Raw genomic sequence first — 124,048 nt, forward strand, 5'->3', positions numbered from 1 at the left:
TGTGGCTAATATAAATCGGTGAGGGAACGTTGCCTCCATGGACTTCCAGTATAAGAGCGGGTCTTCCGTACGTGCAACGTGTCCTGCTGACATATAGCGCTGCACCTCTGAGTGCGCACCAACAGTGACGTCTTCCATCTTGCGGATATTTAACACAAAGTTAAATAACTCTATGCTTGTTTTGAGCGTCCATCCTGTTGACAGATGCGCTTCCTTATGAACACAGTTTGGCGCGCGACCGCTGTGTCGACACAATTCTGGTAGTGGTCACGTGACTTTCTTAAAGCGGTACGCGCACCGACACGGGGTTTGCCCTGGAAGCTCGGCGCGCGCATCGACGCCTCAGTGTCACTGGACCCATCACTAATATTGACCGTAGATGATGAAATCTCGAAATTCCTTGCAATTGTACGTTGAGGAACATTGATCTTAAACTGTTCAATCAATCAATCAAATTTTATTTATATAGCACTTTTCATACATAAAATGCAGCTCAAAGTGCTGTACAATAAAAACATCCAAAAGACTAAAACCCATTCCACCCACCCAACATAAACACAAGGCACATCCACATACACGCCTGAACTCGCATACACACACCTTAATAACCCATCTTAGTAGAAAGACAGAAAGACATGGCAAGGCACAGAGAAACCATATGAGAAAATGTACCCAGGGTAGGTCATCCGCGCTGAGAGGGATGACAGCCCTCGGCCACAGGGAGCTCCGCCAACACACAGACCCCCGGCCCAGACTGACCGGGGTAGACCCTACACATAGTGCAGAGGCCTAAGGAGCCTCCGGGATGAAGCCCCCTGTGAGAAGGCCGGCCACACCTCCCAGCGTGGAGGCCCCCCTTGAGGAAACACTGGAGCTAAAATATATAAAGGAAAATGATAACGCTAAAAGAAAAAGAAGCTAAAAATTAAAAGACAACAATATAAAAAGACAGAGCTAAAATATATAAGAAAAATTATACTAAAAGACAAAGAAGCTAAAAATTAAAGACAATGATAATAGATAAAATGACAGTCCTGAATTAAAAGACTAAGATCAATTATTTAAAAGTAATATGTGCCCGCCCTCTGGTCCTCGTCAGCACCCGTGCAGCTAAATTCTGTTTGACAATTTTCTCATGCAGTTGTTGGATCTCGCCCCATCTTTGCTTGTGAACGACTGAGCAAGTCGGGGAAGCTCATTTTATACCCCATCACGACACCCACCAGCTCCCAATTAGCCTCTTCACCTGTGTGATGTTCCAAATATGGAACAGCCCATATAACGTTAATTCCGTTGACTAAAAACATTTTCTTCTCAAATATTTTTTTCAGGTGAAAACAAAATGTTTTCATTGAAACAAAGTTTAATAAAGACATATTTGTGTTAAATGTGTGTCTTGCGTGTTAAACTACAGTTACAAATAGAGGTTATGTATATACTTTTCTGTATAAAAATTTTGATCGCCTGAATTACTTACGTACTTATTTAGGTGACAAAAACTGCTATAATTTGCCAACTAAAATTGGACTAACACTAAAACACAATCAGATGACTAAATTATGACTAAAACTGTCACTTTAGTCAAAAGACTAACAAACTAAAAATAAATAAATTCTATGTTGATGATTATTTGCTAAAAACAAAGTTTATCAGTTTGAACATTAACTATCTTGTCTTGGTAGTGTATGCAATTAAATATATAGAATGCAAGTAAACTGACTAAATATGGAAACACTTTGGACTTCCTGTACAGAAGGTGGCGGTATGCACCAAGGAGCTGTAATCACTCATGAACCAAGAAGAAGGAGAAGGTATTTACAAATAGAAATTGTAGCCCGCTACTTGGATTGGATTGGATTTGATTGACCCTGGGTCACAATGTGGAGCTGGATTCTGGTGAACAAAAGCCATTTTAAACTTTAAATTCAAACTTTTGGGGATTTTAGAAGTTAACACAGCTGCCGGCAGCCACCAGTTCAATAGACAATAGGCAAATAAGTGCATGTGAAATGGACCGACTGACAGTGGTGGAGAAACGGACAAGCTACTAGATAGACGCATCAACTCAAAGTCAGCAGCATTAAAGGCTCCGAAGAGTGAGGTTTTAATAACATACACTCACACAGCGCAAGTTGGCGTCCTTTAGATTGGGTTAGCGCTGTCGCAGCGGAGCCATGATTAGAATCGATTTACACTCAACGCAGCCGTGAAAGGAACATACAAATTTGGTTATGCCTGGAGAGTGACGGCGGAATGACAACAAAGCAATGTGGCTACTCAACATACGTCACAAGTTCAATCAATCTTTATAACGTCGGGTGAACACGAGCAAGCTGAACAAACAGAAAATGCGCATCTCACCTCGCAAAAGAGCGCAACTGCATACTCAAGTCACAAGTTTTCTTTTACACTAAATAATTGCTGATGTCATGTTCCGCAGTCCAATCGTGATATGTTCAAAACGTTTCATTTTATTAATTTATTTTTCAAGAATGTCATAGTTGGAAGACAAGTACATTTATTTGTTAAAAAAAACAAACAGGGTGAAGATCGATAAGCAGTATCGTTCAGAGTTGTAGTATCGAAAAGATTTTTCACAATATCCAAAACTAATGCGTCCCCGTTTATGTTGTTAGGTCGGAGTTGGCTGATATTTTTCCTCTCTAGGAAACGTTACAGGTGTTCAGACAGCACTGTCCTTTTTTAATTGCAATGAGGCAAGGCAAGCTAATGTGCCAAGATTAAAGCCAAGGTACAAATTACGAGCCGAATGACTGGATGCCAATGATCATTCAAAGGGTGTTGTTTGAGCAGTGAAATCTGAACCCCGCAAGACCTGCCGGCCGAATGCCCACCTATTGGCTGGGCTTTGGTGCCAAAACAGTCAGCACCCCGACACTTCTGATCCAAGAATCTCTCCTGGTTGAAGCTACAAGCTCGGGTGGCTCGGGATGCCTCGCCAATGGTGCTTACATAAGCCTCCTCAAGCCTATGACATCACATTAGGTGCTCTGGCGTTATCTGATTGGTGGAAGAGAAGAAAACGCATGAAGACTGACTCAATAAAAAAGGCTGCATGGGGACGAATGGCATGTGCTCTCGACATCTGCATTCCTCAGCGTGTGCGCGCGTATTTGCGCGTGTGTGATGGAGCCCACATCCCATGATCACATGATTGTGGCGGATGCAGGAAGGCGTGCGGTGCATGTTCCGTTCCACATGAGAAATGTGACTGAGACGGGCTGCTACCCACACACACGCACGCACATGCACGTACACTACAGTCCGCACGTGGCAGCAGGCCCTCATCTCATTCACAGGCTATATATAGAGCACTCGCAAGCCAGTCACAGCTCCGCCTACTTGCTCAATGTGTTGGATTTAAAAATGAACTATTTCATCAAGTACTGCAAGCGCTCTGACCCCTCCTCTCTCTCTCTCTCTCACACACGTTCCTGTAGTAGTTGTAAACTTGTACTTGAATAATGCATGAAATGTGGCTCACGTGTCGCCTCTGCGTCTTGATTTATGGGCCTGTATACTTGAAATTTCTTGACAAAAGGTCAATTGCCTTCACTTGTATTCTGTAGCAACTTTCTAGTTTATTTTTGTTCAACGACTTTTAGCTGCTTTACACATGCCCTCAAAGACAGCGAGACGTAAACGAGGCGGTCCAACGGCGGGACCCGTGTGGCAAGTTTAGCGCTGCACTGAACACCGCAATTTAGTAACATACACATCACAGCACATAGGTTGCGTAATGAAATATTAAGAAGTGGCACCAGAATTTTTGGGCAAGCCTGTTACATTATTTAGCTATTTATTTTTAAATAATTGTGCTGGACCACGAAAAAAAAATAATAATTAAGCAATGCTTGATTTTAACTTCATGGACATTTTTCTCAGTTTGAAGTTGTGGCTTTTTAACAGATGGGTACCAACCATTTTGTCCACAAGTGTAGAATAAAAGCAGATGAAAGAAATTAGCGTAATCAGTGAAAGCCCACTATTCTGATGACATTGAAGCCCATGGTGAGCGGAAATTCCCTTCTGACCACAACTATTAACTTTTACTTGAGTATTCCCAATAACTGAGCTCCATCTGAAATGAGAGCCAATTGTGACACTCGTTCTAAGAAAAACTTCAATATTCTCTACCAACCGCACGTGGATTTGTGAAAAGTGACGCTGCGGGAGACACGTGACAAGACGCTGCAGTGCGTGTGGTCCCGCTCACACACACCGTATCTGACATCAAGCCAATGTTTCATCACGGGCCACATGTCACTTTTATGTAGCTAGCTAAAAGTCTTGAGATGACGACGTCCATAATCACGCATCATCAACATTATTATTATCATCATCATGAAGCTTGTGTGGCCTGCCAAGGATTTACACTATTGTGAGATTTAGGACTAATGAATGACAGAATGAAGTGAATTGAGATGCTGAATTTATACAGCATTCTTACTGTATGCTTGGGCGCATTTTTGAAGGCAGCGAGAGCTTTATGAAGCAAGGTTTTTTTTTTTTTGTTTCAAACAACTTAAAAGCCAGACTATTGTGGACGATATGGAATGTGCATCGTCGGCATTTGTGGGGCCTACTGGACTATTGTTTACAACGCAAGTCAAGCTAACGCCATAGGTAAAAGTATAAATGTACGAATCACTGCAGCGGTAATGTTTTATTTTGTGGAGCCCATTCACGACGTCATTGATTGATCGGCAAATTGAAGACATTACTGTCAATCATAAAACATGCATTAAATGCCGATCAGATCTGTGTGAAGTCTAACGTATATATTTGTGTCCCACCAAAATGTGAACTAATGGTGAAATAAAAGATAAGTATTGAATTTGAGATGATTGTAAAATATAGTTCTCTCCATTTTTACAGAGGCACTGAGAGCAAGAGTCATGTAACTGCCAGAGAAACATCACAGGCGTCATTGAAACAGAAAGAGTGAAGACAAACTCCTAAAGAGAGCCATCCAATGATTCCACTAAGCAGTAAAATGAGCCAGCCTGTTTAATTGAAGAGCGCCTTTCATGTGACGTGAATGGAGGTCATAGAAAGTCCAAGAAGTATTATTTGACGTGAGCCACAATGAACGAGACATCTCATTAACATTAAACATCACTGTTGACACTTTTCATGTTCAAAAGAAAATAACAAATTGACTCTTGGTTAGCATTTGCGCTCATTGGAATCCATTTGTGTCGACTGGAGTTGAGCAGTTGTGATTACTGGTGATGCTTCTGTGGCTCAAAAGCCAGATTGTCTATAAAATGTCAACATCAACAGAACGCTAACTGGACTTATAATATACAGCAGGGTAAACAAACAATAGTGGACGGGAGCCTGCGATTTTGTGACAGCTTCTGCAATGCTATACGGCCTGAAAACACATCCTGAACATTGTAAAAATACGTTGTTCCCATCGCTGTATTTACCCTGTGTTAGGATTTTGAAGGACCCCCATTATTCTCTGGATACGGTCCATTGCAACGCTCTCCTGGAAACTGCTGATACCTGTGGAGGGAAGACAAGTGTGCAGTGAGCAAGGAGGAGGCATGTGGCTCCATGCAGGCAAATGTGTTCACGTCATTAGCTGTGGCATCATCGTATTAACCGCTATTTTTTAGGCCTCCACTACCAAAACAGGAATGTAATAGACTTCTGATGCAAACAATTGGCAACATACAAAAAACAGCTGATTAATCAGACAGAATGAATATAATGTCATTTTTGTTCCATTAATGCTGACAGCAACAACGATTAATTTGATTCTTTTACAATACTTTGTCCTTTATTTGGAAAACTTTACAATAATTTTTAAGTACAACATTTATCTGAATTTATCTCTAAATTTAGGCCATACATGTTAGCGGTATATAAGCAACATAATGATTGAAGTGATGACGTCAAAATTAAATCACATTTCTTCAACTCCACCATGATGATGACTTGAAAATAAAAATCAGACCTCAGATGTCACAAAATGTCATCTGTGACAGAATTGCATTCAAAATATATTGTGCACAGAGAGAATGAAACTCAAAATGGGACAAACCTTTCCCCAAAGAATTTTTTTTTAAACTTCCCGGGGAAAAAAAAAGATTGCCATCAAGAAAAGTGTGTCCACAGTCCCACAAATGTTGAAATTTCCCCACAATTTTGATCTGCATACACACTAGGGGTGGGGAAAAAAATCGATATTGCAATAAATTGTTGCTACCTCTGTCGCAATAAATAATCAATAGCCTCGCGGCAATATCGATATTTCAAAACAACGCACATAATGGATTTACCTCGTCATCACCGTCCGTATTTAATCTCTCCTGTCCTGTCTGTGGGGGCGCTAATGCCGCAAACGGTTCTAAAATTGCCGGGATCAGCGGCCGGTGAAGAGTGTGAAGAATTTACAATAGAAAAAGAGCTAATGCAAGAATGGCGGAAAACCCAGAAAAACAAATCAAGTTTCAAGAGTTTCCACTCAAAAGTGTGGAGACACTTCGCTTTTTATGAGACCAGTGACGGGAGAACACGGGATAAAGAGTATGCAATCTGCAAGGACTGCTTTGCAAAGGTAAAATATAACATCAACACTACGAATCTACAAAGCCACCTCGTTCGCTATCACGGTTACTACTCGCAGGTGATAAAAAAAGGCGAACCAAGACAGCCAACAATCACTACTGCTTTTAAAGCAAAGTTTCCCTTTTGTGTGCTCTTACGTCTGAGCATGTTGTTCAGTTAGTGTTCCTCAAGAAGAATATGCCTTGATGTGTCCACTGGGCGGGTTAACGTAAAGCACTTTAATGACAGTTGACACTGACATTTCAGGTTCAGAAAGCAGTGCAGTGTCTTGGTTTACATAAAACATGTTATTAATGTTTGTGCACTTTAATTCGTCCAGCCGTAGCTACAGTGTTAAGACTCAGTGGCAGTGAGGTACTTTACAAATGCACCTTTCTTTGTACTTTGTACCCGTATTGGCATTGAAAAAAAAATGTTTGATGTTTTAATTTTTATGGCCATTTTTTTCTTTTTTAGTCACATATCTCGTGATATATTGTTGAAGAGATTTCTATTGATATATTGAATATCGTAGACATTGTGTATTGTGATATTATTGTTATCGTGGGCCACATATCGTCACAGTATCCAATCGTGAGTTACCCGTATCGTCCCACCCCTAATATACACTGTGAATTTAAGGACATGCATTATATACCCATCTCTATCTTCACTTGTCAGTGACAAGCAGCAGATTTTGCATGCTCAGTAGTTTCTGCAATGCGAACACTACCCGCTAATTCAGCACAGTTGTTGTCTTTACGTGATATCTGGGACAACACATCATTGTCTCAAAAAAAAAAAAATTAACGTTTGATTCCCATTTACACTAACGTTCACAACCCCATGATTTCACACTTAGGCTTTGTGCTTGCAGTGCTTTCCAAAATGTTGCATGGTGTCCAAAACCATCCTTTCAATATGTGCTGTCGTGTGCAAAAGCCAACCGGCCATAGTCATCTGGAATATCACTGATCAGGATATGTGTTAAAGAAAATGCATGCATGGATGGAATGAATATTTCCTGGGAAGTCGGCTTGGTTTGGGAGAGCATGTATTATTAATGCCACTTTCAATTAGTAACAAATCAGCCATGAAAAAAAGAGACACTTACGAGCAGAGTACCTGCCAGATCTCAAACCTCGTAGGATGGATGACAGAGGCTGGATGTAGCACTGCAACTCCGTGCACTATGTAGAGAAGATAACAAACCCTGTTAGCATTCACGCCATCGGCACTTGACTACCCTTTAAATCACCACTTGGAGAACGTGGGCCCATCTCCAGCAGAGCCCTGCCAATTGCTACCCTCACTCGACCACAGGATTAGTTAGTCATTTACGACCACGTTTGGGCAAATCTCTGGCTTTGTGTCGAGGACATTTTGATTTCCAGATCCATATGATTAGTCATTTATAATGGCTGCCAATGACTCACAATGATGCACTTTTTCACAATTTGTGGTGGGGCTTGGTGCCTACAATGCGTCTAAAGGGGGATTCAAGTCCCAACATACTTTTTACAATAATATGTGGTTTGTGCTCCGTCCACTTTAAACATGGTAGTCGGATTAATATTGTGTTGCTGGAATAAGATTTAAGAAGCTTACTCAATTGTTTTTTTCATCATTCTAAGGGGGCTGCCATTCTATTCTGTAACGCCCTCTGCTATCAATTGAAAATGGCGTCAGGGGTGTGAGCCTGAGGGCACTTCAACATCAATTTCAATCGACAGAAAAGGAGGGCAGAACATCAAAATGGGAACCCCCTGAGATGGATGAAAATGGGACTACTGCTTAATTCTCATTTTTGCCAAGAACTTTTTTTTAATTGAGTTCCTGTTCATTAAATAAATCAGTATTTTTGCCATCCAACATGTTTTTACATTAAATCGATGCATTTTTCTCACCTTGAGTGAGAAAAGTTCACTTAGCGTGTCCGGTTGAGGATGAGCGCCATGTTCATCTAAAGTTCTCTTCCTGACTGAAAGGCGCTTCGGCACGACACAAGCTCTCCGCTGCTTGCAAACTGGGCTATCTTCCTGAATTGGAAATACCGTGGAGGTCTCCTGGGGACTCGCACATTTTGCAGGGCACGCACAGAAGTCTCCAACATCACAGCTATAGCAGAAACATCTCCTCTTCATCCTCCAGAAGGCACAAGAGTGAAATAGAGCGGTAGGAGATTCCTTCAAAGTAGTGGCTGAGGATGATGAGGAAGGTGCCATGATCTGCACCACGGGAGCCTTTGCATGCGGAGGAGTCAATCTCTTGAGGCATTTACTGCTGTTTTTATCACAGACGAACCAGTCAGAGGAGTAATCAGAGTCTGATGATGATGACATGATGGAAGCAGACTATCAGCCAGTAGAGAACACCACTGACCTGCCAATCAAAAACAACAAGTATTACAAGAAAAGTAATTTGGGGGGCTAAAGGGGTTTATGGGCAGGTGAGGAGGTCCAATTCATTGTGCCGCTCCTTCTGGTATGGCCGTGTTGGCCACAAGGAGGCAGTAGAACACAAACAAAGAAGAAGACTTCTCAGTAACATGCAGTAATAACTTCTTGTTGAGGATAAAGGATATATGTCTTTGAGTATTGTTTAATTATCTGTTGACATGTTAGCAGGTTGATTGTATTTTTCATTGTTAGCAATAAACATTAAGCTAGGTGGACCTTCCTAAGGCAAAGCTAAGTGGTGGTAGTTTTAAATACTACACAACGCGTAATTATCTTTGTTTTATGTTTAAGTGGACAGCAAACTTCAACTGGGATTGGAATATGGAACCGCTCAAAGACCCTTTATGATTCATTGTTCAACATATGCCAAACTGCTGAACTGAGTTCACTGCCACCAAATAGAGCTCATATCTCGAGTTTATGCTCGCAAGGCAAAGCAAAAAAAAAAAAAAAAAAGCGAAATGAAGGCTTGTATCTCAAAACAATGTAAGTCAGGTACCCTTACCTCAAGGCACCACTGCATTTAGTATGAGAGTTTTGTTATCATGTGAGAGTGTCACTTAACACCTCATTGGGTACTCCTTCAAAATGTAATACGAGACGATGTAAGACACTGTCAGTGTTTCCTGTTATGAACTGAGATTCTAAAAGCTGTTCTTAATATTATGCCCTTTTCATTGCATTGGACATTTATAGATGCAGTAAGGGTACCCGTTGTTGTGGACATGCGCTATATAAATAAAGTTGTACTGTATTGTATTGAGTATATCTAAGTAAATCTAGATGATTTTACAAATGATTAGTTATGTATGGTGTTATTGTGACAAATCAAAAACAATGGGCTGCCATGACAACATTAAAGCACTCCCCTTGCAAAGTTGTCAGAACAGTAAAGGTAAATATTTGTTTTAACAGTTGGCTGGGTAAATGCATTGAGTATAATTTGTTCACTCTTCGAAAGTATACAGACGAGGGCTAAACAGTTAATTGAATTCAAATCGACGTAGCAAGATAGTAAATGGAATTTTTAAAATGCAAAGGCTACAATTCGGAAAAAAATAACTGCTTTATTTCGTTCGGTCAGCAGTCTTTATTTTATTTTTTTATATACAGTGGACCGGTGATAGTGAAAATCTGCATTTTATCAACTCCCATTGAAATGCATTGGGTGAATTCACAGTGGTTAGCTTAGTTAGGTACGACTGGTTAGCACTTCTGGCTCACAGTTCAGGGGTGCAGGGTGCGAGCCTGGGCACCGGCCGTCCTGTGTGAAGTTTGCATGTTCACCCCCGTGCATGTGTGGGTTTTCACCAGTTTCCTTCCACATTCCAAAAACATGCTTGGTAGGTTGACTTGACAGTTGAAATTGTCTCCACGAGTGATTGTGAGCTCAGATGGGTTTTTTTTTTGTCTTTGTGTGACCGATTCCGCTTCTTCTCACAAGGGTTGCAGGTGTGCTGGAGCCTGTCCTACCTGTCTTCAGGTACTAGGCGGTATACACCCTGAACTGGTTGCCAGCCAATTGCAGGGCACACAAAGACAAATAACCATCAACCATCCACGCTCACACTCACACCAAAGGGCAATTTAGAGTGTCCAATCAACCTATCATGCATGTTTTGGGAATGTGGGAGGAAACTGGAGTACCTGGAGTAGGGCTGGGCGATAAACCGAAAATTTACCGTTACCGAAATTTATTACAATGACCGAAATCATTTTGCCCATGTCGGTAAATTCGGTGTTTAAAAAAAAAAGAAAAGCCTTTTCTGTCTGCGGCAATGTTCGTGCCCCTTTAAGACCGCTACAGCGCCTCTAGTCACGTGACTCCACCCGCCTGATCGAGAAAGAAAACAGACGTCGCTGTCGTAGCTGGGATTCAAATCCAGAAGCTTTTTCACCACACACAACACAACCATGCTGTGCTGAAAGTTCAAAGTGAGAAGCAAGGTTCGACAAGTGACAACAGCCCATAACGGAGGCGACACCAAACGAGAGAACATCTCAGAGGTGGACGCGATCGCCGAGCACATAGCTAAAGATAAAGCTCCTCTAGTTACAGTGGAGCGCACAGGATTTAAACGCTTCATGAAAGCCGTATTTCCCGATATGGACAACATCGGGCCGGGAGCTTAGACATGTCAAGCATTTTGCATCTACATCCGACTTGTGGTCGGGTCGCAACATGGATCCCTGATTGAGCCTGACTGTGCATTACATAGACGACAAGTGGCGACTGCGCACCAGAGTACTCGAGACGGCACATTTTCCCCGATGATGCACACTTGTTTATTTGGCTTGCATTGACATTTTCTTTCATTTTATTTAGCATTTTTTTAATTTGGCATTATTTACATCATGACAGCATCTTGGCGCAATCTATTTGCAGCAAAAGATTTTGCAAGAGGTACCCTTTTTCTTTGTGACATTGTTCAAGTCATGCAAAGCAAGCTATTTGGAATGTTTATACAAATGATTTTTGTACTTTTATTTTTCATTGAAAGTAATGTGTACCAGTTGGTCAATAATAAAAACAGTCAATATGCATTTCCTGCATTTATTTTGATTTTAGTCCACGGGGGGAATTTATCGTGCATTTATCATTATCGAGGTAAAATTGCTCAATTTCTTGCGATATTGATTTGAGGTCATATCGCCCAGCCCTAACCTGGAGGAAACCCACGCAGGCACGGTGAGAACATGTAACCTCCAAAGAGTAAGGCCGAAGCCGGAATCGAAACCTGCACCTCTGAACTGTGAGGCCATCGTGCTAACCAGTCGTCCACCTGTTTAAGTTAAAGTCAAAACCTTTAATTTATTCATGTATTGCTTGTTTGTTATATAACATGGAAAGAGGACCATGACAAAATAATCATTGAAATGAAAAAAATGCCTAATAAAATGAAAAAAAATGAGGGGGGGTAAGAAATTTTAGTCTAATTGCTTTGCTCCCAAATAAGAGTCAAATTCCAGAATTAGCTCTATGCATTTATGTCATAGCTTGATAAAGTAACACTGTTTGAATGTACATCATAAAGACTAAAATGACATTCAATGAGTGTTGCCCGAAATTCTGAATACAATTTTATTGACCAACAAATGCCAGTACATTATTTTCAAGAGGGGTCAAATGGCATAAAATAGACATGAAGGAAAAGCTGACCTTAATGCTGGTTTCAACCCTCGATCTAACCATTTTGAGACTAAATGGGATAACTGTGGAGTGAATAACCGTCTCCCAAGCCTATCTTCTCTTCCAAATGGGCAGGTCGTCCAACATTATGTAAGAAAAAACGAGCAAACACATACGGATGTTTCCTTTCACATGTCGAATGCTGATGCAACGTTATGTTATGTGTGGATAGTATCCACTGGATACAATCTTCCACTAACGTCAACTACTATACTTTGTTGCCGCACCGCCAAATTGGCCAATGCTGAACTGCACCATTATTGTGCGACAGAACCACCACAGCTGCGCCTAGTTAGCGGCACCCCGCGAGAGGGACGATGCCAATGCTTTAGTTACGAGACTATTCGAGAAAAAAAACACTAATAGAAGCAGGTGAGCCGGTGAAGGATGGAGGCAGAGCAGCGAAGCTTACCCGGAGTCAAGCGTGTGTTTCCCTCCGCCTGGGGGTGTTGTGCGGGTGGACAGTCCGGTGGAAGAATCAGCATGTGAGCAGCAGACTGACTCAGTCCGGACAGCGGCGGTCGGGCGGGAGGCTCCCGTCTAGCCCGTGGAGCCTCTCCCCGGGCAACGTGTCCGGGAGGGGAGGGGCCAGCACGTTAAGTACCTGCTTCAGAAAAGACACACCGACACGAATATCAGCAGAACCAAAATTTGGATGAACACGTGACCACTCGTAATGTTTTGGGGTTTTACTCCAACTCGCCTACTGGGTTGTACCCATGCACCGCAACACGTGACCACGAGTAAGCGTAATTACTGTTACGTCTACTGAATCAGCACAATCAGGATGGACAATGTATTAATATTCATGAGCAGAGGGCTCCTATTGGTCGGTATCCCCTCAAAGAGTAACTCATATAACCATGGACGCATTTACGAGCCGGTGTTCCGCCAAATGTCCGACCTAGCGAATCGTCCTACCGGAGGCTGATTTGACAGCCGGAACACCGGCCTAAGCCTCCAAACAAAGGTTGCTTTTGTTGTCCTCTACTTCTACATATAATATTAATAACAGTACTGATGATTCGTTAAAATAATTGCAAGTTACACAATAAGCGGACTGTGGTTCACGTGGACAACATTCCAAGGGATGCTGAAACTCAAAAAGCCCAACAACAACAAAAGCAACAACAATAGGGTACAAGAACAAAGAAAATCACTATCACTCTAAAGCAGAGTATTAAATGAAATGAACAAGAAAATGTTAAGAAAAAAAAGTTGAATTAGGTCTCAAAACCAAACGTGTGAACGCCTTGTTTAAAAAATAAAAAACTAGCTTAACATTAACTATCTTTTTACTCAGTCCATTCTGAATACGATGTTCTGTTGACTTTTAACCAGGTCAAACAACATGGCTATTGTGATTTTCAATTAACTTTAGTTCAACCAGAAAGAGACTGTTTGAGATCAAGAAGCTCTCCAAATATTGTTCAAGCCGTGTTATTTACAGAAGTTTCTGTTCATATTGCTATTAAACGGTTTGGGAAAGACTCCAGTTAAATGAGAATAAGTAGATAATTATTTTGTGCGTGTTTGGTGATATGCACAATTCCACTCATTTATTTATTTATTTATTTATTTTTATTGTACAGTACAGAAAATAAGTGTCATGAAGGAGATGATTGTTGATCTATTAAATAAAAACAACAACCGGTGGTTACTTTTAAAATGGTCAGATTCATATTTGTCATCTTTTGCCTCCCTGGGACACTTTTGTGGTGGCATCACAGAACAGAAATGTCAACGAAAAGCAAAACACATGTAATTAATCCTGTAGATGCTCACTGATCAGTTGTCTTGCAGGATTTAATATGTGGAATTCTAGATGCATTTACCATCCTGAAGGCAATGACAATCTCGCAGTTTCAGTACTTTGGACTAAAGGTTTCACACCTTGCAACCACACAAATCAACAACAGAATCCTCAGAGGTCATGAGCTGCCTCAAGATGGAGAATAAACACCTACAATGAGAAAATTTACACGCTCAGAATTACACAACACGACTAGGAAATGATGTCATATGTGGACACTTTGCATTAGATACAGAGAGAGGGGGCGGAGGAGAGATTACATAAGTGTGTTGAATTGTATCAGAGTCACATGGTGAGAGAGAGAAGGCTTACAGTGGAACACTCACCAGGATTTTTACAGACAGTCATTAAGTTCCTGAGGCTGTGAAACAGTTGGACAGGGAGCAAGTCATGTGATCCAAGACAGGGCGGTCAGGAGGCAAGGCCCCGCCCCTACATGTAAAGTTCCACCTTACTGTCACATTACCACTGCTTTGACTAATTTGCAAGAACGTGCTTGTTCAAACATGACATGTGTTATACACTGGACATATGTTATGCTATCTGATGCCTTCAAGACACCATGTGTAGGATGTAGCTAAGCAGCCCCAGAACATTGTCAGAGGCTGAAGAACAAGCAAATGAATATGCAACACACGCTAACATCCCCCAATAAAACTCGTCATTGCAGCAATGTCATGACTTTCAATGACCATTGTAGGATTATTGGAGTGTTCATCAAAGTTAGTGTAATGCGTTTTATTTTTATTTTTTCATTGCATTTCCAAAATCAGAATGCTAACCCAGATAGCAGGTGGCTATGGAAAGAGATGCTAACTTATCCAATGTGTTTAACGTTAACGGTTAGTAACACCTTCCTGGTTAAAACGTAGGCTGATTTTTTTTTTAATTGTGATGGAAAACCGAAACCTGTTCAGATTTACAGGAACAGATTTAGTCCTTACTGTACAGTAGTTTCCCTTGGGCGCGATGCAGTGATTCACTTTTCCTCAGCGATCCTTAGGATAATTTGTGCGTGAGCTTCAATCTGTTCCTTTTGTATTAGTTCTGCTTGTCATTATTCATTTTTTCACAAATGAGTACTGACTTGACCCTTGCTCATTTTATAACAGAATGTTATTTTTCCTAAAGCTCAATCTACAAAAGGACAAATGCGGGGGTTGGGGGGGGACTAAATTTAATCATCACAAAATTAGCATTTGTATGTGGAAAGATGATCATGAGAAATCACAAGTAAGGCTTGGATTGTGCAAAAACATATGTTAAGAAGCTTGAACAACAAGACTTTGTCTCATACTTTCAACATTTTAGAGTGAGAAAGGCAAAACCCTTCCTTCGCAAATGTCACACAAGGACAGAGTGTGATTTGTTTTGAAATGTGTTGCCAAGTGCACCACCCACAACTCAAATGGGTCACTTACAGCATGTGGTTGTCCCTATTTAACATAAGGATAGATTTTCAGCTCTGGCATAGATCCAGGTTGTCCTCAGGAAGCTTCATATTTTGCTACTGACTCAACACAGTTTCACATGTGTCTGGGGCGTGTCAACTTCAGTGGATTTTGCAGATGGTCAAGAGATAGGATAAATGACTGAAATCCCTTTCTCCTTGTCAAATAAATGGATGCCATTACTTCGGTGATGGAATTATTTATTTGAATAGTAGAGACTTTTCCAAAATTTAAAGCAAGACCCAAATTCAAAATTAATGGCCCCAATAGACTTTCAAATATATGCATTTATGTAATGGAGGTCGTTTTTTATTTTCTATTGTATTTTTATATTTTTTTATTTTATTTTATTTTTTTTTTTGAGGCGTGATTTGTTTTCCTCTTGGGAAAGTCTGAAAATCCGAACAAACGGAATCAACTGATTTTTGTTGGCATCTGAATGCTAATAATGGCAATGTCCTGCCCCCTTTTGGTAATTAAGTGCGATGTTCAGAGACGGATCCGTTTATAGATACAATACAATGTGATACTGGAGTTGCCCCCTGTGGAGGACCAAAAGTAACTGTCAAAATGAAAAACAAATAAAAGTGAAAATAGAATAAAAATAAATAAATCAATGAATCAATATAATTGAAATAAATTAAATTCCAAAAATAAATTGATATTCTCCTCCATGAGCTGTTACCTTATCCTGGTGGAGGGGTTTGAGTGTCCCAATGATCCTAGGAACTAAGTTGTCGGGGCCTTTATGCCCCTGGCAGGATCACCCATGGCAAACAGATCCTAGGTGAAGGACCAGTCCAAACATGGTTCAAAAGACTCCTATGATGACTAAAATAATTGGACTCTATGTTTTCGCTTGCCCAAACGCGGGTTGGAGGTGGGGCTCTATAGCGAGCGTCTGGTGGCTGGGCCTGCACCCATGGGGCCCGGCCTGGCTCAGACCGAAAGGATAACATGGGTCCCCCTTCCCATTGGCTCACCACCCGTGGGAGGGCCCAAAGGGGTCGGGCGCAGAGAAAGCCTTGTCGGGCCAATTCTCAGCTACAGATGCTGGCTCTAGGGACATGGAATGTCACCTCTCTGGCAGGGAATGAGCCTGAGCTGGTGTGCAAGGCAGAGAAGTTCCAACTAGGCTAGTTAAAGCTCCACACACAGCCTGGGCTCTGGATACCAGTCCTCTCGAGAGGGGTTGGAGTCTTTTCTACTCGAGAGTTCCCCATAGTGAGAGACGCAGAGCAGGTGTGGACTTACTAATTGCCCCCTATCTTAGCGCCTGTCCATTGGGGTTCACTCTGGTAGACGAGAGGGTAGCCTCCCGCTTCCTTCAGGAGGGGGGACGGATCCTGACTGTTGTTTGTGCTTACAATAGTTGACAGTAGCTACCCTTTTTGGAGTCCTTTGGAGGGAGATCTGGACAGTGCTCCTACTGGGATCCCCATCGATTTGCTGGATGACTTCAATGCTCACGTGGCCAAAGATAGTGAGACCTGGAGAGGCGTAATTGGGAGGAACGGCCCACTTGATCAGAACCCGAGAAGCTTGGTCATCCGGGAGGGATTCAGAGTCAAGCCACTGCTCTTCCGGGTTGAGAGGAGCCAGATGAGGTGGCTCAGGCAACTTGTCAGGATGCCACCTGGAAGTCGCCCTGGTCAGGTGTTCCGGGCATGTCCCACTGGGAGGAGGCCCTGAGGATGACCCAGGACACTGTCTCCCACCTGGCTTTGGAACTCCTTGAGAAGAGCGGGACAAAATGGCTGTGGAAAGAGAAGTCTGGGCTTCCCTGCTTCCCTCCTGAAATTCTGGTACCCTATTGAGACTTTGCATATATACTGTTGTTTTTTGGGGGGGGTGTTCAAAGCACAGAAAGAACATTATGACATGATTACAAAGTTACTTGAATTACAAATCATTCATTTTCTTGGTCAGTTAAAAATAAAATCCATAGACTTTATTATTACCATTATTAGAATTATTAAGGATATATTGAGGAAGAGCAGTATAAAGATGAGGCGGCGCTGAATTTTGGCTTTTTTCAGACCTCTATTTGAGTGCACAGTGTCACCTTTGACCTCAAACCCCATGTGGAATACATCGCAACCACGCTACTACGTGTCGCAAAAGACTTTACTGCACTACACTTAAGAAGAGGGAGTAAATCCGAAGTATGGCACACAAAACAACTTCGTCCCAAGCCCACCCCAAAACTCATTATTTTCCAGAGAGATGTATTTTCATTGACATAATAGCTTCATAACTTTGATGATATACATGGCCTTTAAGAAACACACGGGAAAGCATTTTATTTTTTTATATTTGGAAATATAATAATGTCCAAGAGAAAGTCCATGCAAGGTCATGCAAGGTGCAGTCTGTCGACTAGATGACAACCAAGTAAACAATGACAAGAAGAATGAGCCTCCAATGTGGACCTGAAATGAAAAATAGATATTTTTAGTGTTGAGTCTAAATGCAACTCAGGTGCAGGAAAAGTTTAATTTTAAGATAAAATCTTATTCCTTTGTAGATGACAGTCTAAATCAGAGGTGACCCAACTATGGCTTGGTGTGTCACTTGAGGCCCGTTTTTTTGTTTTGTTTAGTTTTTTTAAACTACATTTATGAAAACTAACATGGTCCTTGTAGTTTTCCTGCATTGTATTATGTTCTACATTAGGTAGCAAGGCAGGAGAAGAAATTATGTTTATTCTCATCTCTCAGTTCCTTGTTTTCTAACCAATCACACATCATTCGGTTAGACGTGCCGGCATACTGCGACACTGACTACTATTTCTACTCCTACTAATACTGAAGGAAAATAATGTCAAAGTGGCCTTTGCGCCCACTGTTTTTTTTGTATGATGCTCTTGGAAGAAAATGTTTGTACACCCCTAGTCTAAATGAAGTCATATGACTCTTACTTGAGCGGCTCAACCCACTCTGAGGTGCAGAGGTGATGGACCCTAATGAGAGACAGTGTCCCGTTAGTCACAAATGTCAATTCTTCCTTGATGTTGAGCACAAACCAGAAGGACTCACTTGTCACCATGGCCAGCTCAATGGTGTGGTCTGTGAACTCATGAGGTTTACTGACAGAACACACGTGACTCCCCAGATCCTTCATTTTGACCCGCTGGATGGTGAGTGTGATGCTGCCATTAGTGTCGTTAATTGTGTAGCCAAGTGTGCAGTTCTGGAAGGCCTTGTGCTTGATGTAGTGACACAGCAGCTCATTGTGAGGACTCCTCCACTGTACAGACAGCTGAGAGGTGAGCGTGTTGTCATGGTGATGCACACACAACAGCGTCATGGGCCCATCTGGTTGACAGAGCACTTTGACAAAACTACCTGAAGACAGAAAACAAAGTGTATAATATATAATAATATTATATTATACTATAATATTTAAAGCTGCAATATTAGAACGTTCCAATGGTGATCTTAATTGCTGTTTTTTTGCCTTTAAAAAGGCAAGAAAAGATAAGGAAAATACAATTTAAAATAAAACAATCACACATCCCAAATCTTAAATGAATTATTCCAGTTGAAAATATTAACGATATCCTCGATTTGATGTGTGTGATTCCATAGCCAAATGGACTAAGCTCAACAGCCAACAAAATAATATCGAGAAAACACACACACAAAACAAAGACCATTTAGAGTACTTTGTGTCCCAGAACCTACCTTCAATCAAGAGTAAACGTGTGAAAACAAAAAAGATTGCACCCTTCCAAGTCAGTTGAAAAGACGTTTTCCACATTTGGCAAATGTTTCAACGCTATAAGCTAATAGAATCAAACAGCAGGAGCACAACGTTAATAGGATATATATATATATCCATCTTTCACTTTTGTTTTTACTGCGGAGGATCAGTTTACAAGCTTCATGCAAGCAAATGGACTGTATCAACGGTAAACACTCACAGAAACATGACTAAGCAAACTCTGAGGCTGGCTGCTGGTTCAACTCCCATCACTGCAGTTAAAATAAATTAAAAAAAGTGTTATGTAAACGCAGCCCATTTAGTGAATGCAACTCAACTGAAATCTCGATTTTCATCCCTGATGTAATTCCCTCTTGGTCAGGTAACAAATAAAGATAGAACGAAACGTCTCAAACACATCACTTTAATTGTGCATTCGTTTACAGTTTAAACATTTATTTTTTACAATATGGACAGATGTTACAGTATTTTTATTTTTTTCCCCCAACAGTGAATTAGGAAAACACAGTACTTAATTCATGGCACCCTGGACAAAGATAAGGTATACAGTATTTACACAGCATCTAATTCACAGTTTCATCAGAATTATGAAATTAATATCGAGAAAGAGTTGCCACTGCACGTTTGATACCTGAATGTTGTGACACAAACTCCATGTATTTGTAATTTCTATTTCTGTACCTAACTTCTTCAGAACTCAGAGAGAGATTTATTATGTAACAGATATATTTCTCCATTTTTCACAAAGCACTTTTTTGACCAGAGAAGGTCAACTAAAATAAAGAGTTTCATTTAGAAGCTATTTAAATGTGCAGCAATAAAATGAAACAGTGATCACATCGCCTGGCACATCTCTAAACCCTCTCATGTTTGTCATGCGACATTCTTCAACTTCTGATGACCGGCATCACATTCACAACAAGGCATACGACAGCAACCATTTCAATTTTCACAAATCTGAGGCTTACTGCAAGATGCCTGAAGTGTGTTGTGCGTGGAAACACCACTGAGGCTGAAGTGACGTCAATAAGCCGGTCTGTGTGGCTTTGTCTCAGGACAGCAATTCCTTCTGGACCTTTGTGATTTCAGTGGTTTGACTCACATCTGCAATTCAATTTGCCTTCCAGAGTTGCGTTTGTGGAACTCAGAGGCATAAAAGTTCAGGATTACTTGACAATAAAAAGTGCAGATAGTCACATACTGCCTCCTGAGCTTAAAGGTGTGCCTCAGTCTACACAATGTCTAATAGAAAATGACATCACAAAATCATTGAGACACACTCACTGTAAAAACACATATGATACTGCAAAGTTGTGTTTTCCGTCATCTTGTGCCCTCGTTGAGTTTGGCGTCTGCTTCAGTCTGTGTGCACTACTGGATGCCTCGAAATAAACACAATGCAAACACCATGGCGAAGAGCTGTAGGGAGAATGGGGAAAACAGCGCTCAGTCCTGTGAAAAGGACATAAACATTTTGACACAAAACCATGTCAGTCCTATTGAAGATGGTTTTCCACAACAAAGCGCTGATGAGGATACGCTGCAAAATGAAGGGGATATAAAAATTTCCATGTGTAATAATGCGTCATTTTATGTGAAACAGTTGGACCTGTCCACTATCTGTCTGGATTTTGAAAGCAAGAAGTGACCCCATAATGGTAGAGGGAAGAACACATACCTCGATTGTCAGCACCACAATAACAAGCGCTCCTGCTGTATAAATGTATGTCTCAAAGTAATCCATCATTGCAGGGTAACAGCCCTGCAATAAAAATAATAATAATTATAATAATAACAAAGAAAGAAAAATGGCAGCAGACTATCCCGAGAAGAATGCATTGAATATATATGTACAGTAGGTGGCAGTGATGCACCAAACTTTGTTTGCCAACCACTAAAAGTAGAAAAATTAGAAAAAGAAAACTGCCACGAAGTAGAAGACAACGACATATACACGTACACACCAGTTTGGGGAAGATTGGGTTGGACAATTAGTCTGACTGTGGAGCGTGTGGGCGTGAGTTGTGGACATCAGCAGCTCCTGTTTCGATGTGTTCATTTTGTTGTTGTTTTTGATTATTAAAGCGATCAGATTGAATTGCCAACCGTGTGCATTATCGAACACTGGGACTGGCATTACAATATATATAAATAAATATAAATATATATATATAAATATATATATGTATAAATAAATATATATATAAATATATATAAATATATATATAAATATATATAAATATATATAAATATATATATATATATATATATATATATATATATATATAAATATATATATATATATATAAATATAAATATATATATATATATATATATATATATATATATATATATATATAACAATTATCTGTACCACTTCTCCTCACATGGGTCGTGGGGGGTGCTGGAGCCTTTCTCATCTATCTTCGGGCAGTAGGTGGGGTACACCCTGAACTGGTTGCCAGCCAATGGCAGGGCACACATAATCAAACAGCCATCTGCGCTCACACTCATACCTAGGGGCAATATAGAGTAGCGCCCAATCAACCTGCCATGCATGTTTTGGGAATGTGGGAGGAAACCGGAGTACCTGGAGGAAATCCACACAGGCACAGGGAGATCATAAAAGCTCCACACCGGAAAGCCACAGCCGGAATCGAACCCACGACCGCTGCACTGTGAGGCCATCGTGCTAACCAGTCATCCACCATGCCACTTACTTTTATGTTGTTCTGTATTTATTTTCAATCACACACTGATTTAAAAAATGCTTAGTATTTATCTTTGTTGTTACATGAATCCAAACAGAACATCAGTATGTGTTCAATAACTTTCAATAACTTCAATAAATGCTTTTCCACTCTCTTGTGGTTTCTATAAGCACTTACAAACGCCATTAAAAGGGTGTCAATTACTCTGGTACAAAATCACTCTTTGTGATTTAAAAATGTTGCTTTAATTATATACTATATGATGTGAAAATAATGTCTTCTTAATATAATATAGACCTCATCCAATGTGTCTTCCTTCTCAGGAGTCACTGACATACACTGACCTTGTTGTTCTGAAAGGCAGGGTTTCCACTGACACACTGCAACATGCTGATATGCTCCATGTGTCCTTGGTAGTTGCTCCCGTGGCAACAGGCATCAGGGATCATCTTGTTGTGGTTGAGGAGCCTGAAGAGACTCACATCAAAGTCCTCAGGGCCACTTACTCCACAACAGTCAAACTATACATCAAGACATACAGGGGATGGATGAGCATCACAGAAAGGTAATCAAGCAAAAAGGTAGAGGGCTGATTAAAAAAATGACGCTTTACTGTGTTCATGATGGCGTTCCATGTAGAGGTGAAGACGTCAGTGGTGTTGTAACCTTGATAGTTGTGTTTTAGCTCCCGGGTGAAATACTCTCTGGTTAACTGAGCAGACATACAATGTAACAGACATGGATTGCCAACCACCAAAAAAATAATCTTGGCTTCTTGGCCTCAAAAACTTTTATAAATAAAATATAAATTATATAAAATATATTTCCATCCATTCATAATCAGAGTCGCTTGTCCTCATAAGGGTCGCGGGGGGTGCTGGAGCCTATCCTAGCTATCATTGGGCAGTAGGCGGGTTACACCCTGAACTGGTTGCCAGCCAATCGCAGGGCACTCCGCGCTCGGACTCATACCTAGGGGCAATTTAGAGAGTTCAATCACCCTGCCATGCCATTTAATTCGAGACGAGCACTACTACTTACGTGCTCCCTAAAGAAGAAAGCCAGGATGGCAGCTGCCAGTTCAGCCAGGAAGAGGAAAAGGATGAACATGAAGAACTAGGCAGGAAAAATAAAAAATAGTCATGTTACACACTAAATGTTATGCTTGTTTGGTTTTCCCCTTGATCAATACAAATACTGCTACAGTTTAACAAATTCAGCATCATGCTTGTGAGTTTGAAACATAGTTTTGCAATTTTAATTACAGTTAGTTTTTATTTTGTTTGGATTTTGTTTTCTAAATTTAGAAAATTAATTAATTTTTTAACTATTATAGTATTCATTTTCATTAAAAAAAATGTTTTACATAGTGTTCAAGATTTTTTAAAGACCATGCTAAGTATCAAGGAACAAAAATTCAATAAAAATGTTATTTGTAACCATTTTGATAATACAGGAGGGTACGCTTTATAGTTTTACCAATCCACAGACTTTGAATCACAATAAGTGTTGTGTCGTGCATACTGCTTCTAAAATTAGATGCAGGCATGTATGCATGCGTCCTAATTATAATAATTCTAACCTTGTTTGCCAAGTTGCCCACTTTTAAATGTGATTTGTGGGTTGGAGTCCTGTTGACAAGTATTAAACCTGGGTGTGCAGTCTACCATTTTTTCCTAGACTGGATATTTTTTTTTCTTGAATGAAGCAAAAAAGAAAAACACTTTTTAACAAGCGTTGCGTTTTGGGCCAAATTAAATGTCAAGAGCAGCTGAGTTTTAGTTCATTTGTATGTTTTTGTTGCGAAAATAACCTTGGTTTGAAATAAACCTCAGCTCCACCAGATGGTGCTCCTGTATCATCTCAAACTGGTCTTAGGTAACATTCATTTTTGAGTGTGTGTGTGTGTGTGTGTGTGAGGAGTGAGGAGGTAATCCCATGACAATGCCAAAATGAAATACTGTACTATATTTTTTATTTGTTTATTTTTGCCAACATCTTTGGACATTTTAAAGACAACTTTACATGGCTAAAATGACTTTTTGCTTGCATCTATATGTCTCAGTGATCGTCTTAAAAACATTGCAAATGCACACAATATCTTTGCCATGAAGAACAATGTGTGATGTGCATTATATAATAGTGGTTTCACTCTTTCAATCACCATCATTAAAATATCTTTAGTCATGAGTGTGTGAAGACAGGAAGCAGTCCAAGATGAAACAGGAGACGAGCATCGACAAGAGATGCTATAAAAAGCTCGGACACACAGTGGCATGACTGATTGACAGAAAGACTCATGATTCGAGCTAACAGTGAGGGTCAGACTTTTTTTTTTGAAAGAGTGAGGAGAGAAGTAGTTTTTCAACCATTACATTAAAATCTCAATAATATTTATGCAACAATCCCCCTTTAAATGTCATCTCGCAGATTGTAACTTTGGTGCATAAAAGAAAGTGCAACTCACAAAAAGTAGCAGACATTTGTTCTCACGTATGGCGCCACAGCAGCCCAGGAAGCCCAGCATGAACAGCATTGCTCCAATGGCCAAGATGACGTAGACCCCCGTGAACAGCAGGGGGTTGGCCGCCACAATCTCTCTGAAGCCCATCGGGTCCACCAGCACCCAAACGCCGACACCCAGCATGAGGGAGCCTCCCAGCTGGGAGAGACGACAGTAACGTGGTTAAATTAAATGTGCTTTAAAATGAATAACTTGCTTTGTTTTTAATTGAGAAGATACTCACAAAGATGAGGAAGTTGAAGATGAACATCAGGTACTTCATACAGCTGAGGCAGTCACCCTCCATGGCTGAGCACCCATGCACTTACACACCTGCTAGGCACAGCAATAGAAAGTAGCGCAATAAGTAAAAGATAATATAAAAGACGTTTTTAAGGCAGAGAGTTGCACATGAAAGAGAAAATTGGATATAACTATAAATAATAAATATGGATGTTAAAAATAACTATGACTATTTCAAGCACGACAAAATGTTTTGTTGTTTTGATGAATTAATTGTCCATAAGTTCTCATTCAAAAAAACTAGTGATGGGCACTCTGAAACCGAAGCTCCGGCGCGCGCTTCAAACCCGGAAATAAAATTGCTTCGGAACATTGTTCCGATTTTTTATTTACTCAAAAACTGCCACAATAAACAAAAACATATTTTTTTAGTATAAAGAATTATTGTTTCCGTGTGTGTATAGATACGAATGTTATACTGCCTAAAAGCCTCTATACTATAGAGCAGAGGTATTCAATTAAAAGTCACAGAGGTCCACGACTAAAATTTCTTCCAATTAAAAGGTCCGAACCAAAGTCCAACTTCCCTTAATGTCTAGCCTATGTTCACAGTTTCAATATTTAGTCATTTTCAACAGAGCACACTTATATACTAAATATTTAGCAATGTTCCCATTAAACACCTTTGCCACTCAAACAAATATAAGACGTTTATTTCGCATTCAAAAAAATGTGGCTCCAGGAACTTAAGTTTGCCACTTCCAGAAAAAAAAAAAACAGTAAAATATCTCCTGCAGAAATATATCAAGTCCTAAGCATTGAATTAACATCTTTTACTTTTTTTCTTTCTTAAATCAAAGAGTTATGAGCCTAAAAAAACGGAAAGCCTAATTATCCGAGTAAACCGGGTCAACATGTTCAGTACACAATCAATAAAAATGGCTGTCCTCATGAAAAAGTAATTAAAAATGAGCTTTGACACAACCTTTTCTTTTGAATATTTTTTTAACTTCTCTTAATGAGAAAAATCTGTTTGTGATTGTCCTGCCAGTGACTTCATTCTGGGTTGGAACGGAGGCAGGGCCATTGGGATTTGGTAGATTATTTCACATTATTTCTGGGCTTTGTATTTTCCTTTAAATAATGTTTGTGCAACCACATTTAAGCACTCCTTCACAACTTCCCCATCACTTGAACGTTTTTTATGTTTCCCCAAAATCCATGATACTTTTACTGATTATTCGTTTGCATGCCGCTGGGATGTAAACGAAAATGTAAAAATCTGTTATACTGCACTCGAAGTTCGATGTTTTTGCGTGCGCTCACCTCAAACTTCTGCGGATAACTTTGCAAAAAGGGCGGTGCTTTGTTTCGTGGTGGCGGTTCGCAATGTTGCGACGGTTTCGGAGCATATGATGCACACTGGTTTTGAATCGGCTGCAGCCAGAAAGAAACTAAATTTCTCCGTCCATTCATTTAAAACAAGACGCATCGACCTCGCTAACTTTTTAGCAAGGCATACTGTCAGCAGCACTCTCTTCCGGTCTGCTGCGCAATTGGCAGTGGATCGTAAACAAAAGATCTGATTGGCTCAAATCAGTGACGCCTTTTCCGTATTAACTAGAATTGCAGCGCCAACCTTTGCGAATGCGCCCTGAAAAAAATTCATTATAGATTGGTTATGGGTCCGGTCCGAACCATCGCGCGGTCCGGATCCGGACCGCGGTCCGCCATTTAGTGATGCATGCTATCGAGTCTATAGTATATGACTGCAGTTCTAGTTTTTCGCCACCAGATGTCAGGATCACAGAAGCTTTGAAGCTTCAAACCATTTTGAACCGATTGCTTCAAATGGTTCAGCGCTTCATAAAGGCTTCATTTGCGCATCACTCCAAAAAACATTGCTTGCAGTAACGGTTTAAAGCCCTTGCAAAATGGAAACGTTTTCATGATCTGTATTTATGGTTTTTGGTTTAGTATTTATTTTCATGTTTTTTCCTTGTGTTTGGTGTGTCTCGTCATGTTCATTGTGTCCACCTGTGTTCGTCTACCCAAGCTCCAGTGTTAACCAATCAGGTCCTTCCAACCCTTCGCGTCTTGTCCAGGTGCTCTCCGTTGTCTCGTCAATTTGTTTGGCTTTAGTTCACTGTTTTTGTTTTCAGTTGTTGTCGGTGCATTTCCCTTGTCAGTTGTCTGTGTCAGATGTCCAAGTCTGTTTTTGTCCTGCCTGTCTCGCCAAATCCAGTTTGGTTTAGTCAAGTCATTGTTTTTCGTTGGCCCCTGTTGTTTTGCACTTTTTGATATTTTCGTTTTTTTCCTTAAGTTCCATGTTTGACCCACTAAACCCTCTAAATTACCCCTGCCTCACTTCCCTCTATTTTTGGGTCCTCCTCTTCCTTAACCTCCTCGACAACCTGACAAAAGTATTGCCATGCCTATAGACAGCACACTTGGCGTGTTTTGCAGCAACGGGGCAAAGGAACACTTTTTTTGTGTGCACGTTAACAACATCATGTTTTGTTTTTTCAATTGTGGGAGTGTATGCCAAATTACATATTGACTCTGAAAGGAAACTGTGTCTTCTAACTGCTGTTTGGTTGTACTGGTGGTTAATGCTTTGCACTGTACAGTTGAACCAAGAGGAAAACGGTATTGCTCAATGTTTGGGGGGAAGAAAATTGACAATCTCACCTCAGCATCATTTTACACTCTTTTGTCACCAATGTTTCTCAAATGTTTCTCCTAAAATTCCCAAAGAGAAATAAGTGAGATCTGGGACCATAGTTCCAAGTGCAAGTCAAGTGCAAAGCCCAGTCTAACTGTGCATTTGGCTGGAGTTTTGTTGCATTTGATGTTATGCTTGACTTTGTGCTGGTAGAGGTGGGCGTAATTGGGAGGTTCCTCCTGAGTGTGCCCTTGTGGGCGAGAAATGGTCTTTTCCCAGACAGTCCTCGCGTCATCCGACATTTGCATGAAAATGAGGGCCGTCCGAGGTACAACACACACCAGTTTGTTATGCTTGAAATTGCAGCAATTAGAGTCGCTGGGGTCCGTGCATGCCATTGGCAGGTAAAGTGCAACATCTCCCCTTTCAGGTGATGTAGTGGGCTGTGCACATGAGGGCCCGCTTTGCACCCCCATCGTGCATCTGTCTGTGACACCACCATTCCCCTCAAATTCAGCAAAGACCAGTAAATCTGGCATCTTCAGTTTGCAATAATATTCATGATAGAAATGGTTATACTGTATTGTAATCACATATTTCACAGAAACTGTCCTGGTTATCCAGAAGTACGGAGACTCCAAAGTATATATGCACCAAATCAAGACAGGAGACAAACCACTCAATCAGAGTCAGAACTTGCACACACACACACACGCACACATTCTCGACCTCAATGACGCATTCGTAGATTCTGGTTTTACATTTGTGACTTCAATCACGCATTTGCAGATTCATATTACACATTTGTGACTGTGGTTATAGATAGGGATTTTTTTTTACCCATTTTTACACAATTGTAAATTGTTTTTGCTACAATAATGGCCCCATAGTTGCTCCATAGCATGTTTAAAATGTTGGGGAACTACACTAGAATTTGAATACAATCGCTTCAAGTTATGAATGTGGTGCAGATGGTTTCTTTCAATCATTTCAGTTTGGATGACAGAAAACTCGCACTTCATTTGATGTGAAGAGACTGGCAAATGCATGATGACACTGTGGCAGCAACAGTTGTTCTCACTTGTGAAGATGTGAGCAATGGCAGTGTGTCCCTGTGGGATCATATCACAGAAGGAGGGACATTGCCTGCAAGTGAAATGGACATGTGGATGTGAGTGGGGCCCTCGGTAGGGGTGTGAAGCACACCAACTGTGCACTTTAGGTCCCTGATGGTGTTTACCAGTTGGAGATGACATAAAGCCACCTGGCTCATACAATGCAGAGAAACAGTCTGGATGGAATCAAATTGTTTCTCCGGAGACGGCTTCTGTGAGACATCCAACATACTTAAATCTTCATATCTTCAAAATGTCACGCTAAAGACAAAATGTCTCAAAAACAATAGAGCCTCAACTGTTGTGTTGAATTCATTCGAGAAATTCACATACAACCTTTCAATTTGAAAGTATGAGTGGCATACTGTGTCGGATGTATGGAGATTTATTCACTGTACATGTGACGACTTTGCTCAAAAGAACACAAATTGTACCGTAAAAGACGTTTTAATATTGGGAGTATTTAATTAATCATCACTTACCTCAAATACCACGCTCAGTATTGGCAAGTGCGTCTTGTTTGAAGCTCAGCTGCTTCTGCCTTCCCCGTCAGTTAGTGTTGAGCTGTTAAGAATGTTGACACGAGAAAGACGTCATCAGCTTCTTCTCAGTTGGAAAAATTCCCAGTTGTCCCAACATCATGCTACGAACGCTAAGATCAGACATTTGATTTTACGCCCCAAAAATTTAATCAATTCACATGCTGAAATTAGAAATGTCACTCTTCTGGCTTTAATGTATGACATTGTCCACACTTTTTGAACTAAAAAAATAAAGAAAAGAACAACATGAAAAGTATTAAGTTTGTCATGTTAGCATGTAAAGTAAGCATGACTTTAAAACTATGCAACACATTCAAATCTACCGTTTTCTTTCTTTTTTTCTTTTTTTATTAAACACTATCTTGCGATTTGCCAAAGTCGACATCATAAAATAATAAACATTTGGGTGCTGCGTGACTCATGGGTCATGATTCATGTTTTTGCATTTGTTTTCTAAGCTGTGATTCAAATCTGTGGATCTACTTGTCATCATGACAAAGAATCAGGAAACAGGCAATGACACCAGTGAAAAGAAAGTCGTGACAGCAAAAAAAAAAAAACACCAAAAAAAATTGACAATCTCTCACAATGCCATTATTCTGCTCAGAAGTCTTTGAACAGAAGGGCAATGCTACGATGGTAAAAATGCTTTGAAAAAAATCAGCTGGGGAAAGTTTGCACACACATTGTTTCGGCCTCAATGGAAACTCTCCTTCACTTTGAGCAAGGTTGTCCAACAGCTCCCCGATTTCTTTCCACAGCTTTCTTTCAAATGCAAGCATTGCGCACATAGATGCAGAGGACGCAATTCTCTGAGAAAACACGGACCACACAGGCAGCAGTGTTCTCTTGCAGTAAAAGTGATGTCACCATCATCACAGCTGCTTCACCATTGACGTGACAAGTTGAGCATGTGGAAAATAGTACTGCGAGCTGCCTTCTATTACAGGCTGCGGCCACAGTGTTCAGAATTCCTAGATCCCACTTCCTAAGAGACATAATGTGAATGTTCTTGTGATTTGGCGACGTGGAGCTGAGTCACTTTGTTGAATGATTGTATTTTCCTGGAAAGGAGCTGTTTTCAACGATCAAAGAAAGCTGTCAAAACAGTAAATCATATGCATTTGATTTGATGGTTTTACATTAATTCCAGGATTTTAGTCAAGTAAATATGTGCTACAAGCTTGTAGAAAATGGAAAAAAGAATTGATTCATCACAATTAATCCTGAAAAACTGTGCGCTTAATTACTTTGAAATTTGTAATTAGTTGACAGCACAAACATTTTGACAACAAAAGCTTACAGGAAATAAAATGTTTATAGATTGAAAAACAAATGTCAACATTGTCAAACTATGTTGGAAAGATCGCCTGCAGTTTTTGTTGCCTCTACTAAACAACAAAAAACAGTTACACAGCAGACAAGTGTTATTTGTAAGGTTCAATAATTTACAGGAACACAAGCAAAACATTTGAAGGAAGACCACCCACGCAAGGAAAGGTCTGCAATGTCAGCACAGAGGTTGGTGAATGTGAATAGGTCACAGGGGAGTCTGAGGGGCTGAACATCTGCTTTGTATTTCAGTGTGGCTTTAAAATTTGTTGTACAAACTTGAAAAGAAAACCTAAACATGAACATTGGCTCTGACAGGAGACACAGTGAAGACACAAAATCGTCACCATTGAGGAAGTGCTGCCTTTTTGCCAAATTACATCAAGGACATTTATCACACTTTTTTTCAGAAACCATTGTGTGTACGTAACTTCACACGACATGTACAAAGAAACTTGACTTTTTGTGCATATTCTCCCTGTTTGGGTTGACTGCCAGTTTCTCCAGTAACCTTCTAAAGTTCCAGCAACAGAATTCATTCAAATCACCTTGTTGACATTATGCACTGGGGAGCAGAGTAATGTGGGCAGTTTTTTAAGCAGCTCCTTTGCTCGCCTGTTGAAACAATATAGGCCCGTGCATTTTGGCGAGGAAGACGACACGCTTCTCTACTGGTCGGCCGACATAGAAGGCTCAAAATAAGCGGTTTTGCATCGCCGTTTCCGGGTCACAATTAACATTTGGCGCCAATACATAATGAATAACAAAACTGACACTCCAACACGTGACAACTTTTAAAAGAAAGTTGTATAAGAAATTGTCCCAAAAAGCTTTGCTGGACTCATGTCATGGCTCACCTGTGATCTTAATGTAGACGAGCAGACAAAAAAAGATGGATGGATACTAGTTGGACACACTTTTCCAGAGAGACCAATGTGTTGTTTTACTCAGATTACTAATTAAAGAGTGGCTACTATACCTTTATACTTGTACAAAAATTCATAACGTAAACATGTCACTCCGCCTTTGGAATTAATAAAGGTTTTTGGATGCAAGTGTAAGCATGGAGGTATTTTACAGCATTTTCCTTTTTTTTTTTTAATTATTTTTTTAGGAGAACGTGGAAGTCAACCAGCATTATTGTAATGCTTGTGTTTGAATTTGGAGGTTCCACTTGAACAGAATCTATTTATCCATTCACCCTTTTCATTTCTTGATCAATTGTCTTTTCTGGATTGCAGGAGCAGACCTGCTTGAAAGGTGGCCATATTCTATTGGGTGATTGTGATTAGTATATGCAGTGGGAATTGATCCTAAATAAGCTGCATAGAAGTCAGCTAAATCATTAATGATCACCCTATTGTATTTTGTATTTGTACTTGAACTGCTATTCTGGTCAATATACAACACTAATAAATCAAACTTATGTCGTTAATTATTCATTACTTAGTAAAAAAAAAAAATAATTAGACACATTTCTGTCTGAATGTATACAATTTTATTTATTAGTGGCCGACGTTACTTTTCTAATCAAATTGATGACATGCGCAGTTTTAAAGCATCTCTAGTAACATTTATTTATAGAAAATTGTCAACAAAATGACCCAAAATCCATCCCATTATCTGATCTGCTTCTCCTCGCAAGTGTCTCGGGGGGTGCTGGAGCCTGTCCCAGCTGTCTTCCGACAGTAGGCGGGGTACACATCTGAACTGGTTGCCAGCCAATCGAAGACCCAAAATATAATCTACTTGATATCATTTTTAATTTGACTTTTTTTTTTTTTGCGAAACCATCTGCGACCAGAATATCAAAGTGGAATATGAAAATGGAAATCTGTGCATCTTGGCAATGAACAGATTGATTAAAATAATTGTGTGGGACTGAGTGACACTAATCAATCAAAATAATTACTTGATTGACCGCTAAAGTAGATTTAAGACGTTTCCACTCACCTAGTTTCTGTTAGCCAGGTATTATGGGCCGGGAAACAAAAATAACTCCGCCGTTGCCAACGTTTGGAAGTCCGACGACTGCAGTTTCTCCTGCTCACTGTGGTCTGTCAGTTTCATTTATTGGCGCTTCCATAAAACCGAAATGCTGAGCTTCCGTCCATAATTTTCAAAATAAATGTCAGACTGGAGAACAGGTGGTGGCTACAAATAAAAAAAAAAGTCTGCTATCCGCACGTGGAAGTCTTTCAATGAATTCTGTTCATCCGGGGGTGCCGTACCAAAATGTTTAACTCCATCACTTGTCAAATCATATAATTATGTGAGGCGGCAAGTAGTCATACGCATTCCAGCAAGTTGCTTCTTTATTTCCCTCTCACCCTTTCTCCCTCACTCCTATTTCCGGTCTTCAAATTAAAAGAAGTACAGCAAACCATTGCACAACATACTAACCAACGCTAACCCATATTAAAATAATCGTTTCCCTAAATAATGGTGAATTTGTATGAAAACACATCTAAGCCCATGTTAAAATAATCAGTTGAAAAACAGTCCAACTGGCCTCATCTCTATTTGGGCCCACTTCAACCTCTGAAAATGGATTGGTTAAATTTAACAAAAATGGTTACATTTAACCAAAAAATGGTTATATTTCACCAATCAAATAGGTAGTTATGTGTCCGACCAATCCTTTGGTTAAAGCAACCAATAACGAATTGTAGTGTTTTCAAGCAATCTATATTGGCGATTGGGCCAACTGATACAAATTGGTCATTTTAACCAAGATATTGGCTAATTTTCTGTGCCGTACTGTAAATGACACACAATGTTGATCCATTTATTCTGCTATAGCATTGGGAGCACACGTCATAGGTTGGTGTCTTGCATTGTCAATTTAGCTTTATTTGTTGTCATATTTTGATAGAGGCATAAATACGGTATATTTAATAAATCATAAAATGCAAGTGATTTCATGGCAAGATTAATGTTGCACACTTGAGTACAATGACAATAAAGGGATTTCTGATTCTGATTTCTGATGTTACTTCATCTAACAAACAGAAATTCTAAGACGCCTCACATTATTTTTAAATTCATTGTCATCACGCCGACCTTTATCATAAGCAAACCAGTTGAGAACACAAAAATCTCCACAGTGCTGAAAACAAAGAACACTTGTTGACACCGGCGTGAAATTCATTCACTTTGCGAGAACGAAACTAGTCAATTTACGTGCCCTATGTTTATCTGTTGTCCAGTCAAACAACTGTTGGCCTTAATGTGAACAATGCATCGCAACGCAGCACTGATGCATTTTGCCCCAAAACACGATAACAATGGCAAAGAGAAGTTAACAGGACAATCAACAATGTTGTAAAATGAATTTATAACGTCACTCACCAAGATTGCCAAACATATGCAGTTTTGTTATTAAGCGTTTTGCTATGGGACTAATTATGAATCTGTGCGGCTTGCGTTTAAAAAAAAACTATCAAAAGTATGCTTTCAATAGTTTTAGCCATTATTGCTCAAAAGATGGTTGTTCAAGTTTAAATCACACAATGTCTTTAACTAATTTATGTTGGATATACTGGACGCACTGCCCCTCCCTTTAAAAAAAGGTGACTTCAGGTTGCGTGTTAAAGAGTCACATCCAGCCCAGTTCCTTGCTCATCTTACTTTGCGCATCTGAGCATTACTTGTAAATGTCAAGAAAAACACTTTGAATAAAAGGCTGACAGGTTTACTATTTCATTCATGCAAAAAAATGTATATCATGACAGGCAGTATGATCTGTAAGAATTTGTAAGTGCTATCTTTCGGTTGTCATGAGAACGACACCCCTGCGGCCTACCAGTGTGGAGTTTGCATGTTCTCCCCGTGCCTGCGTGGGTTCCCTCCGGGTACTCTGGTTTCCTCCCACATTCCACAAACATGCATGACAGGTTGATTGGACACTCTAAATTGTCACTAGGTACGAGTGTGAGCGCGGATCGTTGTTTGTCTTTGTGTGCCCTGCGATTGGCTGGCAACCAGTTCAGTGTGTATCCTGCCTACTGCCTGAAGATAGCTGTGATAGGCTCCGTGACCTGAGTGAGGAGAAGCGGTACAGATAATGGATGGCTGGATGATGACAAATTACATTAAAACAATGTGTTTTGAAAAATGTTTTAAATTTCGTTTGATTAGAAATATTTTTGTTATTATGACAATTTACACTTTTTATCACTTTTAAGTTTTTTTAATTATGATGTTATGGTGAATCAGTATTCAGCCCTGACCACATGAACAAGAGCTTACGTTCAATCTATATCTTGTTTTTATATCTTTTGTGTATCTTTTTTTTTTTTAAGTTATATTCTATGTATGCATTTTTAGATTAGTCTTTTCTACCCAGTGTGATTTGTTCTAAGATATATAATGGAAACGAAACTAACATAAGCAACGATTTACAAGATCTAATAAATGACTTCTTTCAGGGCTGAATAGACAGTGGTGCTGGGACCAGGTGCAATCAATTTTCATCAACAGTACTAAAGCTGGTCCCTGGCTTCACCTCTTCGCCAAATCAACACTCTCCATTACGAGGTTGTACATCCAGCCAGTTTTCCTGTGCGCCCGCCAAAGCGTTTTGAGAATCCTGACTCTACCTTGTTCCCTGTATTCCACGGATTGTTTGTACTCTGCTCCTCACTAGCCAGCCCTGTCAGGGGCCATTATTGTAGCAAAACTATTTACATATGCGTATTACAATCCACAAATGTGTAAAAAGAATCCAAACCTGTAACCAGAGTCACAAATGTGTACCGAGAATCTACAAATGCGTAATTGAAGTCACAAACGTGTACCAAGAATCTACAAACGTGTACATTGATTTGCATGCGCACTGGACCTCTTGATTGGCTGGGTTCTAACGTGTGACTTTTGAGACAGTCCGGCCATGCACGAGTCACAACGTATGGCGAGTTGCAAATGCGTATGGCGAGTTGCAAATGCGTAGCTGTAGACTTGCGTGTTGGTCCGTAGCTACACATTCAGACCACAAGGGGACGCTAGTACTCTACCAGCCCAGTACCACTATTATCCTCCTGACTACCAGTAGTTCAAATTTGTCCTCTGCAGAGTACATTTCTAAACCTAAATATATCCCACCCAGTGTATCCAATTGCATTACCCCTTTTTGTGCTCTATAGAGGACATTCAGAGATTTCCAATGATACCGAATTTGTAAGGGTGGGGGTTTGTTACCTTGACATCACCGTAGAAGAAAATGGAGTTTCCTCAGTGCAAGCACATTTTATGGGAAGAGGAATTGTAAGTGTTTAATACTTTTTATCAAAGACATTTTGCCTTAAAATGCTGTTGGCATTTTATTTATAAGACTCTTATGAACATGTTAAAGTGTTGTTTGAGTTATTGTAAGTGTATTTGAGCCTAGTATTCAAGTGTTTAAAACATGTCCTTTGTAGTGGACATTTGAAGTTATGTCGTCCATTTTGCTCTTTTTTTTTCAAATGACAAGAAAGGGTCATTCTCAGAAGCAGAGGGAATTTTACTGCAGATTCTTTTGGAATTCTATTTACATGGGCTGTCTAGGATAGCCAAACATTCAAATGTATTGAGCCTCAAGTACAAGAATAAAAATTGTGGCGGAAACCATGACCAGAAATCAGTTTTACAAATTGAGAAACTCCATCAAGCTCCTCAACAACTTTGATGTTTGAGATGAAGAAGAAACAAGTGATCTCTTGTGGAGAATCAGGCCCCTTTTGAGCAAAGTAAGGCAAGGATGTCTGAGTCTGCCAAGAACAGGAAAATTGTGCGTTGACGAGCAAGTAGTTCCTTTTATTGGTCGATACCCAGTGCACCAGTATGTACCGGGCAAACCAAACCCAACTGGACTGAAGGCACTTGTCTTGGCTGCACCAACTGGTCTAGTTTTGGATTTTGTGGTCTACCAAGGCAAGACAACTTTCACAGCAACAAGAGGACTTGGCTTCCGGGAACAAGCTGTTCTTCAATTGACAGAGTCTGTTGCTGAAGGCACCCACCTGTTCTTTGACTGGTACTTTACGACAATCCGCCTCCTTGACACCCTGATGACAAAAGGACTGCCAGCGACTCGAACCCTCATGAATAACAGGATTCCAAACAACTGCAAGATCATAGGTGATAAGCTCTTCAAATAGAAAGAAAAAGGGTTATCAGAGATGGTGATGAGACGACACACACCTGAACTTGCTATCATAAAATGGTTGGAAAACAAGCCAGTGGTCATGCCATCAGTTGGCTACGTGTTATTGCCATGAAAGTTAATGGGTTATTTGCTAAAAACAAAAATTATCCGTTTGAACATTAAATATCTTGTCTTTCTAGAGTATTAAATAATTGTATTGTTTTATTTTCATTTTACCAGAGCTGGGCACATGACCCTTGTCAAACCAGAACTAAAGTAACTATGCTAAAACAGTATTAAGTGTGTATAATTGTCGAAGTTACATATTACTTAGAACAAAACAATCCACTTGTGTTTGTTTATGGCAAACTTGCAGCACTTTAACTCTGTCATGGGCAAGATGAACTGATGACACTTGCAGAGTTCTGGCACGGTTTTCCTCAGTTAGCTGACGACAACCTGCTTGTTGAATGTGTGTTGGGCAAAGTGGGAGTGTCCTATTCCTATGTTTGGGGAGGTGCACAAACACCAAACTAATTGCCATTTTTGTTCCATTTAAGGAGACCAAACCATTCAAATCAATACAAAAGTGATGGTTGAATCCCGTGTTTTCAAAGAACCTTAAAAGGTTGCCGTTCATCGTGCACATGTTAAATGATGCTTTTAAGATCACTTGGTGTTGTCCAATTGGATAAGAGTAAGACGGCATGAAAACTGAGAGACTTGTTGGTTTTCAAACAAAGATTTTTTGAGAACAGTTGAATTGATTCTCATCCTACCATATGAACTTTTGGTTCCACAAGGAAGTCGAAACACGATTTTTCATATGCTAACCTGTACTAAATTTGAAACAGAAGTACAAGACCAGGGGTGTGCAATTGTTTTTACTCAGTGGGCCATACACAGAAAAAGGATGGCAGTTGAGATCAGCAGAATTCTTTATTCAAGCACTCAAAAAGCTCAGAACAACGCTCCAACATGGCGTTGTGTGACATTGCAGCAAAACCATCTATTATGTTACGCCAGACAAGTTAAAAAAGTACCCGACTGTTCGACTTCATCCAATTGGAATAACTTTATTGGCAAAGGAAACAGAATAGAATGAATGTTATAAGTCCAAAATGACTAAAAGAGCTTCATGACCAGTCCGTTGACATTGTTACGAAAAAAGAACCCTTTGAGAACACCATTACAGGGTTAATGAAGGCTGTTTTTTTTACACTGCTTGTACATAGTATACATAACAAAAATAATACGTGTTCTCAGGTAGAAGTTAAAATTGGGTTACAAAAAAATTACAGTACAAACAAATTTCTAAATCATCTTAATATAAACCTAAACAAAATAAATTTTGCCCACTTTGCTCCTGGAAAGTTTAAAGTAAACAAGTCTATGTATGACCTTTATGTTCATTGGAAATCAGTTAAATGTTTTTCTTTTGTATCACATTATTTCTAATACAGCCAATAAGTTCTAAAAGAAAAGAAGGAAAAGACATTTTTGAAAGTACAACAAGCAACCAGCTTGCATTGATAAACATGGAAGTTCTTTAGGGCCAAGTTCACAGAAATAATAGATGAAATTATAGAAAAAGTAAACAGACACACAATACTGGTATAGTAAAACCATTTGGGGGATTTGACAGCTGCGTAATTCAGCTGCAGAATCTCAGATAGAAAACTTGTGGAAAAAAATCAAAACTTAAGAATGCCATAACCAACAAAGGACCAGCATTATTTTACCACACATTTCTACAATCTCACCCCTCCTTCTTTGTCATTCCCTTTTTTTCCAACTCCTGCCGCTTCCTCTAAACCAGTCAAAACCAAACTCTCAGATCAAAAGTTCAAAAGCAAAACTTTTCTAAAGTGCTTCAAGCAAAACTGGTTGGAGAAAAAAAAAAAACATACCTCATAAGAGGTTTTCAACTAAATGTAAAGCTAACACGTAAGTTTACATTTGGACAAAACATTGAACCTAAAATTGAGAGGAAAAATGCCTTATTAGCTTCAGTTCAAGCCAAACTTGGTGTGGTGAACTTTAGTATTTTGGCACTTTAGTGTAGTCCTCCCTGTGAATGTTCTTGCACAAGCAGATGGCCAGAATCATCCCCAGCAGCTGTCAGAAAAAAAGAAATCATGTGAAGAAATGGTTTGACTTTAGTGACTTCTAAATCAGCAGCACGCCTTTACTTGATACTACCACTAAGAATTTCAATTAGTGAGGGTGTCATGTGTACCTCAATAAAAGCGATTGCGATGCAGATTCCCAGGACAACCCCGATGTTGGTGAGGAGCCAGCTCTCTACGCTGACAGCACAACCCTGAAGAGAACACCAGAAGACGTCAGTGCCAACGACGGCTCTTATTTGACTCGGGAATACCCAAAAGGCGTGTTACCGTGTCGTATACGGGCCAGTAGGGTGTCTGAGCCTCACAGAATCCGCTCTCGGAGACGTTTCCGGTCGCAAGGGACATGTTGTGGCACGAGCACGGAAACAGAAGTTGAGAACTGTTGACGATCACCATGTTTCCATTCCAGTCGCTTTGACCATTCCAGCCGCAGCATTCCATCTGCAGACAGCAGGAATGAAATACAGTTCTGAAACATGTTTCCAAGATTCGCTTTGTGCGCATGTGATTTGTTCTCTCATGTAGGTCAATTATTTAGCTGGAAATAAAGTTTAATATCTGTTATTTCACTTTTGGCGCAATCAACTTTTTTGATGAGTAGTTAGTTGTGTGCCACGTGTTGTCCGTCCTTTCGCCTTAGTACCGAACTGTCATGCACAACATCTCCCCAAGTCCATCTTAGGGGGATAATTGACATCTTTTCCATTTGTCCTTCCTTTATACGTTAACTGGAATTTATTCTAATACAGGTTATCTTTAAGGCAAGATCTGCTTAGTCGAGCCATTATAACACTGCGGCGCTCTACAATTCTAGTCAACTTTCAGTTCAGGTTATTAGCCACCCTGAAACATTGTAAAAACCTCACTATTTGTTTGCAGCTGGCAATATATACAAATGGCATAACTAAAAACAATTACTGCCATGTGTTGGGTTGAAGGACAAGACATAGGGTTGAACTTGTCCAACTTGAGGGAGATGTGACTTTTAATCGCTTACATTTCTCTGAATGAAGTCCCACGCCTGCTCTGTGGTCGAGTTGTTGCCTGGATAGTTGTCCAAGACTTTGGATACAATCTTAAACATCTCTTCATTTAACTGCGGGGGAAAACAATTTACAGTGTTAATATTGATGTCAAAGGCAAGTTGCTATACAATGTGTCAAAGAATGTTTCCATATTATCACCCTTGTAAAATAATGGACCAAGTCATTTTTTTCTTTTCTCCACAAAACACCAAAAATTTCTTCACTATACACCAGGGGGCACTGCAAACCAATTTCTGTCTACGTAATTTGTGTACCAGTTGGTTTGATCGCCAAATTTGACTTGAAATGTACTCCTGAGTGAGTAGGTTTTGCTTCCTATTTGCATCATTTGTTGTTTACAAGAGTGAGAACAGGATACCACATAATATGACGCTCGCTTACCACACCCTTCTGGAAGTAGATGAGGACGCCAGCTACAATCTCAGCAATGAGGATCAACAAGAGGCAGGTGAAGTACTGAATGGCAGGGAGGAATGAATGCAACATAACAGATTAAACCTATTTGAAGCAATCAACAATTTAGTTATTTACAGACAGTTGTTGAGTTGAGCTTGAAATCACTTGATTTTTAATATCTTTGGTTGTTTTTTTTTTTTGCTCTAACTTCACAATCACAACATAATTGATATTGTCCTAATTTATCAAAATTAATCACTCCACTCACTATGCCAAGCAAACAGCGGATCTCATAAATCGCTCCCAAGCAGCCGAGGAAGCCCAAAAGCATGGCAAATGTGCCGACTCCAATCAGGATGTAGCACGCAGCCTTGACAGCTATGGAGTCATCTGCAAGGAAAGGACAAGTGCATAGGTGAGAAGTTGCAAAGTATTACAAAAAAGGGGGGTGCATCGGAAATATAAACTACAGCTGCTTACAGTGAAAATTTAACCGGACATTCACGAAACGATAATGCAGAGTATAATTGCGTCTATGCTTTTGACCTCTCATAGTAGTGTTCTTCGCAGTTTGCTTATTGTGGATTCACTTTTCTACCTTTAGCGCTCAAAGCGCTTCACACAATCTCCTAATCTACCCACTGATGACACACCATCAGGAGCAACTGGGGTTCAGTATCTTGCTCAAGGATCGACATGGTCACAATGTCCGGAGATCAAACTCACAACCTCTACGTTGGGAAACGACCACCCTACCACTGATCCACATCGGACCATGAAGAAAAGGTTGTCATGGCAACTAATTTTGGGTTTGCACAACAACAATTTATAAGAGATTAATCCACCAGGATTGTACCTTTGGCTACAATGCGACAAAGGTTTCTGGTTGACGTAAACCATTTTTAGATTAAAAAAAAAAAACTTGAACGTAGTTATTATGTATTGTTTCGTCGTCATCGCCACATTGTGCTGCCGGGGAGCGGCGCATACTTTCACAATAATTTATGAACACAGTTTATAATCAGCATATTGGTGTTTATTCTACATATTGCATTTTACTATTTAAATTTATTAAGTGTAACCACTGTTCAGTGCTAATATTTATTTATTTAAATTTTTCATGTACCATGTAATATACTAAATATCCTTTTGTTTAAAAATAAAATAGATTGTGTTCAGTGGGGAGGTGCTGTTCTTATTTATCCAAAAATTTAATTAATTGAAATTTCAGAGCAGCAATATTAAAACGGTGGTACTGCAATAAAACTGCAATATATTTGTATACAGTTCTCACCGTCAGAATCTAATTTTGGCTTATGTCTACTACTAAAGAGAATATTGTAGTTGGCAAAGCTTTGGATGGATGTAAACTGATTTCATTCTGTTTTGTAGAAATGATCAGTCCTTTGGTTGTGCGAAAAATAATGAAAACATGAAAAACTTCAATTGACCACTATTCTTGGATTCACCTCAAAAGCCCTTCTTGGCCAAAGGGCATTTCCAACTTTCAGGCAAGAACACGTTGACAGCAACTGAGTTTGGTAACAATGCTGAAAACCACAAACATTTTAGCAGTCAGGCAATTAAAAACCACAATCTAAATCTAAAAAAAGAAAAAGAAACAGAAAGGAACGGAAAATGGCAGGCGCCATTAAAAAAAAAACAACAAAAAAAAACATTGTTACCAATGCAGGCTAATCAACAAAACAAGTGACTAAATGGTCATATCAGAACAGTACAGCTAGACGTTAAAGCTACTAAGAGGCTTGCACAGTGCAGTCTAACTGATAGTTGTAAAACAGACGTTTTTCACAGTTGTTTTGAAGAAGTCTTGTGAGTTAAGAAACTGCAGCATAGGTAATTGTTCTTTTATAGGCACATCTGGATGCACCATGCAGTAGAACCTCACAGTATACACCATAGCACCGCATTCTCCTCCAAAATTTGTGATTTGTATAGCCATTCAAAATTATACCGGCATTTGCCTAAATCAGCCATCCCTCCATCATCCAAGCCGCTTATCCTCACAAGGGTCATGGGCATGCTGGAGACTATCCCAGCCGTCTTCGGGCAGTAGCCAGGGTACGCTCCAAATTGTTTGCCAGCCAATTGCCAAAAGGCTTGGCAAGAAATACAATTCTCAAGGTTAGCCCAGTAAGTCCCAAAACTTTTGAAACCAACATAAAATGAAAATAAATATAAAGACATTTCACAATAACGCAGTCACGAATGGTGTCGTGGTACCCTCGCCTGATTTGTGTGCGGGCAGCGTGGGATCGGTTCCCACTCAGTGTGTGAGTGCCCTGCGACTGGCTGGTGACCAGTTCAGGGTGTAGTCTGCCTTTCGCCGGCAGTCAGCTGGGATAGGCTCCAGCAGCCCCCGTGAGCAGGATGAGCGTTGTGGATGATGATGCATGACATAATGCTTATTCAAGGCTTCAGTGTGTGGAAAGATGCTAGGCATCAAATGTGTGAATGGAACAGAAGGAAAATGCAACAATTTCACATGATATTTTCCAAGGTCATTTTGCACTTGATAAAAGGAAGAGAGTGTTCAAGAACAAAGTGTTCACCGTGCAAAAGTTAGCATGATAAGTTTGGAGTTCTTCAGTTTTAGTCGTTGAATTAATTGAGCTAATTAGAAATGGGCTGATTTCATCGCGCACACACTGCCAACAGTGATTTCTTTGATATATCTGTTGAGATCATCTAACTCTTCTTATAAAGTGTGCCATTGAGCGTCTTTTCACTTACGTCCCCCATACAGTCTACTATACGTTAACCCTTTGCTGTGTGTCCTTCTTTCAAGATATGACTGCATCAATGACTAGCGTTGAGAAATGGGCGGACTCGTGCTCGCCGGCTCACTGGGAGGCCTCACCAGACCGGTGACGAGTGCAGTGGTGAGTAAGACAGTGAGCGCACTGCGCTGATGTGATGCATGTTGATGCTGGACAGAGGAGAAAGGGCCCAGTGTCTGAAGGGAGGACACCTGCAGCGACGCCACTCACAACAAATGTCCTCATCGCCACCCGAGACACCCACCACCAACGCATAGTGACACGTTCTCAGTTTCTATGCATCATCATCTGCAATTCCGCAAGTATTGTCATCATCGCTCCTCACGCTCCGATAGACGTACGCTAAAACAGGGAAATCATTTTGGAATGTTTGCTCGTGTGTTCTTGGTTAAGATAAGTAATAACTGATTTTACATCATGTCTTTCTCTGCTTTTCCTTTCTGAATAAACTCATTGACGTGCATTCTGGACAGATCCCCGCCAAATGTTGCCATTTCTCTTTGTTTCTAAATATGAAAACTTGTACTCATCACAGAATAGGGATTTTGCCGAATTATTAATGTATTATAATGCTGCTTCAGAAGTACTTTTACTGCTTATGAGTGTCATTATTTTTGCCTTATGTTGTTATGTGTTCATATGCGTAAAATAAAAATGGCAGAATATTTCAGATTTAAAAAGAGCCAATATCAGCTGATTAACTGGTCGGGCACTCGCTATATAATAAACTCAATTTATATATAATAAACTCAACTTCTGGGACCGTTCGATGTGGCACTGAAGTCTTCGGGAAAAAAGGTTGACCTTTCACAGACTATATGTGGTTTTATGAGAAAGTATTATGCCACGTGTAATAAACGAGCATTGTGTTTGTTAATTAAAAGTCGGAGCCTGGAGGTTTTGGTTAAAAAAAATATATTAAAAAATTAAGCGTTAGCTATTCAAAAGTAAATGCTAGCTAATTCATTTACAAACTGCAACCCACAAACAAACCTTCAGACGCTACCTGTTTGTGAGAAGGCTACATTAGTCTTAAACTTAATTTGTATTTTTTGAGGAAAAAGGTATTAAATTAAGTACTTAAAGAAACTTCAACAGGGCGAATGTTTAATGTTGCAGAGGCTGAAAAAAAAAAGAAAAATTTGTTTTCAAATAAATGGAGCACAAGTATTAACACAACCTTATTGGAGCTGAATACAATACAAATATTTGTCGTCTTAATTTGAGTGTGCACCCGGCTCATAAACATTTTACAATGTTTTCAATTTAGTTCAAGTAAACGTAAAGGGGAAGTCAACCCAAAACTTTTCTTAACAAAAACATGTTCGAGGCAGAACAACACGTTGGAATATTAAGCAGTCACATTTTGTCGCTTCTGTCGACTGAAAATGACATCACAGTTGCTTCAGATGATGTCCAATTGTGGCTCAGCTTCAGAATACAGGTGAGCCGAGATTGGTCATTACCTGAACATTTACCGTGATTAAAGTCATTAAAAAATTTTTTTTTTTTAAATCCTTCTCTGTGCCCTCTTTCTTTGCAAATATCCCAAGTTATAATGGAGACTCGCGGCCAATATGCGTATGTGCATATTTGTTTTTATGGCTACATTTATTAGCTGTTGTGGCTTTAAAACAGGTGTGAAATTATTCATTTAGCATGCCCACTGTGGATTGTAATTCCCAAGATGAATTGTGCAGATTTTGTCTATCTAAATAGTGCGTCTGAAACGCAAGTGCATACTAACCTGTAAAGCACTGCCAGCATAACGCAGGCCAAATGAGAGGAGGTTGGGAGGGCTTTTCCACACATAAACGTTTCTGAAATGTCGGCAAAAATTTGCGTGATGTATCGTAACAATTTTGGAGCTCTGACTGATCTAAAGGCTGACTTGATGCCAGGCAGAAGAAGCAATACGCCCCATCGCTGATAAAACTCCTTTCAACTAAGTATTTCCCTGCATTTGGGTTATTTCAGCGCACTGTATGAAAACTGGTGCTGGCTTCAACCAGGATGGGCCAATACTTGCACATCAAACTGACACACAATCGGGTTAAAGATAAATAACACAAAACATGGCTTTTATGTGGTTGCTGTCTTCCCCAAAACTATTATGTTGATCAATTTTGTTCAGTAACTCCATCTTGCATTTGTCTGCATCTTCCACTAACACTTCCAGTTCCATCACTTAACTTTATTTTATGCTTGTGGTGCTCTCCCAAATGTTCCAAAACAACTTTCACACATGTTGCCAACATTGAATGAAATGTGGCAAATCAGGCCCAAGATTGTACCTCGTGAGAATAGTTGACAATATTTTGGCACATGGGGATTTCGTAATCACGAGAAACAGTGGCCAACTAACAACAGCAAAGGAAAACACTAAAAACCCAGCAATTCTGCTGAAAATATATTCATTTGTACTTAGATAAAATGTATTTTATTGTAGCACCTTATGAACTCTGCTCAAGTGTGAAGACAAAAAAAAAAGGTGACCTTGCTCCAGTCTCTTTGTGCCTCTCTCTGTATCACAGGATTACAAAACGACATAGCACGTCTTTGCTAGACAACGCTTGCTTGAGAGGGAACAGATAACTCTCTATTAACTTTTGCACTGAAGGAAAATGGTGAGGCACTTCTTTGCAACCACCAGCTACGTTGCACTTTTAACTCTCTCCTTGCATGCAAGTTATTTTTGTATTCTTTTAAATCAAACTGCTTCTCTTAAAGTGCTTGTCATGTCTCTTGTTTATTAAAGCTCGTATCTCACTGAGCTGCAAATCTTTGCGCGTGTAGTGAATGTTGGTTTTTGGTCAGGGTTTGTTAAAAAAAATAAAAATAAAAGGGGTTGCAAAGACATACACACAAAAGTTTTAATTGTGAAACAGTTTTCGTTGTCGCAAAAAAATCCTGAATATGTTCAACATGTTTTTGTCTCGAAGTAATTAAGAAAATGTGTACGTTGTTTTTGGCTAGAACAAATTTTGAACATCTTCAAAATTTGATGGCGACAAGAAAAAATGTTTATGACTATTAAAACTGTTTGCATATGTCTTTGCAACCTTTAACAAACCCTGACAAAAAAAAAAACAACATTGCTAACATTCGTAAGCCTTCACCACTCAGTGAGCTAGCATCTGAAGGGTTGACAATTTCCCAGTGGGGCCAATAAGAAGATTCAAAAAGACCAAGACCAAGTTTACAAGAATAATCAACATTTTTTTAGGGTAATTTGAGTGCACTACATTTTTGTCTTTGGGCATTCGGACTACCCTACAAAATGAATTGACCACTATATAGTGCACTACTGTAGAAAGGGAATTGTGTGCACAACTACACGTTCAAACACAACCACCACTGAGTAATACAGTAGGCCCAACGTTCATTGGTACTGCAACACATGCAACCTGGATCAGATTCTGATCTGGTTGAAAATATCTGGCACTTAGCACCGCAAAAAATGGCACACTGTTGCCAGATGGCACACACAAGTGCAAAAAGCTTTCAGGACAAGTAGTGCATTGAAGCCAATTTGAAAATGGAAAGTAAACCAGAGGAGCAATGCTTATTTTTTGAGAGACAGCCATCAAAGAATGGAAAGATTCTTTGTATCGGGCCAATGTCTTTGTTAAATAAAACTTGGATACAACAAAAATAAAAATCTGCTACGCACGTGTCTAATAGTTCTATAAGATGGCATAAACCATAACAAAAATATTCACAGTCCAGTGAAAAGACTTCAGTAGTGTCATCAACCTTTTTCTAGGGTCACGGTTTATCCACAAAAGGTTTGTATCCTCATGCACAAAAGCTGAAACCATGATTATTTTTTTTCCCTATTTGTCTTCGAGATATTCAATGATACTTAAACATTCCAAGAGCCTGCAGCCAGACCTTGGCCTGTTTTCATTCTGCAAATCCTGGCTCCATTTGTGTTGGCCTACATTCTTCTATTTCAGACAACTCACTAGATCGGTGAAAAGCATACAATGGAAAAATATGTCCTTTTTGATTTAGTTGTTTATTTGAGATATTCCAAATGTTGGGTCTCGTGAATCTGACATTGAGTTTGTCTTTAACGTTTCCAGTTATGTTTCACTTTTAAGTTAAATAGTGAAACTGCTGACTTTGGAATCTAACCATGAACTGCTTGCAAAGACTCAAGAATCCATTTTCGCTCCGTACTAGACCACATAATCTTATGTTGTTTCGAAAGCATAGGTAGGAATATAAACTCCAAATTACAGAAACCCATTTAGAAACATTTTCTTTTGGCTTGCCACGGAAAGTCGGGTTTCTTTTTGTATGACTTGTATTATATTTATTCTTTTCGTTCAGGGATTGAAACAAAAATGTACTTTTTAAAATCAATTAAATGTGATATGGTAACTAACTAATTTCAAAAGAAGAAGCACTCAGTGAATTTATTCATTTTCACTACGACGTGCAATAGTTTGAATTTGGGACTTACTGAGCACAATTATGAAGCTCTGATTGTCCAGGAGTAGCCACAATCCAAAGCCCATGATGACGGCACCAAGAAGCTGAGAAGAAAATAAAGCATTAGTCAGGCATAATGTGGGTTGAACACATGCTATAAACTGCGGACGCAGCCCATCATTAGATTGTTCCGGTCAGTTGTAATAACAGCAAAATGTAGTTACTATTGACGTTGTTCAATTAAAAGGAAAAAAAAAAAATCTGAAATCTGTTCCAGGTTTAACTGTGGTAATCACAAATGTTTTCTTATCCTTGTTGACTTAAGACAAGAGACCTCAACTGGCCGTGACATACAAAACAAACAACATAATAAATTGCACCAAGAATGTGTACAAATCAGATTTAAAAGTAAGGATATACTATGTGCGGAGTGTACACGTTCTACCCGTGTTTGTGTGGGTTTTCTCCAGGTACTCCGGTTCCTTCCACATCCCACAAACATGAAGGGTAGATTGATTGGACACTCCAAATTGCCGCCAGGTGTGATTGTGAGCGCGGCTGGTTGTTTGTATTTGTGTGCCCTGCGATTGGCTGGCTACCAGTTCAGGGAGTACCTCGCCTACTTCCTGAAGACAGCACGCCTGTGATCGTCGCGACGATAAGTGGCTTGGATAATGGACAGATGGACAGATTATTTATTTCCGGTAGCAGATTAATGAGTAGGGAGCAAATAAGAAACATTAGGAAAATTTGTATTTTCCATATTTTTTTTCTGATGACTACACATGGCATTTTAGCATGGTTATGTAAGTAATAGAATACTTGTACTGTCCAACTTATAACTGCAATGAATTAAAATGTGAATTATTTGGAAAGAATACATTTTTGATGCGATAAGAGAAAAAAACGCCGGCCGTTGATTCAAGTCCTCACCAGCTTTCAAAACGAGCTAGTCAACCAACCTTTCCAGATGTTAACGGTTAACAACATTGCTCATCCCCACGCAAGTTTTTATTGGCTATCAAACACAAATAACACAGGTCACTGAAAACGTGTTCGGCTTTCAAAACCGACAAAGAAGGACTGGACACTGGCGGTATTGGATTGTATTCACTTGAGGACTAACTCATTACAAAGAAAAGTATGAGCGATCAAAAAGATTCCAACTGCTGGCTATTTACTCGGGGAAAAACTAGCAGGCAAGGCCCTACGTCTGCAATTATTAATTTCTGCAAATAAATATTTATTTGTATATCATCACAATTCAGCCACAGCTTTCCTACTTAAAGATCATATTACCAATATAATCTGCTAAACCACCAGGAATAATTTTTTTTTTCTCGCGGTTAAGGTCACATCATAGTCATTTAATCCAAAATGTAGTAGGATGATTGCGTGCATGGCAAGGGCGGGGGATTAAATCTATTACTGCAAAGGTTGCCTTCATAAGATTCATTTGGAAATGTCAAAATTAATTCAATCCAATTTGTCAACAACTATTCCAATTCTCGAGTAACCATTACAACCATTATTCAACTTAAAATCGTCTGTTTTCAGTCTCTGTGTTGCAAAGAGCATTGCGTAAGAAAAGAATGGCCACCAAGAAATACATTGAAACCTGGAGAAAAGTATCGTGAACAGAACAGAACTCAGAGCACATCCAACTTGGCCTCATGAAGCAGTTTGTCAAAGCACTTGATTGATCTGGAGCAAGGGTAGGGAACTCTGGTTCCCGGAGAGCCATATCCTGCCTGTTTTAAATCGCTCCTTACTCCAACACACCTGATTCCAATAATCAGAATCGTTTCAGGCTTCTACAGAGTTTGTTGATGAGCTAATTGTTTCTATCAGGTGTGTTTTGAGTAGGGAGCGACCTAAAACAGGCAGGATATGTCTCTCTAGGAACCAGAGTTCCCCACCTTTGTTCTGGAGACTATTTTGCCGACATGGGCGCAACCTTTCTTAGCCTTAACTTTAAAAAGAGAAAAACAGGCATATTTGATTGGCTTCGGCTCAGAACGTTTCTTAAGGACACTTGGTGAACACAATGACCACCGTTGAGGCTACAACTCGGAATGTAATTGCGAATGTGGTTCAAAACTTCCATGGCAATAAGACAGCTGACAATTATAGAGAGTTGGTGGAGGAGCTTCTTCTCAGCTTGCAAGAATGTGACAGTAGGATGAGCATTAAAATGCGTTACTTTCCAAGAACCTTGGAGGGAGCAAGTGAGGAGCAGGGCGAGCTTTCCATCGGGACATCATAGCAATGGAAGAAAGTTACCAAGGTCAACGGAACTGCAACATGGTGGCAGATTAATACTGATGAGCGATATCTCTTATGTAGTTCAGAAGAGATTGGCTACAAAAAAATATGTTGTCTTAATGTGATTGCTAATACTGCAAATCGTTTTAAAGTCACAGCATAACCTTTTGTGCGTTGTTGGCATGTTTTAGGGAAATTGTAAATTTAATTTAGTAAAAAAGACACAGAAAAAAAAACCAACGTATTTATACAGCCAAAAGACGCGCCGTATCAAAGGGTGCAGTACCAGTTGAGGGTGCTATTTCTGTATTTGAGACATAGATAGAACGCACCGTATCATTGGGCGCAAACAGAACCGAGCAACCGAGCAGTCGCGCTAGCGTGTTTTTAAAATGGCAGCGGGAGTTCGGTGGTACTTTATTTTAGCTTTTAACAACGTGCTGAAGTTGTCCTCATCCAAAAATGCACCAAGTCCTTGTCTTCTGTATCCAAGATAAACAGCTGGACACGTTCTCCACCAAACACGAGAGTCATTATCAGTCTGCCTCGCTGTCTTGTTGCCGCGCAGCCCCTCAGATGGGATGCCGACACAATGCCGGTGTGAGCAAGTCACTAATCACCAAAGATGTGCGGTCACGGTGTTGCATCAAAACTAAAACTATCACCCCAAATCAAATGAATAGCATAATAGTGTAGGCCCAGCAAAATTCCGCCTCCCAGCCTACCATACAATGCCTTAGTTTACATGCATGCACACTAAAACAGAAGATAGCGTGGCTAGCTGTTTTTAAAAAGGCAACAGGAGCAAAACTGAGTTTGGTTGTATTTTATTGAACTATTACCAATCTCTGTATTAAATCTGACATGTCTAAAACATTCGAAGAACAAAATTAATTCCTGGAGCAATATCAGTTTAAAATATTACCAGATGATCTTAAAAAAGATCTTGATAGCGATTTAAATATCGAAGAAATTTCAGTAGCCATTCAAAGCACAAAGAGTGGTAAAACTGGTGGAAATGATGGACTGCCCATTGAATTTTATAAAACTTTTAAAGAAAAATTACTTACCCCTTTATTGAATATGTATAATGGCTCGTTTCAAAGTGGGATACTCCCGCCCTCCTTACGCCTGGCGATTATAACGCTCATTTTGAAACAGGGGAAGCCCCCGATGGAATGTTCATCTTTTAGACCAATAAGTTTAATGAGCTGTGATACTAAAATATTGTGCAAATTATTGGCTAAGAGGTTGGAAAATCGGTTTTGTACAGAAGCGTCAGGGATTTCATAATATACGACGAGTCTTGAATATAATACATGAAAAGTACAATACTAAGGATATGGCAGTGCTGTCACAAGATGCCAGGCAGGCCTTTGATAGAATAGAATGGCCATAACTATTTAGTTTACTGCCGAGATATGGACTTGGTGCTAATTTTCTCCGATGGGTAAAACTGCTATATACTGGCCCGATGGCTAGTATATTAACAAATAACCTTGCTTCAAAGCCAATCACTTTAGAACACTCTACTAGACAGGGATGTCCTCTATCACCTATGTTGTTCATTCTTGCCATAGAACCCCTTGCGATGACGGTTAGAACGCATACAAGTATTGAAGGGATTAATCTAGGGGGGCAGGAACACAAAATATCAATATATGCCGATGATGTCATTCTTTTTTTAACAAACTTACGCAATAGCATTCCAAATCTTATTAGCTATATAGACGGATTTGGGAAACTATCTGGTTATGATATTAATTACTCAAAATCATCAATACTATTTCTAAACAAGGAAGAAAGGTCAAACTCAACCGTAAAAACCCCTTTTATTAACGCAAAAGAAGGATTTCTTTATCTCGGAGTGCAAATAACACCTTCAATTAAAACAGTGGTCCCTTCCAACTATGACCCTTTGATTGCAGAGATGAAGGAAACGCTGGATCGTTGGATGACTTTACCTATATCAATAATTGGACGGATTAATTTGATAAAAATGAATATACTACCAATGTTTTTATATCTATTTCAGTCAATTCCACTGCAACTGTCAAATGCATTCTTTAATAAGGTTAACAATACCTATAGCACATTTATTTGGAGTGGTAAAAAACCTCGGTTGAGATTGCGACTGCTCTACCTCCCATATGAACGAGGAGGACAACGGCTTCCGAATTTAAAATGGTATTATTGGGCTGCGCAATTGCGATCTATGGTGTTTTATTTTACAAATGAGATGAATCCATCATGGCTGTCGATCGAACAAGCCTCAGTGTCACTTCCCCTAATGATCTACTTTTACTCAGCAAACGATAAAACCCTAAAAAAGGAGACTAAAAACCCGTTTGTGAAAAACTCTATTGATATCTGGTATAAAGCACATCATCATATTAAAGACACTCCTCTAATTTCACGTTTTACCCCTTTGAGGGGTAACTTAAATTTTGTGCCTGGCAAGGCAGATGGGGGTTTTAGGATATGGACAGAAAAGGGTATTGGAAGTGTGGGTGATTTATATAATAACGGCATATTGCTTACATTTGAAGAACTTGTACATAAATATCAAATTCATAAAAAGCATTTCTTTAAATATCTGCAACTCAAACATTTCATATCTGCAAAATACAAAACGATCAACATAGAACCTCCCCTTTCAAATTTGGAACATCTGACACTTTCACATAGTGATGATAAAGGTTTAATTTCTGTGTATTACAACCTTTTGGTAACCCATGATGATGAATCCTCTATTGATAGATTACAGGCATGGAATTCTGATTTTGAGGAGGCTGTAACAGAGGAAGAATGGCACAGGGCATGCCTTAAAGCCCAGAAACAAACTGTCAATACTAGAATGAGACTATGACAGTATAAATGGCTGAAGAGAACATACATTACACCTGTAAAACTGAACTCCTGGTCTCCTGATATACCAGACACCTGTATTAAATGTGTAGAAGGACGGGGCTCCCTCTTTCATTGCGTTTGGGAATGTCCGAAAGTGCAAAAGTATTGGAGAGGAGTGGGACAGACTTTGTCAACTATAGTTGGAATTAACATACCCCATGTCGTGAAACTTTTTGTGCTGGGCATCTACCCCAAAGACTTTGTCGCTTGCACATAAACTACTACTTTGATTGACTTTGGATTACTACAGGCCAGAAGGCTTATTGCATTATACTGGGAAAAAAAATGGACGCACCTTCACTGGATCACTGGATAAAAGAATTGAGAAATAATATGGCAATGGAAAAAGGGGGAGAGCAGAGGAGTTTGAGGAAATGTGGAAACATTTGCAGAACTTTGTGGGCCAGTGGGGCACTCAACCACCTACTGTTCTATAACATAATGTGAAGCTGCCTGTTTTATTTTATTTTATTTGTTATTATTATTATTATTTTAATTATTTTTTTTCTGTTTTGTTTTCTGTTATTGTTGTTGTCATGTGTATAATGTGAGAAAAATCAATAAAAAAAAATAAATTAAAAAAACATGATTCGCTGGCTATTTTACGAAATTCGCTTTCCGTATTATGAATTTATTATGGTCTTATTTGTCTCCTTTTTCTTCTTCTCCATGAACGTGCCCAATGCAACTAAGTATGCACAGTTGGTGTTATACAATCGGGATTGTGGTATTGCCCACCAATTGTAATAGGGGGGGAGACGCGCTTAACGTGATGTCAGAATAAGGAAATACAGACACGCTTGAACGAACGACGCTGCCTCCCGTCTTTTTATACACAAACAGTTGGTAGTGGCGCTTTTGACATGTTCTGAGCCAATTTTTGTTGTTTCGTGAGTAGCTTCATCCCACGCATTCGTGGGTCGGACTAAAATCAACCTCCAGCCTTTGTTAATCAAAGCCTTTTTTTAAATTTCTTCTTGACTCTTTCTGAATGGGGGTAAATTCTAAACACACTTTTCATATTCTACAAGGTAGATTTATAATGAAGTTTTTAATTTAGTATGGCTTGATTCATATCATAACATTGGCAAACTGGGTGGCAAGTCATTTGGTAAAGGTGGCAGCGGCCACCCTGTAAAAATGTTTATGATAATTCATTTTTGACTGTGTAAAAATCGACATCAATTCATATTGTTAAGTTTAAATAATCATACTCACAAAGAAAATGAGGTTGAAGAGGAACAGGAAGTACTTGATCGCCGTCACGCAGCCTTTCCCCATGATGTTATATCTGTAAAGGTGAGAGGGCATGAGTTTAATTCTACAGGAAATGTCGGACATTGTTTTGGTGATTCAAAGTGCAGAGCAGTGAGTAAAGATACAAATACTAGCATACACACACACACTCGCACATACACGCGGTGTCTGTATCACGGTATCACGTTATCTGAACGAGTTCTTAGGCGTTCAGCAAGAGGAAAGCAACTTTGGATAAGAAGGAAAAAAAATATACACATGAATCAATGTGATTTTAATGAATGATAGTTGTAAATGAATTTGAAGAGGATCTGATTTGAGGGATAAGCCTCACTTGGTTTAGGCTAGTTTTGTCTTGTAACACGTGAAACATGTCTGTGCGAGTCTGCTAGACTAAAGTATGCAAACAACCAACACAGGCCACTACAGGGCATTGGTTTTAGTTGAAGTAACCTCAAAGCTTGTACTTTGTCTGAGAAAATAATTTATGAACATATTTTAGAATATAAAATAAAATGCTGGAGGGCCTTGACTGCAGCTACACAGATTTTTGACGGCGCTACAGACACACTTAGCATCGGCGTAGTACCATCCCTCCCACAAAGGGTGCTGTTGATTTCATTTAATCAGTTTGATTCAAGTCAAAATAGCTGACAACGAAATTTGGTTTGCAAAACTGTACAGGCATTTTTTAAAGAAAAATATTGTGGTTGTTGCACTACAAATCAAGGACGGCCTTTGTTTTGAGACAATTTTGACACCAACTTATCTAAATACAGTGCATTTTCTTCTTGATATCCCGTACAGCTTCTCTATTTGCAAAATATAAAAACATTTTGCAACAATGAGTCAAATTACAGCCAGCAAAAAATGTAACTCCCCACCAACTGTCATGTTAATCCGCTTCTAATGGGGCTCCGACAAGCCTGTCTGATCAGGACTGGGTGACTCAAATCTGCAGGATTAAATTTCCAAAACCAGTTTTAACTCAAACTGTGAGCACAGACGGAGGCGTGCCCACGTTGCACACAACCTATTCCCTGTGCACGCACGGTGTTTGTGGATTAAAATGAAATAAATATCAAGCAAATGATATATAAAAGTAAGGAGACGCATTTGCAGTACAAAGGAAAATGAGTAACTTTAAATCTCACAAGATTCTACAATCAGAATTTTTAAAATCGCCACAACAAATGAGATGAGCAGAACATCAACCAGTGCACTATGCAGCTCTCTGGCAGCAAAACATGAACACCCTCAGTCTGTTTTCCAAAACATGTCACCATCACATAAGCCTCCGGACAATAATGGCCGTATACTCGTCAATAAATCCATAAAAATGTGGGTGAAATATGGAGGCCTTTATTCAGTTATCCTGCGGCAGCAGATTTGAGGGTCACGCACTTGACCCATATTGCCACCAGTGAAAATGGGTTACAGTTACGGTGCGCTACTGTGCCACTTTATTAACTGGTGGTTGTTTAAAGTAAAATTCCATCGGATGTGAATACCATCAGGTCGGGTTCCTTTCAAATTGGTGAGGCTGAGCCGACCTATCTTCAATGTGCCTGCTCAACAACACTAAACACCTCTGATGACTCACGTGCGTGTCATTGCTGATTCACGAGCATGTCTCAGAAGACATACCTTTGGGATTTCAATACCCGCAATTTGCCATACATGCCTATGTTAACTTCCTGGACCATACTCTCATTTGACAATTTTGGGCACTGCATATCCACTCCCATCACACACCAGCATGGACTGCATGACCAAGCAGCCAAACAAGGTGAAAACAAAGGGATTATACCTTAGAGGTAAATGTTATTACGATGTCAAAATTGAAAGGGGATAAATTTTGTTCCATGGGGAGATCTTAAAGGTAAACGGGATGTCATTGTATAGTGCCGATCTCTTCTCCACTTACATAGGCTGAAGCGGGCAAGAGCACATAAACCCCGACTGCTTATATTTTGGACATTTAGCTATACCAATTTTTTGTTTTGGGAGCCGGCAGCCAGGCATGGATGTTTAGTAGGGAGGACATGCACACTACACTGCTTCTTTGCTGATCACGGTTAGCACATGCGGGGCAGAAAGCACTAGTCGGGATACAGAGACTGAAGTGGGAATGAATTCCAATTCGGAAAATAACAGCCGAAATGATCCGTTCCGATGCGGCTCCACTCGGCTCTTTGCTGAAACTTTTTGTTTACTGAACATTGACACTCCCGAAGCGACCCAGACTAAAGGCACATGCATCTCCGCAATGCGCACCGTTCCAGAAGACAACCCCACTGTTCGAGGTCAATATCTGAAATCAATGCCCACCCACTCTCACAGCAAAGCCAGCAGCTGCAAGCGGTGTTGGACAACTCCGCGACATGAAGATGCAAGATGGACAGAAAGGCGCTAATTTTATTGTGCTAATGCCTTTTATTAATGGCCTGAAGCTAATTGTTGCTATTAGCCGTGCCGTTATCCTAATGTCTGCAGGGGAAGGAGGGAGGGATAAAGATCCTTGCCCGCTGCCAGCTACCGTCTGCCTCGTTCGAGTTGGCACAACTTCAGCATCGCTAAAGTTCTGAAATAAAAGCAGTGGACCAATGGACCATCCTGGCTGGATGATCCCTTTAAGGAAAGAAAATTAAAATTTTAACACCATCCATGTGAAATTCTGACCTTTCTATGGATCCAATGAAGAAGCGTTGACAGATGGCTTTGGCCTGAGATGGAGAATTGTTATCAGCCAGCTGATCAACTAAATTAATTTGAGGGCCATTTAGCGCCAGCAAAATGAATGTATCCCCGATCAAATCAAGCAGAGGGTATTAATTATGTATTGAATCCATCTGTTTCTTCGTTGGTTTCCACACTTGTTACAGAAAATTCTTGAGGGCTTCTTTGTACATAAAATTCCAATGGAAAACAATGTGACTTTGCAGCAGTTGCATATTCTCAGTCAGTTCATGAACAAAAAAAAAAAAATCCTAAAATGTGTTACTCATTTAAGAGATGCCAAGGATTCTCTCTCTCGTGCACACGCATGCACGCACGCACACGCACATGCGCACACACACACTAATAAGTGAGAGCTGTTTCGAACATTCACAAATGTCATTTGAATAGTAAAGATCCGTTCATGAGTATTTTAAAAACCAGTAGCCACAATCAAGACAAATTGCTCTCTAGAGTAGCTATTCTGATAAACACGGAAAAAGAAAATGTTTGACTCAAATAAGGCACCAAAAGGAAAAGTGCTAATAAGAGAGAAATCAAACGGTGTTTATCGTTATAGGTACACTCAGACAGATAAGTGTGTCGAGAACTTTAATTTTATATATTGCATGTTTTATTGACTGTTTTTTTATTTATTTAGTGTAGTTCTGCATTGCAGTCATTGTCGCTGCACAGAACAATAAATGACATCCTATTACTCTGAGCACTACATTACTGTTTACATTTATTGCATTATGACTCAACAGTATCACATAAGCCAGTCGTACAAGTTGGACCAAAATTAGTTCGGATTTTAAATTGGTGTTGATTTATTATGTTTTCTACACCATGGAAACTATGACTCACACTTGAACTGACAACGTGACTCGGAGCAGCCAAATAAGCATTTTAAATTAACAATACAATACTCCTATGAACTTGCAGAACATTCTGTTGCAGAGAGCTAACACGCGACAAACTGAATCAGGAATCCATCTGTTTAAAGATTGGCATGGATTCCTGTCGTGTCCCGATATAACATTTGCCACTTCAGAATCGATACCAATATCTCAGATTCCGATATCATCCGATACGATATCAGCAGGAATGATACATGCTGTAATTAATTTTTTTAGTATGAATCGTTAGAAGAGACTTGATCAAGTTATACTATTAAACCAAATAACAATAGTCAGCAATGGTAGTGATGAGAATATATGACCCATTTATTCCAAACATGGGGTGCATCAGACTATTAAAAGGATACATACAGTGACTAGTTGCCTGTTATTAAATGCAGTTAGTAATGTAATCAAAGTGCCATAATATTAATGTCACTTGAATACTTTTATTTACTGACATGTTAAAGAAATTAATACAACCAAAAACAAATCAATATGATGTTTATTTGTATATATTTCTCATTTTTTTATCATTTTATGGCTGTTTAATATGCATGGTTTTGGAATTCTGGAGGAAGCATGAGCACCCACAATTTAAATCCCAAACACAAAAAAAGTGAAGGAGAAATAACCTCTCGTGAGCCATGCAGCAGGGTCAGACAGAAAGACAGACAAGTAGATAGATAACTACATTTGGTGAGGGAAAGTAGATTTGGTAACTTCATAAAGTTGTTCAAACATTTCCACATGGCCAGTTTGTAAATTTATAAACGGTAGATTAGAGAGATTGGCTTCACACACACCTCGACCACCCAATCCACCCCCCCCTGAGCTTGTCGTGCACACTCGACAAAATGGCGCGCCCCATGGACGATGGTGCCCGATGCAAAGTGCTGTAAATACAGTTGAAAAGCAAAAGGCACGGCCGTTCGTCCTCACACTTCTTGCTCCGACCCCTCGGGCAGCCAGCCACCTGAAGCCTTCACCCCGGAGGTGGACCCACAACTGTCGTGCAGGATGACAAGCGAGGGGAGCCTGTGCGATGAATTTCATTCAAGTGAATGACAGCAGTGCGCACGCGTATGATTTTATTTACTTCTTTTTTTAAGCACAAACTTCAATATTTTTTAATAAATATGGTAACTCCCAAACGCTCCTTCACATCGGGCTATGCACGCTCGCTCTCGATGCTGCTGGATAAAAGAACAGAAGCCAATTTTTTAAAGGACTGCTTGTCAATAAGTGCTAAGATCGGACATTTCGGATGAATTCCGATAAAATCCAAGACAGTTTTTTTTTATTTATTTTTTTTTACTGATATTGGAATATAAACCGATACAAATTAGCGGATCGAAGTACCCCTTTTGAAAGAGATCATCCAACCAGTCCATTTTTTAATAAGATCAATTAATTTATCTTTTTCTCAGGGAAAATTATTATTATTAGCTTGTAGTTTATATTTCTATTCATTTGTTTTGGGACAAACCATACAAAACTAAGACTCCTGGTAATGAGCGTATTGGCCACACCTCTCTCCGCTCCCTCCATGTCTTGGTGGGAGTCACGGCAGGGACTGATCACAATTTGTCCATTCAAAATCATTGATGATACGTTGCTAATAATGTCAAACTAATAGGACGAACTAGGCCCAAAATCTATGTGGATATCTCAACTTGGGCCCACTTCAACCTCTGAAAACATCCCAAAACGATTCACCTTTCCATTGCTGACTTAAAAGAGAATGAGGGAATGAGCATATTATGTGCAGATCCTGTCATGTCTTCTCTGCTTTCTTTAACAACTCACCAATATACGCAAACGCAATTGCCCTCTGAGACTCGACAAAACTTTAGCAAAGTCAAATGCCCGAAACATAATCAATCAGGGTTCACGTGCACATTCTTGCTCTTGTCAGCTTTAGTAAGTGGAGATAGGCACGGTATTTTGGATTTTGTGGAAGTGATCACATGAGCTCATGTTTGATGTCAATAAGTCCAAACTATCGTTCAGAACGCTTTTATACTTTCACAGGTAGAAGTGGACAAGAGTAGTCATGTGCATTTGCATTTTGGTGGCGATCGGTCGCCGTTTTAGACAACAGAGTTGACAAAGCGAGCAATATTACAACGCTTGCCTTTCTACTGAGACAGAAAAAATAAGCAGAGCTCTAAAAGGGGGAGTGTCAATTTCTCATAAATCTCATCACAAAAAGCCCTTAAATCACTACAGGGTTTTTCAGGGGGGTGAATTTTAGTACTGATGTCATTTTTACACGTAAACCTCTGATATAAGCATCAACGTTAACGTCAGTCAAATCTCCCTAGGAGGCGGGACACCTTCGATTGACCAACTGTCAGTCAGAGTGACAACACAAAGAATAACGCAAGAGAACACACATTATGGGGGGGGATTTTGGCCTATATTAAAATATTATAATGTGCTATGTGTATTCAATAAACAAATCCCCTTTTTTTAACTAAAATACAAAAATCTCACAATACACATCAGTAATGATTATCAAAGATGTACATTGTAAAAATGAACAGAGCCGAGTACATGACCCTTTTTTGCCGGTCCGTCTCCCGCCCTCCGGCTACGGTCTGGGTAACCTTCCGGCCTCAACCCTCCGACCTTATTCATAAAAATTGTCGGCCCGCGTGTGTGCGTGTGTGTGCGAATTAACTTATGCCGATTTCAGACTACACCAATGTAGTCCAATTTTGGTCCAATGTAAGCTGTCTTGACGTAAATCTGTTGAGATGTCGTTGTTTACGCGCTCTAAAATGCCAGCATCCTACAAGAGGCCAACTTGTTTCAAACTATTTGTAACTTGTTTTTCATCAAGTTATGATCGTTATCGTTGCAGACCTTGCCGATTATCTGATCATTTGAATAAGGAGAAGCTAAGCACAAAGACTGCGTGAAAGCATTTTTTTCCAACTTTCTTCCAGAAAAAAAAATAAAAGTCCTCAAGCATTTGGCTTCAATGTATTTGGAATGATCACATCACCAACTTGCACAGATCTTTTAGCCCCGCCCCACCAGCCCCCACCCAAAAAAAAAAAAAAAAAGAAAAGTTGAGTCAATTCAAAGATGAAGTTGCTGTTTAGTAAATCAGTTCTTGAGCTAACTGGTATTCATAAAACAATTTAAGTGAGCAAAAATATCAGAGCAAGATCGATAACCTTCACATGCAGAATTTGTGCCTCGTCCTGGACGAAAACAAGGCAGCATGCAAAGACACCGATAAACAACTAGTCACGTCTTCTCCCCACCTGACGACAACTACACGCACACACACGCACACACACAAAATAGTACAGCACACAGTCTCCCGCCCACCCTGACTTGTCACCGACACAAAGGCAGCTTTCACGCACTATTCTCTCTCAAGTAACAAAAGGGAGAATTTGAGACGCAGAGGGCTGCTTCATCCGGACATCTCCTCTTCTCCAGAAAACAACAGCAGATGGTTGAAAGATGCAAATTTCCACAGCGAGACCTGACTCCGCCTGATGGGCCATTTAGTCCACATTTTACACACCATAGGATTATATTTCCGAAACTATGTGATATGACATATGTTCAAGATTTAAAACAATCAGTTACAACTATTTAAGCAACATTATGTAGAAACATCGAGATAGCAACTTGGCAGTCATTGGTAAGTTGACATGGCGACCACAATCACACAATTATATTTGACTTACACTCACCTTAACTTGTTTACAACATAAGATAAATATTTTATTATAGACTGGTCACCTCTTGATAAGTCGTCAGAAAATTGACGATTGATCATAACCTATTTGCTGTTAAGCAAATACTTTACAGTCCCTTTAATGTATCGAATTTGAGTTGTAGTTTCATATGTGGTTTGAATAAATCTGAATGACAATGTGAAGGTGTTTGAAATCTGACAACAAGCAAAACACACAGAATGATTGTGCGCGCTTAGTGAACTTGACCTCTAAAGCCCCCAGTAAACTCACTTCAGTGACACCATACGGAAAGCAGCTTAAGAAAACTATTTCACAGACTGAAAAAAAGAGTTGAAATGGAACCAGGCAAAAGAGAAAAATACTTAGACCGCATGTGTTAATTAGTAATAATAGCTTTGGGCTTCTAAGTAGATCAGTTGCCACAATTTCGATGAGGCATCACCTAGCTTTTTGAAACTGCGTGCTAATTCTTGGGAAGTGATAAATACGAAAGTGGACCATTTTTACACACTTCTGAAATAACACATTTTCATTTCATTCGCCAACATGTTATTAACACTTAATGTACTATCTATGAGAGGACACAGGCAGAAATCAATCGGAAACTAAATTGTTTCGTAAAAGTAAAAGTAAATTCTTTTATAAATCTCGGCCAGTGTTCAAATTTCATTTTTTTCTTGAATTATTATTCCAATGAATTTCAATAGGCGCCAAAAATGGGATGGCTAGAGTTAGCTTTCATTCAAACAATAATTATTCAAATTGATTTGCTGACAATCACAATAGCAGCTGTTCATATTTGACTTCATGAATTCATCCATTCTCTATTTTATTTTCAAAACAAATGACAGCAACAATCTAGAGCAATTCTCTGCTTACATATGTTCTGTTAGTTGGTGAGGAAAATTGTGAGGAGCAGCTTGAACTATATTAAATCCACAAACAGCCTCAGGGCAATTCCACCAAACAGGGGAAACGGGTTATGGACTTGTGCAATGCCACAGTCAAGGCTCTTCTTCTTAGCAGTTTAGCAGTGCAGTGGTTTGTGGACTATTGTGGTGAACTTTTAAACGAGGAATCAGATTAAACTCATCTTTCTACAGAGCGAAGGCTGCATCCAAAACTTAACCAGCAACAGCTGTGAACTCTTGCAAAGCGTAATCCATACAACATCTCTATTTGCAGGATATGGAAAGGTAATTAAGGTCACATTGGTGGGAAGGAAACCCTGATTTATTGCCTCAGATGTTGTGTAGAGTACGATGCCGTGGCGGAGAGGGTGCCACGGGAGGCCCAGGGGTTTGCCGGGAAAATTTGGGGCTTAACTGTGATGCCATCATTCCTGATGCTGACCCACATTTCCATCTGCACCCAGCTGGGCCTCATAACCACTCAACATTCCGCTATTAAAGGGGCACAAATCAGTCAATAGGACTAAAAGCTCTGCTGGTGTGACAACAATAAAGATCGATATTGTATTTGTATAACATGTTGGGGTATTTGGCATTTATATAGCCTGGATTTCTTAGGAGGATTTGGTTCTCTGAATGAAATAATGATGACAAATATTACCCTTTTAAAATGTTAGTTTAAACTAAGAGACCACAACCACTGTATTGTTGGTATATCAAGGAAAATGGAAACATTAAAATGTATAGTTTATATGGACGTATGTTTTGATTGTAAATGTCTCATTAAATAAAAGTTTAAGACAACAAGGTGTCTTTCTTGACACACAAACTTCACTCCTGAAGTCTTTTTCCTCAATGTGTGCTACTACAGTATTTAATCAACGACAGGGCTCTAGATAAACCATTTCTGCTTTTTCTTCTGTTTCTGTATTTTACAAAAAATGGTAAAGTACAATTCATATTTCTGTGGCAAGTTATTTGTCGACAACTCAGTTTTTTTACATACAATTGTCAAGGTTCTTTTAAAAAGGAGAAAGAAATATTCTCAAGGGTAACCGAGAAGAGAAGGTAGACCGCTAAATCAGTAGAGGCAAATGAAAAGTCTATTAATTTTGTCAACACGCGCCACATCACCATTCCTAAAGGCGCCATGAAGCGATGCAAAGAAAGATTGTTTTAAGAAAGTTTGCGTTTCACGCGCTGACCAACCTGTACAAATAAGTCAACGTGTACCCTTCATGTTAGTGCACGCGTTCAAAAAAAAAAAAAAAAGACACGTTCCGTGTTCAAGACCCACAGAAAGTCAGAGAAGAGGCTTGGTTACTTACTGATTTGGAAGAAGCGCAGAGAAAAGTTGTAGCAGTTGAGTTTGTGTAGCTGAGAGTTGTGTGCGGCTCCTGTGAGCTCTGAGCAGACAGTTTGACCTCCTCCACCACCACCACGGACGCCGACAACAATTTAGTCGCAGTCAGGGAGGCTCAAGATGGGTCGACAGCAGGAGAATCTCCTCCTCCGGTCCCCCCCATGTGGCAGATATGAGAATTAGCAAATCGAGCACCCTCCTTTAACCCTTAAATCCCCGCAACGCCACCATGGCACACAAAGCGGATTTAAAACACGTCTGTTGGCACAAAAACGCACGCAGTATTTGCGCTTTGTGAGCATTTTTGTGCCACACGTAAAATGCATATTTATCCCCTTTTAATTCATCAGGAGAGGGAAAAAGACTTGAAAAAATAAGAATAAATACTGTTTTATTTAGGAATTCATTCACTTATTCCCTCGTTCCTAATCACTGTACAGTATAGGGATTAGTAGAGTATAGAAAACTCACGCACGCTCGTGGGCGCGCGCGTGCACAAGTGCGCGCACAAACATGATTGTATCTCTTACTCACTCTCATATATATATATATATATATATATATATATATATATATATATATATATATATATATATATATATATATATATATACATATACATGCAGCTATTAGTGAATGAGTGCTTTATTGCGATTAATTTTGCAAATAGCTGTACTCAATTTAATGGTATAACATGTTAATTTGTCTGTTATTTATATGATCAATATTTATTTCAGAAAGATAAGCCAGCATTGATCCGGCACATTGTAATTTGCAAAGTTGTGAACCCAAGCATTGTTCAAAAACCCATTTCACTGATGGGTGAACTATATAGAGAACTAGCTCAAAATCCTTGGTGATTAAGGGAGTTGGAAATGATTCTAAAGGTATGCATTTTTGTTCGTCTTATTCTTCCTCATGTTTTGTGGAAGTGTGCTAAGGTCAAACTCAAGTACCGCATTCACCCATGTTATTTTTTGTGGCCCACTTGAGCTGAGTCTGTGTATGGATTTCTTAAAAAAAGATGTCTATAGTTCAGAATGTATCACCAAAGTGTGTGATTTTTTCATGTATTTTCAAACATTTAACAACTTTTTGTTTAAGTATTTATTTTACGATAAAGTGTGTAGAATTTAAAGGGAATTAAACTTCATCCAACCTTTTTGTTGGAACAAGTCACATTAAGAGACAAACTGAACCCGATGAGAGCAAGGAAAACTCCTAAGAGACCTTGAAGAGACCCGAGACTTGGTGCGGGGTGGCCATCAGCCTCAGTTGGGTTTAGAGAGGGATGCCATAACTGCCAATACAATGTCTACAACTCGCACATCACAGAAATAAGACCACAAATATTTGACACCGGTCGCATTCAGTAATTGAAGTAAAATGAAAAAAATATCAGAACTGTCCATCCAACATCCGACACACAAAAAAGACAGTAATTCACAGAAGTAGATGACCTAACAATAAATCAGCCCTGACCTGAAGCATTATCAAAGCAAAAGTATTATTTTTTTTGCTCTTAAATAGTCAGAGACTGTCTGCCTCTGTGACCACACCTGAAAGATGGTTCTACTTCCTGTACTGTTTTTCAGATTCGGGTACCCTTAAGTACATCCATCCATTCATTCTCGGGCAGTGGGCGGGGTACACCCTGGAATGGTTGCCAGCCAATCTCAGGGCATCAGTCGCAACGTGCTTCATTTTTAGGGTGCTCGTTTATCATCGCCACGCTGCTATGAAGTAATTTAGTGAAATGCGCCTACTTTCAGACTCTTTTTGGATGCTTCTGTTTTGCACCACAGATGACTCAGATTAGACATGTGAAAGCGGTTCTGGTGAACTTGGCGTTGCAAATCGCTACATTTATTTATTTATTTATATATTTTAACATGGATGCATATTTGAAGCAGTTTAAATCAATATTACATTGATTTTCAAAGAATCTTAACATCCCTAGTAAAGTGAGTTCATTTTTCACCACAAAGTGGAGAAATCACTACGCGAAATGTCGTGCTCAGATAGCTGTCCTAAAAGTTGCTAGAAGTCCCTAATTGACGGCATCACCCAATTTGCATACTTGACCATGTGCATGCTGTAAAAGACTCTGTAAGAGCGGAATAAAGTCGTGGGAGAGACAAAATGTGAGTAAAAAAAACATCCTAATTTTGTTAAGAATTACAAATGTACTTTACTCTGTTAATTCTTGTTTCAACCTCCTCCTTTATCCGAGCTTGGGACTGGCAAAAGTGACCCAATAGGGACACAAAGGCACAGTTACTAAAGTTTTTTTTTCTTTTGTTTTTTAGTTGCTTTTGTTTCCTCTTGTCTTATCAGACAGATGGATAACTTCATCTGGCGAGGGAAAGATTTGGTAGCTTCATAAAGTTTTTCAAACCTTTCCACATGACCCGTTTGTAAAATTGTAAAAGGTAGAAAAAAAATGTTCAAGTCATAAAATAGTCCTCCAAAGACTTCCGGGTCATCTGACTTCGAATTGGCTAGGATAGGAAAGGACATTTCCTGGGCAAAAATTAGAATGCAAAGAGGGTCTGTGTTTTTGGAATGATATGAAACTGCCTCCTGGGCTGTACCCTTGAGCAAGGTTCTAAACATTACGCCTGGCTTGATGTGTTTTGACATCCATTGTCACCTTTAAAATTGTCTAACAGCATCCATTCCTTAAAATGAATAAGATAAAAACAATTACATGAAACAATTACATTAAAATGAAAAATAACCTTTATTAATGACCCCCCCCCCCAAACAAACAATTCTATACTATTCTGTCAATCCCATTTCGTTGCATGAACACTGTCCTACTTCAACAGCTCACGCCATTCAATATTGACTGACCTGCCTGCGTAGATGCGGGTGGTGGTAGTCGTAGTGGTGAGGTCAGAGTCGGTCTGAACACAACAATGGGCCCCCCTCACACCACATACAGTCAGTGATGGAGAGAACGTTAGCCACACTCACATTGTAAATGGTGTAATTCTGTAGCTTCCAATGTCACATAGTTGAGATCACAGCACTACAGTAAATGCCTCATTGTTTAGACCGTAACTGCACAAGATAGGCAACAAACAAAGTGGTCATGGTGGGCCTTCACACAAATTGTAGAACAGATAAGTGATGCTCCAGATTAATGGATGGATGACGATAGATACTAAGATGAAGGCTGAACTCAATGACCTCACACCCATTTTTTTTTTGACTCACTGTGCTACAATCAAGGCCAGTGTCATAAATTTATGCTTCAAATCCGCAGGATGAGCTGAGCTGTCGCATATGAATGAATGACCTTTCAGCAGGGTCATTGTGTAAAGTAAATAAAGTAAATCAACAAATGGAAAATTAATTTAAAAAGAAGCAGACATGATAGAATTCTAAAAGAGAAAAGGATCTTTGATCTGATTTGATGTCATTTCAGAGCATTAGCTTTCAGAGCGTAAGCTACAAGTTTGACTGCTACATTTCTCAGTTACGATTGTAACACCACAGTTTTTCAGTAATGAAACTACTTTCTTGATCACGAGGCAGGATCCCCATAAATTACATTTTCCTACAGGGACAGCCTGTAGATTTTTTTCCCATTTAGTGGTCATCAAATTGAATCCATGATCTGTGATGGAATTGTTTTTTGTTTGTTTGTTTGTTTGTTTTTTCATATTATGTAAAATAATAGTGGTCGTTTTAAAATGAATGAACAATTAAAGTGCACTTGTCACACGCACAGCGCTACTTTGGGACTGGGGGGGCTATAACTATTACTATTACTACTACTACTATTAATTTTAGGGCTGTAAAAAAAGCGTTAAATAGAGATTAATCTCATTTTTTTAACTCAGTTTGATTTAAATAAAAATAATTGCATACTAACTTACTTATAAATACTGTACCATATGAGCTGTACATCTTTAGCACATCATCTCGGAGGAAAAGAGTGCTCAATTTATCACTGGGCCTTGCAATCCAACACTGCCGGAGTGTGGTGCTTGCGGGCAATTTTAAAAAATGTTTCTAAGAAAAATGCCTTCAAAAAAAAGTCTCAGTTTAGATCATCCTACGGAGGCAGATTTGACAACCGCACAATATTTTCGATCTCTGGAGCATATGGCTCATACATGGTCCAACGAACATAATTCCAACAAGCGTCTCTTCCTCCAACTCTTCAAATACCTGGATCTCCTCAGAATCATTTGAGATTTCGCTTTCGGAATCAATTTCTGACTTTCTATGTTGAGCTCTGCCATAGTTGTATTGGAATGATGTCACACATCCGGGTTTGTTGCTCAGCAGACTCTCATTACTGTCGCAATAATCATTAATACTTGTTGGAATAACGGGCGCAGTACATCTTGGGTGATTTTTAAACTATATTTTAAAGTATTATATATTTTGGTGGTAATATCTTCACTTGAAAATCACCACCAGCACTGAAGTAGGGCCCTGCATTTATTTTAAAATACCTGTGTGCACATGGTATGTGCAATGTACAAAGGCCAATGTTAAGTAAATAATTCTGTGAGTGATTTATTCTTTGGAGCATTAAATATTAAATACAGAGTAAAATAATCCCATGACAGAATTTTGAATTGGGAAAATTAACGTACATTTTTCAGGAAGTGAATTTCTGTAAGTTGCCAGCTCTGGAAATGTGATAAAGTCATAACACTGTCTAGCTTTTTAAGGCTGGTGGGACCAAGTACAAATGTTGGGCACGCCAGTTTACAACCAGTCAAAAAACAGTCTAGAGCCCTGTTTTGATTTATTTTTCATTTATTTTATTCAAGTGCAGTACATTCTCATGTTTGGGGTTGAATTCATGTAACCCAAATGTTTGACATAAATGGGTCATATTTTCCTCATTCCTCCGGGTGCTTACTATTTTTATTCATTTTAATGGTAGAACATGATCAAGTCTCTTTAAACGATTCATCCCTGAAAAACTAAAGCATATATCATTCCAGCTGATAACGTATCAGGCGGTATCGGACATTACTCCAGATGGGAAGCAAAAAAGTAGTATTGGGACACCTCTATTGCCTCTAAAATATTGCACGACTGAACACCTTTCTATCCTGTTGACCTTGGGGTACCATAAATTCTGTCCTGGAACCTTCTTTCAACAAAATGCTGGTCTTTTACTGATCCAGCCGCCAAAAAGATGTCCGCAGGTTCTACAGCGTTTTCTATTTGGGCACCAGTGCTCTTCAATGCCCTACCCATGCATATTGGAGGTGCTACCTAAGTAGAAATGTTTAAAACATGACTAAATACTTATTATATCCTTGTATTGTGTTTATAATAAAAATGAACATTGTATTTCTGTGGCTTTTCTACTAATACTGCAATGAGTCCAACTAATGCAGACACATTCATTGTGTGTTTTACATAACAATTGACCAGATTTCTGTTCAAATAAAAGTTTCAAGGCACCTTCACCCTATCCTGCATTTAGTTGAACTACGGTTTTCTTTTCTGTCCGCTCTTTCGCCGGCTTGGGAATTAGGTGATGACCAAATTGGAAGTTGTTGATTGGACTCTACACTAACTGATGGATTCAAAATTGGAGGTTGACCACATCCTCAGAGACACTGCCATTGAGATTTCAGCATTAACCAACCGCACAGAGACCCACTACACAGAAGTCATCAGCCTGCCGCACTTCATTTGACTAACTTCCAAATTTTTTCAACTAACATTGTCTTGCATCATATGTGTTTAGCGTTAAATATATCACATTGCAATCCATCGCAGCTTGATCATCCTGGAAGAGGATTCCCGCACCTGTGGTCCCTTCTCAAGTTTTCTCATTTTACCTCATGTGTTTTTGGTTTTCCCTTTCCCTCTTTGGGGTTAAGATCAAACTGTGGGAGTTACAAGTTGTCTTCAGCTTCCCTCAAGTTCTTCTGCAGTGGAACCTCTCAGATCAAGCAAACAGATTCCATTGCAGGCCCTCATCCCCAAAGGAAAAAGAATTAAAAAAAAAAATCTGTGCAAACAGAACTGTACAAACTGAAGGTAATTGTTCAAGTTTTTTTTCATAATATTTCAGAATCTGAACATTCCTAACAATTGTACAACTCCAAGTGAAAAAGCTAATAGAAATATGGACAAACTATGGGACGTTATGAAATATGCATTGTCCAAAATAGCTTTTGAAAAATAAATTTTTTTAAGTTGTACTAATAGGTTTACATCCCCCTAACATACATGTATATATTGCATTTCTAATAAAACAGCACTTTTAAATGCTTACGCCTTCAAAGCCCCTGAACTTTTCAGGAAATTACAACATAAATATTTTATTTAGGGACTGAAGGCTGCAGACAAGCGCAAACAGCGCCAAAAGCGTAATCAGTAGCCAGAGTGCTTAGTTGCACTTGCACTGTTATTTAACCAAACATCCAAATTGTCCAATGTTGATTAATATTCCACATTTTGTACAAATTTATGCTAGACATTTAAATTATTAATTAAAAATACTTTAAGTGCCGACGAAAGGTGTGTTCTTGGGAAATACCAAATGAAAACCCATATACAGCGCTCAGATAACAGGTCACTTTAATGTCATAAGGAGGAGCAGTGGTACATGAACATGCATTCTCATCAGTACAAACAACTCTCAAGCAAGGACTCAGTTCTTTAAAAATAAAAGAAAATGATTTTTAAAAAATCAAGTTAAAGTGCATGTGGTGGCTTAAAAATAAAAACAAACTCAAGGGGCATCAAGAGCAGCTGCCATGTTGCTGACGAGGGGCGAATTAAGTTGTGGAATAAGGCTGATGTTCATCAACTTGTTGCTTGAGTACTTTTTTCGAACAGCCTGCAAAGAGAGAAGCAATTCTCACATTTTTCTTCTCTTGTTAATATCATTGTGCTCACCAGCAACCCACCTGTAACTTTGCTCCCCTGGCATTTACCCTGACAACATTTTTAGCCATGTGCTGCATTATTGGCTTCAGATGGGCCTCATTGTATGTCGAGTAGTGTTCCTGTGTGGGTGACTGACAGGAAGACAAGCAAAGGCTTCTGAAAATTACTCCATTAAATCACATAAGCCCGCACACAACTGCAAAGGTCCTCTACTCGCATGAACAAAATTGTAGACCAGACTCACCCAAGGAAGTCCCGTTAGCAGCAGCTGAGAAAGGCACAGAGCCGCAGCAGCAATCTCAGAAGGGCGATAATGCACCATTTGGTACTCTATGAGAGTCAACTCCATCAGATACTTGGCCAGCGTGTGCCTTTCCATATCAGACTGAGAGAAAATAGGAGCCCAAGTGAGCCATTTATCATAATGTGGCGAGTCATCTTGAGGAACTAGTAACAACAAATCTGACATTAGCCACTTTTGATGCTCTCCTGAGGAAGTGCAGAGGAAGAGGACGTCCGAGCTGAAATTTGAGGGTCTTTAGAACCAGCTGCTCCATCTCCAAAATCTGAGTACCGGTGAAAACGTTGTCTGTGATGTAGGCAAAGTCTCCCACCATTGGAGGATACATCTCCTCATACTTTGAGGCAACCAGCATTGCAGTCACACCAACGAGTTGCAGGTTTCTACGAGAAACGGCCTGGACCTGCAGGACAACCAGTTTGGTTTCTTCTGAGAATTTATTTATTTTTAATTAAAAATGAGACAACCCCTACCTGGAGAAAGCGGTCAAGGACTGCAACAGAGAGATACAAAGTCTCCTGCAGCAGTCGGAACCTGGAATGAACCTGGACCATCCAGTCGATGAGAAGTGCTCGCATGCGGTCATTGATATCATAACCCTGCATGTAGTTAGCACGTATAGGCTGCTCTACCTATGCGAAAAAGCAATGCATGATCATGCATTCCATCATGTAACAAGGTTGGCTGACTGACTGACAAAAGATTACCTCCAGGTGGTGCAGATATCTATAGATATCCTTCACATATTCAGAGCATAGGTGGGGCATGTCAGCATCATGCTCATCTACATCCACTGGGAGCAGTGCATTGGAGAAAGCCTGGCACAGTTCCACTTCCTCTTCATTATACACATCAGCTGATTCCTCTGAAACTAGAAGGGGATCTTCCGCTGCTTGAACTTTAACCAAAGCCACTGCTTTAGCCTTCTGTGGTCCAGGTGCTTTTCCGTGGCCCCTTTCCTGGAGGTTTGGAGTGAAGCAGCAGTGAGGGACCCAAGTGCGGTAGGGAGAAGGAACAATAAATTAATACAACCCCACCAGGCCCTCACATCATAAAAAGGGGGGGGGAGAATAAAAAAAAAAAAAAAAGACTGCATCAGACAATTACTTGAATCAATTTCATTATGATATTCTCATCCATAGTACCGTTATTACTGTATTAAAGGGGAAGTCAACCCAAAAGAATCTCTTCAGACTATGTTCTATGCAGCCCCATAAGTCAAAACATGCCATTCTGATTAATATAGCATTTATGGAATATGAGTAGAGCAGTAAAAATCCACCCGTTTACTCATCTCATTATGCTAACCTTTTGCCACTTGCGGTCAAGCGAAAATTACATTGCAGTTGCATAGTACTCAGATAACGACCGATCATTGCTCAGTTTCAGAAAACTGGAGAGCTGCCAATGGTCATAACCTGAGCAATAGTGAGGACTTCCCCTTTAAATGCTGTTGATCAGTATGACTAGGCTGGTCCACTTGTATCACTAATAAGGGGTTCTCAGCTTTACATTACTTAATTATGCGCTGCACATGACACATTTGTGTTTATAATGAAAATGCACATTTTATTCCTGTGGCTTGTCTACCCATACTAGAATGAATCCAACTACTACAGACAAATTCTTATTGCATTTCACATCACGATTGAACATATTTCTGTTCAAATAAATGCTGCAAGACACCTTCAATACATAAAGGGTAAGCATGCATATACCCACGTATTTGGAAAATAAATAAATAAATACAGGATCTCTTAAAGAATAGAAATGAAAACTGTTTACTTATGGTCATTATTATGAATATTTTTATTATAAATTGCTTAATTGTACTCCTACTCGGCCATAATGTGAAATTGCAGTCATGTTCTCAACTTAGAAGCCATTCCCTTGAGCTATCCGACCTTACCTTTGTGTTGACTCCTAAAGCGGGCACGTTGGTTAACTCGCCAAAAGCAGCTCGCCTTGTCCCGACTGCTGACGGCTTACTCATCTTTTGGGGAACAGCAACCACTGGAGGCTTCCGAATATTTAGAAAACGTTACATGTAAACCACAAGTACAACAAGCAAGGCTAATACATTTGTTTAGTATAAGAAAGCTTTTTGTGTTTTGATTTTCTTACCACACTTCGGACTTCCATGGACGACATAGCTGCAAACCCTAAATATCAAACAGCAATTAAAAACAATTATAACTCTAAACGTGACTTTTAAAACATAAGCGATGTTCACTCAAAACGTCTGTTTCTACAATTCTGAGCAGGTTTTAAATGGAGCTCCGTCACATTTGATTGGATAGCCCACATGAGTGCAACGTTTCTGATTGGTTAAAAATGAAGGGTTAAAGGTTAACAAATGCTGCATTTGTGAAAAGTAGGAATTCGAATATTTCTGTTTTCGATCCAGTAAGAAAACGCCACCCCGCCCCCACGCCCTTCTGATTTTGCAACTCGCACTTCACAGTTCAAAGGGGCGTTCTCGTGCAATTTTCCTCGTCAGAAGTTGGAGTAGTCAGACTTCCCACTTTACGCAAATGCAGCATAAAAACCATGGGTGTAAAACTGAGTTTTGCTGCGGGCAAAATTGTATTTAAGGTGTCCTCCAAGAGGCCGTTATGACTGTGAAACCATATGCAGGCATGATTGCCTTACATTATTACATAAACACAACAAATTAATGGGTAACTTGTGAAATTAGAATCCAGTTAGTAATTGTTTGTTCAAATATCTTACTTGTGAAATTAGAATCCAGTTAGTAATTGTTTGTTCAAATATCTTACTTGTGAAATTAGAATCCAGTTAGTAATTGTTCAAATATTTTTATTTTATCTTAAACTGGGATTCGTAACAAAAAATACCTGCAATATATCTCAGTGTTGTTAAAAGTGAAGTCAATATGCAAGAAACAAAGTTGGTGCACATGATTTTTCTTTGCAGTGGAAGGATTGCATTATATTAGTGGCATTGGCTTAAACATCTGTGAAAGAATGGTGATCATTAACATTAGCAGGTTCATATTTGTTACAGGTGTCAAGCATTTATTAATGAAAAAACATTTAGCAAATGAAACTCGTAGTACAGTGCACAGTAAAGACAAGTGATTGTCTTTACTGGTTTTTGAATTCCGTAGACTGTTCATAACCTGGACTCCACATTTGCACTTTACACGCACACACCCACATACATAGTTCGTCAGCATATACAAGTGACAACATTTTGGTAAAGACAAAACAAAACCAATAAAGCACATTTGCCAAATACACAGTACAGCCAAAGACACAACGAATTGGGCACAAGCATGCACAACAATACAACACAATACAACATTATTTATATAGCGCTTATCATAACAGCTGGAGCTGTAACAAAGCGCTTAACATATGCTGTAATAGAAATTTGCGGAAGAACAGCAGGGGTCACTTGGGCCCAACTGCGACACCACCACAGACGCCCACACTAAAGACAAGATTGCAAGATGCCAAGCCTCGGGATAAGCCATGGAACCAGATGTGGATCAAACGTGGAACCTGGCCTTGGACCTGTGCGACGGAAGGAGAGGAAGAACAATTTCAACATACATGACCTCTTACAGAAAAACGTGTCTAATGTGAGGCACCTTCTATATTGTGAGGGCTACATTTCAGTGCCTCTTCTTTCTTGACTACATTCATCTTGGTTGTGAGTCATCGCCAGGATAAGAAAAGCAGCTGATATCTGACTAGTACTATTTCCTGATCTCCAGAGAATTGAAGAGACTATCGGAGCAAATTTGAATCAGTTGTTGAGTTTTTATTTTTACATTCTCCTTCTTCAATATATAAACGAACACACATTGAGCAAGTTTTGTCAAATAAGGATTTATTACCTAGTAATTCACATTTGCTTGGTGACTAAATTCCAACACAGGCAATATAAAATGTCATGGGCCGCATCTGGTACCCGGGCCTTGAGTTTGATGCCAGAACTGAACACTCGGTTCGCGGGTGTTCTGGAGCCTATCCAAGCCGTCACTGGGCGAGAGTCGGGGTACTCGTGACAGATTGCCGTCCAATCGGAGTAAAGAAGTATATTGGTTGAAAATGTCCCCCTCCACTTCCCTACAAAAAGTGGCATATTTTAACAATGAGTTTTTACTGGTCTGATTTAAAGTCATTCATAAATATGTCTATATGTAATATGAGGCAATCACACATTTGGGTTGACTGTCAGAACCGACCTCCGAGAAAAATCTTAACCATGTTGTGGCCAGCGACAAAATGAGTGTGATATCCCTGATTTGGATAGAGTTAAAAAAAATAGCTACATGACTGCGCAGCTATGAAATAATCATGCTAAATTATCTGACCAGGGCAGACCTAAGATAAGTCCTCTTTTTCTTTTCTTTGTTTGTTTCCATGCTTTCGGCTGTAGCTGTAGAGTGACACTCAAAACAAAGCACCGTTGTTACTCTTACCTGTGAAAAGTTCAGAGGGGAACCTTTCAGCCGGTTGAAATTGTATTTGCGTTGAAACACTGCACTTTCAATGCGAGGAAAAGACACTATCACGGTTTTTCGTTTTTTTTTTTTATTGTCACCAAGTTCCTTCTTGACCAGTTAGCATAGCACACAATAAAGGTACCATGTATGCTTGAGTCGGATCTTAATCGTTTCTCACAATAACTAATTTATACTAAGTATTTTGAGGAAACAGTTTGGGGAAGGCTCTTCCTGTTCCAGTGAAACAAACCAAGGTCCAGAAAACATGCTCTTTTAAGTTTGGTGTAGAAGAACTTCAACAGAACCTTGACCTTAAGCCCATTAAATACACTTGGGCTGAACAATAAAGAGAGAGCGATGGGGAGCGAGCAAGATCTGGCTCAGATCCAACACCAATGACTTCTGGACAAAAATACCTACAAAACAAACAGCCGTCATCATGTATTAAGTATTTCTCTGCATAGCGTGTACAACAAATAGTGATTTTTTTCCCCTTGTAATTGTGACAATAGAGGTCAAGTGAATGCAAAACAACGCATTTTGTATTTATTCTAAAATACTTTCCAAAACAAACTCTGACTCCTGTTATGCAGCACTTTTCAAAAGAGGCTCAGAAAATGAGTCACAAAGCAACTTTATATAGTTTTCAAGTATTCCAAACTGTTAAATAAGTACAAGTTGTGTTCACATGATTTACATATTGGACAATATATGCACCGCCCAGTTTTAATTCTTTTTACAGGTTTCCCACTAACCACGCAACACGCTAAATGTCTGCAAACTATATACACATTTGTGTTTCCTTTTTGAATCAATAGTTAAAGTTGACAGATTGTTGAAAGTTGACTATTGGACAAAGAGCACAAAAACGGTACATCAAGAACTGTTGAGAGTGGAGTAGGAAGCAGACAATCGGACAGACAAAGCCCATTTTAGAACGATGATTAGCTGCTGGTGATATGAACAGTACATAATAACACATGAAAAATAGGTAAACATCTTTTGAAGTTGATCCCTCAATCTACTGAGTAGTCATTTAACTTCCAGAGAGGAGAAAAATAATAGACAGAAAGACTGACACTGGTACATGCAAGTATTTTAGGGGGAAGCTGGGCATTTTTCAATGATTTCCATAAATTTGGTCAAAACTCTTAAGGCACCTGTGGATACTCGACTGAATATACTTTGAAAATAATGTGTGAATGACAAAATGAAGCGTAAGTATTTGGCGTGAATTGAAATCTGGCTGTCATGTACAACACACAATGGGACAGGTAAGGGATCGAAAACAATTAAAGTAGGACACCACAAGGGGAATAAATGATTCCGAGCCAAATACGTAAGAGATCATGTGCTTTCTCAATCTGTATTGATGAACATCACATCTTGCTTGCAAACTGACTGAAAGATAGAAAATTGAGGGTCTGCTCTTAAAACAACATGAACTGATCAAGTAAGATCAGCCAGTCTTTCTGTACATTACTTCATAAATTAGAGGATTGAAAGGTAGCCTTTAAAATGACTTAATTCGATATGCCATGTTTTTATTACAGAGTGGCTCCAAAACTAAAGAAACAACGGCCCGCTTAAATCAGTCATGTATAACCTAACTATGTGCTTTTATTTATTTCATTGAACTCGTTTACATTTTGAAAAAATGCTGATTGGAAATGAAAGCCCTGGGTTTTATGGACTTCAGTAATTAAAACATGGCACATTAATCCAAATGAAGTGACGTAGCAATATTATAATGCTTCTGGACCAACTGCGCCACACTGAACATTCAGCATGGCTTCTCACAAAAAAAAAAAAAAAAAAAAAATACAAACTATGAGGGGGAAAAAAACATATCTCAATAAAAACCTGCCTATAAGACAGAGTGGATAGTCACTGTACTGTACACTTTTTACAATATCAATGTCCATTGTGAATATAACAAGTGCACTCACTGAAAGGAATAGTCGAACATAAAACAATTCTCTCAATTTTCAATTAGGTTCTGCAACAAAGATTATTCGACATAAACACAAAATTAATTTGAGCAGAAGTGAAGGGAGATTTGTTTTCCCTGCCAATGGGAGTGCCTTCCAAACAAAAGACATTTTATGCATCGATAAGTGGTTACCAAATTAAACAAAAAAAAAATCATTGCGTTGACCCGAATTACTTCATTCTATCGGCGTAGCCATTGTGCTCTGCTTATGAATTTCTATGTATGCAACTAATACTGATCTAAATCAGGGATACCCAAAGGACTGCATGAGCAGCCAGTGGGCATGTTCTAAGAAGAGCTAACCAGTGATGGAGCATTGTGATTTTATCAGAACGTTTTGGAAGTTATTGGAAAATGTGAATGCTTTCGGATGTTTATAAAAAAAATAGTGTTGCATTGTTTCCTACGTTGCTAAATCCAAGTTTGTAATTGTGAAAATTTTTTTAACATGATCATCATCTACATACATAAATAGCCATCCATCCATTCTCAGTAAGGTCGCAACAACACTGTTTTGAAGAGGATGGTGTCCTTTGATCTAACCCAAAATAGCAAATAGAACAGAAAGACCTTTGAATTTATAATATAACAATGGTTAAAATCACTATCTGGTACCTTAAATTTTGTAATTGTTTTTTTTTTAATGTTTCTTTATTTTTTTTATAATTGTGCTTTGGCTGACCTTTATGCTGTTTTAATTGTCCAGTTATGACGACACATTATTTGGAAGGCTCAACAAACTCGGCCACTTCTTCGCATCAGGTGATCAACATAACGCAGCAAAAATAACAAACGTCCCGGTTGCCATAATTCTCAACATTCCAAGCGAGAACCATGACAATTTATTCAAAAAATGTCGATGATAATAATGTTGGTCTAAATCAGTGGTCAAAATCAAAAAAAAAAAAAAAAAAAAACTAAAACAGATCAAGTCTTATTGATGAATGCAATTGAAATTGAGCAGAGATTTGTTTTAAGTTACCAGCCCCTTCTAGTAATGTTCAGGGCCAATATTCATAACGACTCCAGTCCTCAGAGTGGGTGAAATCTTCTCCAAGTTGTATCGATAGATGGAACAGGTCCAAATTATTGCACTAGTTCACAAGTCCGAGATCTCACTGATTGAAAGAGTCCGCATTAAAATACGCCACGATGCTGGACAGGCTCTTCTATTATAATAAGTGGCCAATGAAATTTGTTCATCACTCTATCATCAATTCATGGCTGATTTTTTGTGGCTGATTGGAGTATTTGGAGGGACACACCAAATTAGCATTGAAAACGAACTGCTTTCATTTCAACTTGACTCGAAATTTTTATGGAACGTTAAAAGCTCTCTGAGAACACTGGTTTGAATCTTTATGAATACTGGCCCAGATGTAAGAGAATTTTATTTTTAAATTACTGTACTTATTTTACATCAACACAACAGTTGATTAGCTTGTTTTCTTTATTTACAGGGACAGGATTGATGAGCTCCACAAGCTATGCATTGAGCCTAAGAGACTGATCCTCTCTCCTCCTGGAGGAGATATCAATGTCGATGGAGTCTTTACCCACAATGAGTCGCAAACGTTTTGCTGGGGGAAGTGGAATGAAATCGTCATCAAACTCATTGTCAAAGTAGTCATCGTCGTCCTCATCAGCATCCGCATCATTTTCATCTTCAGAGGAGGGATCGGCCATAATCTTTTGGGTCCGGTGTCCACCACTTCTGGCCTCAAAACTTGGACCCATGTCACCGCTAAAGGACACATGATCCGCCTTCATCTGGGATATTCGCCGCGCGTCATCCTCTCTCTTCAGCTGTATCTTTAGCTTTGTAGAGTTACTATGGACCACGGGGGCAAAACCATTATTGAGTTTGGCTATGTACGAGCTGCCTTTGTCCTTGTCGTGATCCTTGCTGAACTTGATACTAATTTTGCTGGAAGAGGCAGAGTTCACAGACGAGGCAGAAAGACTGGAAGAGCCAATGACATCGTTCGGATCATTGGTCTTGCTGCTACTACTGTCTCTCCGTCGGCGGAGCGTCAGTTTGGGGAGGCCTGTCGTGTTCTCCAGGATCAATTGCGCATCATAACGAGTGATCCTGCGCTTCTTCTTCCCCTTGTCCTGTGAGCGACAGCTACTCTTACCCTTGTCCCTCCGAAGGGATTTTCTGCCATTGGCAACCCCGTTGTAGTCCCTGTGCCGGTCAGAAAAGCTCAACAGAACCTTCCCGCAGTCTGAGTAGTTGGTGGGATGACCAGATGGCATTGGCATAAACGGCTCACCGTACGAGTCCTCGCATTTGATTGTTCGCTCCGTCCCGAGCCGTGTCGGCCGTTTCAGTCTTGCGCACGAGCCCCTTTGGGCAAAAGCGGGATCTAATTCTGGCTGCTCCAGACCTATCCCATGGTGGAGATACTCCTCCATGTCTGATGGCTCTGATTTAATGACCACTGCACCAGAGACTGGGCTCAAGTTGTGCATAGCACTGGGATCCAGCTTGACAACACCTGTTGTTTCTTGGGCTTTGACCAGCGTCCTGGTGGACCTGCGAGTTCTGTATGTTGACGACAGGCAACCCTTACCATGTTGCACAACCGTCACATTAACATTTTCCTTTGCAGCGTGACGTGTTAAGCATCCCCGCTGGCCAAGACTCTGCTGGACCAGCTCCTGTCCATCCTTCTCCTTCTTTATGGAGACGCCTTTACAAAGCGACACCTTCGAGTCCCTGAGACCCAGCTGGCAAGTCTCACCTTTGGCCAACACCTTGGGCTCTGCACCCCTTCTGCGACTCCGTAACTGGACTTTACTTAGTGAAGGCTTTGTTTGGGATTTTAGTCTCTTTGGTACCCTATTATTGTTTACACGTCCTTGTTTTGAACATGAGGTAGTGAGGGCTCTTGACAAAGTCTGTCTTGTTTGAGTCCTGTTTTTATACTTGAGGCCAGATGATCTTTTTCTGGCAGCTACACAAAGACAAAATGATACATATCAGCAGATCGTCAAAAACATTTCAATGATTCTTCTTCACATAGATTACCCCATTCCAGTTGGAATGCATATTATGAATACATTTCATCAAATTGTATTGCCAGGTGAAAATTGCTTTGCAGTCTCAGTGGGGCAAAGAAACTGCATGAACCCTTACATTGATGTGTTTTTGGCGATTCCTGAGAGTCTACATCGGTGTGGGAGCCTACAGAATGAGAGTCCAAACTCCGGTTTCCTTCTAACTTTTTCAGACGGTTCAGACGTTTGTCTGTCTCCCGCAACCCGTATTTGCTGTTGATCACTGGAACTTCCACAGGCAATCCAGCTTTGGATTTGAAAGCACCAGTGCCACGTCTGCAAGGACAACAAAAGAAATAATGCGAGTTTTAAAAAAGCGCTAGGGCAAACCTCAAGTAATCATTAACATGGCTTTGGTCAAGAGTGTAAACTCTGCATGTACCAATTGTTTCTATAATGTAAATTTAATTTATGAGCATAATCATAAAGCTTTATGTCTAAATGTAATGTTGGCTTTATCACTCAAAAAGTGATGTTTCTCTTTCAATAATACCTGTAAGATAAACTATTACATGACAATGACTAAATTCTTCACACCAAGAATGGAAAAAGCAAGTTCAGACATTAAATGTGTATGAAAATATATTTTTCAAATTTACCGTTCACAGGTGTAGCATTCACAGAATTCATTGTTTTCCCCAAAAAATCCATCTCCATAATAGCAAGAGATTTCCTCGCCTGGTTCAATATCCCTCAGCACCTTTACACAGGCAGTGTCCCGCCCTGTCGACACAAACTAACAACAACAACAACAAAAAAGTCAGGAATGTCTAGATTTGTATGTGTTCTCTATTCTTGTTTATTTTATTTTATTTTTTTAATTCAAAAGTATAATCAAAGGAAAAAAATATTGAAGAGTTTGTCACCTTGCAATTTGGACGACAATCTGAAAAAGCAAGAAAAATTCACAAATTAATTAAGTTGAATTGGCAAGTGGACATAAATGGGAAACACATTTTCCACATAACTTCATAATTTACCACATTTCCAAATACAGCAAGGAAAGCGATATGAATATGCCTAACGCAAAGACGTGCAATCATTTTCTTATTTGATTGTATGCTTTTATCTGTTTTTAACCATTCAAGATGCAAACTTAAGTGTGCATCACCACCCAATAGTTGATTATCTAAGGGAATTACAATTTATTAGCAAAGAAAACATTGAGTTTTCCAATTTTGCTGCATAAAAAAACCCAACTAATTCTGTCATGAGAAAAATTTCATTTCACTAGGTACATGATAAATATGGCAATATCGATATCGCTATAGTCAACATCCTTGCGCTATGCAAGTTTTTCCAATATCATGCAGCCCTATTTGCTTTCCAGTAGCAGACAGGCTTTTTATGACATTTATTTATGAATACATTTTTATATTAAAAATATTTTTATTGATGAACAGTAATACGTTTTATTATTTATTTCTCAAACTATTTGATGAGAAAGCACTACAATCATTTGATTAGTACTGACATTAGTATTTTTTTCTGTGAAAGTGGACTTTAAAGGAAAGTAAAATAAAATGCGGATTAAAGCCAAAATCTGGGGCCAACTTGGCTGAACTCCTCAAAAAGTGTGTTGCTCCCCACTAACATTCAAATTTAGTCCACAAAACTGAGGCTGGGTGAATGGAATGCTGACTGTCAGAAAACTCCCCCAAACATAAGATGGCTTTTAGTTCTGTGTGTTAACAACTGCTGAGTGGCAGTTAGTAAGAGTCCTCACTTTGACGCACTAAACTTTTTACAAGCATGTTCGGTGCAGTTTTTTTCCGAGTACAAAGCTTTGCTGTTGTGGTCCTTTTATGTCAATATGTGAATAATATTGTTGATCAACTGAGCCAATGCAATGTTATTTACCCGAGAGGAAAAATGGAGCAGCGTATTTCATCAGCAATTAATGTTAAAGTGCAAAGGCTACTATTTGAAAACCTACGTTTTATTAATTGATTTATTAACACTACCGTATTCACAAAACACATTAGGTAGTGCAAAAAGGTTTAATACCATGATTAATAAAAGCAGCTGGCCCCAGCCAGAGCTGTGCACAGTTCTTGCGTGTTGAATACATGACACTGAAGTCATTCTCTCCATGGCGTAGTAGCATGTTTTCTTCACTTTCCGACAGTTCAGCTATACATCCCACCAAGTACTCAATCTTATCATTCCTTTTCCTATAAGACATCAGGTACAAAGGTGTGTTACGAGCACTGAAAGGTTAGGTCATCAAATGTGCATAGAGACACTTTATTATAACTTAAGTAGCACAAACTTACCATTCTTTAGTTGCCACAATTTTAGCTCCATTTTGCTCTGAAGAATAGCGATTACATGGAAGAATCTCAAACCCGCTGTCAGTGGCAAACACACGCAAATAGACAAAAACCTGTGGAAGACCTTACAATTAATCATCTAGTGATTAGAGCGATTGACGATACTAAAAGTGGGCTGATCACAAGAAACAATTTACATGTTGTTTAAAGAGCTTTTCTTGAGCTTTTGTCTTGTGGAGAAAAAGATTTCTGGACCAATCTCCTGATATCAACGCTCTGAATGTTTTCTCCAAGTTATCATGCTTTTTGAAGCGTTCAATGATTTCCTTCAACTCCTCCTGCCTTCCCTTGACTGGCCGAAATCTGTAGGGCCACATTAACAAGACAAAATAAAATTAAAACAGAGATGCATACTGTACTCCTATTGCCAAAAAAAACAAGCAAAAATTAAACCTCCAGTTTCACTGCAGTATATAGCTGACCTGGTGTTCATTTTGTGAGTCTGAAAGCCCAGGTAAGGATCTAATATGAGACTTGTGGTCAGGTCATCATTCTCACAGAGCTCCTTAGCAGTCATTCCTGACGAGGGCACATATCGCCTCTCAGCCTCCAGGCTGGTTGTGTGAAACCCTGCCAAAACAAACACATTTAAAGGTTCACAGGCCACACCACCATCCCTCGTCTACAGAGGGCACCCTCCATACTGCGCTGCCCAGTAAGGCAACAGTGGTGTCAAATAATACATTCATTCTGGCCCCAACAAAACAAGACTCAGAACGGTGAACTGCTACTAAACTATAATATCATAACGAAAAACATTTTCAACTCACTACGGCTACATCTTCGGTTTCTGAGGTGGGTTTTGTTGTGGCGCAGGGAGACCCGCTGTGAATGCTGAGACCGAGACTGGCTCTGGCTCACAGGCTGCTCGCTGGTCAACTTGTTTCCATGTCGTCTGCCATTTAATACCATGTTCTTGGATTCGCCCAACCACTTCATGCCCACAAGCCCCCTGGTCCAGTTGCATTTAGTCTCTGAGATGAAAAACACTCTTGAGTGGGGAAGGCTGGGGTCTTAAATGTGAACTCTGAAAACACAAAGAACATAAACAGAATTGTGCCAATTAAGAAAATGAGAAAGACTAGATAAGAGTGATGTTGTTAAGACAGATATGGACCGGACACAATTTTTAAAAGGATGACAAACGCATGTATTTATCCTATTATGTTTGGAGGACATTTTGTAGTTAAACAACAAATTTCAAGATAACTATGATAAGACACTGAACATACAAATGCAGATATTTAGAACGGATCATGTCGGAGAACCATTCAGTCGCACTGAAGATAAATATGTTAATGACATCCAAGTCAAACTTCTGGACCTTCAGAACTTAACGGGCGAAGGGATGGAGTGCTTAACTAAGATAAGCTTTTGCCAATTTCCCGAGTAAGCCAGAGTTGGCTGAACAACGCGGCGGAAAAACATCCAAAAACGGAACTGTAGCGCTCTTTAGTGGTAACCTAAAATAATGCACAGCGTTGCTATCAGTGCAACAGTAACGTAATAAATTTTGTTGCTGCTGACTGTTACACAACAATGCAATAGCAGCAAAGTGCAATTTATAATCACCGTAACATGCGAAACAGTTTTTACATTAGACATTCGTGCATCCAAACTGAACACTGTTGCTCTTGTACCAAAACACTATACGTGCTATACTCATTATGATCACGAACAGACGTTCATTATATTACAAGACAAGAGGCAGGGGGCTCCACGCACAATGTCGATTTATGTGGGAATGCGGAAGGCCACCACGACTTTTGGAGGCTAGAGATTGCATCTCGGCTATTAGCTAGCCTTGTTTGCTAACAGGTGCCGCTCCACACATTGCCTTGGTTAGCATGGAGCTAGCCACCGGGACGACGCCTGCTAGGCTCGGCCGCGGTGCTTAGCTTTGAAGCTACAGCAGACGCCGGCATAATGTCATGACAAAATGAAATTAACAAGGCTGACTTGATGACTCATTATCACTTCATGTTGGCAGATACATTAAATCGCAAGAAACCGTAGGATTCTGACATAGCGATGCTTGATTAGGGTTATATTTTGAAGGCGATTTGACAGAAATCCGATACAGAATACATTCATCAAGAACTAATAAATCCATATTTGCACGAAAATCAGTCAAGACACAAAGCAGTACATTTCATAGTACATGGGTCCTTTGACAACTCGACTAACACAGATTGCTAGCGTTTTAGGCGAGCTATTTGTTAGCGAACACTTGAGACAGCTAGCATTAAACTTCACCACTTAGCTCGGTAAGCTAACATTGTCAATAGCAATCGGTCGGTAAAACACGCTGCCATTATCATTATCGCATCACAGATATGCAGGTTTAGTGAACCCACGAGGAAAAGCGACGAAAGTTAGCGACACACATCACATTAAATGGGAAAAATGTCCACCGACAAACCATTTAATAGAAGCAGTGAGCAGTCGCTAATGCACTACCATTAGCTTGGTTTGTTTGATTTGGGAGCAAAGAATCGGATTGTTTTCGGGTCTAAATCATGCCCAATATAATCTGTGGACGCTCAGGAATTGGTTAATTGTTGGTTAATTACCATGCTGGCATCCGGGAGATATTATAATAAGTATAAAGAATTTTCACTCAATAGTATCGTTAAATGCCCAGAGTGAAGAAATCGGAAACATAATCAATTACGTTCTACTCACCCGGTGGCCTCGTCAAATAACCGTGCAATAAAACAACCCTCCTTAAAACTCATCGAAATCTGTAACAGCAACGTAAACATTACAGGAAACACATTAAAAAAAAAAAAGAAATTAACATTAAAATTCAAGATGGCGGACGAGCACGGGCGAGTGGGAGAGAAAGGCGCAGCACAGCTATCCGACACAAAGTAGTTCCAATGTATACTCGGTCCTTCTCATCAGTCCAGACACTAACGATTAGCGGGGCAAGCACGAACCACATAGAGCTATCGAACTATAGGTTACGATCGACAATGCTTAGATCCGTATCACGTGTGGGCGACCATATTTATCTTGGCTTTGAGGCCGCGGTGGTCGGATGTGCACTCAAGTGCTGCTGCATAAACAAACCTATTTACGCGTTCCGAAGACTCACACGGCAGCGCGTTGTGTTCTACCTGTATTCGGCACATACAGAACCAGTCCACGACGTGCAAACTTGCCAGCTTGTAGTTGTCTCCAACTGACCGTCCTGCTTTCACTACTCTTTACTTCGTCTGTTGGCTATGTAGCCTACGTCCACCTAATGACGAAGTGTACATAAATTGTGTATAGGATATGTTATTTGTTTGTGCGGGCAAATTACCTTTTAAATCAAGCAAATTAAATTTAAATAGCCTAGAATAGGAGATCTAAGAGTGAATGCAAATGTAAACGTTTTGAAAGACTTCAAAATTGTACTAATTACATTCTCCAGGGAAATTTACTACCCACAAAAAGTTTTCCAGATGAACCTAAACTAACTGTAACCTCAGCAGGTGGACTTAATTTGACCTCTAAACTTTGTTATGCAAACGTCCACAATTTTTCAGTGCATTTTTAACATGCATGAGTGATGGAAAATTTCACAATGGACATTTGATCTGTCGGCATGATGTGAGTGGTTAGCACATCTGCTTCACAGTTCAGAGGTTGTGGGTTTGAATCTGCCAGGATTCAACATTAATTTTGGTCCGTGGCCACTTTTACCCACATTCAGACACTGGCCTGACTGCACTTCGAGCTATTGAAAATGGCCCAGATGTGCATTTTCAGATTTTGACTAAAACACATTTAGCACCAAAACCAGGCTGAAACAGGATTTTGTAACTATGTATGAAATAAACATGACTGGCACACACTTGACTGGCTTAAAGGGAATGTACTGGATTTAGCCTTATATTGCTAGCTTTGGCTATGCCCATCTCTGTTGGCAAAATGCAACTTGTTGATGACAATCTCAGAAAAGCTAAGATCAGCAGCCATTTACATCAGAAGCTTTGCCATGGCAACGTACTGGTGATCAAAAGTTCCGTGTCATCTTCGTCTCATGATGTCAAAATGAAAACAGCATGCTGAAGAGGACTGTTTGAATACCAATTGTATTGAATCAGGACATGCATTGCTCAAATCATTGATTAAACACATCTTGTGAATTTTTAGTTCATTTCCTATTTAGCAGACTGCAAGTTGTGCAAAGAAGTACTGAAACATTGAGCAGTTGGATATAATTATTCAAAAGATGAGAGGTTAAATTAAGTTAACTTGTAAATGTTAAAGTATATTTAAGTTTTCTCGCAAAATGTTACCAAAAAGCCCTAACACTTCACACTTTGCACTTCAAACAGTGAGCCAGATTACACATACACAGGCGTGTAATGAGAGCTGTTAGAGTAAAGGAGCATGAAAACAGTGCGACAACTCTTGAGATAGTGTTGAGGGGATCAGTACCACAAACGCACCTCAATAGTAGTCAGGAAGCAGACTAACGTTTCTTAAACATCTGCTATTTTTAGCCAGCAGCGGGACTCAGGCCGTGACACTTTGTGATCCATATCTCAAGTCTATACAGATGAGCTACTTCACACTCTATATAAATGTACTCAATATATACTATATTTTCAATATTTACAGTTTTCAGTACAGTGTTGTTGCATTGTCTTTGGTGGTGTTCTTTGCTGCATGTGTATAACCTTGCATTTCTATTGGCCCAAAACACATTCTATTGATTTGTTTCAAAGAGGATGTGACGTTTTCAACCGGCCCATATCTTCTATAGCCATTTAAATGAAATCCATTTTAACTAAAGTGAAAGCAATTACAAATACATGCATGGTAGGTTGATTGAACATTCTAAATTGTCCCTATGTATGATTGTCAACGGCTGGTGTTGTTTGTCTTTGTGTGCCCTGCGATTGGCTGGCAACCAGTTCAGGGTGTACTCCGCTGACAGCCCGAAGACAGCTGGGATAGGCTCCAGCACACCCGAGACCCTTGCGCGAATAAGCGGCTTGGAGAATGGCTGGATGGATGGTTGTCCTCCATTAGGGTCTCAAGTGAGCTGAAGCCTATAAGGCGGACATTGCACACTGGGCTGGTCAGCAGCCAATCATATGGCACAAACACGGTTGTAGACAAACACACAATTCAACATGTTTGTTTTTAAGAAAGAGGGAGGAAGCCAGAGTACTCAGAGAAAACTGCCCCAAGCAGGGTGAGAATATGCAAAATCCGTAGTGGAGGTGAAATTTGAACAGAAGAACTGTGAGGCAGACGTGTTAACCAATAAGGGCATTTTGCTGCCTGTGTCAAAAATGAAAAAGAGAAAAAAAGGGATATTTAAAAGCTATAATTATATATCTGCAGACGGAAATATATTGGTTGAGCATTTATTAAGTGTAATTTATATTTCACCCACTGTCTTTCGACCCAAGTTGTCCATTTTTAAATCCCGTTTGAAGACATTTTTATTCTTCTTAGATTTCGACTCAGCATGACTATCACTGTTCTGCTGTTCTTCTGGTATTGTAAATGTGTTTGTGTTTTAATTTGTGTTCTAATTACTGACTAACTTTTATGTCATCAGTAGGTAGGTAGGTGAGGTAACAGTGTGAAACGCTTTGAGTACCAAAGGCAGAAAAGCGCTATACAAGTGACAGCCCATTTACCATGACAGCATACGGAAAGAGCTTTGTTGAAGCTCCAGCTGTTGTGAAAAGCGCGATATAAATAAAATTGTATTGCATTGTATTGTATATGACCCACTGAACTCGACAATATATTGTAGATGCAAACACAAAAGGTATGAAGATAAACAGGGTTGTTTTCTGGGGTCAATGTGAAGTTGATGACACTGCTGACTTTTTGTAATATACTACTACACGTATGTTGGCAGAGCAACTATATTACACGTCCAAATTTACTGCTAGGTCATGCACCTTTCTTTAGCTGTTTGCACTGAAGGTAATATACATATATATGTTGTTTTATTGTTTATTAATAACATACGTCTGTAATAGCCACAATGATTCAGACAAACAAGTGTAGTAAAAGTGCATCATGCATCATGAAAATCTAATGTGCAATTGCATTTAAGACCTCCAATGAACTACCTTTTTGAAATTAAGAGTCCTCTGACAGTGAAACAAATTACTGTATTTTAATTTAACAATCACTGCATGCTGTGTATACAGTCACACTATTGGTGTGCTATGAGCATTTTATTTTCTTTGAAATGTTAAAATTGGACCAGCTCCTATGTTTCATGACCTTGTATTCTTTCAATTTTAACTTGATTTTGAAAATAAATATAATACAAGCAAAGGTGGGCGGCACAGTGTGTTACTGGTTAGTAGGTCCACCTCACAGTGCAAAGGTGCAGGGTTCGATCCTGTGTGGAGTTTGCATGTTCTCCCTGTCCCTGCGTGAGTTTTCTCCGGGTACTTCGGTTTCCTCCCACATTTCAAAAACATATAGGGTAGGTTAATGGGACACGCTAAATTGGCCCTTGGTCTGAGTTTGAGCGCGAGTGGTTGTTCGTCTTTGTGAGCCCTGCGATTGTCTGGCAACCAGTTGAGGGTGTACCCCCCTACTGCCCTAAAACGGCAGGGATAGGCTCCAGCACGCCCGCAACCCTTGTGCGGATAACTGGCTAAGATGATGGATGGACGGATGGATGGACAGATGGATGGATAGATGGATAAGCAAGGGCAGGGGTAGACTGTACAAAGGAGGCCTGACAGTTTCACAGCTGATCATAAATAAAGTTGTATTGTATTGTATATTTTGAAAACCTTCACAGTTCATTTATTTTACTTTTAAATAAGGAAATCTGTCATAGTTATAAGAAATTGGGACTAGATGATGGAAAGATGCAATTTTCAGATCAATGTAAATATGTACCCTTGTTACATATAAGTAGTCCTCACAATAAAACCGACATCTTGGAAAAAAAGAATTACATTTAGTATGTCCTCGGTAATCAACAGAACATAATCTAATGGAATGTATCCTTTCACATATCCAACTACAGAGATAATTTGTGTTTCAAGTCAGCATTAGTGTCCTGGAGCACAGCCCAGAAAGATACTGCACCTTGAACCAGGTGGGTGTAGACTCGCGCCCTATGGTCTCCACAACCGAGTGGTTTACACTGTGTGGGCTGCATCATGCTGCTCCATTAGCAATGACGCCAGCTGCCATGGAAACTAGTATAATGCCTTAAAGGCTTATGATATATCTGTGGGGAAAAGGGTGAACTGAACTGAAAGTCTGCCGTTTCAGTGTTTTAACAGTCACGAGCTCCTATTGCTTCACAGTGGTCCAATATGGTCACATGACTTGGAGCGTTATTCAGCAAATTGACAGAAGAAAACACTTAGCGAACTTTCTCACAGGACAACCAACATCTATTAGCCCGCACGTTTCAACTCGGGTATTTAGTTTGCTTTCATATAAAATTGAATTTAAAGGTTTGTTTGCTGTTTTAACTGCATAGAATATATAGATTTTACGTTACCCAGTACTTCCGTAATTATAACGACTTTCTTTGGCTTTATAATGAACATATATTTCTTCTCCTTTCCTTGACTAAATGCATTAAAAAGTTCAGTTTTATTGTCATGACGAGTGTGATTCAATAGATTGACGCTAGTTGTGGTACAACACAAAAGGGAGTAGCAGCCATTGTGGCATTGTGTACGTAACGTAACGAATCACACGTCACGCATGCGCCATAGGTCAAAGTTGAAACGTGTGGGGCGGTTCGCGGGAAACGTCCCAAAACAAATCGTTTCGGAAGATTACAAAGTTTTTCACCGTGACTTTCCAAACTAACATAATCTAACAGAATTTCCCTAACCGGTCGTCCTCTAAGTGTTAAAATATAGCTTTAAAAGAATCCGTGCTAATAGCTTTTAAGCTAGTTGAGCAGCTTCTGATCTCGCGTGTTAGCGAAACTCTCATCGGAGTTTTGAGGACGGTTGTGAATACTGTCGTGGAGAGTGAGCGAAATGGCAGAAAGGCCAGAAGATCTCAACCTTCCCAACGCGGTCATCACCCGCATCATCAAAGAGGCGGTGAGTGTAAACGTTACATCAGTTGTCTACTTAGATTTCAATAAATTCATCATTGAGAGTTTAACTGGTTCCAATTAATCGAATAGTGGAATTAGTTCTTGTTCTTTCAGTACTAGCTATTCAGTGATTCGATGGGCTCAGTCCATTTTAGAGCGAACAAACAAAGTAATAAATATCGTTTTGAATGAGCTTCAAACTAAATACATGGAACAATAAACAAGAAAACGATGTCACTTGCTATCCGAAATTAGAAAACATTTTTTAATTAATATTTTTCGAGCGCGCAATATTGTAAGCATGGTCAATTTTCATGCTTCAAAGTCGTCGTTTTGTTCTTAAACTTTGAGTTCTGGTCCAAACATAAACTGCTATTCTGGACATAATGGTGGTCTTCTCATTTATTTTAAACAAAACACTACTTTTTTATGGAGTGCAGTTTAAAAGTTAAGTCAAATGACAAATAATTTCGAACACTTATCCAGCGCGCCTTAATTACGTCATTATTGTAGCATAATTATGACGCAGCAAAACGTCCAATTTTTGGAACCTCCGGACTAAATATTTAACATCATCCATACGTCCATTATCGGATCTGCTTACCAACGTACATTCAATGTTAAAATTACAGTATCAATACATTTTTGTAGGTTGGATATATTTACAAAATTAACACAAAGCGCTTAATGTCTGTGTTGTTCAGATTTTAATAAAGATATTTTTGCCCCACGACTAATCCTGCTGAACGTCAAGTGATACCTATAAACAGGAAATCTTTTTGTTTTCTTTCGGTATCAGCGTATAGGACACATTTGATTTGTTGGTCATTTGAAAATTCATTATGGGACTAAGTGAGGGCACTCTGTAGTGGCTCGTGATTCCAAGCACAGCCAATTATGAAGTGTTCTATAAATTACTTAGTAAAAGTATTCTATCCTCATTTGCCTTTAACTCTAAAACATAATTGGACATTCTGTGCAACCTATTGCCACTGTTCTTGTTGCAGGAAGATGTTGTGGTCCTTGTGTAAATAAATATTATTTGCCAGCTTGTGTAGTCCTGAACATGTTTGTATCTTTGAAATAACGCCCCCACACCGTTTGTTTTCAACAGCTCCCAGATGGGGTGAATGTGTCAAAAGAAGCGCGGAGAGCAATATCCCAAGCTGCCAGTGTGTTTGTGTTGTATGCAACATCTTGGTAAGAGGACAAGCAGCTCATCACAAAATCGTGTTAGAGACAGGATAATGTGAAGCGTGCAAACAGCAAGTTTCCATTTTGCTCGAGTGCTTGATACTTGTGAATATTTCCAGTTCAAATTTCATATTTAAAACAGCAGCTTCCAAATAATTTTGATGATTTCTGAGAACGAGAATAGCGTCTCTGCCTTTGCCATGACAACCCTGGACCACAAATGAATAATCGTCTTCATCATGAGACAGGCCATTTTAATTCATGCTGTTACTCAAGCTCTTTTTGATTAACACTTAATCACTTTCACATCCAAAAGGATCCTACGACTCCAAATTTCTTACAACCATTGAAAGAAATTAAAGAGCATTTTGTGTACGTTATGTTACAGTGCAAACAACTTTGCCATGAAAGCCAAGCGAAAAACTTTGAATGCAGGCGATGTCTTAGCTGCAATGGAGGAAATGGAGTTTGAGAGGTTTATGGACCCTCTCCGAGAAGCTTTGGAAGGTCAGTAACTTGGTTATCTGAACATTTCATCGTGTGGATAGTAAATCATGTGACAATCTCGCATTGTTTTGCAAAAAGTATTGTTGACTAAACATCTTTAAATCCAAAGAGTGACGTTTCTTATGTCGATACTGTGAAAAATGTCTATTGATACTGGCGCAATTTAACAAAAGTGAATTACATTGTCATTATTCTTTTAGAAACCTCACAAATATAAGATTTGCCTGAAAAAAACAAAAACAAATCATGTCTGAAAGTTTGCATCTTATGTCACAGGAGACTTGAACGTGTTGCTCTTTTCCCCATCACTGTGAGGAATGACTTCAAGTGTGGGATTGCAATGCTACGCAGGTCTCATCTGCTTAATAATACACTCTCCAATTCTGTGCTGTTTGTGTTTCTTAACAGTGTATAAGAAGGGACAAAAGGGAAAGAAGGAAGTGTCAGAGCAGAAGCGCAAAGATAAAGAAAAGAAAACAGACTCTGAAAATGACAAGAGCCGAGAGGAGGAAGAAGAGGAGGAACGCATGGAGGAAGAACCTGAAGCAGAGAATGAGCTGGAGGAAGAAGAGGTGGAAAACTGAGGACAATTCTCACTGTCAGACAAACTTTTTCAATGATGAAATCCATTCAATCAGCCTCAGTGAGGTTACCACGAGGTTCACTCTAGAAACTGATTAGTGTATTGCAGGGGTTGTTGCTTTTTGTCTTCCAAAATCCAAATCCAAAGCACAACATTCTTTGTCTGTGTCCTTCCGCTTAGCTGTTTTTGGCATGTGACAAAATGGAACACAGACTGACTTACTGGTGTCGTCCACTTTCCTTGATAAAGTACATCTTGAATCAACTGTCAGTGTTTACGGTTGACAAACATCCGAAGCAAAATCATTATTTCATTGCATTGTGATGTCACTTTTTATTGCTATGATTGTTACCAAATCTGTCATGAAATGACACATTATTGTTGGATTGATTAACTTGATTGACTAAGGGGGTTCAATATTCTCCTTCCTGCCAATGAACTTTAAAAGCACGTGGTTATATACTTTCATAACTGTGCAGTAGAATTGATGTGATAGGTACAGGAACAATTAAAAAAAGTGACATTGATTCATTTGAAATGGATGACAGTTCAGTTTTTTTCTGCTGTCAACCTTTATCAATGTCATAATGTGAATTATGTGATGCATTAGTCACAAAAATAATTGTACACCTGTTTACAAATGGAAATGTTGTATGCTGCATTGGGCTGAAACAAATGGAAATGTTTTATGCTGCATTGGGCTGAACTGACGAACCCCCCAAAGAAAATATATGTATATACACACACTCAATTGAATATACAATTTTCATTTCATTGTGAAATCTGAGCCCGTTTGGCTGATCACAAAGACATTTTGTTGCCCAGTTCTGTGATGGCTGTTCAACTGCTGGACAGCTCAATGACCTCGTGGAAGGGGGCCGTAAAAGAATTAAGTGGAGATACATTAGCCTAGCTCCACCAAGATTCAACAAAACGTGTGCTAGTGCCACCAGTATGATGTTCAAGTGTAGCACAGAGCCCCCTCGACAAGACAAAGCAACTGGACTAAAGTGTCAGCCTTCGCCCGTTGGTTTTGCGTGCACGTTTCACGGAAAGAGGGCAAAACATGTCACCAGTAGGGGGCAGTAGTGTGCAGGCATCAACATCTCTGGTCTGATCCCTGGAATACTAGTTTTGTGGTGGGAAATAAAAGGCCAGTATAACACGCAAAGGGAGATCTCCAGGTGGCCTATTGCAAATTATAGAAACATGCCATACGATCCACAGTAGTAAACAAAAGCACGGGCTTCAAATTAGCACTGTGCTTTAGATTTAAGATCACCTTTCGTAAAAACACAAGGAACCTTGCAAAGTGACTTCAGGTTTGTTGCCCTATGGGCAGGGCTATAAACATGACAGATCTGCACAAAGGGAATACAGCTGCAGACCTACTGCAACTTCTTCCCACTAAAATTATTGTCTGTCCTTTGTAGAATAACAGCACTTCTGTAACAAAGCTATTTCATGACTTCTGTTCAAGCTCAATTGAGTTAAAAACTAAAGAGACATGCATGAGTAAGAACAAGGCAAAAGTGATTCCATTCCCAACATTTTATTACTCAGAGGGGCACTCAATTTTGCCACTGTTGATGTCAACTACGTCATGGGGAGGACGGCCATCGATGGTACAGCCAACAGACTGAGCCGTACCCAGAATCTCCTTGATGGTTCCTGTCAAAACAAAAATCCATAAAAACAATGAACAGCCTCATTATCACATTCTTTTAACATCAGATACTTGCAACATTTATTGTCAATACACTCATTCACATAGTGTGGCAGACTCTCCATGCAGAGTTGTCCAATACATTGGGCAGCTCTGTCATCTAAAGTGGGGTCCATCTGAGCCTCGACTGGACTATACACAGTCACTCTGATAGACAGGCATAGTGGTGGGAGGCTAACCAACAAAACCCAATCGTAGGCCCTGGTATACATTAGTACAGCTTGACAAAATGTTTACTCTTACCTGACAGCTCCCTTGCAATGGAACGAGGACGCATGACACGAGCAACACCCAGAATGTCATCAAAAGTCACACTTCCACTGTGCTTGACTGGAAGGGGAGAGGGAAAAAAAATAACATTGACGACATGATGAATAAAAATGGCATAAGAGTCAATAGAGTGATAATTCACTATCATTTCCAAAATTATCATTCATGAATTTTACCAAGGGTTAAACCTTTAAGACCCCAATGAAACTCTTATTTATTTAGCAAACCAAATTGTTTAAACCGCCACTTACTGTTCTTGACCTTCTTCCTGTCACGAGGGGGTTCTTTCAGCGCTTTGATGATCAGTGCGGAGGCAGAAGCAACCACCTCAATCTATGAAAGACAGAAGCAAGACTAAGTCTCATTTCCACTTGAACCCCTCCAATTAAGCAGGGCATCACTTTGCAATCAACTCAAATCAGATTGGGGGGTGTCAACCGTTTCCCCAATTTTAAGAAACTTCGTGTCTGTACCGCTGCCTGTCTGTTCTGGATAGTCAGCTTGACGGTGATCCTCAGGCCCTTCCAGTCACCGGTGGCCTTGGCAATGTCATCACCAACTTTCTTGGGCGACTGTAAGAGTACAACAGGATCAGTTTCTCTAATGGAATCAAATAGCTAATCTTAGCTGTGGGGATTTTCAGATTAACATAAATTCATGTTATTTAAGAGTGACAACTAGCATCTTTAAAACTGAGTGGAAAATATGCAGTTTGGCAAACACCTTCCTCTTTGGTAAACATTAACAATGGGGTTATTACACTTGCGTGAATAAGATTTACTAGAGTGATAAAGGCACAGTTCGGACATGACAAGGACTGTTCTAGAATTTTTGGCACAGGGTTGACCATTGGTTTGGGTAGCCCTGTTTCCTAAAACCAGGTCACTCTTAGCCTCCACTGGACGACACAAAGTCACTCAGACAGACTAGCATAGTGGCGGGAGGCTATTTTTTCATTTTATTTTTGCAAAGCCTGGCTCAATACTCACCAGACCGAGGGGACCAATTTTGGGCGCCAAAGCAGATGTGGCGCCAACCTCTCCTCCTGTGCACCTCATGTACACTACAAGACAAACAATAACTGAAAGTTAAGATTACTCAAAAACTCATCTTGCATCCAGCAGATTTCTTGCAAGTGTAGGGCTGGAATGCATGTTCACATTAGTGGGGAAGCACGTGATAGTATACATGCCAAGTAGCTTTCAACATGTGACATTACTTTTATTTCTTTACGTTTAAAGCAATGGCTCAACTTCCTTAGTACATGGCATACATTTAAACTAACAGATATTGCAAACGTAAGTATTGAGTTATCGGTATTTCATAGCTCTAACGTTTTTCACTACTATGGAATATGCGTTTCTGCTATGAAACATGGCTTCTGGATTTAGTTGTGAATGCACCTTCAGAAAAATTAAGAGACAATAAGTTGTAAATCAGAATGTAACAAAAAAAGAACTGCGTGTTACACACCTATGTCAAGGGAGACATCTTAAGTAGTACACATTTGCTTAAAACATGTTTCCATTACTAAATAGGAGCGCCGGAGGCGAGGGCTTAAACAATGATGATTGATAAAACACGTTAATGTGGCTTCATTGTGTCGGCATTGTCTCAGAGAAGCTAACAGTTACCAGCTAACAGTTAGCAATTTAGCCCACGTGGCAAAGCACGAGTGGGTCGGTCGCGTTTCCAAATTAAACAACGGAATACCACTAGAAACAGCCCACAAACACACGTCGGTCACAGCTCGAGTCTCAATATTACCATTGTGAACACGCCGTGGGAAGGTCGAGAGAGTGCGACTCCATCTTGTCACAGAAGCGTCATCTTTAAGTCTCGTTCGACATGATAGACGTGCCAACTTCAAACTCGTCGGGGTCGAATTTGGGAGGCATGTTGGTGTGGAGGTTGAACTCAGTTCAGCTTGATTGATGAGGGTGTCGGATGAACCCGATTCGGGACGACCGATTAATGTTGCACCTTCACCGTTAAAGGAAAGAGAGAAAGAATGCGTGTGAAGACATCGCACTTTATAAGTGCACCAAATATCGCGAGACATGACGTTCAGCAGCGTGTAGGTGGAGCCTTTAGAGCAGAGGTATTCAATTAAAAGTCACAGAGGTCCACGACTAAAATTTCTTCCAATTAAAAGGTCTGAACCAAAGTCCAACTTCCCTTAATGTCTAGCCTATGTTCACATTTTTATATAGTTTCAATGTTTAGTCATTTTCAACAGAGTGCACTTATATACAAAATATTTAGCAATGTTCACATTAAACACCTTTGCCAGTCAAACAAATTTAAGGCGTTTATTTCACATTCAAGAAAATGTGGCTCCAGGAAATTAAGTTTGCCACTTCCAGAAAAAAACAGTAAAATATCTCCTGCAGAAATATATCAAGTCCTAAGCATTGAGTTAATATCTTTTACCTTTTTTTTCTTAAATCTAAGAGTTATCATCCTAAAAAAAACAGAAAGCCTAATCATCCAAGTAAAACAGGTCAACATGTTCAGTACACAATCAATAAAAATGGCTGTCCTCATGAAAAAGTAATTAAAAATGAGCTTTGACACCAACTTTTCTTTTGAATATTTTTTTAACTTCTCTTAATGAGAAAAATGAGTTTGTGATTGCCCTGCCAGTGACTTAATTCTGGGTTGCAACGGATTCAGGGCCATTGGGATTTGGTAGATTATTTCACACCTGGGTTTTGTGTTTTCCTTTAAATAATGTTTGTGCAACCGTATTTAAGCACTCCTTCACAATTTCCCCATCACTGAATGTTTTTTTATGTTTCCCTAAAATCCATGATACTTTTAGTGAACATTCGTTTGCATGCTGCTGGGCTGTAAACGAAAATGTAAAAATCTGTTATACTGCACTTGAAGTTCGATGTTTTTGCGTGCGCTCACCTCAAACTTCAGCGGTTAACTTTGCAAAAAGGCCGGTGCTTTGTTTCGTAGTGGCGCTTCGCAATGTTGCGACGGTTTCGGAGCATATGGTGCACACTGGTTTTGAATCGGCTGCAGCCAGAACGAAACTAAATTTCTCCGTCCATTCATTTAAAACAACACGCATCGACCTTTCTAACTTTTTAGCAAGGCATATTGTCAGCAGCACTCTCTTCCGGTCTGCTGCGCAATTGGCAGTGGATCGTAAACAAAAGATTTGATCGGCTCAAATCAGTGACGCATTTTCCGTATTAACTAGAATTGCAACGCCAACCTTTGCGAACGCGCCCTGAAAAAAATTCATCATAGCTTGGTCATGGGTCCGGTCCGAACCATCGCGCGGTCCGGATGCGGACCGCGGTCCGCCATTTGGTGATGCCTGCTTTAGAGCAAGTAAACGCTTCTTCGTGTTTGCAGCGGATGATGAAATCCATTTAATCAGCCTCAGTGAGGTTACCACGAGGTTCACTCTAGAAACTGATTAGTGTATTGCAGGGGTTGTTGCTTTTTGTCTTCCAAAATCCAAGTCCAAAGCACAACATTCTTTGTCTGTGTCCTTCCGCTTAGCTGTTTTTTGCATGTGACAAAATGGAACACAGACTGACTTACTGGTGTCGTCTACTTTCCTCGATAAAGTACATCTTGGATCAACTGTCAGTGTTTACGGTTGACAAACATCCGAAGCAAAATCATTATTTCATTGCATTGTGATATGTCACTTTTTATTGCTATGATTGTTTCCAAATATGTCATGAAATGACACATTATTGTTGGATTGATTAACTTGATTGACTAAGGGGGTTCAATATTCTCCTTCCTGCCAATGAAGTTTAAAAGCACGTGGTTTTATACTTTCATAACTGTGCTGTAGAATTGATGTGAGTAGTACAGGAACAATTAAAAAAGTGACATTGATTCATTTGAAATGGATAAGATGAACGGGGTGACTGAGTTTTGCAGTTTTTGCTAGGGTTGATGACAGTTCAGTTTTTTTTCTGCTGTGAATCTTTAACATCAATGTCAGAAATAATGTCCATTATGTGGTGTATTAGTTACAAAAATAATTGTACACCTGTTTACAAATGGAAATGTTTTATACTGCATTGGGTTGAGCTGGTGAACCGCTCTCTCTCTATATATATATATCTATATATACACACACACTCAATTGAATACAATTTTCACACCCGGAAACATATTTAACATTTCAGTGTGAAATCTGAGCCCGTTTGGCTGATCACAAAGACATTTTGTTGCCCAGTTCTGTGATGGCTGTTTATCTGCTGCACAGCTCAGCGACCTCGTGGAAGGGGGCCGTAAAAGAATTAGGTGGAGCTACATTCGTCCAGCCCCACCAAGATTCAACAAAACGAGTGCTAGTGCGACCAATATGATGTTCAAGTGTAGCACAGAGCCCCCTCGACAAGACAAAGCAACTGGACTAAAGTGTCAGCCTTCGCCCGTTGGTTTTGCGTGCACGTTTCACGGAAAGAGGGCAAAACATGTCATCAGTAGGGGGCAGTAGTGTGCAGGCATCAACATCTTCATGGTCTGATCCCTGGAATACCAGTTCTGTGGCGGGAAATAACGGGCCAGTAAATCACAAACAGGAAGATCTCCAGGTGGCCCATTGCAAATAGAAACATGCCGTATGATCCACAGTCGTAAAATCAAATCAAAAGCACGGGCTTTTAATTAGCACTGGGCTTTAGATTTAAGACAACCTTTCGTAAAAACACAAGGAACCTAGCAAAGTAACTTCAGGTTTGTTGCCCTATGGGCGGGGCTATAAACATGACAGATCTGCACAAAGGGAATACAGCTGCAGACCTACTGAAACTCCTTCCCACTAAAATTACATTGTCAGTCCTTCATAGAATAACAGCACTTCTGTAACAAAGCTATTTCATGACTTCTGTTCAAGCTCAATTGAGTTAAAAACTAAAGAGACATAACATATCAACAAACACATATGCAAAAGCATGAGTAAGAAAAACAAGGCAAAAGTGATTCCATTTCCAACATTTTATTACTCAGAGGGGCACTCAATTTTGCCACTGTTGATGTCATCAATGACGTCATGAGGAGGACGGCCATCGATGGTACAGCCAACAGACTGAGCCGTACCCAGAATCTCCTTGATGGTTCCTGTCAAAACGAAAATCCATAAAAACAATGAACAGCATCATTATCACATTCTTTTAACATCAGATACTTGCAACATTTATTGTCAATACACTCATTCACATAGTGTTGCAGACTCTCCATGCAGAGTTGTCCAATACATTGGGCAGCTCTGTCATCTAAAGTGGGGTCCATCTGAGCCTCGACTGGACTATACTCTGTCACTCTGATAGACAGGCATAGTGGTGGGAGGCTAACCAACAAAACCCAATCGTAGGCCCTGGTATACATTAGTACAGCTTGACAAAATGTTTACTCTTACCTGACAGCTCCCTTGCAATGGAACGAGGACGCATGACACGAGCAACACCCAGAATGTCATCAAAAGTCACACTTCCACTGTGCTTGACTGGAAGGGGAGAGGGAAAAAATAACATTGACGACATGATGAATAAAAATGGCATAAGAGTCAATAGAGTGATAATTCACTATCATTTCCAAAATTATCATTCATGAATTTTACCAAGGGTTAAACCTTTAAGACCCCAATGAAACTCTTATTTATTTAGCAAACCAAATTGTTTAAACCGCCACTTACTGTTCTTGACCTTCTTCCTGTCACGAGGGGGTTCTTTCAGCGCTTTGATGATCAGTGCGGAGGCAGAAGGAACCACCTCAATCTATGAAAGACAGAAGAAGCAAGACTAAGTCTCATTTCCACTTGAACCCCTCCAATTAAGCAGGGTATCACTTTGCATGCAACTCAAATCAGAGGGTGGGGCGGGGGTGTCAACCCTTTCCCCAATTTTAAGAAACTTCGTGTCTGTACCGCTGCCTGTCTGTTCTGGATAGTCAGCTTGACGGTGATCCTCAGGCCCTTCCAGTCACCGGTGGCCTTGGCAATGTCATCACCAACTTTCTTGGGCGACTGTAAGAGTACAACAGGATCAGTTTCTCTAATGGAATCAAATAGCTAATCTTAGCTGTGGGGATTTTCAGATTAACATAAATTCATGTTATTTAAGAGTGACAACTAGCATCTTTAAAACAGAGTGGAAAATATGCAGTTTGGCAAACACCTTCCTCTTCGGTAAACATTAACAATGGGGTTATTACACTTGCGTGAATAAGATTTACTACTAGAGTGATAAAGGCACAGTTCGGACATGACAAGGACTGTTCTAGAATTTTTGGCACAGGGTTGACCATTGGTTTGGGTAGCCCTGTTTCCTAAAACCAGGTCACTCTTAGCCTCCACTGGACGACACAAAGTCACTCAGACAGACTAGCATAGTGGCGGGAGGCTATTTTTTTCATTTTATTTTAGCAAAGCCTGGCTCAATACTCACCAGACCGAGGGGACCAATTTTGGGCGCCAAAGCAGATGTGGCGCCAACCTCTCCTCCTGTGCACCTCATGTACACTACAAGACAAACAATATCTGAAAGTTAAGATTACTCAAAAACTCATCTTGCATCCAGCAGATTTGTGCAAGTGTAGGGCTGGAAATGAGTTATCGGTATTTCAAAGCTCCACCGCTTTTCACTACTTTGGAATATGCGTTTCTGCTATGAAATATGGCTTCTGGATTTGGTTGTGAATGCACCTTCAGGAAACTTGAGACAATAAAGTTGTAAATTAGGATGTAAAAAAAACCTACGTGTTACACACCGATGTCAAGGGAGACATCTTACGTAGTACACACTTGTTTAAGACAAGTTTCCATTACTAAAGAGGAGCGCCGGAGTCGAGGGCTTAAACAGTGACGATTGACAAAACACGCTGATGTGGCTTCATTGTGTCGGCATTGTCTCAGAGAAGCGAACAGTTAGCAGCTAATAGTTAGCAATTTAGCCCACGTGGCAAAGCACGAGTGGGTCGGTCGCGTTTCCAAATTAAACAACGGAATACCACTAGAAACAGCCCACAAACACTTCTATCAAACACACGTCGGTCACAGCTCGAGTCTCAATATTACCATTGTGAACACGCCGTGGGAAGGTCGAGAGAGTGCGACTCCATCTTGTCATACAAGCGTCATCTTTAAGTATCGTTCGACATGATAAACGTACCAACTTTAATCTCGCCGGGGTCGAATTTGGGAGGCATGTTGGTGTGGAGGTTGAACTCAGTTCAGCTTGATTGATGAGGGTGTCGGATGAACCCGATTCGGGACGACCGATTAATGTTGCACCTTCACCGTTAAAGGAAAGAGAGAAAGAAAGAGCGCAAAGACAGCGCACTATATAACTGCACCAAATATCGCGAGACATGACGTCAGCAGCGTGTAGGTGGAGCCTTTAGAGCTCGTAAATGCTTCTTCATGTTCGCGGAAGTTTGACGCGTATGAATTATGAAAAAAAAAAAGAATTGCAAGAATGCGTGCAAGAATTGTGATGTTTTCAGCTTCCAGGACTTGTGTATAGATCCGTGCAACATGGAGCCGTGCATTATCATATTGCAACATGAAGTGATGCTCGTGGATTAAGGGCACGACAATGGGCCTCAGGATCTCATCATGGTATCTCTGTACATTCAAAATGCCATCAATAAAATGCTCCTGTGTTCATTGTTCATAAAGTACGCCTGCCCATACCAAAACCCCACCGCCATTATGGGCCACTCGATCCACAGTGTTGACATCAGCAAACCGCTCACACAATGCTGCACATGCTTTCGGCAATCTCCACTGAACAGTAAAAAACGGCATTCATCCATGGTGAGTGCACCTCTCCAACATGCCAGGCATCATTGAACGTGAGTTCGTCGGTTAAGATGACAAACTGCAGACAGGACTAGACTGTTTCGGGCAGTTTGTGCAAAAATTCTTTGATTACGCATTTTGAACCCCATATTGTTCCAACAAATGTCCGGGTGGCTGGTCTCTCAGAGATCTTGGGCTTGTGTGGTTAACTTGTGGCCTGAGATTGTGAGGTCTTGTTGGATCAGGGGTGCTCATTACGTCGATCACGATCGACCAGTCGATTGCAAAGGTAGTATGGGTAGATCGCATGACATTAAAAAATAGACGTCAGCCTATCATTATCCGTCATGTGATTGATACAGGGCACCCAGTCAGATGACACCTGATTTTTTTTTTTTTTGCGACAGATAGGTCACCACGCATGTGCATGCAACGGTGCTCAGTGCAGCACAAATAGCAAGCTAGCGAGTTGGTTTCCTCCAATTTTAAGCTCTCATTTTATTCTCTTGAACTCAAGGGGTGTATAAACATGAGTGGGGGTGCTGGACCAAGTAAGAAGACAAAATCGTATCACTTTAATACGGAATGGGAGGAGGAGTATTTTTTCACAATGACATTTTAGAAGTGCGTTTGCCTCATCTGTCAGTCTACCATCGCAAATACCAAAGAAGGGAAATGTGGAGCGGGATTTTCGGACTGTTCATGGAAAATATAATACCGACTTTCCACCAAAACGCGAGCTGAGGAAGAGAAACGTGAAGGAATTAAAAAGCCAGTTGTCAGGACAGCTGTCATTTTTCAGACAACTTACTTGAAAAGCGAAAGCCGCCACCGAGATTGGCTACATCTACATACATTGACCAAAAAAATCCTCTCTCGCTTGCTCTCTCTCTCTCTCTCTCTCTCTCTCTCTTCCTCTCTCTCTCTCTCTCTAAATTATAATTATATACATATATAAATAAATAAATATATATATATATATATATATATATATATATATATATATATATATATATATATATATATATATATATATATATATATATATATATATATATATATATATATATAGTATAGTAGGTAGATCATTTTGCCTTGGTCATTTTATATGTAGCTCGCATGCTGAAAAAGTGTGAGCACCCCTGTGTTGGATGTATTGCCAAACACATCTCAAACACCTTTGTAGATGACTTACGGTAGAGAAATGAACATTCAATTCATGGGCATTGGCCCTGGTCGACATTCTTGCAGTCACCATGCCAACTGCAGACTTCCTAAAAGCTTGCAACTGAGGGATGGTGCTGTGTGATAAAACTGCACATTTCAGAGTGGCCTTTTATTGTGGCCAGCCTAAGGCAAACCTGTGCAATAGTCATGCTGTCTAATCAGCATCTTAATATGATATGCCCCACCTGTGAGGTGGGAGGTATGCTCAGTTACACATATTTTAACAGACTTGTGAACGATATTTGAGGGAAAATTACCTTTTGTGTTTGAATCCAGCTCACGAAAAATGAGTGTGAAAACAATGTCGGAATTCTATTTCTGTTCAGTGTAATATATAAATGCAACAAATAATGTGAATTGTTGGAGACAGAGGGCCAAGCAGAAAACCCCTCCCTTTATGACACCTGCTCAGGTTTCCCACTGCTGTCTCAGCCCTTTATGCTATGTAAACCTACAGTGTATAAGAAAAAATGCTATGCAACTAACAATTTACTTAAAGAAATCCAGAAAGACTGATAATTAATTGTTCTAGGCTAATTTCAATATTTTCACAGTATTACGTGTGCTGTTATGTGTACATGTGTGTGTGTGTTGGTGAGAGCCTGAGTGGTGCACGTGGGTGCTGAGTGGCTAAACATCCTCTGCAGCAGCATAAGGGGCCTCTTGCTCGTCAAGTACCCCCATGGAAGCGTAACACAGCATCGGGATTGCAGTGTTCAAAACAGCATGGAACTGTGTTCTGTTGTCATACTTGTGTCGAATGACATACAGAAAACAAGGTGTTTTCATTCTTGAAGGTGTCTTTGACTCAGTGCTGCTGCACAGGAATAGCAACAGAAACGAGAGGAAGTAAGTGGGTGAGAAGCAGTATTACTGTGGAGCTGTTTATTATGCATCATGAAAATCAGTGATGGTCAGAGATTCACATCCACTGCTTTGAAGCAATGGTATTTGTCTATTTTCAAATATATTGATTGGAAATGTGACATTTGCACAAGTCTGGTGTCGTATATTTCTTAGGTCTGATTAGCGATAGCTCTCTTATTGGCAGACGAATAATAAAACACAAGCACACACATGCACACATACGCACACCCGCAAATCACAACAGAGTAAGACTGATTATCACATACAGTAGTGGTATAGATTTGATAGACGTTTATTTGATTTCTGTTTTTTCATGCTAAACTCAAGGGCCGATCCTGATGAGAAAAATGTAATTAAATGATTTTTCACCTGTGTATCATCTTACACAGATTGTATTGTAGCTCTCTCCCACATAACAGATGCAACTCATGGATGTTTGCGAGCATCAGGCTCCTGCACATTTATTGTATTATTTTGAATTAAAACTGTAGTTTGGGATGATCTCATGTTTTTGTTTTCCATAGTGATGATGATAGATGATGATGATGATGATGATGATGATGAAATGGCTCCTATTACTGCTACTGCCACTACGATAGTAGCAGCAGTAGTACATGGCACAGTGTAATAAACAAATGAGCCATCATTCATACATCCATCATATGCAGTATTTCAGTCCTGCAGAGGAGAAGGCAGCATGTGATGCAATTAAATTTACATCCCCTAGTTTTACTGTGTGTTTGACTACAGGCACAAAACAACATGGAGGGGAGGTGTGAGCGTTTCTCTTTGCATAAACCAGGAGTGTGAAGCAGAGCCAGTGAGTCAATGTTGATTTTGTGCACTTTGACGGCTTATCTATCTTTCTTCTCTCTGCAAGCATGGATGTTATGCTCTTGAATCAAAAGTATGGAGGAAATTGTTTTGGGATTTAGAGTTGGAAAAAAAAAACTATCCAATCTGTTCATCAATTATTACAAATTGATCAAGTGGGTCAGCCTCATTTGACTCTGATTGGGCTCATAGAAAGCAAGTCAATGTTCCAACTCTAATGTTCACCTCAGTTAGTGCAATCTATCTGAGGCCATCAAATCTCAAAGGGCTTGCATCATGCACAATTTCTTTGGACATTCAAGGGAATGCCAGTGGATTTGCGATGTTTTAATACATCTTTGAATCATTGGACTAACACTTAATTTATTTGTGCACTAGAAATGAGTTTATTTTTACCAAATACTTCTCAGTTTTGTTAGACTTCTTTTCGCATTGGTTTATTTACATGTAACATGCAGTACATGTAATATGACAAAGACAAGATTATTATATAGTTGATGTAATTGTATAAGAACCTGTATATGTATATATATTAATGTACTCCAGAACTGGCAAACTAAGAAGGAAAGCTGTTAACTGCAACAGCAATGATGAGGTGTTGGTTTTCAAATTACCTCAATTAAACACATATGCACTTGATGAGATAAATGAAAATGACGTGTCCCTTGACTGACTCATTATTTTTGATAGAAACATGGGCCTTCTGGATTGGAAAGGAAACTGCCCTCTTTAACTTCAAAATATTTCACAGCCTTCAATAGACGCTCAGCTAACGCACCATTGGTGCTGTGTGGTATGTTGATCTGCCTGTTTGTTTGCCATGCTGAGGGATGTTGACATTTCCTGTTGACTTGTATCGTACTTACTGTCACTGCCAAATTGCCAGAAAGGCAATCTGTTCTGATGAAATGATTTTTTTTAACAGCTGTGAATCACTTATATATTTTTGTATTTTATTGCTGATGCTTGAGATGTTTTAATCTTACTACTGTCAATAACATCTCCAAAATGCAATTCTCGTCATTTAATTTAATAATTTCTTAGACAAAGAAAACTCCATGAGGGACTGCAATCTTTATGCGGGAAAATTGTCCAGTAATCTTAATGACATAATATAGATTGTTTAGGTTTGTTCAGACTAAAGCGCTCTAAGAAATGTTCTTTCGACTATCTGTTAAACAGTTTGTAAGATGAGTCGGTGGCTCGAAGAGCTGCTTGTCAATAATTGTAATATGACTCCTGGCCTAAATAATCTGATTCCTTTCTGAGGGTTTCCTCCTCCTGCAACCAGCATCTCCTAATTACATTATGAGAAAGAGGAGCCAGAAAAACAACACAAACAAAGCCTGAATGCTAAAGTAAAGCTCTGCTACATATTAATGAAGTACAGTTGCCCATGTTAAAGCAAGGATGACCGGTGGAAGCAGACTTTCAGCCAGTTGATAAGGCTGGGATGTGAAGCATGCAGGAGTTAATTAACCAATGTTTGAGAAGACTGATTGTGCGGAATCAAGGGTGAATTATCAGCTGCCTCGCTGCACAGCTCCCTAGGTGATTTGGCACAAATTGAGAGACTCAAGCAATTTCCCAGGAGTTTAGTTTAATTTTTTTTCTGACACACTGATTCCACTGAACCATGTTAACCTCCAGCTCCATCAGGAAATTAAGTTGCAAAAGAGGCTAAAGGTTTCCAAACAGAATGAGATGAAACAACCTACAGTGGCTGTACTCGTCATCAGACTGCTTCACAGAACAAATAAAACTGTCCAGTTTGAATAATGTAAAATATTTAATATGACTACTACTTGCCACTTAAATATTAGATTGTGATTGAGGTATTAGTGTGCAGTATTTGTTGCCAATTAAATGATTGAAAGAGTAAATTTCAAGACTTGATTTTAAACAGTTTTAGTGCTGAGCGTGCATACTGTTTATATATTGGTCCACCTTTGTTTCTTCACATGTATACAGTACGGCTTTTTGTTACCTGTTACCTTCAGACAGAATTGATTAGACACTGGATATTGAAGACTGGGTGGGTGAATTATTAATGAATAAAAACCCTGAGTAAGGAGCGTCTTTACACTCATAGGGATCTTTTTTCAGACAACACTCTACATAAAACTGGTGTATCTTAATTTTCATGCCCGGGCATAACTGGTTGACCGTGTTTGGTAAATTGGCAGCCATGCTGGGTGTTCCAGCGCATCTGATAATTTGGTCACAGAAAGTAGACTTGACCTTAGATCATCTTGGATAAGAACTTGTGGCGCCGGTGGTGTAATGCAATTATATATATATTTATAAATACACACACACACACACACACATATATATATATAAATATATATAAATATATATATATATATATATATATATATATATATATATATATATATATATATATATATATATATATATATATATATATATATATATATATACATATATACCATGATTTATTGGTTATGAAGGGCTCGACCACCCAACGCTGACAAATACGAGTTTGGCAGTTCCACGCTTACGTACGAACATGCTTGTGGTGTATATCATACTTTTATTGAAAATAACGAGAGAACCTCTGAAGCAAGTGAGGTCATAAAGGGCAAGCCCACCCTGACGCTGTATTTATAGCTGGACATGGACTGCTGAATGGATTTATCACACACACATGCACGCACACGCACACACCTACTCTCACACACACACGCACACCTACACACCCACGCGCACTCACCCACGGATACACGCACACACTCACACACAATACCCTTTTGATTGTCTTTGTGTTTTGCTTTCAACTATGTAGTCACTAATGTAGATATATTATCCACATCCTCTGTGTCAGTGTCAAGTGTGATGCTTCTCTTGTCGCTTTTATAGAAACTTCACTTTCCTCTCATTGATTAGCCTCTGATCTGCAATTAGTTTTTAGATAACCAGGGTTGACTTATTTTTGTGAAATGGTTCAGTTGTAAGATAACAAATGTGCATGTTCACTTTGCAAATTTAAATGATGAATGAAGTGCAGCAATATTTTTTAGTCACACACTCTAACTCTCTACAGAAGGGAAAAAGCATAAAAATCACCCCGATGAGAAATGTATCTGCAAGAAAAACAAAATTTTAATATTGCCTGTCGGCATACTCCTGTCATTTTCATCATAGCGCATATACAATAATAATTACAACTTTAGTACAAGCTTCATAATACTGATGCCATGGCTGTCACAGCACGCTGTAATTTGCCTTCCCTTTGTTTCCGTCTTGCTAGAGGATTATCATGTAATCCGCAGTATTCATCAACCAATAGGGTCAGAGGTTGCTTTATTACAATATAACACTTCTCTCGGTGCAGATAGAATGATATGGACTTGATTGTGGGGCAAAAGGGCATTATTGGAATGATCACATTTGTTTCAACTAAAACTGGATGTGAGGACTTGTATTTAATATTAACATTCTAACCACAGAATACTATGACTAATTATCAAAGATAAGCATAAATCAAATAGAAATCCATGCAGGAAACATTGTATTTTTTAATTTATAATATTAAATATGATATGTATCATGTGCGATGGGTCACAAGTTCTAAGCACATCCACCTAATAGTTATGAGGTTGGGAGTTTGAATCCCTATGAGCTGGTGTGCGTTTTCTTCAGTCTAGTTCCCTCCCACATTCCAAAAATATGCATGATCGGTTCAACGAAGAATCTAAATCAGGGGTTTCAAACTGATTTTAGCTCAGGGTCCACACGGAGGAAAATCTCTTTCCAAGTGGGCCAGACGGATAAAATCTTTTGCCACAGTTTATAATTTGAATACAACTGGCGACAATTATACGCAGATTTGTTTGACATTTATGCTCAGAATTGTCTTTAGGTATAAACATGAATTTGAATGGTTGGTTGTGTCTATGCCCTGCAAATGGCTTCTGACCAGTCCAGGGAGTATCCCGCTTCTGGCACAAAGTCAGCTGGGCTAGGCTCTAGCTCGCCCGTGACGTATAGCAAAGATAAGCAGTACAGTATAGAAAATGGATGGATGGATGGATTACATTAAATTAAAAGAATCGAAAAAGAGCGCAACCCAGGGTGTAGTCTGCCTATTGCCTGATGGCAGTTTGAATTTGTCCCAACTCCCTGTGACCCTCAGCAGGGTAAACTCTAGAAAACATGGGCAAAACATGCACAGGGGTTGCCCAAACACGTTTCTAATCAATGCAACTGTTCTTCAGTTTATCTCCTTTGTTTAAAATTGAATGTTCAACAAGATTTATTACTGTAAATGTTGTCAAACAAATAAAAAAAATCTGCCAACAAAGACATTGACATTTTTTGTATTAAAATCCAAAATGTTGTGTAGTTTGACTCTCTCTGGTCAGACAAACGCATGCCGCAAATTGCGTGAAATAATCCAGAAAATAAATTGAAACCAAAGCCATCATTTCACAAAATGTGCTGAACATTTATTGGACAGAGTGTGGAGAAATGTCATCTTCACGGCAGATGATGTCCTGATTAGATACTGAATGGACCAAAACAACCTACATCTGGTAAAGTGGGCATGCAAATTGCGTCAGTGAGTGCGTGTGCCTGCGTGGGGGTGTGCATGTTTGTGTGTGTGTGTGTGTCACAGAGAGATACAGGAATACAGGCTCCGCTTTATCTTCTTTCCTTGATATCAATCACATACCTTGCCTATGCAGTATTTGTGTCTACTTGTAATAGGTGCAATAGATTAATACAGTGCTTTTCAAATAGTGTGGCGCGGTGCGATGCTGAGGGGGGCACGTGTTAACCTGGGGAACAGGCTTTTTTCCCGCCGTAGTACAGCTGAACGATGTATGGTTTTGGGACGGAAATTGCCATCTCAGACAACGTGATTTTGAGATCGTCAAAGCTGCTCTTTGTGCCCCTAGTTCACGCAGCAGGTCACGCAGTACTGCTCGTTGTTCTTGAAGTAATTTCGTTCGCCGCTACTTGAATACTAGCCGCCAAGCAATCTTGCGCCGCAGCTGTATGAGCTTTATTTCTACTATGTCCAAGTCCGAGCACAGCAGCAGCAAGGAGCTGACAAATAAACATCCCCACTAGTAAGTAGCATTTTAAACGAGGAGGCGAACGAGGAGGCGCTAAGTGTGCTAATCGCTAAAATGAATTACAGAGTAATAAGTGCTTCGGTGTACGCTCAACTTTAAACAGAAGTCTGACTCGAACCTCGTTTGGGCGGAGAGCCAGTAGCTAATTGTTTTCTTCTTGGTAGGGGGGGTCGTGACAGAAAATAATTGAGAAGCACTGGATTTATTAAAACGACTAAATTGGGTTTTAAAAGGGGTAAATTTACAGCTTTCTAAATGGTCAACAAACTTTCAGCAAGTTCTTACTTTCAAGCTACTAAAAATGCTTTCACCGAGTTAGCATTCAACTACCGAGGAAATGGGTAACTTGCTCAAGGACACTTGGATGTGGTCACGTGGGTTCAGATTTTTTTTTTTTTAATCCTCAAGATGGATAAAAGATTTTAGTAGCATAGTTGCCTCTGTGTTGAGAGACACGTTTGACAGCATAATTACTATTTCAAATGTGTTTGTGATAAAAATCCAAGGAAGGCATATCAAGAAAATCACAATTTTAAAATGAATTTAATCTGTTAATGTACTGTATGTAAATTGTTCCTCAAAATGGAGGGCGAAGGAATAAATTATTCTTTAGAGGGTGCTCATGACTTTTTGGTTAACAATCACTTGAACTATAGCTGCGGTTGCATTTTGTTTCAGGACAATTGTAATTTACACATCAGGTGAATGTTTGTTGTTTTGCATGGGCAATTTGAAAGTTCAAGTTCACAAAAACTGCCCTCCAATTCTGTGATTGTAACATCGGAATTGAAACAAAGACGAGCATCTATTGCGAGCAAACTTCCATCTCCAGTCGTTTTTTTCCCTCTTCAGTGTTCGTGAAGAGCGAGCTATCTCACATTTGGGGGGAGGGAGCGGGGGGAGGAGAAAAGAAGGAGGAGGACGGTCCTGCTGTCAAGCACAGATGAAAATACAGCAGCAGGCTTGAGGAGGGCACCTAATCGCCTTTCGTCACTCCTTGCTGCCACAGACGAACTGTGGATACGGAAACACGAACACGCAACTGCAGACGAAATAAGTTCGCTTTATATCAATGCTTCGGGAGTGCAGTCTTTGGAACCTACGGCCGCAATGGAAAACTTCAGAAACCATTTTAAAACAGTTGGGGATTATTCTAATAATGGTGGGATTTCTAACAAATTGTGAGTGTTTGACTAAATACGCCAACAATGTGGTCTTCGTGGGCGAGATGTGCGTTTGTTTGAGCTACAGCTTGGAAAATGTGCTGGACACTCAACAGAAATGTTTCTGAGCTGAGGCAGACCACATGCGCCCTCTGAGGTGAGTAAATATAATTTCATCCTTTATCCTCGCCCAAGAGTGTTCATTTCTTTATTGCTGTATCCACCATTTATGTAATCACACCTCACTATCTTAGGGGGCATCTAATTGACGTTTATCAGTAATGATATGCAATACTACTTATGAAATGTAGGCTACTAAATTTACAGGCTACAACCACGTATTAAGTTAGAGATTTAAAGAAAAGAACCTTTTCAATTTAACTACTCATTTTACCCGGAAAACAATTATATAATGCTACACTTCTGCTTACATAGTTTTTATAGCAGTTGCTTTTGTGAATTAAAAAAGTCTTTGGTTGTGATGGACATATGTCAGTTTAACGAGTACCTGCGGTTTGCATTGTTAAACGGCAATGAATGAAAATGCACAAAAGATAAAGGTTTGAATGACACCTAACAGAGCCTTGCTTGTGCTGCAAGGTTAAAAACTGTGCAGTATTTTACTCAGTTTTTTTTAAATAAACAAGGCAAATGTTATATGCACTGCAATGAAAATGTAAAGTGCGGCATTTATGTACTCAGGAAAGAGCCAAGTGGGCATTAAAGTGTGCATTTATTGTGACCAGTGGAGACACATTGCTCCCATTGCTCAAATTATGAATGGCGAGTATTAAAAATATGATAAAGTTGAAGAGTAGTGGTTGGTACACATGGGTATGGTAGTGGCCCACCAAGAATTTCAGTATTTTACTTGTTTTTGAAGGTCAATGTCTGTGAAATTTGAGAAACATCAAAGAAAAAGTCAAATTTTTTCTTGATTTGTAAATGTGCCTCTACTTTTCTAATAAAATCTTCATTCATTTTCAAAAAACGAATGTGGTCGATAAGTCGATCCTACGTCACATGACCTTGAGGGGCAGTGGACACCCAGAGCTATTCACAAGTCAATAATAGGCTTGATTAAAATAAAAAAGAAGTATCACAATATTTATTTATTTATTTTTATCATTTCAGCTGTTGGCTTCGTCATTCATCATAGTATCCAGACGCGCCTTCAGATAGCTCTTCAGTTCCTCCTCGTTCAGTGAAGACAGAATGCCTATTATCAGCAATGCCAATCACGATTTCAGCACCTACTCAATTAGCAGTGACGACAGCAGCCTTGATCGCTTCTTCACAGAGATTCCAGAGACAGAGACAATCAAGGGTGTGTACTTCCAGCGAGCCCAGCTACTACGTGAGCCAAAGGCCTCACATGTGGTCGATCACACCCTTCAAGTCCTTATCAATGTTGGGGGTAATCGCTACACTTTCCCCTGGAGCACATTGGAGCAATTCCCCCAGAGTCGCCTGGGACGACTGCGCTTTTGCACCACTCCCGAGGAGATCGCACACCTCTGCGATGACTATGATGAAACATGCAAGGAATACTTTTTTGACCGCAACCCTACAGCTTTCCGGGTCATCCTCAACTTCCTAGCGGCGGGTAAATTGCGTCTGCTAAGGGAATTGTGCGCCGTATCTCTGCATGATGAGCTTGACTACTGGGGCGTTGACCCAGGTCACATGGAGCGGTGCTGCCGCCGTCGCATGATCACCCGTGTGGAGGAGGTGGCCGAGCGAGAGCGCAAAGAAGAAGAATGGAGACAGAAGAGGATGAAGCTGAAGAAAAACACAGCAGAAGTAGAGAGAGGCCACTGCAAGCTGATCTGGATGCTGCGGGAAGTGGTGGAAAACCCTCACTCAGGGTTGGCAGGAAAGATATTTGCTTGCCTCTCTGTCATCATGGTGCTGGTCACGGTGGTCAGCCTGTGTATCAGCACTATGCCAGATCTCCGAGATGAAGAGACCAGGGTGTGTATGTAACATCACATTAGCACAGCATAGCAGACTTTTATATAATTTCACTAAAGTATTGATGTGATGCAGCAGTGAGAAAAAGTAAGCATATTACTCCTAAAGGTAGTCAGAGATAGACAAATTTGCACACAGTTAATAATTAAATATATCAAAATAATAATAATAATGATATCCACCCATCCAACCATCATCCGAGCTGCTTATCCTCACATGGATCATGGGCATGCTGTAGCCGAATACTAGCACTACTAATACTTCTGTAAATAAATGGACAAAAATAAATATATCACTAAATAAACATAGTTGCATACAGTTATTTAAGCACCTTAATTTCTGTATTAATCACCATGTTTTCCTAATGTAAGACACTAGCGGAGTGAGATACTGTATACCAGGGGTCACCAACGCCGGTCCTCTAAGGTACCAGTCTACAATGTTTTGGATGTCTCCCTGATTGAAATTGTCAACTCAGCAGTATGCTCTGTAGAAGCACGATAAAGATCCTGATCATTTGAATCAGGTGAGATGGAGGCGGAAGACATCTAAAATGGTAGAAGCCCAGAGGACCGGAGTTGGTTGACCCAAGCTGTATACAATGCAATTGAAAAAACAAACAAAAAAAATTTCTGAGGTCGATTCCAACAGTGTCCAACTTCAATTTGAATAGATCTGAGAAAGTCATGATGGAAATGAAAATATCCAAATTCATGGTCAACATGTTCATAAAATCTTTATTAAGTTTATGGGCATTTTTTTTTTAAACATGTTCGGTTTCTTTTCTACAGACCCCAAATATTTGTCAAAAACACTAACAAGCATTCAGTATATGCTTTTTCGTGAGATGGGAGGGGGGATGGGGAAAAAACAGCCCCAAAATATTTTAAGAAATTGTAAAAGAAAATCTCTAAATATGTGAATATACGATTAGCCAAATCGCAAGTATGCAGGGGTTTACTGTGTTCGCAGATGAAGTTCAATCTTAATTTAATTTTCGGACCCCTCCGCCCATATTTAATGTAAAATGAAAACTGAATGTTCATAAGATAACCTAGCTCAAGATTTATGTGCTCATCTCTTTCTGAAATGGGCCATGTTGTGAGATCAGCATTTTTGAATGCAGTAAAATGTGGTAGAACAATTGCAGCTCGGATAACCAACCTTGAATCCAAACTTGGAAGACATATCTTACCTTAAAAAAAGGTTGAAACTGGACTGCAGATCAAAACAGGATCTCAATAATAAATGGCGAAAAATGTCAGCGATTAAAGATCTATTTCAAACATCAAGTCAGAAAATAACTCTTATCAAACCGTGCTACACCTGTAATATATGGCTGCTAATTTAAGAGAAAATATGAGACAATTTGGGCGGCACGGTGGACGACTGGTTAGCACGATGGCCTCACAGTACCGAGGTTGTGGGTTTGATTCCGGCTCCAGCCTTCCTGTGTGGCGTTTGCATGTTCTCCCCGTGCCTGCGTGGGTTTCCTCCGGGTACTCCGGTTTCCTCCCACATTCCATAAACATGCATGGCAGGTTGATTGGACACTCAAAATTGCCCGTAGGTATGAGTGTGAGCGCGTATGGTTGTCTGTCTATTGGCTGGCAACCGGTTCTGGGTGTTACCCCGCCTACTGCACCCAGCACCCCCCGCAACCCATGTAAGGAGAAGCACTACAGATAATGGATGGATGCCAAAATTTTTACGGGACCATAATTGGGATCAATCTAGAGCAAATAAAATGCTCCAGTTATTATTGTTTTCTCAATGTACCCTTAACTGATAGTTGTGCATATTTGGTGGAACATCCCTTTGAGTGTGATTTCATAACTGTGTCTTGCAGGGCGAGTGTTCCCAGAAGTGCCACAGCATGTTTGTGGTGGAGTCCATTTGTGTAGCCTGGTTCACTTTTGAATTTGTGCTGCGATTTATAAACGCCCAGAGTAAGCTGGCCTTTGCTCGCGGGCCCCTCAACATCATTGATGCCATCGCCATTCTGCCATACTACGTGTCGCTAGTGGTGGACGTCCGAGATAAGTCCCAGGAAGAAATCGTCATGGGTGCTGGCAGAGGCTACCTGGACAAATTGAGTCTCATTCTGCGCTTGCTGCGCGCGCTGCGTATCCTATATGTTATGCGGCTTGCTCGTCACTCTCTGGGTTTACAAACACTGGGCCTGACCATGCAGCGCAGCATGAGGGAGTTTGGCCTACTGCTGCTATTCGTCTGCGTGGCCGTTACCCTCTTCTCACCCTTGGTCCACCTTGCAGAAAGCGAACTGGCGCCATATGCGGCTACCCATCCGCAACACAGCTTCAGCAGCATCCCGGCTACTTACTGGTGGGCAATCATCTCTATGACAACTGTTGGTTATGGCGACATGGTCCCCCGCAGCATCCCTGGACAGATGGTGGCATTAACTAGTATCCTGAGTGGAATACTCATCATGGCGTTCCCCGCCACATCCATCTTCCATACCTTCTCCCGCTCCTATCAGGAGCTGAAGCAGGACTATGAGAGGCTTTGGAAGGAGGAGAGAGGAGAAGAAATAGCAGCAGAGACGGATGAAATGTTCTCCAAGGTCGAGTTGACATCCAATGAGCTCACATATCTATCTAGAGAACTCATGACAGACAAAGATGATTATTCTACTCTTCCAAGCACACAGCTTTCTGACAGAGCAGTAATCTTAGAAATGCACACGGGAAAAAATGCATTCCGTTGACCATGTAACTGCCAAACTGGAGTTTGGACAATTATATCTTCTTCCTGCCACTTCCAATATGAACCAATCAGAACACGTTTAGATGTATATAACTTGGGATGACTGAACAAAATAGCAGTAAATCAACAAGCGACCTGTATCACTTGATGAGGGATGATTGAAAAAAACTCGATACCATTTTCTGTTGAGTTCTGAAAAAAAATTGCTGCTCTGTCAGCATACAGGATGTCTTGTGTGACAGCCTATTGATTCTGGGACAATTAAATAATGTACATACCTGTATCTAGTTATATCACGTTGATGTTTGACGAGAAAGTATTTGCGAGGTTATGTACACTACGTGAAGAAAAGTCTGTGCGTACATCTCTTTACTATTTATTACTCTCTTTCTATTAACGAGGATTGGATTCATCCTTTTTATATATTTTTTCTCCATTCACAAAGACATTTTGATCAACTGCATGTGGATGTGTTTCGACATGGAAAAACCCGAGATGCAAAACCTAAACCAAATAAATAGCAATTCCAGCAGAGAGAGTAGACTTTGTTGAACTTGGCTGCGACCAGAAGCTGACATGTCAAAACTGAACATGGAGGTGCTGCAGGCACAGAGTTGGCCAGCTTGCGGCACTGGAATTTTACGCCCTACCTTGCTTCTATCTATAGTATATATACAGTATATTGAATAAAAGTTACTGCGTATGTCAAACTTATAAGACGAGTCAGTGGGTAAAGATGTACCTACCAGAATTATGTCACAAAATAAGACAACTATACTATTTATTTAGCTGAAAAATGTAGATATATTTCATTTATCGTGATCCCTCCTACATTGCGGGAGTTATGTTCCAGACCACATTTGTAATAAGTGAAATCTTTGATGTAGAAATACCCTATTGAAATACTCTCTAGGCATAGAATTTACAGCACTTAATTCTTTTTAAGGTCTTTAAACAATACAAACACATGCAAAAATGTTTCATATATTGAGTGAGGGCAAAAACAATGAATAACACAATGTACAAAAAGTGTAACCGTCTACTAATCTCTGTATGTGTCAGGTGAAACAAATCCCGTTTTATCCCAAACTAACAAATTTATCATCTCATAAAATACAGTAGGTATAAGAATAATGACGCCCAAAGATGTACATTAGAAAATGAACCTATAGATGTCACTTGCTGCCAGAGTGAAAAGCACAAATGAAGAGAACTTTACATTCAATAAAAATCAAGGCTGAGCTGAAATGCTTCCTGCTTTCATTCTTTCCCTTTAAAAAATAAAATACTGTGCCGCCATTTAGTGGTCAAAAGTTCACTCAAAATCAACAAGAGGCAGAAAAAAGAGTTTTCATAGTTTATTTTCTGGCTGCTGGTGACTTATAGCGACCTCTATTGACCTGCCTCCTTATTAGCCTCTATACTGGCACAGTGTGCAACTTTTTTGATACTTGATGTAGTTGGATTTGGTTCACAAGCTGTTTCTCTTCCCGTCATTCCTGTACATGCTGACTGAATCTGATTCCAGAACGTGAATGACTTTTCAAATTTTGCTTTGTGGCAAAGTCAGATCTGGATTCTCTGTTTTTGAACATCACCAATGGTTTGCATTTAGTTGAACCCCACTTATAGCTGGTGTGGGCAAACTACAGCCCGGGGGCCACATGCGGCCCATTAAACTTTATAATCCGGCCCGCTGAACTTGAAAAAAATCAAATGAATAAACCTTGTTAATGTTTTATTTTCTAAATACTGTGGTTTTCAAAGACATATATATTGTTGTAATGCCTTTGTTCACTTTCATTTCAAATCAAATGTATCTTATTTCTCCGATGACGTGAGGTTGCCAAAACACTCCCTCCATCTGCTCCTGGTCCGGCCCCTCTGTCAAATTTTAGAACCCATTGTGTCCGGCCAATGTTTTGGAACTCTTGTGATATTGCTGGTGTTAGAGGTTACATTTAACTCATTCACTGCCATTGACGGCTAAAGACGTCAAAGATCCATTTTTTTTTTTACTCGGTTGGTAGTGAATGAGTTAAGAAATAAAATCTATCAAAAATAAGAACTCTTAATTTTTAAGTAAAAAAAAAAAGTTTTGTTTGAGCAATTGCGGGGAATATTTTCACATTTTAAACTGCCAAAAACAGATTTGTTTTGTACGTCTTCATTTAAGGTTAATTGTAAATCAATGGGCAGGATGAATCATTATCCTAAATCAGTCACCTAATCAAAGCATTTGACAAGATGACTCAGAGGCCTTAAAAAAACTACCGAATTGAATGTTGGATATGTGATCAGATAAGAACCTCGCACAGCTGCAGCTAATATTCATTTTCAGAAATGGATGCTGATAAATTAACTGCATGTTTGTCACCCTTAAACTGCTGATGTAAAGATTTTTATGCATTTTTAAAACATTTCCATGCATCACATTTGCAAATGATGAACTGAAGGAAGACACTGTATCATCTTTTACTCTCATCAACATTAAAGACTACTTTCATCCTTTGTGGCTTTTTTTTAATAATTGTCATCAGAACAACATTTGCTGTTTTCAACTGTGATTAGTTTTTGGAGGCAGATGGACTGTTTCAGAGATCTTATTCAAACTGTGAGGCTGGCAGCCTTTCTTACTCCAACCAGGGAAAAAAATAGAAACATTGTAAAATCCAGCAATCATTTTGTTCTTTTTCTCTCCCACTTCTTCTTTAGCTCCAACCTGCAGAGCCTGCTGTTCTGTCAAGAACATGAAGCAAATGGACTGAAACAAACTGGCTGCCTCCTTTGAAGAATAAAAAAGTCCTGGAATTTGCTTACATGTTTGATAATGCTCTTAATCCAGACCCGTCCCCGGAATCTCAGACCTAAGGCGGGCGGCCAGTTAATATCAAGACCCTCCAGACAACATGTACTCTGCTCTATATATTTGATGCTACCATACACTATGCTGCATAACCATAGACAATATTTACAGAACATATACAAAGACCATCTTGAGAAGAGATTTGAGAATATTCTTCGTTCACTTGATCCTTGGAGTTGTATAAAGCCAGAACTCAATAGATTAATTCTAAACCATTACTTTGGATTATTTTACAAATAAAATAAAGGATTTTTGGCCCCCATGGTTTCATTTATGAAACGGGTTCAAATATCTCTTTAGTTGCCGACCTCAAAGTAATATGTAAAAATATAATCCCCAAAAAATATTTTTAGAAAAGGTTTATGCTCTGCCTCAAGTGGGGGGGCTTTCCATTGGAACAGGTCAAATGTAACCAGATCACATTGAAAACATTGAAGAATTTCTTTCATGCTCAACCGCCACTGATAAGCAGATATTCATTTCTAAGTCATGGCACAGTCTCACACTTTTGTTCTTTGATATAGTATGATTTGGATCACAGGTTGTTTTGCTTCCCATTATTTTGATATATTTTAACAGAATCTGATTCTAGAACACGAAATACATTTTCGATTTTATTTTGTGCCAAAGTCAGATCTGAATTTTCTGTTCCTGAACAACATTACCATTGATTTGTATCTATGTTTGAAACTAAAAATAACTACCAAGATTTTGGAATTTGGGTGTCCAGGAATTTATAATAATTAAAACATTAACTACAAAACTATTAACAACACGTAATATACACACAATTTACAACATTGTGACTTTAATGTCCGAAATACCAAAAAAAAATCCATAACATACTGTCAAAGCTGTGTAGTTAAAAAACACAAGCAAATAACAACAAAAAAAACACAAACAAACAAAATAAAACACACACACAAACAAACAAAAACCTCAGATAACGGAATAATAGGCAAGCCATTATTTTACATGCAGGAATTTTTTCCTCATCCCAATTTCACCTAGATTCCATTGCTGGTCTGACTGAAAGGGGCAAGTAGAGATGTCTTGTTGGCAGAAATGCTCTCAAATTCTCTCAACAGGTTTTGTGCCCACTCACTCCCGCCTTTGAGGCAAACCCTCTTATTTTCTTTCCGCATTGTCACTCTGAAACAACAAATAGGCTCATTATGTTACGCAAGCAGCCTTATTAATTCCACATGCACGCATGAAATGTAATTGAATTCTGATCCACTCTTGTCAATACAATGAATAGGCCTTAAACATACACTATGTAAATTGTTAAACAACAATGACTTTCATTGTTAACAAAGGCAATTATTTCTAGAGCTTATGAGAATATTAAGAAGGTGTGTCTGTGTTGTAACATCAGAGTAGTTATTGTCTGGATTTTTAATGTCTACTGAATGTACAACTCTGCACATATCAAAGTAAGTTTTAAAACCCTTCACAGAAATAATAAAGCCATCACAGTGGGCACTGACACCCAAATCATCAATCACTGAACTTCCATCCATCCATCTTCTGTACCGCTTCTCCTCACTAGGGTCGCAGGGGTGCTGGAGCCTATCCCAGCTATCTTCGGGCAGCAGGCGGGGGACACCCTGAACTGGTTGCCAGCCAATTGCAGGGCACACAGAGACGAACAACCATCCGCACTCACACGCATAGCTAGGGGCAATTTAGAGTGTTCAATCGGCCTGCCATGCATGTTTTTGGAATGTGGGAGGAAACCGGAGTACCGGGAGGAAAACCACGCAAGCACGGGGAGAACAAGCAAACTCCAAACAGGATGGCCGGAGCCGGGATCGAACCCACGCCCGATGCTGTCTCTCACTGTGAGGCCATCGTGCTAACCAGTCGGCCACCGTGCCGCTCCAATCACTGAACTTGTACTTGTAAATGTTTTAACCTCTTATTTGTACGACCTTTTTTTGTATTAATACAGAAACTGAAAATTGATACATTTTGCCTTTAACATAATTGAATTCAGCACACATAAAATTATTAGTATTTTTTCCTCTGTCACGATCCGTCTGTTGCGTCCCCAGCAAGTGGGCGTGGCCCGGCGGCTCCGCTCCGGGAAGCGGCCACGAGCGGGGCGCGCTTCCGATCACCACAGCTGCGCGTCATTAAGACGCTAATGACTGAACTATTTAAGCAGCCGACGCGGACATACCCGCGTCGGATTATTATCCTGCGTTGCTCATGTTCATGTTCATGTTCATGTTCATGTTCATGTTCATGTTCATGTTCATGTTCATGTTCATGTTCATGTTCATGTTCATGTTCATGTTCATGTTCATGTTCATGTTCATGTTCATGTTCTTGTTCATAGATTGTTTGTCTCGTGATTGGATCTCGTTCTGTTGTTGGCGTATTTGTGTTTTTGTTTTCTCTCAGCTATTTACGGCTCGCTTGAAGTTTCTCGTTTCAATTGGATTTTGTCTTCACCCTTTCGTGGTAAGCATTGTTTTTCGGTACCTTGCGTTGCAAGCGTTTTCGGTTAACTCGTTATTTGTTTCCTGGAGTGACTCGGTCTCCCAGCGTTTTTCGTTTCGCCCTCCCGGCGGTTGTAATCATAGAACCCTTGCGGTTAACAAATTCATAGATATCGACACTATAGTGATTATTGTGTATTGCTTGACGGTCTCCAATAAACACCCTGTCAATCCTACCTCCTGAGTCTGCGCTTAAGGGTCCACTCTCCACCGCTTTCCAGCCGAGGCTGGAAAGCGGACCTGACATCCTCCGAATGATTTCTATACAGAACTGTACGGTGGATGACTGCTTAGCACATCAGCCTAACAGTGCAGAGGTTGTGGGTTCCATTCCGGTCTTCCTGTGTGGAGTTTGCATGTTATTTCCGTGCCTAAGTGGTTTTTCTGCGGGTACTCCCGTTTCTTCCCATGTGCCAAAAACATGCATGGTAGGTTTATTGAACGCTCTAAATTGCCCCTAGGTGTGAGTGTGAGTGTGAGTGCAAATGGTTGTCTTTGTGTGCACTGTGATTGGCTGGCGACCAGTCCAGGGTGTACCCTGCCTACTGCCCGAAGATAGCTGGGATAGGCTCCAGCATGCCTGCGACCCTCGTGAGGAGAAGTGGCTTGGATAAGGGATGGGTGGATTTCTGTAAAGCTCCCCTCAAGACCACTCATCCCCTAAGACTTCTTTCGATGAAACGACGCATTTGTTGTTGTATACAACTGAAGTGGTGATCTCAGTTAGCAGTGACAGTGAGGGAGATGCTATTTTCTTTATAAACTCTCCGGATACCAAAATAATGTATAAAAATCCAAGTCTGTTATGTTGCTGTTAAGCAAAATATGTCTCAAGTCATCACCATAAGAAAACGTCCAGTAGAAAAGTGTCAAAACCACAATCCTATTGGTGCCTCATCTGATTGGTGATCGAATGTTGTGAATATACTTTACATTTTGTCAATATGTTCATTGAGAACTTGCCAATGATCATGTGATGAAGTGTCCACTTCAAAAAAATGTCCGATACTTACACAATTGCATTGCGTTTGCACCCGTTTGGTGTCCTCGCCATGTGTTTCACCAGTTCCAGAGAGAATTCATGCCTTGCTGAGAACTTTTTACAACATCCAACCTTCAACAAGTACTGCTGGCTGAATAACCCTGCAACCACGTGCACACATGAAATCATATCCCTCACTGTTAAATTCATTTAGATGAGAAGAAAATCGCAACTGACCTGCAGACACAAAGAACAGCAGCATGAAGAATGTGAGAAGGCCAAGTGTCCTCATAGTAGCAGCTGTGCTTCTGATCTTTTCAATGTTGTGGTGTGGGTGACCTGCACTGGCGTTCCCTTTTATGCAGCTGATATTGCCGCCCTTTTTCCAGTGGCCTTTAAAGAAAGTAGCTGTGGTTTTCACCGCAGCACACTACCTCTTTCCTTCTGCTTTGAGCTACTGAGAAGGGCACACAATTCTCCTTAGAGCCTTACAGAGAATAAAATGAAGCTTCCTATATTACAGACGAAAAAAGGAACCAGAAAGAAGCATTGTCAATTATGAGAAGCATACCGGTACTGCTTGGTCAATGGCTATTCTGAGACTGACATACTTCACGTTTTGAATTACACAATGTTCTTAATTGCCTTGAACTTTTGAATGAACGCTTGAATGAAAACTCATGATAACATTGATGGCCCCCGCAGTCTTAAAAGGTGGAAACCATGTAATGTCTGTTGAAGAGATGCTTGGTGGATGTGTAAAATGTTCTTTCCTGAGGTGGCTGCGTTTGTACAGTAACACACCCATCCCATCCACCGCCATCACGGGGTTCAAGTTTTTGGTCATACTATTTCAGCTTTTTCGTGCAGTTAGGAACTGATTGCCACACGCTTATTTAGTTTGAGAGGACGTATTTCAGCACAGCCGACACTACAAATTGTTTCAACACCTATGGTGTTGATTTTTAAAGGCAAAAGTGTTTATGTGCATCCACACATTCAATTGTGAATGTGTGATGTGATTCAGCAACAAAACTGGGATAGGCTCCAGCACCCCCCATGGCCCTTGTGAGGACAAGTGGTACAGATAATGGATGGATGGACATAAGTTTCAGACCGTATGAAACTGCGGTAGGCCAAAATGTACGTTTTTTTTTCTTCATCATCATATGATAATTGCCCATCATGATGCTAATAATAAAATTAGTTCAGACACATCAAGAATAGTGAACTAACCATCCTCGATTGTAAATACATTCAGGTCAACATGAAAACCCATTGTAATAACATTTATGGTCAAAAG

The 124,048-nt window shown here is 39.8% G+C and overlaps 9 protein-coding genes, 1 long non-coding RNA gene and 2 other non-coding genes across 20 annotated transcripts in view; 2 read left to right on the top strand and 10 right to left on the bottom strand.

Annotated features, from left to right (window-relative positions):
• The window catches only part of LOC148336730 (uncharacterized), a 15,660-nt gene extending 3,002 nt beyond the window's left edge, over positions 1-12,658 (bottom strand). The window contains exons 1-4 of one of the 2 annotated variants that reach the window (XM_088297287.1): positions 12,644-12,658; positions 8,490-8,964; positions 7,697-7,772; positions 5,457-5,535 (exon numbers count right to left, since the gene is read on the bottom strand). In XM_088297287.1, the coding sequence (XP_088153413.1) occupies positions 5,457-5,535; positions 7,697-7,772; positions 8,490-8,924 (590 nt within the window). In that variant the 5' untranslated portion in view covers positions 8,925-8,964; positions 12,644-12,658. Of the gene's footprint in view, positions 1-5,456; positions 5,536-7,696; positions 7,773-8,489; positions 8,965-12,201; positions 12,473-12,643 lie in introns of those variants that run through there. The other variant, XM_088297288.1, reaches the window with a different exon arrangement.
• A 5,216-nt stretch (positions 12,659-17,874) lies between these two features.
• Positions 17,875-32,561, bottom strand: LOC148336731 (tetraspanin-18B-like). Of its 2 annotated transcripts, XM_088297323.1 has the most exons (10): positions 32,286-32,561; positions 28,941-29,022; positions 24,680-24,771; positions 24,400-24,594; positions 22,974-23,048; positions 22,546-22,644; positions 22,277-22,453; positions 18,534-18,756; positions 18,416-18,457; positions 17,875-17,927 (listed from the first exon to the last, which is right to left on the bottom strand). In XM_088297323.1, exons 3-10 carry the CDS (start codon positions 24,740-24,742, stop codon positions 17,875-17,877), a joined length of 927 nt encoding a protein of 308 aa, XP_088153449.1. In that variant the 5' UTR covers positions 24,743-24,771; positions 28,941-29,022; positions 32,286-32,561. The 2 variants fall into 2 exon arrangements, with proteins under 2 accessions (XP_088153449.1, XP_088153450.1); XM_088297324.1 differs by lacking the exons at positions 17,875-17,927; positions 18,416-18,457; positions 18,534-18,756 and adding exons at positions 20,494-20,640; positions 20,900-20,983 and having other exon boundaries at positions 24,680-24,768; positions 32,286-32,558.
• A 4,818-nt stretch (positions 32,562-37,379) lies between these two features.
• On the bottom strand, positions 37,380-63,473 carry LOC148336732 (CD82 antigen-like). Its single transcript, XM_088297257.1, has 9 exons — positions 63,288-63,473; positions 53,668-53,740; positions 47,306-47,378; positions 40,302-40,423; positions 40,019-40,093; positions 39,589-39,687; positions 38,859-39,032; positions 38,699-38,782; positions 37,380-38,577 (listed from the first exon to the last, which is right to left on the bottom strand). Exons 2-9 carry the CDS (start codon positions 53,728-53,730, stop codon positions 38,500-38,502), a joined length of 768 nt encoding a protein of 255 aa, XP_088153383.1. The 5' UTR covers positions 53,731-53,740; positions 63,288-63,473; the 3' UTR covers positions 37,380-38,499.
• Positions 63,474-69,875: 6,402 nt separating this feature from the next.
• Positions 69,876-72,786, bottom strand: ccnb2 (cyclin B2). The gene is made up of 8 exons (XM_088297053.1): positions 72,630-72,786; positions 72,415-72,525; positions 71,213-71,464; positions 70,979-71,137; positions 70,672-70,908; positions 70,449-70,589; positions 70,225-70,335; positions 69,876-70,154 (listed from the first exon to the last, which is right to left on the bottom strand). The coding sequence occupies exons 1-8, from the start codon at positions 72,654-72,656 to the stop codon at positions 70,047-70,049; spliced, it is 1,146 nt and encodes a 381-aa protein (XP_088153179.1). The 5' UTR covers positions 72,657-72,786; the 3' UTR covers positions 69,876-70,046.
• Positions 72,787-75,502: 2,716 nt separating this feature from the next.
• On the bottom strand, positions 75,503-85,618 carry kmt5b (lysine methyltransferase 5B). 7 transcript variants are annotated; one of them, XM_088296717.1, is made up of 10 exons: positions 85,494-85,618; positions 83,142-83,398; positions 82,794-82,941; positions 82,509-82,674; positions 82,315-82,424; positions 82,046-82,212; positions 80,905-80,924; positions 80,638-80,774; positions 80,118-80,314; positions 75,503-79,935 (listed from the first exon to the last, which is right to left on the bottom strand). In XM_088296717.1, exons 2-10 carry the CDS (start codon positions 83,308-83,310, stop codon positions 78,461-78,463), a joined length of 2,589 nt encoding a protein of 862 aa, XP_088152843.1. In that variant the 5' UTR covers positions 83,311-83,398; positions 85,494-85,618; the 3' UTR covers positions 75,503-78,460. The 7 variants fall into 7 exon arrangements, with proteins under 7 accessions (XP_088152843.1, XP_088152845.1, XP_088152844.1 ...); XM_088296719.1 differs by having other exon boundaries at positions 85,472-85,610; XM_088296718.1 differs by having other exon boundaries at positions 85,447-85,592.
• Positions 85,619-89,720: 4,102 nt separating this feature from the next.
• Positions 89,721-92,975, top strand: pole3 (polymerase (DNA directed), epsilon 3 (p17 subunit)). Its single transcript, XM_088296158.1, has 4 exons — positions 89,721-90,431; positions 91,542-91,627; positions 92,010-92,128; positions 92,537-92,975. Exons 1-4 carry the CDS (start codon positions 90,366-90,368, stop codon positions 92,710-92,712), a joined length of 447 nt encoding a protein of 148 aa, XP_088152284.1. The 5' UTR covers positions 89,721-90,365; the 3' UTR covers positions 92,713-92,975.
• Positions 92,976-94,247: 1,272 nt separating this feature from the next.
• On the bottom strand, positions 94,248-96,714 carry LOC148336736 (large ribosomal subunit protein uL11-like). The gene is made up of 6 exons (XM_088296157.1): positions 96,475-96,714; positions 95,697-95,770; positions 95,181-95,279; positions 94,959-95,040; positions 94,681-94,767; positions 94,248-94,382 (listed from the first exon to the last, which is right to left on the bottom strand). The coding sequence occupies exons 2-6, from the start codon at positions 95,763-95,765 to the stop codon at positions 94,267-94,269; spliced, it is 453 nt and encodes a 150-aa protein (XP_088152283.1). The 5' UTR covers positions 95,766-95,770; positions 96,475-96,714; the 3' UTR covers positions 94,248-94,266.
• On the bottom strand, positions 95,523-95,649 carry LOC148336737 (small nucleolar RNA SNORA65). Its single transcript, XR_015843497.1, has one exon. It is a non-coding gene; the product is annotated as a small nucleolar RNA SNORA65 (small nucleolar RNA).
• A 2,958-nt stretch (positions 96,715-99,672) lies between the features above and the next one.
• LOC148336738 (large ribosomal subunit protein uL11) lies at positions 99,673-102,034 on the bottom strand. The gene is made up of 6 exons (XM_088296156.1): positions 101,859-102,034; positions 101,136-101,209; positions 100,616-100,714; positions 100,385-100,466; positions 100,109-100,195; positions 99,673-99,810 (listed from the first exon to the last, which is right to left on the bottom strand). The coding sequence occupies exons 1-6, from the start codon at positions 101,893-101,895 to the stop codon at positions 99,692-99,694; spliced, it is 498 nt and encodes a 165-aa protein (XP_088152282.1). The 5' UTR covers positions 101,896-102,034; the 3' UTR covers positions 99,673-99,691.
• On the bottom strand, positions 100,961-101,087 carry LOC148336739 (small nucleolar RNA SNORA65). Its single transcript, XR_015843498.1, has one exon. It is a non-coding gene; the product is annotated as a small nucleolar RNA SNORA65 (small nucleolar RNA).
• Positions 102,035-111,456: 9,422 nt separating the features above from the next.
• LOC148336740 (voltage-gated potassium channel regulatory subunit KCNG4-like) lies at positions 111,457-117,740 on the top strand. Its single transcript, XM_088296618.1, has 3 exons — positions 111,457-111,843; positions 112,821-113,660; positions 115,510-117,740. Exons 2-3 carry the CDS (start codon positions 112,902-112,904, stop codon positions 116,389-116,391), a joined length of 1,641 nt encoding a protein of 546 aa, XP_088152744.1. The 5' UTR covers positions 111,457-111,843; positions 112,821-112,901; the 3' UTR covers positions 116,392-117,740.
• A 2,307-nt stretch (positions 117,741-120,047) lies between these two features.
• On the bottom strand, positions 120,048-123,100 carry LOC148336741 (uncharacterized). The gene is made up of 3 exons (XR_015843223.1): positions 122,983-123,100; positions 122,777-122,906; positions 120,048-120,408 (listed from the first exon to the last, which is right to left on the bottom strand). It is a non-coding gene; the product is annotated as an uncharacterized LOC148336741 (long non-coding RNA).
• Positions 123,101-124,048: the final 948 nt, after the last annotated feature.

Source organism: Idiotropiscis lumnitzeri, chromosome 5 (assembly GCF_059441095.1).
Source record: "Idiotropiscis lumnitzeri isolate Australia: NSW breed Sydney's pygmy pipehorse chromosome 5, RoL_Ilum_1.0, whole genome shotgun sequence".
In the NCBI taxonomy this organism is placed as follows: domain Eukaryota; kingdom Metazoa; phylum Chordata; class Actinopteri; order Syngnathiformes; family Syngnathidae; genus Idiotropiscis; species Idiotropiscis lumnitzeri.

What these genes read in the sequence shown, in the direction of transcription:
- LOC148336731 (XM_088297323.1), bottom strand. Translation starts at nt 24,742, where the DNA reads ATGGAGGGTGACTGCCTCAGCTGTATGAAGTACCTGATGTTCATCTTC. An exon ending in CTGCCTTTCAGAACAACAAG is followed by an intron (nt 18,757 to 22,276) that starts GTCAGTGTATGT and finishes CTCACCTCTCAG; the next exon opens with CTGTCTGTACAGTGGAGGAG. An exon ending in GAGTGGGTTGAGCCGCTCAA is followed by an intron (nt 17,928 to 18,415) that starts GTAAGAGTCATA and finishes TTTTCATTTCAG; the next exon opens with GTCCACATTGGAGGCTCATT.
- LOC148336732 (XM_088297257.1), bottom strand. Translation starts at nt 53,730, where the DNA reads ATGGGGAAAGGCTGCGTGACGGCGATCAAGTACTTCCTGTTCCTCTTC. An exon ending in GAGCTTCATAATTGTGCTCA is followed by an intron (nt 40,424 to 47,305) that starts GTAAGTCCCAAA and finishes CTTTCCTTGCAG; the next exon opens with ATGACTCCATAGCTGTCAAG. An exon ending in TCTACTTCCAGAAGGGTGTG is followed by an intron (nt 39,688 to 40,018) that starts GTAAGCGAGCGT and finishes TTTCCCCCGCAG; the next exon opens with TTAAATGAAGAGATGTTTAA.
- ccnb2 (XM_088297053.1), bottom strand. Translation starts at nt 72,656, where the DNA reads ATGTCGTCCATGGAAGTCCGAAGTGTG. An exon ending in GATATCTGCACCACCTGGAG is followed by an intron (nt 71,138 to 71,212) that starts GTAATCTTTTGT and finishes TTTTTCGCATAG; the next exon opens with GTAGAGCAGCCTATACGTGC. An exon ending in GAGCATCAAAAGTGGCTAAT is followed by an intron (nt 70,590 to 70,671) that starts GTCAGATTTGTT and finishes ATTTTCTCTCAG; the next exon opens with TCTGATATGGAAAGGCACAC.
- kmt5b (XM_088296717.1), bottom strand. Translation starts at nt 83,310, where the DNA reads ATGAAGTGGTTGGGCGAATCCAAGAACATGGTATTAAATGGCAGACGA. An exon ending in ACTCACAAAATGAACACCAG is followed by an intron (nt 82,675 to 82,793) that starts GTCAGCTATATA and finishes GTGGCCCTACAG; the next exon opens with ATTTCGGCCAGTCAAGGGAA. An exon ending in ATCGCCAAAAACACATCAAT is followed by an intron (nt 79,936 to 80,117) that starts GTAAGGGTTCAT and finishes GTCTTTGTGTAG; the next exon opens with CTGCCAGAAAAAGATCATCT.
- pole3 (XM_088296158.1), top strand. Translation starts at nt 90,366, where the DNA reads ATGGCAGAAAGGCCAGAAGATCTCAACCTTCCCAACGCGGTCATCACC. An exon ending in CCCGCATCATCAAAGAGGCG is followed by an intron (nt 90,432 to 91,541) that starts GTGAGTGTAAAC and finishes TGTTTTCAACAG; the next exon opens with CTCCCAGATGGGGTGAATGT. An exon ending in TCTCCGAGAAGCTTTGGAAG is followed by an intron (nt 92,129 to 92,536) that starts GTCAGTAACTTG and finishes GTTTCTTAACAG; the next exon opens with TGTATAAGAAGGGACAAAAG.
- LOC148336736 (XM_088296157.1), bottom strand. Translation starts at nt 95,765, where the DNA reads ATGAGGTGCACAGGAGGAGAGGTTGGCGCCACATCTGCTTTGGCGCCC. An exon ending in AAATTGGTCCCCTCGGTCTG is followed by an intron (nt 95,280 to 95,696) that starts GTGAGTATTGAG and finishes GTACTCTTACAG; the next exon opens with TCGCCCAAGAAAGTTGGTGA. An exon ending in CATTGCAAGGGAGCTGTCAG is followed by an intron (nt 94,383 to 94,680) that starts GTAAGAGTAAAC and finishes TTGTTTTGACAG; the next exon opens with GAACCATCAAGGAGATTCTG.
- LOC148336738 (XM_088296156.1), bottom strand. Translation starts at nt 101,895, where the DNA reads ATGCCTCCCAAATTCGACCCCGGCGAGATTAAAGTTG. An exon ending in CAGGAAGAAGGTCAAGAACA is followed by an intron (nt 100,196 to 100,384) that starts GTAAGTGGCGGT and finishes CTCCCCTTCCAG; the next exon opens with TCAAGCACAGTGGAAGTGTG. An exon ending in CATTGCAAGGGAGCTGTCAG is followed by an intron (nt 99,811 to 100,108) that starts GTAAGAGTAAAC and finishes TCGTTTTGACAG; the next exon opens with GAACCATCAAGGAGATTCTG.
- LOC148336740 (XM_088296618.1), top strand. Translation starts at nt 112,902, where the DNA reads ATGCCTATTATCAGCAATGCCAATCACGATTTCAGCACCTACTCAATT. An exon ending in TCCGAGATGAAGAGACCAGG is followed by an intron (nt 113,661 to 115,509) that starts GTGTGTATGTAA and finishes TGTGTCTTGCAG; the next exon opens with GGCGAGTGTTCCCAGAAGTG.